At 40.5% G+C, this 105,456-nt stretch overlaps 2 protein-coding genes across 2 annotated transcripts; one reads left to right on the top strand and one right to left on the bottom strand.

The window, feature by feature from the left end:
* Positions 1-414: 414 nt before the first annotated feature.
* LOC146705631 (uncharacterized) lies at positions 415-25,265 on the bottom strand. The gene is made up of 11 exons (XM_085463366.1): positions 24,866-25,265; positions 24,097-24,174; positions 23,873-23,957; positions 23,551-23,586; positions 21,806-21,945; positions 21,341-21,464; positions 20,850-20,994; positions 19,783-19,893; positions 17,162-17,289; positions 9,456-9,543; positions 415-1,909 (listed from the first exon to the last, which is right to left on the bottom strand). The coding sequence occupies exons 1-11, from the start codon at positions 25,053-25,055 to the stop codon at positions 1,748-1,750; spliced, it is 1,287 nt and encodes a 428-aa protein (XP_085319492.1). The 5' UTR covers positions 25,056-25,265; the 3' UTR covers positions 415-1,747.
* A 1,157-nt stretch (positions 25,266-26,422) lies between these two features.
* Positions 26,423-100,018, top strand: LOC146705630 (5-hydroxytryptamine receptor 4). The gene is made up of 7 exons (XM_085463365.1): positions 26,423-26,529; positions 44,012-44,093; positions 47,622-47,798; positions 48,479-48,679; positions 49,780-49,933; positions 52,641-53,305; positions 98,371-100,018. Exons 2-7 carry the CDS (start codon positions 44,071-44,073, stop codon positions 98,462-98,464), a joined length of 1,314 nt encoding a protein of 437 aa, XP_085319491.1. The 5' UTR covers positions 26,423-26,529; positions 44,012-44,070; the 3' UTR covers positions 98,465-100,018.
* The last annotated feature ends 5,438 nt before the right edge of the window (positions 100,019-105,456 follow it).

Here is a 105,456-nt window from a genome sequence, read left to right as displayed (position 1 = left end):
GCTCCAATAAATAAAACAGAGCCATATGTCCTTATGCATAAGAGGATACACTCTAAGTCGCTTTTGCCTGTCATAAACTGCGAGTAGGAGCGTCAGCTAATGGACAAGTGCAGGCAGAAGAGTGAGTCATACCAGTCTGCTCACAAGAACCTCATTTTCTGCCAGATCCTGTGTGATGTATGTCTGCAAGTGTGCGCGTTAGAGAGAAACAGTGAAAAACACGGAGACAAGCAACATGCATGGCGGCAGCTTAGCCGAGTGCGTGCGAGAGAGAGAGAGAGGAGTGCAGCAAAGAGAACAGTAGGTTTGTTGAGCAGCTCCCACAGGACAAGAACATCTTTCCGAGACGTGCTTTTAGCTGATTATGCAGACAGCGCAGCTTACATTCCACATGTTAGACAGCTTAGGTGTTACTTCACTGACAAATCTTTATTGGAACAAAACAAAACAAAAAAACAGAAAAAAGAGTGCTCTTGCAGCACCTCCAACACTTCATAAATTACAGCATTAATAACTTGTTTTTAAATTGGGACATTTTAACTGTATGTGTTTTTAATACACTTCAAAATGCTTTTAAAAATACTGGCCTGTAAACAGTCTTTTCCCTGTCACCATTTTTTGCTTGACGACCTCTTAGAACCATCCTGTGGAAAATCACTGCACAGTAAAACCTAAAATCTTGAGGTCAGAAAAATAAATACTAATATTTACTAATATAATGCATAAAAATACTACAAGAATTAAATTTTAAAGTTTTTTTCAGCCAATAAGATAACATTCAGATATTCAGAACATTGCATGAATCCTCTGTCAAACCTTACGATAACATAAAAACACTACTAAAGGCAAAATGCAAGTAACAACAAGGTATCTAAGTGATACAGCACAAGATGATGCATGTATACTTCAGCTGCACATTAATAAATATGACATTAAACTGATTCTTATAAATGTAGGAGGCACAGAATCGTTTCCATTTATGACTCAAATCATTCATGGTGCTTAAAATTCAGACGCGTGCTCTGAATTGCCTTCTGGCGTCATTTACATGGAATTCAGATGGCGTGCCAAGTGAACGCTTTCAAAAATAACCAGGTTAGTGTGTGTATGTGTGCGCGTGTGAGACTTGCATACTAAAAGGAGGCAAGTCGGTATGACGAACTGTTGCTAAGCACTGTTGGTTGCTAGGTGGTGGTGGTGGGGGAGACAGGTTTGCAGTCAGTGATGGAATCTGAGGGTTTACCTCGATTTTCATCCGTGCACGTGTCCCCCCTGGATGGATTTTTATTTTTTGGAGCTTTTTCACATTCTGCTCTCATATATACAAACACATAAATGAGCACAAGGGAATTTTAAGCAAGAGGCAATGTTCATATAAAGATTTTCTCGTCAAAAATCTGGTCAATGTTTTTAAAATGTTGCATATTACTCATTAAAAAAGGCAGAACACAAACATCCGTTTGGCAGTTTCAGAGTCAACAACTGAAGAATGACTCATTTATCTCGTCTCCCATTGCAGTCATCAAGGAAAGCTGCAGAATATCTGGCAGAGGAACAGACAGAGGGAAAACCAGCACTCTCTCTGGCTTTCCCCGGGATGATTACTGTATTATATACAGCGGGGGAAAGCCTCACAGTTTGCTGGCTTCCCTCGGCGTGTCTTAAGATATTCTCCAGCGTTTTCTGCACAGGCATGTGTGACTTTTAGTAGAGTTTTTAGGTGCATCATGGAGCATACTGTGCATCCCTAGCTGGTGTCACTTCTGCCAGATAGGGTGTGATCCCGCTGGGTAAAGGTGACGGTGGGGGGGTTGGCAGGGCGAGACACGGGCAGCCATTTGTACTCGAGGTTCTGCATTGGAGGGTCCAAACACCAGTCAAAGTTGTTTAACAGGTACACGCACGCTTCCTGGCAGCGAAACACAAAAATACTGTTTTCTGGTTGTGCTTGCTCCATTTTACATAAACGAAACTTATGTAGAGTGAAGAGCTACATGGGTGTAAGTGACAATTTTCTATTTTAAAGCCGAGCGAAAACAAAATGTTAAAACTGAAGGCACTTGGCAGACCTAGAGCATCCACCAACGCTGAATAAGTCTCCAACTTGCAAAGCTACAGCCTCCACATCACTTCAAGCCTGTTTTTGTGTGTTCCTTTCCAGGTTTGAAAATAGCAATGCAACAACTTTTACCAGGCAAGCTGTAATGGAACATTTGGTCCTTTAGACCTGGAATCAACAATGCTTACATTCAGACACAAAATCGTACAGTTAGAAACACATTTTCCTTTGAGCAACACAGAAATTTGCATAATTTGAGGAGAAGACCTTTATTTCATTCCATATCATTTCTCTCAGTGTCACTCCTTTGTATTCCCTTCTCTTTCACTCATTCAATATATTGTTCTAGTCATCATTCTGTTTTATATATAACTATTATTCCATTCTATTACTCTATTTTAATATTTTCCAAATAACTCTATTCTATTTTGTTTAATTACTTTTTGTGCTATTTGTATTATTTTCTATTTTACTGTATTTCAATTTTCACTTCTGTTCAGTTCGTCTAGATTCTTTGCTTTCCCTCCAATACCCCATCATTCTATTGTATTATATTTGTTGTATTTATTCTATTCTATTTCATTACTTTCTATTTTATTATGTTTTTTCTACTGTGTTTCATAGCATTTCACATAATTCTATTCTCTTGTATTCAATTCTATTACTTTTTTCATGTAATTATATATATTCCTATTTTAATCTATTTTCTTCTATTCCACATAATTCTACATTCTATTCTATTATTGCCAGTCTATTATTCTATATTATCCTATATTATGAAGCATTACTTTCCATTCTCTATTCTATTTCATTTTCCCCATACATATACTATTCTATTCTATTTTATTCTAGTGAGAGCACTGAGAGCTCAGAACTGGTGATGTCATAGACAACACTCCTTACCGGCTTATCCTCAGCCATGGACCTGTCTAACCAACACATATTTCCCCTGCGTCTCTCCACTTTATGAATGAAGATTTTCCTTGTGAGGGGGAGGATGAATGAACGGGGAAGGATCAAGGGAGTAACGGAGAGGAGAGGAGAGGGAATGAAGGGAGAATTATGAGAGGGGGGTGGGTAGCGAGGACGACAGGGGGAAGGATGAAGTGAGGCGATGAGTCACATCTCTGACCTAGATCCCTGCAGTCTACTTTTTACTCTGGTCATGCCCTCATCCTTCTGTGTGTCTGTGTGTGTGTGTGTGTGTGTGTGTGTGTGTGTGTGTGTGTGTGTGTGTGTGTGTGTGTGTGTGTGTGTGTGTGTGTGTGCAAATGGTCACCCTGCTGAAAGCCAAGCAGATGTACTTTAATCTGCCAGTCTGATCTTTTCTGTAATTAAGCACGGTAAGAGACGTAATCAAACACATGCATCATTAAAGCAAAGCAGATAGCTCTGTTATAAATTTATCATAATTAACTATTTAAAGACAGGATTAACAACTTAAAAACTGAGATAAGGGAAGATTCTGTTTGAGCAGCAAAATAAAAGCAGTAAAAATATAGTGTACATTTGTGTTGTGAAGCAGCATCAAACACTGTTTCAGTCCTCTCTAAACTAAGAGGCAACGCTGCTGATGGATGCCAGTCTGTATCATTTAATTTAGAATGTACTTAAAAATATCCAGTAAAGTCAAATAAAAGAAATTTTATTAAAACTGTACACATCAAAAGTAGAATAATTTTTATAAATGTAAATTAAATATATAAAAGTGTAAATAGTAAAACAGGAAGAGAACACCTGTGCGATCTATTCCGAGCTCTACATCTATACAGCTTTAATAAACTACATCATTTCTTAAGCATCTGCATTTAACACTTTTTCATTTTTTTAAGTATCAGAGAGGTGGTAATTCTACTTTGTGTATTCACTACTGTGGCCAAATATATCGATATCTCCAGAGACAGAGACAAATCATGACAATCGTAAACAATCCAAAACAAGCAACTGATTATCTATGATGAGTAATCCAATTTGAAACAATAACTGTCCTGCTGAAGAGGGACAATAGCCGAACGAGGAGAGACATTAAACTGCTTTGAACTACACCTGAGCTCCACTCAATCACACCCAACATTTTCAGTGACTCATAAGTGTGAGTGCAGGGTTGAGTCATCCCTCACTGTTGCATTTTAGATAGCGTGCATTAGCACCCCCATGTATCTTGCTGTTTTTACTGTTAAATAATCTGAGAACAAAAACATATAAATGATGTCTTAGTGCAGTGGTTCCCAATCTTTTTTTGCTGGGCCCCCCTTTGTTTTAGAAGAAAAATGTTTGCACATCCTCCAACCACACACACTCATATTTTGCTCCATTGCGGGTTTTTTTTCACACCTCAAACATTTAGTAAACAATTAAACAAATACAAGTAATCTGCAATAAATTACAGGTAGTAATAAAATAAACTACTAACTCTTTTAGGCTACGTCCGGACCTACACGGGTATTTTTGAAAATCACCGAAAATGGAGATTTTTTAAAACTCATTTTTTTGCTTTTACGTGTGGACGAGGAATACAGAGTTCGTCACGCAACATCAAAGGTATGTGCCTTTTTTCACGTCACGCTGTGCGCCCCGTTTACATGAGATGAATTGCAGAATGGCAGATAGAGACAAAATACTGTCAATCTTACTATCTTTAGGTTTTACACGCTTACATTTACACACGAAGTTACTGTCCCTCCATTTAGAAAGGCAGAGTCACGGTGTAATTATTTTACATGTAGTTTTTTTTTCTCATGTGTAATAATATTCAACGTTGCTATCAATGCATTTTTCAAAAAATGCCTCTCTGTGCAAAATGGGTTTAAAAATATAAACAACTTTAGGATACTGTTAGTCCATGATTTGAACAGCCCAGCGCTGCTCGAGACACAGGGAAAACCAATTCTGCAGGGAGACCTACCTCGGCACTTGTGCAGGTGAAACCAAAGGGAAGACCTGCTTCACCATATTTTCTAGTCTTTGGCTTAGAATGAAGTTGGTTTGGAAGCATATTCAGCGATGCTTCATCTCCTGCTTTGCGTTTCTGTGGGCGCCCTGTGCTAGCAATGTCTTTCAGTGAAGAAAACAGGACAGCTCTTGACCTTGGGAGACTGCTGCCCACTGGCTAACAATAAAATGCAAAATATGAGCCCTGTCACCCATCCAAAGATTTTTCTTTTTTTCAGAAATGTGCTTGCTCTTTTAGATGTTTACTGGCAAAGTCTATTATTTTTGTTTGTTGGTTGGTTATAGACTTTGACAATGATGCACCTGCCTCCTCAAGAGCAACGGTCCAAACCCCCGGGCCATGGATCGGTACTGGGCCGTGAGAGCTGAGGCTCGGGTGTGAAATTTATGGTTTTCATGTTTTTTACCATTAACTCGGTTTCCCTGGATCTTTTCCTGTGTTGCAGTTGTGTGTCTTATTTTGAAAGAAATATTTACGTGTTACCATTGCGACCAGAAAGCATTAAGGGGCAGAGAGGAGGATGTTACTCTTAATGTTGTTGGCACATTTCAGGAGGACGCTGCTAATAAAGTTACACAATTACACAGTGAATTCGCATTTATTATTATAGTTACAAAATACCACCGTTTTTGTCTTGGTGATATCATTTTATTTTGTTGTATTTATCCGCGACACCTTAAAGGCTGGCCCATGAAAATATTGTCTGACATTAAACTGGTCCATGGCACAAAAAGGTTGGGGACCGCTGCCCAAGAGGGTTCCTCACTTGGTGAGGTGTTGTGAAGCAGTTTTTCTCAACCATGAAAATAATTCTGTGATCATCCACATCAGTTGTCTTCTGTGGTCTTTCACTGAAGCAGTTTTTCTTTTTTGGTTTTTAGCCACTCCTGAAATTTTTGCTATCACTTTGATACGTTTGCTTTTCATCCTTTACTTGCATTCGATATATTTTTAGATTTTATATTGCCAGTACCAGCAAAAAGCTACCAAATGCAAGTTAAACAACTCCAAGGCTTAAATGTCCATGAAAATGCCGATCAGTCAATTGCACAATAAGTTTTCAGCCTCTGAAAATGGGCGATTATATCTATAAAGAATTTCCCCTAGGGATCAATAAAGTATTCTGATTCTGATTCTATAAAAATCGCTGTAATTCCTAAACAGTTAATGCAATACTTACTTTAAACCCCTTGAAATAAAGCTGAAAGCCTGCACATCAATAACATCCTGATTATTTAATTAAAAATAAACTGAGTAGGTGAACTAGTTTAACTAATTAGTTTTAGTAGATTTTAGTCTAAGTAGATTTATTAGCCAACTACATTTTGTACAGATATAGTTAAATACTAATCACACATATATGCTCTGCTTTTCCTGGGTGTGTGGGAGATATTCCTGTGTGTCCTTCATTGCGGTAATGTTAGCATCTGAGTACCTCTTTTGAGGAGGTTTAGAAAAAACTGAAACACCGTTCTAACAGTGCTCTGAGAATCCAGACTGAGTTATTACAGTCACACTAATATAGGATAACTAATAACAGAGCAATACAAGAACAAAAACGCTCCTTTACTTCAAAGTCTTGTACACAAGCAAGCGTTGTTGTATTGTGAGCAAGGGGATTTTCTTTTCCTGAGGCATGCATGCATGCAGCTAGGCTTTTCATGGCCATCGAAACATTTAATTCATATTTATGAGTAATTTAACAGGACTCTTGTTTTGAAAAGAAACATTGTAATACATAAAAATTCATGGTGCTAACGTTATCAAATGACCTACTGGATAAAATCTGTAGCCATTTCAACCAAATCTTTGGCAAATATGCAGAAATAAGAAGCCTGCTTTCATCTACCACAGCCTAAAAACAAAGCTGGTCACAGATAAATCTGTAAATCAGTGACAACTGAAAGTCTGTAATATTTCCTGGAAATCCACTGGCTCACAGTATTTGTTGTTGACTTGGTGTCACCACTTTGACTTTCCAGTGTCAAGCTGACAACACATACGCACACGTTTATTTACGTGCCCTCCTCTTTCTAGAAGGAATGCCCCCACATGGGAAATTAAATCTCTTTGCTTCCTGTTGTCACACCTGTAACACACCTGTCTTGTTCTCATGGCTGCGTGTGTATATGCGTGTGCCCAGTATATAGGCAACGGCAGCTATGGTGAATATGCCTTTGGGATTGTGAGGTGGTTAAAAGGGGACAGTCAGTGCCCGGATCTTTCCCTCTGGTATATCTAATAAACACACAGCCAGCCAAGCATTTCGTCATTCCCATGAGCAGTGCTCTATTTACTGAATGGTTGGGGGATGGTTTCCTTCTCTGACTGGTTTTTCCACTGTGTGTGTGTGGGCATGTGTGTTGGGGGGGTTGCACAGCCACAATCAGTTGAGCCGCAGCTGTCATCCACAGCTGGCTCGCTGTGAGCGTTTTTCCCAGTGCACTTCAGAGAAAGGTAAAGTAGTTGACCTGTTCTGCTAATGAAGCTCTGCTAACTCTGTGTTAAACTGTAGGCTATAAAAGAAAGATGCGGCCACCAGGTCTAAAAAAACCCCAAAACAATGAAGCCAATACAGAAGTGCTGCAAACCTGGACTCTAATGTCTAATGGCCAGCCGGGGGTTGAGTTCTTTGATTACCCAAGGAAAGAGGCCAGTTACATATCAGTCAATTACCTTTCTGCTCACATGGCATGCAATCTCAGTGGACTCTTTATTGGTAACTCTGTGGGCTCAATCACTGGTTTCACGTCTTAATATATATGTCATGATGTCTATGTTGTAACTTGTGGTCCTTGCTAGTATAGGGTTGGACCGTAGCCACAGTTTCTTGTTCTTAGCAGACAAAGTTCAATGTGTTGTGTGTTCAATACACATTAGTTGGAGCAAGTAGGTATTTAAGCTACTGCTACCTTTCTATCATCTTGAAGCAGTCTGGCCGGACTCTAGTCTTTTTTGGACGGTTCTCTATAAAACCTAGAGATGGTTGTGTGTGAAAATCCCAGCAGATCAGCAGTTTCTGGATTACTCAGACCAGCCCATCTGACGCCAACAACCTTACCACATTCAAAGTCACTTAAATCACCTTTCTTCCCCATTCTGATGCTCTGTCTGATCTAAGGAAGGTCATATTGACCATGTCCATACATTAATGAGTGTTTGAACAGGTATACCAAAATAAGTGGCCCCATGGTGTGGAGGTTTACACATTCGCTTAGCAAGCAATTCTCCTTTTGAATTGCGTCAGAAAGGAGATCCAACATAAAACTTTGCCAACTTTGCATGTGGAGCAACTTGCTGTGGTGACCCCTTGTCATTAAGGAGCAGCTTATCAAAGTAGCTTGATAAACTGCTATGCACAAGGTAGCATTATCCTCTGTTTCTCTGTTCTGACTCACACGTTTCATCTACGTTATATTTCCTCTAACTTTGAACAATAACAGCATCTGTCAGTTTACTAGCTTAAGCTATTACTGTAACCGCTACAAATAGCAACCTCTTTACAAATGACAGATATGGTTAGTTTAGACCCCCCTCCCCCATTTACATACACAATTAATTACAGTTAAAATAATATCTAAACATACAACAATAACTGAACCCTTTAATCACACTTAACACAGATGCAGTAAACAGGTTCACGCTTAGCTGTTTTTGCATTAAAGGATTGACATGAGAAGCTCGAATCAGATCTCAGTGCAGGAAAATTTAGTAAAGATGCTGTTATAGGTGCCGTATCTCTGTGGTTTGCATAACGTTTTAACGCATATGGCCTACATATTCCCCAAAAAACCCCAAACAAGACACTGAATTTTTGTTTGACTGCGGCAAACACAAATATCTTTTTAAGAGGATTATGAAGTTTCTATTTTTACATTTAATGATAACTCTTTAACTAATTTAACTAAACGTTTAAGACTTGTTTACACGACATCTAGAAATTATATTGCTGATGTTCAGCATCCGGAGTGTGAAAATCTAAATTAAGAACTTCTTGTCAATTCTTTTTTGAAAGATATTAGTTTTGTTAGTCAAATTATTGGGGACAACTACAGACAACCTAACTGGATGCCTCAGTCTCACATCAGTAATATTTCACTCAACTGAGACCTTACTTCACATCTGATCAGCTGCATCGCTTGCTTCGTCTCTAAAGAGGATAAATCCATTGCAAGTAAACTTTCCATCGACTTTTCAGCCGATTTCCCTCCACATGTAACCCAGAAGCCCAAAATATAAAATGCAGAGCTGAGGCTCAGAGACCACAAATCTTTCAACAAGCCATTAAATGCACCAGAGTCTCAGAGAGGAAGTAAAAAAAAACCCCCAAACCCCCCCAGAACCCACATAAAAAACCTTTTATGTTAAAGAAGTCACTTTTACAGTGATAATTAAAGAGTGTGTGTCGATGTATTCTTTGTCACGCTTGTGTGTGAAGGTCACCTTCAGAAAGACGTTGGTAAGTTTAGCTCCGATGCAGCTCCTGGGCCCGTTGCCAAAGGAACACAGGAAGTGCTCATGGCCTTCGTTCCTGCATATGCAAAACACAAGAGCTACAATTAAATTTTGCATAGGGTAGACAAATCAGAGATGCAAAAATCAATCAATAATCTATCTTGAACAGACTTCACAAACGTCAATCAAAAGGTATATCTTGAAAAAATGATTTTAAAAAAAGATGCACGTTATGCAAACTTATCCCAAATGGTATTTGAGGTTGTTTAAAAAAAATAGCTATTTAAAGTTGTGTTTCATCCATGAGAAATTCACAGCATGGCATATGACCATATTTAAATCTGATATAGACCAACCAGAGATGTATCTTGTAGATTTTTTTGTCAATACAAAGTATTTTTTAAGTTAGTTGTTCAAACTAAAACACCCTGACTGTTTTTTTCAGGTCATTGTTTCACTTTATGTTTCACTTTACTAATGACAAAAAAAAGGGCACTAAGAGAAAGCAGGTCTCCCACCAAAGCCAATTCTCTCATCTCTCACTTTTAAAGACAATGAACTGCAGCTTCTCTGTGGGCTCTTCTTTTGCCCACACTCCACCTCTGCACCAAGTTTTATGGCTTTGTAGTTGTTTGTCTATCTGATAGAAATGCTGACAAATGGCACCAATCGCTTGCCTCCATCTCAGCTCTTGGCTGGGTGAAGAAAAAATGTGTACAAAGAATAAGGAGAGCATTGCTGCACGGTGATGCTCATCATCAAAAACTCTACAATGCATCATATAAAACACCCAGAATTCTCGATCAATCCAGCTGACCCCTCTCTCTTTGGCACAAAAGACAAATAAATTAGACCTCAAAGGAAACCAACCAAGAGTGCAGCTTAGAATGAAGTTCCACAAGACAAATGAACAAAAATCAGGGACCCAACTTTACTTCATCATGCCTGCTTTCTAATATTTCTTAAAAATATACTTAAGAAAGCAGGTCCTTTCCAACCATTACTCAATATCCATCTGATGCAGGCCGTGTCTTGCCTCTAATGGATCCTGTCTTCCTGAAACCTGAGCTCTGATTAAAAGCAAACAGGAAGCATTAGTGGTGCGTATAGTCTGGGTCCACTGTGTCAGATGGTTTGTGTGTGTGAGAAGTGTTATTATTAGTGTCCTCGCTAGCATCTGACTAATGGTTTAATGTACTATTAGGTACATCCTGAAACAGTAAGATGTGCGGCGTACACTATAGGAAGGGAAAGGAAGTCTTACCAAGCACTCCATCGTAATGCTATATCAAATATGTTGAGTGGATAGGAAGTGAATCAGAGCAGTATACTCTTGTGTGAAGTATAATTCATTTTTCTGCAATAAAGTATAATGAGAAAGCTCTGTGAGAGATCATGACTGAGGCCAAGAGGGCATCATCAGATTAATTATTAGATAGGGAAGACAGGGAAGAGGACGAACAAATAGCTGCAGATCACTTAAAAACTCTCATCATTTATTTTCATTTGCATCTTGTTGCATTTAAAGTTCAATGGCAAAAAAAACCCTACATCAAAGTTGCACTCACCAGTCACTTCATTAGGTACACCTGTTCAACTGCTTATTAACACAAATATTAACAGCATTAATGACCTGCTGAAGTTCTAAGTGAGAATCAGAATGAGGAAGAAAGGTGATTTAAGTGACTTAGAAGGTAGGATGGTCGTCGGCACCAGATGGGCTGGTCTGAGGATTTCAGAAACTCATGATCTACTGGGATTTTCCCACATAACCATCTCTAGGGTTTACAGAGAATGGACCAGAAATGAAAATATCCAATCCAAGAAGGCAGAGCAATGGTTCTCTGCCTTGTTGATGCCAGAGGTCAGAGGAGAATGGCCAGACTGGTTTGAGCTGACAGGGAGGCAACAGTAACCTTGCAACAGCAGAATAAGACCATGACAGATGCTACTTCTGTTGGCTAAAAACAGTAAATGTAGGCTACAGTTCACGCAAGCTCACCAAAACTGGACAACAGAAGACTGTAAACAGCAACAGTTCGGGCTGGTGGTGTGGGGAATATTTTTTTAGCACACTTTGCGCACCTTAGTACTAACTGAGCATTGTTTAATGTCCATCCCTTTATGACCAACACACCCATCTTCTGATGGCTGTTTCCAGCTTGATAACATGACAATGCAATTACTGTACTCAAATGGCTTCCAACACATCTCAATCCAATAGAGAACCTTTGGGATGTGGTGGAACGGGAGGGTCACATCATGGATGTGCAGCTGACAAATCTGCAGCAACTGTGTAAAACTATCATGTCAACATGGACCAAAATCTCTGAGGAATGTTTCCAGCACCTTGTTGCATCTACGCCATGAAGAATTAAAGCAGCTCTGAAAGCAAAAGTGGTCCAACACAGTACTAGCAAGGTGCATCTAAGAAAGTGAAGTGTGAGTTTATAGCCTAGCTCACGTGCCAAACTTGAGGCTTAGGAACACTAGTGCACAAACTAATGGGCAGCATCTTGAATTCTATGTGTCATTTATATGCAGTCTATTATTTTAAAATGTAAAGCCTATTATCAAAACTGTTATACTTAGTTCAACTAGACTATGACAAACTCCTGGCATTATCTTTATGAACTGGTGACTCTGGTTTGTGTCGTTTCTAAGAATTCATACAGTGGCTGACGTACGCAAACACAGACATTTCAGATAATTTCTACTTCAAATTAAAAAAAAGATGTCTCTCACTATTTTTGGAGACAAGAAGAAAAGTCCCTATTCTCGGATTTATGTGAAACTAGCAACACAGCCCACTGCAATAGCTAAGATTTTTATCTGTGCTTGGTAGCATTTCTGATTCACTTATCTAGGGCCAGAGTCTGTGTGGGCGTTGAGCTGATAGGATGTTAACTTGCCAGCTCCAATATTTGCCTCCAACAGGAAAAGCACACATACACAATATACGACGAGTATGAACGGGAACACACACGGTAGATAATACACCCAGCTACTGCCCAAAAAAATAAAAAATAAACAGATGAAACTGTGGTGATTGTAGGTGGGCTTGTTATGTAACAGGACTGCAGTCATTAAATTAAACAGCCAGGTGGCAAGAAAATGAGCTGGGCAACTATCAAGAGAGACAGGAAACCGGTCACCAGGAAGACTGGCAGATGGAAAACCAGAGACAGGAACAGTTGGGAGGAAAGGGAAACAAACACGGTGATAAATGAAAAATAAAGACAAGCAAAGACAGGCAGCAGAGGTTTGCACGGCAAGGATGAAAGATATATCAGCTTTGGTCGCACAGATCGCTTCTCAGGGTTCAATAAAATTTACTGACAGTAAGAAATATCAAAAAGGTGACCAGAATCATCCATACAAATATACACATCTTCTTAATGTGGATGACTCACACCTTTATTGAGGTATAGTCAAACTTCTAGCGCCTACACTCCACGTTTCATCTTTTTGTCTTTTGGTTTTTTTTGTGCAGTTTCTTATTAATGACTTTTCTAGAGTTTTCTTTTACATCAGACTATCTCAAGGAAAATCTCCTCTGACTCACTCCTTAACCCTGCACCATCTTACCTGATGCTCACACACGCAGACACAAAGCATGCCATCTATTCATTCATAGATTTCTCTTCTCAGCTGAGTGCTCTGTTCACACACTTCAGAGTATTTAAAATGGTGTCCATTTCCAGGCTAAAAGTATCTGCCTGTTAGGCAGACTGAACAGATTTTTGACTCTTTTTTTTTTTTTTGCGCTATAAGTATCTAGTTGGATCTACGTCTTAAGTTATTAAGCTGTTTTAGGATAATTTCTTTTTTGAGTTTGTGTACCATCTTCCATCTGTGTCTCCTTACTTCACAGATGGAAGACCCCCAGTTCGAGACCAGAAAGAAGCACAAACCCAGCCTCAGGGGGTAAGAAGCTAGTGTGCTCCCAGTGCTGGTTCCCAGCTCCGATAAATGGAAGGGCTGCATTAAGAGGGGCGTCTGGCATAAAATCTGTACCAAACCAAATATGTGGAATCGTCTGGTGTGACGACCCCTTGGGAAAAGGTAGAAAGTACCTTCTACCTTCTAATACCTGAGAGAGTTAATCTATGCTGTAAATGCAAACCCCTCTGAAATCCAATGCCGTAACCTGACTAAAGCTCGCACTGTGACTGTTGAATTCAGCACCATCAATTCCTCCTGAGCTTTTCCGGCTATTTCTTCTGCTTCCATTTTTCAAACCGATCGGAAGATAATGGATCAGCTCAAAGAGAGAAACTCCAAACTGCCAACTGTAACATTAGATTGCTTCATTTGGTGTGATGGTTTTATCTGGTTTAAAATAAAAGTCAACACGTAATTAGGTTAGTTTTAACAAGATAAGAGTGAAGAAGAGGTCTCTACACACACCTTCAAAAATGACAACTGATGGCAGTAGATTTCTCTGCTCAACAAAAAAGTAAATAAAGTAAATATATGCAGTATATATAAGAAATTCAACATTATTACTGTTTCATCGCAAAAAGGATGGGAGCTTCTCTGACTCATTCTTCTGTAACCCATCACACTCTTTCCCAGGGCATCATGGGAGAGAAAAAAGCTTCTCCCCCCACTCTACACACAGACACACACTCACAGAAATACACACAGGGGAATCCCTATTGGTGAAGATACTGACAGGTGACCAGTTTCCATGGCAGCAGCTTCCTTCCTACATACATACATTCATAGTTTTTTTCTCCACTCTCTGTCACATGAGAGAGAGAGCATGAATGACAATAAACAGTTGAATGAAGGAAGTGAATGAACAGATGAATGGCTGACAGAGAATGAGCCAGCTTGGGTTTCATTTTACCAGAGCAGGTAACAGACAGAGAGTCTTTATGCATCTCCTTTTGTATTCAGAAGGCTTTTTTATTTTACTTTCCCAGCAGACAGTCTGAGCAAGTACATGTAAAAGCGATGCAGTCAGACTTGTGTGCTCAGGCGCTGTTATCTATCTGCATTGGTTGCTATAGTAAAGACGTGGGCGTATGTATATGAAGTACTAACCAGCACTCTTTTCTGCTTTGCGGTCATAAAACAAGTTGTAGAACAGACTATTGATTTAATCTTGCTGTCATCTATTTTAAGAGTGCATTTCTATCCAGTAAAACTGTGCATTTTAGTCTGACCGCAGCAAATGTGGCCTAAACCCCCTCAGCTATTCTTAAAGTTATCATTGAAACAGGAAGTTATTGTGTGGTACCTGCTGCAATTAGTAATCCATTATCTGTGCCTATGTTAATACAGTATAACTTTGTCATTTAGTCACGTCATCAACAGCTTCAGAACCTCTTCAGCTGTTCATACTTTCTGTATAAGCATAATACTGTGCTATAAAGACTGAACATGGTGCATTTCCAACAGGGTGAAGAACCCAACACAGAGATAGTTTTTACAAGGTGCTGAACTGAAAATATAATCGACAACACAGGTATTCACCCTGCCTGCGCAGCAAGCCATTTGGCCATTATATAATGAAGCTAAAGCATTTTGGGGATATGTAAATTGTGACTAGCATTATATTTGCCATATGTGCACCCATCAGGTATAACATTATGACCACCTGCCTAACCGTGTGTTGGTCCCACTCCCAAAAAAGCCCTGACCCATCAAAGCATGGACTCCACCAGACCCCTGAGAGTGTGCTTTGCTATCTGGCACCAAGATGTTAGCAACAGATCCTTTACAGTCCTGTAAGCTCCGAGGTGGGGCCTCTGTGGGTCAGATTTGTTTGTCCTGCACATCCACAGATGCTCGATTGGACTTAGCTGGCGTTTGGGGTGGCTGAAGCTCGAGAGGTAGAGCAGATCATCTACTATTTGGAAGTCCATTTAACTCAACTCATTTTACTCAAACTATTCCCGAATCATTTTTGCTTTGTGGCATGCCTCAAAGCAGGGTCCATTACTATAATTCTTTCTTTTCAGATTTTATCGAGTGCCTTATAAATCACTATACGTATAAATGCACACGGAAGAAAATGCTCTGTTATTTATTCTTTTATCTTTTTCTTTGTGTTTTTTTAAACATCTTTTTGTGACGCATTTCCTCGATCCCTGATGTGTCACAGCACTAAAAGCTTCCTCCCACTTACTCTTTCTAATGCTGATTGTGTTTGACTGTGCAAATGTGGCGTGTTTGTAAGTATGTATCAGTAAGGGAGTATAAACAGAACTGCCCGTTTGCTTCCTTCTTGTTTGATCTAAGAAATTTTCAGAATAACAAACAAAACAAAAAAAATTCACCATTTTTTTTAATTTTACCATTTTTTCCATTGGTCCACAAAGTCCTGTCCGTTCTTGAAGCTATTTTGTCAGTTTACAATTTTTTACTCTTTGGCTGTGTGTCAGTCACATTTATTTAATGTGCAGGTCAATCCAGCAACATCAAGAAAACCTATGTTTGAAAAAAAAGCCCATGAAATTAACACCTCATTTGAGGCACAGCTCATATATTTTAAGTCTGTGGGAAAGCCTTGATTAATAATGTTTTTCCCTGAAAGACTGATACATTACCTTTTCAAGGCTGAAGTTCTAGGCATAATTGATTGCTTTTTCTAAAGACATTAATGACTAAATACTGCATGGTTTGCGACTTTCGGTGATGCTGGGAATGACTAGAAACCTTCGTTTTAACCCTCGTGCTTTTTCATGTTCTTGTACAATACTCCTCTTCATTGGTGCTAGGATACCAGAGACACTTTGGTCTATATCTGTAAAGAGCTGTTAACTCGATAATAGTGTTGTCAAAAAAGAAAGGAAAAGATACTAACTGGTCCTCAAAATTACTGTTGGATTATATACTCGTTTGCAACAGTACTGTTACCATTAGTGCTCTCCTCGTGCCCTCCAGTTGACACACAACTTCACACTGCACTGCTGTACTTTCACACTCTATGAGGAATTTTGAGAGGTCAGTAGCGCTCCTGTTTCATCAGCACTGAAGTATTAAACCGTTATCATAAATGTTTACCTGGCTGGCGCGTACATTAACATTTGCTGTTTAACTATTAGCAATTGACCATTTACTACTTAGTTAGCAGTTACAACTAAATAAAAAAACGATAACATTAATGTTGGAGTAAGTAGCAAAACATTATCTAATTTCCCTGACTGTAGTTTTAAAAGACAGCATAAGTTTTACAGTATAACATAATTATTTGGGTTTGAAAAGAGTTATTTTTCTCTTAAAGGCAGTCAGCAGATTGAATGTGAGAAAAGTTCATCAGCAACTACACAGAAACAATAGCAGTCTACTTTAACTGCTCTGTTTCATCAGCAACAAAAATATGGTACCAAGTCACCAGAAGCGCGGCACTACCTCACTGCCCCTCGTCCTTTTGTGTTTATGTGTTGGGTTTTTTTCACTACCATTTTACAATCTTTAAACATTTGTCATATCTACACTTTGCATTAGTGATGCAATTTTTTGCACCATATCAGGCAACTTAAAAAAATCGTGTTGTCATTGATGTTACTGTTTGCATTGTTCTAATTTCTGTTTTGTAATGACTCTATTTTCCCCCATAGTATTGACAATGGTATCAAGTATTTCCAAGGTGTCGACATCGAGTTTGAAATTCTACTACCACGATGACACTCCTTGACAACTAGAAAATAAAATAAAAGAATGAGAGAAAAGATCCTCACCTTCCGCTCCATCTCTCTGGCAGGAAGGCATCAGGCTCCTGAAACACCTCTGGGTCGCGATGGACGGCATGGCTGATATAAATCACACCAAAATCTTTAGGAACATGAAACCCCATGAGCGTGGAGTCCTACACAAACATACAGAGAGACATATTCACATTATTTTCATATTATTAAATATCATGTGGGTAACAACCTTGGCTTTGAAATGCTTTCCTGGTCTTTTACTGAACGCTTGTGTTACTTTACACTGCATTTTACATGTGTACATACGCACCTGACCTGCAGTGAAAATGGCACAATTGTAAGAAAGAAACTTTTGACTCTTTCCCCCATAAAGACAACATTTGGCAAAAAGGGGAAAGGGTTAAAAACCCTTTTAAACCACAGTGAATAGGCCCCACTTTTAATTCTGAATAAAAACTCAATTTTAAATAAAATATCCCGGGCCCAGTTTTCCATTAAGCCCTGGTGAAAAGAGCCACCTTGGGGCAAAAAGACCAATTGTTGCCCTTTTAAATCACCTTTTTCACTACATCCATTAGCAGCCGCACTAATGGACTGCCGGAGAACATGATCACTGTTTCTCTTTCCTGTGCACACTCATTTTTCTCTCTGCCTCTCTCTGGTGGAGTGGAAAATCTCTTTCATTCTCCCTCTTCTCATTGAGAAATGCCTCAGCACTTGGTTTCATTCTTTCTCCCTCCTCCCCTTTCTCTCATTCACTCTTGCACACAGGTTGTAAAACACCACTGCATATCTTAGTTCCACCTGATGGGAGGATCCACTTTTTTCCACCTGATTGTGAATACTAATGACCACTCATTCTCCTACACACTTCCCTGCACACATAAACATCTCATCAGTCCTTTCAGAGCAGGCACAGCACTTGCCTCTTGCATTTTCTGGCAGGGCATCAGCTATGGCACTGGCAATATGTCATTATTAACAGCCAGTTGTCTTCAAAGTACTGCTTTTCAAACTTTAGCTGGAGTATCTTTAAGTATACAAATATTCTCACAGCTGCTCGAGTCACTGTAGATATTCTAGCGCCCAGTCCTGTAAGTCTTGCTCGTGCATTTGTGTTTATCTTATTTATATCTCTGTATAAACCACTGACGCTGGCAAGAATGGTGCACTGGTATGTTTCACAGGAGTGACAAAACTTTCCACTCCGCTTCAGAGCATCACCAGTTCACTTTACCCTCACTCGAAAACACTGGCACCACCGTCCCCTCCCACACTCGCTTCCTTCCGGAGGGGAAGCGGAGGAAATCGATCACAGAGAGAGATCAATGTCTCTGATTGGACTGTTGCATAAGCCTGTTTGCTGAAGTCACAGGGTTCAAAGACTGCCACGGAGGGAAGAGGCGGACACACTGTTGAATTCCTCATCCTTGGGGTAAAAGCAGTCAGTAGGCGGTAAGTCGAGACAACGTGGGCTTTGACTATCAGGCAGATGTCTGATCAGTGTACAGATTACATTTTACTAGACTTTTCTCAGCAAACACGCCTACAAAATATCAGTTTACGTAATCACATGAGAACCAACGGACCATGCACAGCAAACAGGGTGAAAGGAAAAATAATAATACAATTAAACAAACTTTAAGATATTATAATAACTGACACGTGGAGTGGTTTACCTGTGGTAAACCTCACAGCTAGGCGAACCTTCACAGCTGTAGTTGTAAAAGCACACAAATAAAGGTTTCAAGAGGACTTTCACTAACACTGACTGCTACTGTGAGAGAACAGAAGAAGTCTCGAAACGACTGTAAAGTTGAATTACCGCATTTGAAGATATACAATATTTATTTACTAAGTCCTTCTGCAGGACAGCATACACAGACAACGCTCTTAGAAAAGTCTTTCATCTACAGTCAGCTGTCGCCATCTAGAGGAAGGCAGAGCAAGACAAAACAACTAATGCTTACTACAAGTACTACTACAACTACTTCTACCTCAGGATTAAAATTATAAACACAAATACAAACCATAAAATATCTGAAAACACAGGTTTGCTGGGAGGTATTTCAATAGCAACCTGTTCACATGCTGCTAGATTTATTTCCTTTGAATTCAGCAAGTTTTTATTGAAGTGCAAATTGTGCTGACCGGTGATGTCTGAGCAGGCTTTGGTTTCATGCAGGTGAAGAGTTCATGTGGACCAAAAACAGGAAAAGGATTTGCCAAAATGCAATCCACTGAAACTACTGGTCATCTGACAATGACTAGGCTTTTTAAAAATGCAACAATCCGCAACAGTAAACAATCTGTCCCAAAGATTAGTCATTACCCTAAAGGCTAAGTCACCAGACTAACCAATAAGTTCCCAATTTAAGTCATTACTGCTGCAGGGTTGTATTTTTTCAGTTGTTAAATATTCTCATGATGATGTTCACTTCCGCACTCATAAACTTTGGACCTCTGAATAGAACTAAATAGATTCTGCAAAAAGTTTTCTAACTGACCAGATGAGTGGTGGAAAAATCAGACGTGTTTGACATGGATACGAAATTAAAATCTTCATTCTCTTTCACTTTTAAGACATTACTCACGGTATAATTGTGCTAGATGAGGAGCACTGGCTCATTCACTGAAATTTACATAAAAACTACCTGATCAGCTATTCTGCGTCCACCAATGAAAGGAGGCCATAGCCTCTGCACCTCCAGCAGCACCCGGCACAGGTAATCAGGGTCTTCTGCTGCTTGACGACGGGCTTTCTCCTGAACATGGAGACAGAGACAACGAGCTGTATGTCAGAGCACAAAGATTTTTACTGAAAACTGAAACATTTTACATATAGAGCCTACATGAATCTCAAGTCCTGCTGATGCTGACGTTTGAGTTATACTGGTAAGGCTCAAAATTAGAGGCGTGGGATGACAGCTTTGATTGCTTTAGTTTTTTGTGTCTTTAAAAAAAAAAAAAAGTAATCAGGTAATGGCATGGTGGATGTCCATCGTTTATTTTCTTTAAGTTTCCTTGAAGACGTTTCACCTCTCATCCGTGAAGCTTCTTCAGCTCTTCAGAATTGAAGAAGCTTCTCGGATGAGAGGTGAAACCTCTTCAAGGACTCTTAAAGAAGTCCAAACATTTTCTTTCCAAGCTCCTTAGACCACTGCATGTTGATGTGTACAAATGGCTAGCAAACATCGCAGCTAGCTGGCTAACCGTAGCTTCAGGTTTGTTTTTTTGTCCCTGTGTAAACTGCATTTTTGAGTATGTTGAGCATTTTTGAGTCCTTCTTGACAGTATGATTGGTGGACTCCATTTCTACCTTAACACTGGCTTGTTTTGATCACTGTTAGTATTTTATGAGGCACTAAGACAATCAGCTTAACGGGGATTTTATACTTCAGTGTTAAATCTACGCCGTAGGAACACTGTAACCAGAAACCCTTCTGAAACACTACACTGTAACGTACTGTAATGCTACCCCTGACCTGACACACACCTCCCTGGAAAAGTAGCTAAATGTTGAGTCAATGCTATCTACAGCTTTTGTGACTGGCCTGTTTACTACCGTGGATTCCTCCTGCGCATTCATGGCTGCTTTTCCTGCAGTTGTTGAATAAACGTGAAAGAACAATAATCACTGCCTTTACAAAAAGATATAACAAGTTGGGTAACACTAATGTTCCCTCTTTTTATTGTAAACTCTTCTCCTGTATTTGTGTACCTGTCCATTCCCACCGAGTGCCAATGTGAAGGAGGTGAGCAGTGATGCCAGGGCTTTCGGGATCAGCGCTGAAATGAACAACAGGAGGTGCTGGGCTGCAGAACTTGAGTCAGGCAGCGGCAAAGAACCGAGAGAGCCAACAAAACTGGAGAGGGCCGCAGAGACAGAAAAGAAAGAGAAAGGATCCTTAATCAAGGGCCACTTATACAAATCAGAGCATCAGTATAGACCCAAGGCCTCCACTAGAGTCTGATTTATGTTTGAAAGGAGAGATTTATACATCATTTAACTTCAGTCAAGTCAAGTTTATTTGCGTAGCATTATTCAGACACAAGAGGAACAGAAAGTGGAATACAAAACATATAAAACATATCTGTCTTGATATAAAACGTGCACAAACAATCCGGATAGAAATGTAACTATTTAATTGAGAAAAACTTGTTTTTGTGAAAGCAGCAGTGGCAGATGAACTGAGGTGTGTGCAGTCTCACCCCTCTTTGTCATTCTCCAGTTTATCTTTGATGATGTCCATCAGTTTGTTCCTGGCATCGAGGGCAATGGAGAAACCCGACGACCACATAGGAACCTTCACATTTACTGGAGCAGAGATCAGGCCTGCAGGGTGAGGGGGAGGAGGGCAGAAGGCGCAGAACAAAAGAGTCAGAAACACACAGATGAATGTGTGCGGTCCCAGAATGAAAGAGGAAGTTGGAGATGTTGCAATAGTCTATTGCACAAAACTTGAAGTTGCCAAAAAAAGACAAAAGAAAAAATTGTCATGTTTTAACATTACCAGAGGTGTTAAGATTGATCACTTCTTAGTGTTATATTTAAATAAAAATACGTTGCAGAAAGAACATCAATGCAAAAGGCTGCAAAAAAATTAAAATAAAAAATTAGCACGAGGGTTTTTGTGTGTGTGTGTGTGTGTGTATGATTTATCTGTATGGCCCTACCGTGCCAGTGCTGGGTGCACAGCTGACTGATTTCCTGGAAAAGTTCAGGTTGCTTCTCAGCTCGTACGTTCAGAAAAAGGCCCAACACCAGCTCTGTCCCCAGAGACTTAAAAGCAGTGTATACACTCTCTGGCTGACCACTACACAGACACACACAAGTATACAATCGGAGACACATTGATGAGTTTATTCAATTAAATTATTCAATTCAACTTATTTATACAGCACCAAAACACGATAACAGTTTCCTCAAGGTGCCTCTATATTGTAAGGTGGACCCTACAGTAATACAACAGAGAACTGAACGATCAGATGAGCCCTTATGAGCAAGGACCTTGGTGTCAGTGGGAAGGAAAAACTCCCATTTAACAGGAAGAAACCTCCAGCAGAACCAGGCTCAGGGAGAGACTGTAATTTAAGCAAGTGACTTCAAGAAATACTGATAGAAACACACCATAAAGCTGTATATGTATGTATGAAAATATGAATATTATAAACATTGGACGTTTATATTTTAGTGTCCTAACAACTACATTTAAAAAGCTTCTGTACTTTTTTCACATGGTGATATTCATCTTCACAGCTTTGGTTTCAAAGTTAGGTTGGGTGTGTTTGGACAAAATATTGTCATTGTGGTTGTGTGAATTACATCTGCGGTGGGTGGTGTACACTGTATCTGTACATCAGCACAGTGTGTTTGTAGTGAAACAATCAGGATGTGACTGAAGTGCAGACCTTCAGCTTTACTTCAAGGGGTTCAAGGCGGTTACTTGTTTAGTTATTGCAGACATTGTTACACACAGTCTCCCATTTTCAGAGGCTAAAATAATCGGATACACTAACACATTTTTTATTCCAAGGATTCTTCTTCCTTTCTTTGTCTTTCAGTGACTTGGCCTTGATAAACTCTTGAGTTGCTTTTGCAGTTGGCTTTGAGTAATTATCCATTTGTACTGTAAAGCGCTGTCTGATCAGTTCTGCATCATTGCTCTGTGCCCTTCATAATTCATCCTGCTCCTTCTATAAACGTCATCAACAAACACGCGTGACCTGGTTACACTGGCAGCCATTCACGCCCGTGCCACAACATCATCTCCACCATGTTGACGGTGATGTCTCCTTCAGATCAGGAGATGTTTCTCTCCTTCTCTATAATTTCCTCTTCCCTTCAAGTTAATCTGGATTTCATCTGTCCAAAGACTTTTTTCCCTAGAACTGTACAGGCTCTTTTAGTTTTCTGGCAAACTCTACTTTGATCTTCTTGTTCCTGAGTGTAACCAGTGGTTTGCACCTTATGGTGAACCCTCTGTATTTATATTCATGATGGCATCCACCGATTGCACACATTAGACTGATACACCTATCTTCTACAGATTTCTTATTTCTTAAGTGATTTTTTTTCTTAAACAAGGTAAGAATCTGTGATGCTACACCTGAGTTCTTTTTTAAGATCTCTTAGTGCAGCTGAGCTGTGTGATCCTTTTGATCACACAGCTCATGAAACTGCTTGTCAGTAATTTGTCTGATTAATTTTGAGCCTCTGAAATAAAGGACTACATACACAGTAAAAATACTTATGGACCTAACTTTACTCTTGCGTATCAAAGAGTATCACTTTTTACTTATTCGGACTGTGAAACAATACTTGTTGTAAATCTCATTGTATTCTTTGAGCTACATTAATACATATAAATATATCCGTGAAAAAGGTAAATATGTGTGGATATAACTGGTGTAAGTGTTACCTGACAGAGAGGTCCTTCAGACAGCGCTCACATACACTACACAGACACAAACAGACAAGCACAGACATATTTTAGTCTTAAGTAAAAGTACAACTGTTTTTTTGGAAAGAACTGTTGTTTCTCAAACAAACAGGGACTCAGCTCTTGCAAGAGAAACCTTTGACATGGATGGACACATTTCAACTGCTGCAGCAGTGAAAGGTTTGCAGTTGCGTCACATATATCTATGCAATTATTTCTGCCGCCACAACCCAAACTTCAGTCAGAGGCATCCCCCAGCTATCAAATACATGAATTACTGTTGTAACAATATTATGATTACCTTGCGATATAATCACTCCACGATCCCAAACAGCTTCCTGTAAAGAGGCTGGTAAGTGACAGGCGGAGAAGGCATGCCTCCTCACCTAAAATATACCAATGCAAGTCACTGTTTGCAAAGTTTTTTGCTTGTATTTAAAGCATGTGGAGTAGGGAAGGGAAAATTGATACTCAAATTGAATATACTTTAAGTGTGGGCCATCTTGTATGTGTGTGAGTGTTTACCATTAGTAGTAACAATGGTGTCACCATACATGTTTGTCATCAAGTCAGTTGGATCCTTAAGAAACAAACTGGACTTCTCTGAAACACATCACATAACATCTCTGCATACTCTTCAATCAAACGTCCACGTCACACTTTGCTTCATTTGTACTAAACACAACATGCATGGAAAATCTCTGCTTTTTCTCATGAGTGCTTCTGTGATCTCATTCCTATTTTACAGCATAACAAAAATATCATCACATCACGATGCATAAGTTGAATAAATCATGCCATGGGATATTTAAACTGTTTAAATGTGAGAGGCAGAAACGACTAAATTAAGGTTGGAGATATTTGTATTTAGGGGACTAAATTTGTTTACACAAATTCCTACCGCTAGCATGTGCTTTAAAATTTAAATTATAAAACTTTAATGTCCAGTAAGTCATGTATTAAAAAAAATCTAAATCACAAATAAATACAGTGTGTTAACATTAACGCTTTAAAAAAATCTATTTTCTCTCTCTCTCTCGGTATATTTTGGTCACTGAATAGGCCCTATCCTCATTTTAAGTGTGCAATATAATATGAGTAATTTATTAAAGTGCAAGTATTTAAATCATTTGTAAAAGTAAAAACAATTAAACTTCTATAATAATAATATTTTCCCCCAATACTATCCCGAGTCTCTCCCATGGACTACTCGAGGAAATTTTTTCCATATATCCCTTTGACTGTGGAAGCAAAGTTTAACTATGTGTCGTAAAAGAGAAAGTGTTCACTATACCACACAGCAGCTCTCTCATCCCTTGCACGGAGCAGATAAAGGCTGTCGGTCTGTTCATTAGGCGGCAGAGAAACATTCTGCTCCGGTGTTTTTCGATCCTCTGCTGGCAGAAGCTCACCGGGTCCCGGTAGAACTCCAGGGACTTGTCCCCGAGCAGCGATACACCTGCATTTCCTGGTAGTTTAGTCATTCAGAATCTGAGTGCAACGACGTTTATCTTCTGTTTGGCTTGTAAATGGCACTGTCAGAACACCAGGAACTCTCAACTTTTTAAAACCAGGTCCAGGTCCGAACTAATTCCTTATTTATCTGTGACTATCCACACGAGCGACCTTGCGAACTCTTGCCAGCTTAATGTTGTTTCTGTTTTCTCTGAGGTACCGTAAAGTGCCCACCTGCACCAGAGAGTGATGCGTTGAGGTGTTGCCCGTAATTTAGATTGACGTTGTAAAGACGGATTAGTCCAGGGATGTCAAACTCGTTTTACATCAGGGGCAGTCACCAAGTTCAGCTAACTGGTCAACATTAAATTTGGATCAGGTGTAGTGAAGAGGGAGGGTCACAGGGAGAACCTTTGTGTTCACATTTTGAGAGTGTGGAGTAGTGGGATATATAAGCAGGCAAACCACTGACTAACATGGGCACAAGAACTTTTTATGGGATGAAAAAATGTAATGGGACAGTTAGGGTCATTCAAGTTCATTCAGTGAACTTGATGAGAGAAACGGTGAGCAATATCCACAGTAAGGAGACCAGGGATCAGTTAATGGTTGTGTGTGTGTCGTTAAGCAATAGTGTGTATGTAAATGATGACATGTGTGCAAGTTTGTGTGTGTGAGAGAGGGTAAAGGGAAATGTAAGGTACCAGGATGCAATGATGCACCAAAAATCAACTGACAAAAATGTGATATATAACCCTAACCCAGACACAACACAGAATCACTTTTTTCATTTGAATCTGAAAAACTTTAGGTAAAAGTCAGTGCTGAGGTGTTTGATTAAATATTTTCATCAAACACCTCAGCACTGAGCTGCACAAGACTGTAAACTTTACTGCATTTTGTCATCCACTTTGAAAAACATATATCCAAGTATGTTTCGTATATTTGCTGCACTACTGTTTTTTTTCCCACGTCTGATTTTGTTTTGATTAAATATTCTCGTTCTTGCCCCCCTCCCCGCCCCGTGCCACCCGGTCAAAAAAGAAAAATCTTAGAAACGCCCCTTCCCGTCGGGTGTGAAAACAGGTTAACCTTCTTTCGTCACATCAGCTGCGTAAAAAGCCTGACTTTAGAAGCATTCATGTCCTACAGTGGAGGCTTTTGACCACTGCAAATGTGAAGTATCTTCTAATTATGTGGGATAGAGAGGTAAAATATGATGTCCACTCTCACATAAAGTGGGCCAGTTGGTCACCCGCAGCTGTACTATAGCATGCAGTTCCCCCCTTTGCCACGCGATGGCGGCAACGATCACCCCGCCTCTCTCTCTCTCTCTCTCTCTCTCTTGGTGGGACGGTCACTCCTCTGCAGCCCGTGCGTATCAGACTCGCCGGGCTCGCGGCAGCTTTCACACTTCTGTCATGTCAGTAGGAATATAAGGGGAATACACGCGCAGGGGGGAATATTTGACTGTGCGCAAGGGAGGCGTGGAGCCCGACACAGGTAAGAGCCTTACATGAACATTTTTTAAAAGTTTGGCAAAGAGAAACAGGGATACCGTGTGCTCACTGCAACTTCACACACACCTACTATCGAGAGCAAGCAAAAACGACGAAATCAATAATAATAACAAAGAGAACAACGCAAATGTAAACTTTTTTTTCTTATTTTGATGTTCTTTTTTTTGAGTTTCTTATCATCGTTATCACACTGACTGACATCTTGCAGGATTGCTTGACCAGCCAAGTAGCCTAATCCTGTCTCCAGCCTTAAAATTGATTTTAATTTGAATCTAAGCCTCTCTATAAGTGCTTGACTCTTGTGTGAATACCACTGCTTATCATCAATTATAATTTTCCCACACATTTGTTAGCCAAAAAGAATGAACAACTTGTGCCTCCACAGCTGTTTGTTTTAGTTTTTTGTTTAGTTTTTTTTTACATGTATTACATACCTTCAGCTGCTTTTTTTCCCTCGTATTTTTCCACTCATGCACCCAAAGGAGAGACTTACCTCATCAACTTGTATTTTCTTATCCGTACTGTCAAGCTGAGTGATTGGCACATTGTGGGAATAGACTATGTGAGTGACAAAGTAACCAGTCCTGTCTCCATCATGAAAGAAGATGCATTTATGATTTCAGTAGCCTGTCTGTCACTCCTTGATTCATGCCTGATCACCATGCAGTGTCATGAATTATAATTTTTTTGCAGCTTATCACCTGCTTGTGAGCAAAAAAAAAGATGAGGCCACAGCTATTTTTTCCCATCTTGATTCTTTACCCATGCACATGCTCTAAGAATCTATTTGTTTTCTCAACTTGCTGTGTACTATTTTCTTGTGAATTAGCTTCTAACATTTAGTATGCCACCCTTCTTCTTCTTCTTCATTTTGCTGTAAGTTCATGCAGGGGAACTTCTTCTTCTTGGTCACCGCCGATCGCATGTTTTATGACCTAACATCTATTATTTGACTTAGAGGTGCGTCAGCTTTAGTGTATGGATGAGTAAACATGCACTCGATGTGCTTAATGAGGGGACATTGAAGCTTCAGTGCCTGTGTCGGGACACATGAAAAGGTCAAATGTTGTTCAGTTACTAAGGAACAGGGTGCTAATCAGTGACATTTCATCACAGAGGTGATGCACTAATTTCTCCTTTGCTGCTATATAACAACATGAGCCATGCACACATATAGATCTACTTGAGGCTGGACTCAAATACACACACCATCTACTGAATGCACTTTAGCATGCCAAGCAGCTGCTGGAGGCTGTTCTTCACTTGATTAAGCTTTTAATTGACTGTAAACAATGTAATAGTGCTCTACAGTAAAATGAGTGTTCTGATACACTGCGCTGGTTACACAAAGTGTGTGTCTGTGTGCCTTTGTTAACGAGAGTATTAAGAACAGGATTTTTTTTAAAGACATGAAAAGCTGACTTTCTAAAAGCCTCCCAGGCAGTAATTTAAAACAAAAGCAGATTATGTGATATGTAAATGACGAACATTCAGCCCAGTATCTACAGAAAATAGATCTGATGTGGTGTGAGGTGGTAGGAAGGTCTGGGTGGTGGAGGCAGGTCTAACTTTCATAAAGACCAGAGCCTACCTACTTTCACAGATGTGTGATCAACAATAGTCATAACCATAACATAACCTAGTGGGCAGTTTGTGTAGAAATGTTGAAAGGAAGAGTTTTAAAAATGCTGACACTGAGTGTAATCAAATTTCTTGCTTGGTGAAAAAATTATTTTGATTAACTACGTAAAACCTAACCAACAGCTACTGCTACTATAAAAGTTTTGTGAGGGTGTTTAATCATGTTTATGTGCCTTTTATTGTGGGAAAGTCTTTGTCAGCGGAGTATGTTGGATGCAGTTTAGTAAATCACTTTGTGACTTTTTATGAGGGCATAATGTTGCACTGGATTTGCCAAGCGGGGTTTTGTTTGATGAACTCACTTGAGGTATTTCCTGATTTGAGTGAGGGGATGTGTTTGATAATGTGGGTCAGTATAAAGAGTCATAATGCTCCACACTTCCTGAAAGTAGGGGTGTCAGATACATCTTCACTGAGTCCACACTGGGAACTGATATTCATATCAAGGTGGCAAACATTGACGTGGTTTATTGTCATGCCTTTATTTATTGTAAAATGCCAAGATCCAGTAGATTGTACTGTAGAACCACCCTGAGTATAGTTTCTTAATAGTTTTCTGTGTGACTTCAGTCTCTTATATTGTGGGGGCCATTGCAACACCATGATTCTCCCATTTTTCAGCCATTCTGCTATAGAGTTGCTGTTGTGCTTGGGATCATTGCCCTGTTGCATGACTTGGTTTCAGCCAACCTTTAGCTCTCGGAGAGATGGCCTTAGATTTGACTCTAGAATGTCGACATGGTCGACTGCAGTGACTGCAAGATGCTCAGATCCCGTGGCTGCTAAACAAGCCCAAATCAAATGTCAACTGACTTTGTTAATTGTTGTGTGGGGTTGGAAAAAGAGCTACCACTGACTGTACTTGAACTAGCATCTCAGTGAGTGCAAGTAGGGCTCCAAAGGTCGATCAAAGAACTTCTTTGAGAACTTTTCCAAACCCAAAAAATGTTGACAGTTTGGTATAAGGTATTTATGATAATGTAGTGTGCTTATGATAATGCAGCCTCCCTGGGAAAGTCTATGCCAGGGTGCTGGAAAGGAGAGTTCGTCCGTTAGTCGAACCTCGGATACAGGAGGAACAATGCGGTTTTCGTCCTGGTCGCGGAACACTGGACCAGCTCTTTATCCTCTCCAGGATACTTGAGGGTGCATGGGAGTTTGCCCAACCAGTCTACATGTGTTTTGTGGACTTGGAGAAGGCATTCGACCGAGTCCCTCGGGGTGTCCTGTGGGAGGTGTTGCGGGAGTATGGGGTGTCTGGCCCATTGCTACGGGCCATTCGATCCCTGTACAACCATTGTAAGAGCTTGGTTCGCATTGCCGGCAATAAGTCGGACTCATTCCCGGTGGGTGATGGGCTCCGCCAGGGCTGCCCTTTGTCTCCGGTTCTGTTCATAATTTTTATGGACAGGATTTCTAGGCGCAGCCAAGTGGCGGAGGGCTTTCGCTTTGGTGGCCTCAGAATCTCATCTCTGATTTTTGCGGATGATGTGGTTCTGTTGGCTTCATCGGGTGAGGGCCTCCAGCTCGCACTGGAACGGTTCGCAGCCGAGTGTGAAGCAGCGGGAATGAGGATCAGCACCTCCAAATCTGAGGCCATCTTTCTCAGCCGGAAAAGGGTGGAGTGCCCACTCCGGGTCGGGGATGAGTTCCTGCCCCAAGTGGAGGAGTTCAAGTATCTCGGGGTCTTGTTCGCGAGTGATGGGAGAAGGGAGCCGGAGATCGACAGACGGATTGGGGCTGCGGCTGCAGTAATGCAGACGCTGCACCGGTCCGTAGTGGTGAAGAGGGAGCTGAGTGTAAAAGCGAAGCTCTCAATTTACCGGTCGATCTACGTCCCTACCCTCACCTATGGCCACGAGCTGTGGGTAGTGACCGAAAGAACGAGATCGCGGATACAAGCGGCAGAAATGAGCTTCCTGCGAAGGGTGGCTGGCCTCTCCCTTAGAGATAGGGTGAGAAGTTCGGCCATCCGGGAGGGGCTCAGAGTAGAGCAGCTGCTGCTCCACATCGAAAGGAGCCAGCTGAGGTGGTTCGGGCATCTGACAAGGATGCCCCCTGGGCGCCTCCTGGGTGAGGTGTTCCAGGCATGTCCCACCGGGAGGAGGCCCCGGGGCAGATCCAGGACACGCTGGAGAGATTATATCTCTCGGCTGGCCTGGGAACGCCTTGGTGTTCCCCCGGATAAGCTGGAGGAGGTGGCTGGGGAGAGGGAGGTCTGGGCCTCTTTGCTTAGGCTGCTGCCCCCGCGACCCGGCCTCGGATAAAGCGGATGAAGATGGATGGATGGATGGATGGATGGATAGTGTGCTTGTTTTTCATCAGATATGATGCGGTGACATCCACTGTGGCAAGACATCTACACTTTGGTCTTGCCTTATCCAATTTATGTGGAGGCTGGAGCTGCATTTAGTCCCAGCTGCGTTTAGTCTTTTTCTAATGTTACCGTTTACTGTTGTACTGCTGACATGCTAACTGATTGTAGATTTTGAGATGTAGCTCTTGAATTGATCTCGTTTCTGTGAGCGTTGCACAGTCTGAACTTGGGGTAAATTTGCCGGACATCCACTTCTGGGAAGACTGCGCATTGTTTTAACACACACCTGAATGCTCCAGACTAGCAACCTCCCAAAGTTTTTGTTTTGATAGAGGTGCTCACATTTGCCGATAATCAGTTAATCAAGTGGATTTGATGATCAGTACCATGCTGCTTTCCACCCTCTTAATTCTTATGGAAGCAGTTATTGTATATGTACTTTCTCACAGGACTACATAAAGTCCTGTGAGGAACTTTCTTTTTCATCTGGGTGTACATTGTTTGCACACAGGATGCATCAGCCATTGTTTAATTCCACTCTCTCGTAATAAATGAACTTGACGTGGCTTCAAAAATAAGGACCACTAGAGCGTCATTGTCTGTTTTTAAGACTAAATACCCCCAATCCTGTATCCTTTGGTAGCATCTGGTATAGGAACATAAAGTAAATTTTAGAAATCAAAGCATTAATTTTAATTTACTATTATTAGACAACATATGGTACCAAAATTATAAATCATGGTAAAAAAAAATTCTAATTTTTTTTATATTAGAAGAAAACTCACACTCCTAAGGGAGGTGCAAATCCAGTGCTGGACAGCAGCCAGCAGACTGAAAGCTTTGACCAGATTACAGGTATGGGTGTCTTAAGGTGAATCGGGCAGATGAAACAGGATAGTGTTTAGAGATAGTGAGTGAACTAGAGTGACCTTCCAGCAGTCAAACAAGATTTTAATATTTTAAGGTCCCAGAAATAGTTAGTTTCCTGGCTCTCCCATCACCTGCTCTACTGTCCTTATTAGCCACTCTCTACAGACATGTAGGAAAAAGCCACCGCCTTCAGGCTAAATTTAGGCCATCTGTACAAATGCCAACTCATTAGCCTGATTCCCAGCATGGACCAGGACTCATTCATTATCAGTGTTACCTCACCCATATCCATCTTTTGCATCTCAGTTTATTGACAAAGATAGCTTATCGTAATATGTGCTATAGTAAACAGACTACTGTCAACACAGATATACTGTAAGTTCTTTGTTTTGGTGTCCTGTTAATAAAAACTGGAAATGCTTTTACATTTTTACAGCCAGTAAACATAAGTCATTTGATTTTGCTTATTGTTGTCTGTTTTGAAAAACAGCTTCCACTGGCTACGCTTGAACTAACATCAGCATAGTAAGTAGCATAGTAATACTGGTCTCTCCGTATTACTTAACATGTTATATATGGTGATAAATCAATAAATAATGGTGACTTATTAGACATGCGTGTGAATGACACTGCTGACAGCTGATTAGTGTTCTGAAGATTGCCTGAAAGTACCCTGCACTAAGTAAACGACTGAGCTACATCCCTGGTCACTGATGTTCGCTTGTCATGCTCTAGTGACAACCGAACATGGTCATCATTTCCAAATTTGACTGTTATCAGATACTAATCTAGGTGAGGGAGCTTCTAAAGCAGATAATAATCTGCTGTGCAGAAGTGAAACCTGAGCGTGAGCCTCGTGTTTGGTGTCAAATTTGTGATTAAAATGCCCAGTAAAAGAATCCTGTGACTACAAAAAAGGGTAGAGTTTCATTACTGGAAAAATGTATTTTTTTATTTTAAGATAAGAGATAAGATAAACCTTTATTAGTCCCACCCGTGCTAAATTTTTTGGTCACGGCACAAAGTTAAGAGCAGTGAAAATTAAGAAAAAAAGAAAAAAACAATAGAATAGAATAAGATACGATAAGATAAGATAGAATAACATACTATACAAAATAGAATAAAATATTATATACAATAGATACAAATAGAATAAAATACTTTGTTATATTGGGAAAATTGCACTTGGTACTATTGCACATCAGGGAGACAGGGCAAAAGTGTGTGTGTCTGTGTGTGTGTTTCCAAGAAAAATTGAATGAGACTTTTTATTCTGTAGAGAGATGCAAAGTTACTCGGAAACAGCTTGTCACATGCTTCTATTCTTGGTGATATATACAGTTGATGGTATCGGTTTTTTAGTTAAATATTATCGCAGTAAAATTTCGTGAAAGAAGAACTTCAAATGGACCATCAGATAGGAGTTCAGCTTCAATAAATGGACCTTTGTTAAAAAGGAGGCCATGCAAAGCAAAGTGAAACATTAAACATCCTTGAATTAATGTCATTCAGCATGACTTTTAAATAGTTGTTTCCTTTATCACTTCTAATTTTAATTTGGTCTAATTTTTTTCTTGGTATTGTTATTCCTTTTATTGCATAATAGTTTCCTTGAGTGTCTTGTAAGTGTGAAGTCGACACTAGCGCTCTGAGAAAAACTAAGGTCCAAAGTAGGTGATAGCACTTGGTTGATCTTTGATTTCCATAGCCTGCCTGCCTTTTCCACACAGCCTCTGTGCATGCATGCTTATATGCTGCACATTGTACTGTATTATTTACTCATTGTCCATTCTTCCCCTTTTCATTTCTGAGCTTGCATGCTGATTGTGACGAGCACGCTCGATTACTCGCTCACAACCCATTACCCACATAGCTTTATCCACAATACACACTCCATGTGCTTAGACTTGCAGCTTGTTCCAGTCATGCATGTAGCACACTAGTGTGTGATTTAGGGGATCGCTGTGAGGACAGGGTTTGAATATTAGAATATTACTAGAATATCAGAATCGCATATAGATGTTAATTTGAGTGTTGTAACTGTGCTCCACAGATGATCAAAGAGTTTTTTTTCTTTATAGTATACCTCTGAAATCAAAGAGAGGAACTATGTACTCTCAAATGAATGTAAATCAATTGAGAACTGGAAGTTGACTGAGAGCTTAGTTTTTGTGAAACATGTAATTATAGTTATCAGTGGAGTTCATCTGTTTTCAGCTGTAGTTGATATTCTAACAATTTAGCGATCCTCTTATTTTTGGCTGCTAAGTGCGATGTTAAATTAAAAAAAAAAAGCAAAAAGCGAATTGTTTGTAGATGTCAGCTGGTTATAAAAATACCAGACCAACTGTCCTGTTCTGACATCAGTGCTACATCTTTAGAGCTTTTGTTAACAGAGAAAGAAGCTTGTGAGTGGAGTATGCGTTGGATTTGATTTACTGCAGTCATCTCTAAATTGCTACCTAACACTGGAGCCTAGTTTGAGATGTTTTTCCTGTTTGACTGGTGTCAGTTGCTTTAGGTGACTAATACAGCAAAAGTAATTAATCTGTTTGTGTAAAAGTGAAATATTATACAGATTTTTGTTTCTTTCTGAATTTCTGAAGAACTGGGTACTGTATACTAGTGCTGTATAGCATGGTAAGTTATAATTTAAAAATCAGGTGGTCCATTTAGTTTATAGCTCTCTAACAAAAGGAAAATTGTGGCTCTTGAAAATCTGACAATTCAACAGTCTATTAAAAGCCAGTAGTTCTGGAGTTCTAGAGAAACAATTGTCTTGGATTTCTTTGCTGTTGTAGACTGATTGCAAGTAACTAGGGTGACCAGCTTTTGATTGCAAGGTACTTGCACACCAATCAGAGTCAAACAGCTTTTTGGACGTCGAGTATTGGAGTGGCTGTATGTAGCTCAGGAGGTAGAGCAGGTTGGTGGTTTGATCCCTTTGATCTTGGGTACGATACTGAACTCAGAGATGCTGTTGTTAGATAGAAAGCACGGGTAGGAAAAAGTGCTTGTGTGTATGTTGTATAAATCGCTTTCAGTGCTCACTTAGTTACAATAGTAAAACGCAATATAAGAACCAGTTCATTCTGAGTAGTTAATGTGATTTTCTGTGTATGTAAATGGCAACAGATTTGCGATTTTCATCTGTTTATCACAGTTAATCATTCTGTGGTCACAAACAGATTGCGTGTGATTGCCACCTTGAGCACATTCAATCACAAAGGAGCTTGCAAAGAAAAGCGTCTGGACTTCTTTAAGTTGCTTGAAGACGTTTCACCTCTCATCCGAGAAGCTTCTTCAGTTCTAAGGTCAAATGGTGGAGAGTCCCAGATATAAACCTAGTGGGAGTTTCCCCCCACAGAGGGACAAAAGGACCCCCTGATGTTCCTCTAATTGCCTGAGCCAAGGTGTGAAACTGGGTGTGGGTCCCAATCAGCCAGGGTTTCGGGTGAGCTCATTGTGAAATCTGGCCCCACCTTATCATGCGAATTTTTCTTTGCAAGCTCCTTTGACTACGATGACCTGGATGACTGAGAACCTTCACAGACATTCAATCACAAACTGATTTCAGATTGGTTCCATTTCGTTGCCATTTCACCATCTGACTGTGACAGGTCACAGACCTGATTCCTGTCTCTAAAACAACCGTTTTAACGGAAACCGGACTGCAAACTCATTGCACACCGATGCAATAATTTCGTTCTGCTGCGGTCCCCATTCACTGTTTTGCATAGCGTGACTATAGCGTTAGATGACAGGATTTATGAAGATCCGCTTGTAGTCACTGAAGCTGCCACAAGCTTTTCACAATGATTGTGTATAAAGTATGTGTACTAGTCATAATTCAGCTGAAAATTGTCCAGTAAACCACAGACTATGCCTCCTGCCTGCTTGCATGATGATACCAGTGCAGAAGTAGTTTTGTTTTGAAACAGTTTATAGCCTGTAAAAGCTAATGTCCTCAAAGCAAATGGCACAGTGACTCATAACAAAAGAAGTGCAACGAAACAGGGAAACAAAAGCAAGTTGGTACACTGGAATTTCTTTATTGCCATCAGTTAGCCCTAAACCACAGAATCAGAATGTAGAATCAGTATGTAGATCTCTCAGTGTCTTATTTCCTCCCATCAGCCCAAAGTTAATTAGTTTCCTAAAGCTTGCCATTATTGTATGCTTTTATTTTGAAAAAAAGAAAACTAGGGTAAATCTGAGGAATTCATTTATATGGTAGTGCTAAATTGGGTCACCAGAATCAGAGTTACCAGGTCCCAAAGCCACTCAATACCCAGAGTAACTGCTAATAAAACACCAAAGTACTAATTAACTAGCACAAATGGATCTACCGTGGATTTGCACCATTCATCCAAAAATATATTCACTTTTCATCTGTCATTTTTTGTCATTTTTTGTGTAAAATGCCTGTTATCCTGACTGGGTGTGAATTTATCCAGTTTACATTTCATTTCCAATTATTATGACACACACAAGTAGTATTGAGAGGGGGGAGCTGGGTGGCTCAGAGGATTACAGCACAGTGTGTGAGTGTGTGTGTAGGTGGCTGGCATGTTGGCGTTTATACTGTAAGCGCTGTTCTAGAATCACTTTGGTTGGATTTGGATACAGGCAAATGACTTAATTGGGAAAGATGAAACAAAATGATCTTTTTATAGATTTATGGATGTGTAATATGGAACTGAATTAATATAATGAATGCCAGAGCTGATATTTTCTTGCTATCGTTAGTATTAACTTGCACTCCACAGCTTCAGGTGGTGAGAAAAGCCTCCCCAGCAGCAGTTTGCTTACTCAGACCTTACTCTCAAACAATTAAAACTGCAGGATGAAGGACTGAAGATCATGATACGTGTCCTCGGCAATGGAGCGAGAGGCTGCTCCTCCACATGCAAGCAAGCAAACAAATGTGCATATGGGCACACACAAACGACTCAACAAGCTCACAATCAGAGGTGTGAGAATATGTGAGAAGTATTTAGGTCCCACCTGACAAGAGACAAGTGAGAATTAAGGAGGAATTAATTAGTTGCCTTTACTTCTTTATAAGCAGTACAATGGTCTCCACACACTGCTGTTGCTGTTTAGCAGAAAAAGAACATTTGCATCTTTCATATGTTTGACAAATAATAGCATTAGCTCACATTTGTCAGAACAAATTATTTGAATTTTATTACACATGCTGGGAAACCTTCACTTTTACAGAGTTTGTAAGTGTAGCATGAAGTAAATTTTACAGCTTACAGTGACAAAAGTGATTGCTTGATAAAGAAGACTATAGTTGTACATTGATTGTTCTAGATTGTCTTTACCTTACTGTCTTCCCATTGATATAGAGTTAGAGTTAGTTAACAAGCACATTTCCAAAAGTCTAATGAACCGCTAATTGTTTGTTGCATTTCTTATCTGTGCAGTCCCGTATTCTGGCCTTTGAAGAGGTGTTTTAGTATTTACACACATTTAATAGTGACTGTCAGCGTAAATCAAGAATCACAGAAGTGATTCTGTGTCTTTTAAGGCAGCGGTCCCCAACCTTTTTTGCGCCACGGACCGGTTTATGCCCGACAATATTGTCACGGACCGGCCTTTAAGGTGTCGCGGATAAATACAACAAAATAAAACTAGTACCGGCACCGAAAAAAAGAAAATTTATTCATAACACACATGAAAAGACCCAGGAAAACCGAGTAAACGATAAAAACGATAACAAAATAACACTGAAAACCGATAAAAACCCTGAAAACTATACATTTCACACCTGAGCCTCAACTCTCGCGGCCCGGTACCAAACGACTCACGGACCGGTACCGGTCCGAGGCCCGGGGGTTGGGGACCGCTGTTTTAAGGGATATCTTTGACTGGGGCACAAACCTGGTGGAAATTAATATCCACATATTCATTTTTTTTTTCACTTTGTGCAGCCCAGCAGATCAGGAAGATGCCCAGATGGCGAGTGAGCATCTTCTAAATGCAGCTCAGTTCAGATGAGTCTGTCAGTTCTCCTGCATCATCTGACTGCCTGTTTGTTTTTGTTTGTCACTCAGCCTCTGTCTGCATCTATACAGTCTACATCTATTAAGACATAAAGGTGTTTGTATCGAGAAGATACGTGGATCTGTTTGAAGTTGTGCGTGTAAATGATGTGATATTTATTTATCTTCATTTTCTACTGTATAGCTGTGCTATGATGTTGTAGGCCACACAGTGCTTGCATCTCAAAACCACCTGTGGGTACTGGGTTGATTTTTGAGTTAATTTTCCTTTTCTCTCACATTTTTTTTTTTTCCGATTATTTCTTCTTCCATTTCAGCACAAATCTGTCTGTCTCAATCCTTCACTTTGAACTATCCAACAGAGTTTTGTCTGTTGATAACTACCTATATATTATCTAGTACACTACGGCACATAGTAGGCCTATTTCCACAGAACAGTTTGGTACTGTTACTACAACAAGTCTGGTCTACCAGTCCCTGGCTCGTCTAATGCACATGTTTAAGATAGGCTCTGAATTGTGCATCCATTACTGTCAGAGTGTAGACAGATAAAGCAATTAAAGTTCATGGAACAAAGTGTGAGTGTCAGAATAGTTGAACGTGGGCTGTAATATAAAAGTGCTTTGAGTGCTCTCATAAACAGCCCACTTCACTTCGAGTCCGAGTGACGCAAATTTTGTCTGCGCAGACATCTGTGGACCCTCCAACTTTTTTGTTTCTGTGTGGACTTTTCAGCTTGAGCACTACACTACAAAATACCGACTCATTGTACGCTCTCAACATGATGCTCTGAGTTCCGACACATGTAGCACTGTGCATCTCAGAAGTGGCTTTTCTCCCTTAAAAATAAAAAAAGTGTTTTGTTTTGGGGGTTTTTAAACAGAAGCTACATCGAGTTTCACAAAGCAATTGGGGGTGCCAGGAAGTTAAAAGCAGGAACAGCATACAGACAGTATAAAAGATGAGTGCCAGTCATTGGTTTTAAACTGTCGATTTTGGCTATAATTACCTTGTTTGGATGAAACGGTGGAGTGCTAATTTGTCAGCTAATGCTAGCTGGTTTGGTTAGCAAGCTGCACTCATAAATTGCCTAGGGGAACACACAACGCTCATACTGGCTAATTAGTGCTACTAAATGGACTAATAAAATGATAGCATTTTATATAGATAATCCATTAAAAATGCTGATGAAAACTCACTCTAATCAGAGTTTTTATCAGGGGTAAATTACCCATAAAGGTAAAAACTATATATTTCTTACTGCGCTGTAAATATGCCTTTTTGTGCTGTAAATTTAGACATTTTAACATGAGTCAGCTGACTGCCTTTTGGAGCCGGCTTCAAGCGGCACCCCAAGGAACAGTAGCTTTTTGTTTCTGCTTCCACCTTTTTCAACTCTGGAGTTTGCTCTGTGGAACTGCTTTCTTTATTTATTTTTTTTAAAAAAAAGATCACATGTAGATCTAAACACTCTGCAGCTAAAACGCTCCTGGTGTATTTTGAAACCATGTGCAGGATAAAAAAATTGTATTGACATTCAAAGACATCCATTTATTCTGCTCTTATCGTTACTTGTCTATCTATTTAGGAGGATGTCCAGCAGATCCACATAACATTGCTCTTGTAAATCACAAACAGCTGCACTAAGTCAAGTCAGTTGCCCAGTTACTCCAGAACAAATAGAAAAATGAGAATGAGAAATGCTCTTTCTTTTGTGCACCATCTAGCCATCCATCTTCTACTACTTATCTAAGTCTGGGGCACAATTTAAGGTGTTCCCAAGTCAGCCAAGAGGTGTAATCCCTCCAGTGTGTCCTCGGTTTGCCTCAGGAAGTCCTCCTGGTTTGACATGCCTGGAACACCTGATCTAGAAGGTGCCCAGTAGGCATCCTGGTCAGATGCCCGAACCAGAGTAAACCAACGGGTCTACTCTATATTTCTATATTCTGTCTTTCTCTAACACATCCTCACTCTTCTTCCTTTTCCACTGATAAGTTGTTGGGGGTCATCAAATGTTGACCCTTGCAGCTCCTTCGTGTCCATGAATTGAACATATTTTAAAATGCTCAGTCTCCTGGCTTCACCTGTGTTGACCACAAAGAATCACGTGCATTACATTTCCTCAAATGTAGGAATGACACATTTTTTGTTATTGAGCCAAAGCAACTGAGATAAAGAGACATGGCGCACTGGTTTCCTGCCTTATTCCTTTTATTTAGGCTCAGAGCCTATGATGGCAGTGACGGTGATATTAACATTAAATAAATGTTAACATTGTCAACTGTTGAGTATGCTGCAGATAAAAAGGAGACATAAAAGCAATCTAGTGCCTTCGTGCTCTCTGCTTTCCAGAGTTCATCCTGTTCTGTTTGGCTGTCAGTCAGATGTGAAATGGACACGGTGAGCTGTGAAAACACACCCCCCTGGACTCACATCATACAAGAAAATTGCAGTCAGAAATATGGCTCATCTCTCCTCTCCCTTTCCTCCCTTTGTAGGAAATTCCAGATTAAGCAACTATTTTTCTCATTTCCGACATGTGAGTAACTGAGTGAGCAACGACTAGCAGGGTGGGTTGTGTTTGTTTTGTTGTTGTGGCGTTGATAGCGTATGAGTGTGTTTGTGGCTGAAAGAGGAAAAAATGCTGATTAGTTTGCTGTGAACACCATTTAAGATGCAAACAATAATCAGTAAATTTCAGCTGACTATTGAACACGGGCTGAATGTAAAGCTGAACACCATCCAATCTGTGCACCATTGTTTAGCTGAATTATTCCTTCAGGAACGTCACATTCACCTATTTTTACTGTGTTTGTAATCAGTGGTTTTGTGTTGTAATTGCTACAGATTACGGACAATCGGCTTAGCTAGAACGTGCTCAGATGTCTAATGAGCCAGGGGCCAGCTAAAGGTGTTAGTATACTTGTTTGAGCCTGTTGAATTGGCCAGGTGTGTGATTGTGAGCAAAGAAGCAGGGTTATAGGTATTTTCTCTTGAAAAGCTACGCTTTACAGGGCCTCTAAAGTTGACTTTTATTTCATTATTTATGCTTTATGGCCTGAAATGCCGCAGTTTTGATTTACACTGGCCATTTTGTTAGGTACAGCTGTTCAACTGCTCATATCTAACCAGCCAACCACATTGCAGCACCATGACCCAAACTCAAAAATACAATTTGTTGCAATCAAGGTATGCAGAAAAACGTCTCTGAACCCACAACACATCAGTTGTGAAGCAAATTGCCCAAAGCAGCAGAAGAGCACACTTGGTGCCGCTCTTGTAAGCTAAGAACGGGAAACTGAGGCTAAAATTAACGCAGGCACGCCAAAATGGACAAACAGAAGATTGAAAAAAAAAGGCTTCCTGTTTTGACAAGTCTCAATTTCTGCTGACACCCTCAGATGGTAGCGTCAAGCACCATGAAAGCATGAATCCATCCTGCCTTGTATCAATGGTTCAGGCTGCCGGTGAAGCTATGATGTGGGGGATATTTAGTGGGCACACTTTCAGCTGATTAAAATGAATAAGCGTAGCTGTAGTTGTTGACCATGTCTATCTCTTTATGAGCCCCCAGAAGATTTACCTATCTTCTGATGATGCATGATAGAGACAATCTGCAGCAACTGTGTGATGCTGTCATGTTAATATGGACCAAAAGATCTGAGGAATGTTTCCAGCGCCTGTGTCATGAAGAATTAAGGCAATGTTGAAGGCAACAGGGGGTCCAACCCCATACTAGCAAGGTACTTCAAATCAATGCCTGTATTTTTTTTTTTAATAAAGACACAGTGATCGTGGAATCGTGGATTTAAAAAAATGCCTGTGAATACTGCCCAATATGGTGAACAACCCATTCAGGAACATTATGTTTTTAATAATCTATCCTCACGAGTCCCTTATGTGTTTGAAAAAAACCCTAAAACTTCTCGGCTCTTGTAAGTACAAATGGTATGCACTGTATGCTCTTAAGCAGGATGCAGCGGAGGTGGTGTACTCTACCTGGGTCATGTTATTTCTCTAATTGCTTTAAGGAAGTGGAGCATTTGATAAAAGACAGATTGAACTTTCTCTGTTTTGTTTCAGCCCACTTGTTCAGCGCCACTATATTTTTCATGTCTAGTAAATGTTATGTACAAGTACATACGTAAGTCTGGACCGGTCAGAGCGAGAAAAGCATTGCTTACTTTTTAAGCCAGGATTAAGACTCATTATGAATCAGATGAAATAAATTAATATTAATTTTAAAATCTACACTATGTGTCTTATTATAGTCAACACAGGAACAGACACGAGTTCAAATTCAACTTAAAGCTGGATAATACACAGATATCGCATGCAGTAAACTGTAATCTGTCCACAGGAAGTAAGTACTGTTGACAGGAGCGTTGGCTTTCACAGTCTGTCAGGTAATGATACTGACCCTCAAGTGCAATAAGCTTGGACAGGGATCATAAAACGGCAGAAAAGCACATGTTGAAATAGGTGCTTAAAGCTGATAAGGCATCGGCAACTGTGCCAATGAAAGGTTGTTCCTCATGAACAGATGCTTAATGTCACATGTGAGAGCATATTCTCCAAGTATTTTTAGAGGGTTTTTTTGTCATTTCCAGTCAAATAGTATGCAAACACTATACAAACAAATAGTATGTACTTTTGTCCTGAGTTGGTGTAATATATTTATGAATCCTAACCTTAACATCAGCTGATAAGTCTGCCTCTTTGGTTTGACATGAAAAAGATTTCAATGGGAATCCAGTCACAAGAAAAAAATGTCTAATGTATCACATTTAGCTGTAGCTATGCTCCATGGTGTATTAGTTTTAAGTAACAGCTGTGAGACTCAGAGATTCCTCCTCTTTCTTTACTATATTTTTAACCCAGGGCTTGTGACTCTGGTATCCTAGCCAAACGTAAAATGGAACTCTAACATGCGCTTCATGTTGCAGAAGCATCATTTCCTAAACTTAACCAAGCAGTTCTGAATAGTAACACAAAACAGTGACTGAAAACAAAAAGAAATGTGACAGAGAAAGAAACTAAAATCTAAAATAATGATACAGCACTGGATACAGACCCCAGACCTTGTAGAACTTGTTAGTTTTTTTTTAAGGCAAATCACAATTTTCTTTGATGTAAAAGTGGTATATTTCTCACCAGCAGTAGGGAGTTGATACTGAGTTTTGTTGGGATTGCAGACACTGAGCCCAAAAATAAATTGGCCATCCCCAGAATTTTTCCATGGCCATAAAGTTGATATTTGTTGTCCAGAATGCATGTAGCCATCCATGCATCTATCCATGCATCTATCCATGCATCTATCCATGCATCCATGCATGCATCCATCTATCCATGCATCCATCCATCTATGCATCTATCCATCCATCCATCCATCTATCCATGCATCCATGCATGCATCCATCTATCCATGCATCCATGCATGCATGCATGCATCCATCCATCTATCCATGCATCTATCCATCCATCCATCTATCCATCCTCTTCACCTTATCTGGGGTTCAGGGTTGTGGTTGTGCGCGAGTCTATCCCATCCCATATCTGTCATACACACTGGAGAGTTTGCCAATCTATCACAGATGCAGTAACATGAAAGATGTAACTATGACTACACTGATTTTTTTTCTGAAATCATTCTCTCATTCAGTCCTTCTTACTTCTTCTTTAGAGAGTTCAGGGTGTGTTAAAAGCACAATTCATTTAGCCTTTTATCAAAGTGTTTAAAGTGAACAGACGTTTTTTTCCCAAAATGAATACTTTTATGGCTGTTTATGCACTCTTTTCTCTCGTCCATCTGTTATTTCTCTTCCAGTGCCAAGCATGATTGTATACAGTGCTCGGATAGGGATAGTGCGGCCCTCATGGTACACTGCAGATTTACTACTTATTTGCACTACTACTGCTACAGAACTTTGGGTTGCATTAAGTGCGCTATATAAGGAAAAGGAGTAAGAACCATACATATGCAAAACACGAGAAAATGGCAAACTCACTATCTAATAGCAAGTGAAGAGCAATTTCTGACTCAGATGTTCAAAAAACTGCTCGATAACTCTAAACCTTGATAATTCTTTGACTTTTAAAGTGGTCTCACTAGGATTGCTTTCTTCATTGGCATAATTAAGAGCAGCAAACGTAAACAGCATTTCTTTCAACGGGAGAAACAAAGGTTTTGATCTTTACCAGTCCCGGCAGTCCATCAGTAGATGGAATCCGACTTTTGACATTCATGAAAAGGAAGTAAGAAAGGAGAATTTCCCCTTGTGGTACTCACTCATGTATGATATTATTATTTCATTACCAAGATAAACTAACATGCTGATTTAATCTGGCAGCAACAGCTGCTGCCTGCCCGCTGCAGACTGTTTGCCCTATAAATATCGCACGTTTTCAAGCTGTGATCTAATTACTTATTTGAGGTACAAGTACCACATTTTTGGCTCCTTAATGGGTGCCACAAGATGGACAAACAAGAATGTGAAATCCAGTCAGTTCAGATTCAAGAAGGTCAACTACTATTTTCAGAAAAATGCAGACTTACTTTAGGAGCCAGTAACATTACATCATGGTTGTGTGTGTGTGTGTGTGTGTGTGTGTGTGTGTTTCAACAGGGCTGTAGCATGGGGTGATGAGGACTCTCCTTTGCTAATCTCAATGCAGATGACTAGTGATGGCCACAGCATCACCTCAACAGTAAGTCATAACAATCATAAGCCAAGTATGTTAAGTCCCTGCTAACTTTAGCATGAATTTCACAGTTTGGGGCTTTTTGTGGTTTATTTCAATTGTTCTTTTTCCAGGATAGAATTACTGAATAGCATGCGACTTTAATTACTTTAAAGAACAAGAATTGAATGCACAAGTTTGAATATGTTTTGGATTTTTCTCTAATCCGAAGAGGATCAAAAGTATACACAGAGGTTCAAATATATACATACACCTCCACTAATATTTAGTTAAATGTTCCTTAGCAAGCTGCACCGCAACTAGATGCTTCAATATCCACTGGTCAGATGATTGAGCATTATTTCTGGCAGAATTAATAGAGTTCATTTAAATTGGTTTTTATGGCATGGACCTGAGTTTTTAGCACTAATTTTCAGTAGGGTTGAGGTTAGGGCTTTGGGAAAGCTGTTCCAGAAGCTTAATGTTAGCCTCCTTTATGTATTCCCAAGCCAGTGTTGTTGTGGTGAAGTCTAGAGTTTGAAGGTAGTCTTTCCTTTTCATTACTGCATCCACTTTGTGTACCAGTACAACTGGTAGTAAAACATCTCCAGAGCATGATGCTACCACCACCATGCTTGATAGTTGGCACAGTGTTTTTACCTTTACGTCTCCAAACCTGTGGCCAAAAAGCTCAGTTGTTTTCTAGTCTGACCATAAAGCTTTTCCCAAGAATGCATTTCGAACTTGAAGGTGTTCATTTTGGAGCAGGGGCTTCTTTCTTGGTTGGCACTCTCTCAGTCCATTAGTGAAGTAGTACCTGTGTTGATCCTGAACATCCTAACCAATTTCCTTTCATTTGAGGGGGGCAGTTTGGGTCTTCTTCCAGACCGTGTTTAAAGATGGCTCCAAGAGACCTTCCTAACTTGTGTAAACCTACAATTCTTCTTCTTAGATCTTCACTGACTTTTCCATTGTCAAACAAACACTTTTTCTGCTGCCAAAAAGAAACTACCAGTTGTTGCACTAATGAGCAGTGTTGGGACTAACGCGTTATTAAGTAACGCGTTACAGTAACTACGTTATTATTGTGGTAACGAGCACGGTAACTAGTTATTATGCCAAAACCGGGAACGCGTTACTTGTTACTGGGATTTAGATAGGCTCGTTATTCGTTACTTCGTGTGGTGGCTATCGCGGAGCTTCCACAGATTCAATAACATTAGCAAGTGGTGGAGGCCAGCAGGTGGATGAAGGAAAAGGGAGGCAGGAGGAGAGACCCGAAGCGGCCGCTGGTCCGAGAGTGTCAGGTGAACTGAACTTCAGGTAAGAAGTTATGACCTGCAGTCCATCTGGGTCAGATATGAACCAAGTTTAGTTGGAGTTTATTTTCGTTATGCTGACTTTTTCGTACTGCGTGCTAGCTAGCATGACGGGGTTTCTATACAGCTGGGTGGGTGCTATGTTACTGATGTTGAACTTTATTTTGTTCATAAGGTTAATTATTAGAGTTGCCAACCGTCTCGTAAAAAACTGAATCGTCTGGTATTCAGAGAAAATATTACGCGTTTCTTATTGAGGTGAAAAGGAACAGTTTGTCCCGGACTTCAGCTACAATGAAAAAGACACAAAGCTGGAGTTATTCTGTGTTTACGCCGCACAGCTGCCTCCTCTTCTCTCATCCTCTCACCCTCCCTGTCCTGTTTCTACTTCAATCATGAAACTGATCAGTGATCAGCTGATCGGCTTTTCTCTCTTGTTTGTTTATCGCCCACTTTGCGCCAGAAAGAGGAAACCAGCGGATGTCGCGGTAAACAACAGCAGCACGTTTGATCAGCTGTTGTTAGAATTTATTTAATATTAATTTCTAGTATCAGCTGATGTTTGCTGGAGCCACAGCTGTAAAAGCTGCTGGTCATGATATGGTTTGGTTATCTGGTGAGAGGGAAACATGAAGATGAAACCAGGAGATGTCCTTACTGAATCATCAGAGCTGAACAGGTGATGGAGAAACAGGTTTACCTTTTAGGTGACATGAATGAGTTGAAGGGAAGTTATGAACTGTTTCTGAGAGACAAACACCAGGATCCTTTTCTAAGTAGCTGACAGCTGGTAACTGTGCAGGGGCGGATCTAGTAAAGTGTTGCCAAGGGTCCATGTAGGGCATTAAAAGGGAAAGGGGGGCACAAGGAAATACTTTCTTATTCTCATTTAAAATGTCTCACTTTTAAAAAAAATAATTTTCTGAGTCTTGCAACAAACAATTGATAGATTGATACATATATACCATCAGAACAGTGTACATCACTGTCACAACAGTGTTTATTTTCATTCAAAGGCTTTATGATTTTTCCTATAATTTTTCCTATCCAAAATGCCCGGGAGGATTTTTTTGTCCCAGTCCAGCCCTGTATGCAGCTCATCTGCAGTCTGGTGTTACCTACATCTTCCTATTCAGAAGGCAGAATTTCCGAGTTCTGAGTACAATCGAACGCACCACGACTGCAGTTTTTGTGTTGGATGTAAAAAGCAGGCTAGGATAGAATCAGGTGTGGGATTTCTCTCGTGGAAATGTGCACATTATTTTTTCCTTTCTATTGGTAGGTGGCACAGTGCACTTGTGGCAAATAAGCAAGCTAGAAGACTGGCAATCTTGCTGGGTATCCAGTTACGGAAGCAACACATTAACAAGAGAATTCTGAGTAAAACCAAAGTTACTTTCCCTAGTAACTAGTTACTCTGAAAGTAACGAGTAACTTGAAGTAACTGAGTTACTTTTGATAGAACTAGTAATGTAACTAAGTTACTAATTTAAAGTAACTTACCCAACACTGCTAATGAGAAGTATTTAATAGGCCTTGGCTTTATGAAGTTAAAAAACAATGTAGAAACTTCACTCATTACAACATCACTTATTAAAAGATTAATTGCGAGTATGTATGTATAATTTTGACCCTGTGTGGATTCAAGAAAGTACTAAATAAATTCAAATTTGTTGAAGTCATTAAAGATGTATGCTGTACCATCTTTACACACTGGAAAAAAAACAGTGCCTCTGTGATTAATACAATTTGATTCTGGTTCTGATTATCTGAATTGTCATGACAACCATGAGTGATTATAACCTTCTGATCACACTTACAGGTGTCAGCCCAACTATAATTACACAGTGTGCTAAATGAAAGCACCCCACAGCCATTTGATTGATTTTTTTTTTTAATTTTCTGAGGGAACATGCACAAAAAGAAACATTTATCACATTTGGGGGAAAAATGTCTCGTCCCAGCTTAAGCTGTTAGCTGATTTTCATCTGCATTGTCTTGGTAGCTACATATAATATCAGTTGACCCATAAAATTCAGATACATGTCAGAGAGACAACATACAAGTAACATAATATAAAATAATCAAATTTGCATGCAAAGATAAACTAAGATAAATCTATCCATACCCATTGTAAAACTTACATCATGCATATCCCATTCAATAACCAGACTATAGCATATGCAACTAATAACTGATTTATTGGTCGGTTACTTGTTTTATTTTTCTCTTGCAGTTTGTTGGATGATATAAAAAACTCTGAAGAACAACAGCCAGGCCAACAGGAGCAGCAGGAATTCTTGAGCTCCCTGGAGACCATCGCTCTCTCTATCTTTCTCTCGCTCATCATTATCATGACAGTTTTTGGCAACCTGTTGGTCATGGTGGCGCTCTGCAAGGACCGACACTTGCGGTGAGCACTGTTGTCTTTCTCAGCAGCAGCTGTGTTTTTTGTGACTTCAGCAGAGAAGAAGGTTTAAATCTTCTGTCTGCAAATGCTCCCTAAAATCTTTTTTGAGAACGTCCAGAAAAGCCAAAATAAAAATCTAGTAATCTTAAAAATAAATACAATAAACCTGACATAATGTAGCAAAGTTTTTTTGAGTGAGATAATGACTTTCAGAATTTCTTTTTCCGTCTTTTAAAATTAAACCAGCATTTGAAGATCTGTTTTTTCTCAAACTACATGGTTCTCATTTTGGCAGTAATATTTAAACAAACCCATCAAATGTCAGAGCACTCAAATTTCATTCAGCCTGTCATGACAAACCCCGTCAGGTAGACAGAAAGATGGGCATTAATTTGTTTTGACATTTGGTAACTTCCCCAAAAATAAATTTTTTGGATCTGTGCCTCAAAAGTTTTGAGACCTTATTAAAGACCTTTATTTAAGATAGACTTTAGTGCAGGAATGGAAGTTAATACTATTTATTTATAAAACTATACTCAAAAACATGCCTGTCTTTCATATTTTTACAGAGTTGCGCCGACTAAGCCGCTTCCCTTTTTAAAGACAGAACATTTAGAGTAAATCAAACTTTTTCTGGATCTTTTTTTTTCTCCAACTTCTATATGGTTGTCTTCTTCTCCCAGAAAGAAAAAGACAAACTACTTTATTGTCTCGCTGGCGTTTGCTGACTTGCTGGTTGCTCTGGTTGTGATGCCCTTTGCTGCCATCGAACTGACTACTGGCCAGTGGCGCTATGGAGAGATTTTCTGCCTGGTGCGAACATCTCTGGACGTCCTGTTGACCACAGCATCCATCCTGCACCTCTGCTGCATTGCACTGGATAGGTTTGTGTTTGTGTAAAAAAGGCATATATTGATGGCACAATGTGTTTCCCCACTGAAAACATTTTTTTAAAATAGGGTTTGATTTAATGTTGAAGACAGTCAGTTACTTACGTTGCACACCTAACAAATGATCCGTCTGTATTTTTCTACCACTTATTTGGGTCGTAGGGGCTGCCCTCTAAGCAGGTACCCCAGACTATACTCTCTTCATCCAGAGCCTCCCACTCTTTGAGAAGAATACAAAACATTGTCAAACTGGCAGAGACCTAATCTTTCGTGTGTGTCCAGGTCGGCCCTCGGGTAGTCCTCTTGGTAGGACATGCCCATGCAGTGCTGTTTGTAGATTTCAAACAGAGAATAATCATTTCTACTATTCTCACAATCCTCTTCAGCTTATGGCTATCCTCAGACCTGCTGTTTGCAAACCAAGAAGTGATCCAGTATGTAATAATGTTTTTGATGGCCCATCTGTATGAGACTGTCAGTGCTGAAGTGAGGAGGTCCGCTGTCTTCCTTCTGCAGAGGAGGGAGAGAAGCTGCTGTGCCTTCTTGATGACAGCTGTGGTGTTGTCGCTGGAGGTCAGCCCTCCAAAACTCAATGCCCTTTACCCTCTTTACCGCAAATTCGCTGACTGTCGGTGGTGGGAGATAACTGAAGGTAGCCCTCCTAAAATCTATGAGATCTCAGCAAAGGCTTCTGATGTCCCTTAGAGAGTCACAAACAAAAATACGACTTTGACAGGCAAAGCTAGCTGTTGCCTTATATTGCCTTTACTGGTGTAAGCAGATCCTGCAGCAAGCATTGGTCATGCCACCATGTTGAACCTAGTATTTCTGTCAGAAAAAGTGAACAGAATCAGCTATGAAGAGCAGCCAAACAGTTTAATATCACAGAAAGTCAGTAAGGTTTCCTACAAAAGTAGGAAAAAGTCTGATTTATTTCACAGCAATGCCTGCTCTACCGTCATACAGGGATCAAATAAGCCAGAATAGAGTATGGGCCCAATACCCCATACCTCTGAAGCACAACCCCCCATTCATTTTTAAATCTGTATGTTAGTGTAAAGTATGTGTGTGCTAGTGTCTGTGTCTTATTTCAGGTATTATGCCATCTGCTGCCAGCCATTGGTGTATCGACACAAGATGACCCCGATGAGAGTGGCAGTCATGCTCAGTGGCTGTTGGCTCATTCCCACATTTATCTCCTTTCTACCCATCATGCAAAGCTGGAACGCCATCGGGATCGAGGATATTGTAAGTCCTCATTAGCTCAGATCAGAAACCATCACTAATGAGATCAAAACAAGTGGCTACATAGTTCTAATGCTTACATTTCTTTACTACGACCCCTGAATCAAACCAAACAGACAGTATGTTTAAACAAAGTATCACAAAGAAAAGTTCATACCGCTCTCAAATGCCTAAAGAGAGGTATGTTCTTTCTTTGAGGGCAAAAGCGGCATTAACCTCTCCAGTCTAATATTCTTTGTTTCTAATAACATTTTCAATCCCTGAAACAATGCCACAGTAAAAGAATGATCACAAAACAATTCCAGTCCCTGTGGAGGCTTTCTCGCTGCGAGCAAAGACAGCACTTCAACAAGCATTTTCTTCTGGTTTAGGTATGTTCTGGCATGAGCTTGTTTCAGAGCTGCCTTGAAATGAGCAGCAGGACTCCCAGAGGCAGGCAGGGACAGATGAATTTATTCATCCAGACTTAATGAAAAGCTCTTTTCTCTTATCTTTCTGTCTGGCAGCGTACAAAGCCAGTGTTACTTTTTTAATGGCTGTCTCAAAGGCTAGAAGTCATACACGGTATACAAAATTGCATAGGATTATTTTAAATGCTGTCTGTGTGTGTGCCGATGTGTTTTTCATTACGCTTCTGTTCTGTTTCAGAGGGATTGTTTGAAACTGAAATTTCTTCTCACTAAGCACAAGCTAAACCAAACAGTATTTGTCTGGTTGGTTTTAAAGGTGTCTGCTCAGGGATAGTGATCTGAAACTGATCTCTGTCTTGAAATGCTCAATTTGGGAGATACCGTCTGCAGCAAAGTTTTCTGTCAGTAGAATAAAATCTAATTAAATTGAGCTGGCCAAGTTGATTTCAGATAGAAATTTACCTTAGGGACTGGTTATCACCGTGGTCTATGCCATAAGCTACACGGAGCTTATACCTCAAGCACTTCTATGGAATAATAAACAACTCCCGAGCAGAGACAAACCAGATAACTGGGCAATGTGGCAGAAAGCTGGAAGTACTTATATTATTAATTTATTTGACATCAACTAGTAGAAATCTGTAAATTATTACAGTTCTAGAGGTTTGTCCAAATGAGTAGTGCTCTGTTTAAACGGTTGGGCCGTCCTTTCAACTATTCCACAGGTAGTCCACTCAAACAGCTACTAAAAAAATTACAATCAGGCAAAGGAAACACTTCCAAAATTTAGAATTAATTCCAGGATTCACATATCTCAGGTATGCGACCCTTTGCTCGAAGCTAAGAGGCAATGGATAGAGGATCTCTCAGTGCATATATCTGCCGATGGTCTGCATAATATTGAGGCATTGTACAAAGAAATGTATAATAAATGTATACGGCTGAAAATAAAACACAGTTGGCAACAGACAGCAAAACAATTACACAGATGAAAGTTACCTTTCGTGGACTTTTGCTGTAAGTGTGAGGCTCCTGTTCTGCATGTACTTGGACTTGTTGCAATCACAAGGCTGGAGGAATAATATCAAAAAGGCTAAAGTATTAAAATAAAAATTTCACATCTCCGCAAAGTCAAGATTCAACTTCAAGACTCTGACATCTCATCCTTTGAAAAAAGCTAGATTATTCTGGCTCTTATCGCGACTAAGTGACACTGTGCTGTGGGAGTAAGCACCCACCTCCATATGGAGAATGGACAACAACAGCGGCACAGTTGGCTGTCTGTGACACGGTTACTTACAGTTTATTCAGTAGGCTTTGTGAATACATGTTTACCATGTGGCTGTTGTCAGCTTAAAGAACTTTTTGGTTACCTAGTAAATGTAACACAAAGATGAACGTCACATTCAATAATTAGGGAGGAAATCGATGTGATGGACTTCCTTTCTTTACTTTCTTTTGATAATTATGTAAGTGTGAAGCTTTGATTAAACCTAAATCTTTTTCCAATTAACACCCAGTTGCTCAAAAAGTATACAAACCTTATTGTGTGTAGTTTCATTTACAGGTAGGAACGATTATTGTTTTCATTTTTCACCAAACTATCAAATCAGAAACGTGTGACAAGAGGCTCGTGCTTCTTCCATCATTACTGAAATCTCCCCTCAGCTGAGTTTCTGCTAACTCTTGGATGTAGACAGTAGAAAGAATAATTATTCCTACATTAAACAGCTCACAACTGCAATTGTAGCAAGGTTGTCTTTTTTGGATAGAGACATTGCTATTTAGCTTTTCAAATGCATTATTTTGGCACTTTAAACACTAAAAGTCCATTAAGAGTGCATTTTCAATTCAAGATGAGTCACGCATTACTTTTTGTTCTGCTTTGACGATAGTTTGGTTTTATTCTAGTGTCCCAGGGTGCAGCATTACCTTACTGCACCCAAATGCTACATAGAGGGATGAGATAAAATTAATCTTTCAGCTCAAGGCAATTCTCCGCCTGCACATTTTTAATTTACTTTGACCTACTCATGGTTTATATAGAGGACAAAGATATGGGCAACTGGCCAGACAAAGGATATTCCAAAGTACTTTATTATTACAATATGTAGCATTTACCTCTTTCTTTAGCCCGCCTTAACTAAAAGGCAGGAAGCAGAGGGAAACAGCTGGCCTAAGTCTTTCCATAGTTCCAGTTTTTTTTTTAATGTTTTTGTTTTTTGTTAAGTTAAACTAATCCCCTCCTGGGAGCCCCATATTTCACTTGTTTTTTCTTCCTGTGTCTTCTCTCTTTGCAGATTGAAGAGCGGCGAGCCTTGGCGGGAGGCTCGAACGACACAAGTTGTGTGTTTCTAGTTAACCGGCCGTACGCCCTGATCTGCTCTGCAGTGGCCTTCTACGTGCCGCTGGGCCTCATGGTCCTAGCCTACCAGCGTATCTATGTTACTGCCATGACCCACGTGCGGCAGATAGAGACACTTCAACGTGCCGGCTCTGCTCCAGTCACCGGCACAATTCCAGTCATTACCGTGAGGACATCCACTTCCTCAGATCCTTTGGAGCATTACCGCCTTAGGACACCAACAGGTTCCTCCTCCTCAGAGCAGGCTCCTGTAGGTCACAGCCGCATGCGCATTGAGACCAAGGCAGCAAAGACGTTGGCGGTTATAATGGGTTGTTTCTGCCTGTGCTGGGCTCCATTCTTTATCACCAACATAGTGGACCCTTTCATCCACTACTCGGTACCCTGGCAGCTGTGGACAGCCTGGTTGTGGCTTGGGTACATTAACTCAGGGCTAAACCCTTTCCTGTACGCCTTCCTAAACCGGGCTTTTCGGAGGGCGTTTCTGGTCATTCTCTGCTGCGGGGATGAGCGGTACGCACGGCAGGGGAGCTGCTCCTATGGACCAACCCACAGAGCATGCTCAGCTGCATCAGTCAATGGGACATCCATGGCACTGAGGTAAACACACAGGCAGGCACAAGTCACATTTGTACCAGTCTATCTATAACCAGTGGCCTAAGACATATTTGATCATGTAAGACTGATGGCAGACGTCCCTTAATGTTAATGTGAAGGGAAGTAATTTCAGTGAGTGAAGGGGTGTAAGTGGATCTGAGTGAGAGAGTGTATGTTTTTTTTGCTCAGCGATCAAGGCTTTGATTGTTCACAATAAACAAGAACCTGTTTCAGGTTAACATTAAGGTCACATTTGTCATTTTTCAGGGCAATAACTTGTGGATTGTAATAAATACCTAAGCCGGATGCGCTACTACGTCACTGATGTTCTGTTTTTGTCCTCACTGATTCAAAAAGAATTGAAGGCCTTGGGCAAGAATGAACTTTAATTTGTCATTTCCCGCGAAAAGACCTACACCTAAACCTTTCTGTGTCATCTGACTGAAAGATTGTTTGTTTTCCTTAGTCTTTGCCTGAAAAAAACTGAGACGAGGACGACACACTGGACTTTTATTAGTTCATTACTCCATCTATTTGACACACCAAAAAGATAATTTTTAATGTTTTTAATTAACTAGCAGCTGTTAAGAAGAAGAAGAAGAAGACCAGCAGATTAAAGATGTTCATCATCTTGAAAAGTGGAAAACTGGAATTGTCCCTTTGTTGACCTCCTCGGAGTGATCAGTTGCAATTAAGAAACACAGTTATGGTCCTACATGACACAGAAGAGACACTCCCATCAGTCCCTGATGAATGTCAGGGACATTTTGAACATTTTGGACGATTACCTCAGTGCCCTTCACAAGAGAAATTTATTGCCACTAAGTCTCATTTGGAGTGTTATACTCGTGCACCTGGACGAAGATAATCCTGTGGCCTATTGTGAGCTGCCAAACTTTATTTTGTTGCATTATGTTGAGCCACATAACTCCTGCAGTTTTATGAAGGTAAAACAGGACTGCATCGCAAATCTGTAGAAGAGGGGGAACATAGTGAGTGTAGTTTGACATTGCTTCATGGAGCTGTGGAGGGAGAGAGGGAGTGCCAGCCAAGGACTTTAATCTGAGCAGTAAGAAGAAAAGTGGAGAAATCGCACTAATTGTGATAGAAAAGGGTTGTAGCTGCAGACATGTAACTGTGGGGAAGATTTTCATGGCCCGAATATTGCTAGCTGGCAAGGTATTACTCACTGAGGGAAATGGACATTTCTGTTGCTGTTTGAATCCAGTTTTATTCATCACACTGTTTGGATTCCTGCATCAGCTGACACAGAGATCATCCAAAGGACTGTGGCTGAATGAGCATGGACAAAAATGGATCTTGGTCAACCTTTGCACCACTTGCTGGACAAGCAGCTGAAGACTTTCTCTAACATCTGTTTCAGCTTTACCACCACAAGGATAAAACACAATTCCACATACCACAATCCATGTATCCACTGTGGATTTAAGCTCCTGAGTAAATCACATTTACATTTTGATTTATTGAGTGATTGTTTTGCACTGTGATATTTATTTAATCACAGTTCTTTTTCACATTTTGAGTACTGTAGCATTTCCCAACTTTGGGGATAAATAAGGTATTTCTTATTGGATCATATATCATTTTATCACATACTGTGTGCAGCTAGTTGCTATCCTAGGCTCACATTTGTGATAAAATGAATTTAATAATCATCCCTTCTTTTAATCCCTTGTTTTCTGATCATGAGATGTGTCAGATACTTTTCATGGAACCGTTTGGGAAATTTTGAAAGAGAACATTCAGACTTTGACCCACACTTGCACTTGTGCTGTGTTTTTCTGCAGAAACTTCTTTAACGTTTAATCATGCCATTTAATGCAGCACGTGCACAGCAGCAGCTGGGGAGAATGATGAGGAGATAAACTTGTATGGACAGCAATAACAGAATGTAGCAACAGCAATATGAAGATCAGCCATTGTGTTTTTTCTCTTGGTAGTCACTGAAATAGAATTTACCACTAAAAGTTTTTTATTTGTAGTTTTTATTCATCATAAAGTGTAGTAAATAGAAAAAACTAGAGTCAAATCAATATTTACTGTGACTCACCTGCTGGTGTTAGTAAATTACAAGTTGTCCTTAATGTCTCCATCACAATAGGCTAAAAGTAGGATGACAACCACTCATTGATTTTTTTTTTTCCTTTTAATGATCACAATTAGTTTCAGTGATCGGTTTTGAGCCCAAAGAAATTGCAGTCTGACTGCAGTCACTCTCAGACAGATTGACGAAGGCTTGCAAATAATTGGCTTCCAATTTATGCAAAGCCTTTTGTCAATCCTTTTGCTGTCCTGCAAAAGGACATCACTATTTTTGGAGGAATTTCTATTTCAAATCTATGATTTCACCTGGCTATACTCTGAATATATTCTGGCTATACTGTGAATATATTAGTTCATGTAAATTTCTATAGAAGGCCAAATCTTTTCAGGTTGAATTTAATTACCAACTTCAGCTAATTCAGTGGTAAAATGAGAGCAGATAGACTCCATTTCTGTGACTGTCTTGATGCGCTAAAGTTGCTTTGACTATAGCATTTTGCACTTGGACAGTTCTTAAGATACTTGGCAGGCAGGTTACTTCAAGCATCTTGGAGAATTTCTCTCACTGTCTTCTTCATGTAATCTGAGACGGAGTCAGGCAATAGAGGCCCCCAGGGGACCAAACCATCTTCCTGTTGCTGGAGAATTTGTCTGGGTTTTGTTTAGGCAAACTAGCACCAATCTAACATGGTGAACTTTGTAAGTATTAAATTATAGAAAAGTGGAGCAAAAAGCACCCTTCAAAGAGCAGCTAAAATGCCCAAATCTGGCTAAATCTTGGTTCTTAGTGGTTAAATAGCACGGACAGTGGACAGTTTCATATTTGTCTTTTTTACAGATTGGATCTTCAATGTAATTATAATATATAATAACACTAAAAGTCCAGAAGGCTTTTCACACCAGGACATCTGTTGATGTTATGGTGCTGATTTAGTTGACGGCTGTGTTTGTGCTCTCAGCTTCCGCGAGCTGGGAGAAAGATGGAGGAGACCTGCTTGTGTCTGCACTGTTTAACTCTAATACAAGTACTTCACTGCTGAAGAGAAACAGTGAGAGTGCGTGTGCACTCATGCACACGTGTGACAAATGAATTCATACAAAATACATGCAAGCACAAGCAGTCACACCTTCTGAACGTGTCGAGAAACCTTCTGCGTGTGCATCATCTGTGCGTGTCTGTTATATGAAATAAGAAAAATGAAACACGCTTTCCTGATATCTCAGCTTATGGCATACTAGTTTTAGCTGTCACGTGTTTCCATGGATTTCTGCACGTCGGTGTGTAGGAAACAGAAAGGCAAACAGTGTTAACTCCAATCTGATGTCCTGTCTTAAATCTGTCTCCGATGGAAAACAGACTCGGACAATCAGATTAAGGCCGGCAGGATACTAGAAGCTGAAATTACTGGAGAAATCCTGTCGAATCTCATTTTTATTTCAGTGAGATGACGGCCTTTAAGGAAACTGTTTTTCAAAGTTACATTTAAGTGTCCTCTGCCTTTTTAAAATGTCTTTGTCCATGTGTGATGGCACATATGGAAAATGTTGGCAGAGTAGTAGGATATGAATCCAATGGAAAGCAGAATTGCTTTACAACAGATTCTAACATTGGTATTTCTTTGCTTTGGCCTGCTTTTAATGACATGCTTTATATTTTAAACACTTTAAACTGTTTGTTGTTGTGAATTGGTGCCATAAAAATCAAACTGACTTGAATTGAATTGGTGTTATTTAGAATACAGTCCATTCTTTTCTTACTTTGCCTAATTACTTTCTCCACCAGTCATTTCTTTAAATGTGCCACCGTCTTTTGTTTTTCTAAAATTGAAAACAAAAAAACAAAAAAAAAACATCCTAACAATTAATATTTCGTGCATATTTTTTGGTCATTTGGATTTTCCCTTACCCAGTATTTTTGTCCATCAGTAAAGCTTTAAATACTTCTGTAGAAAGAATAAAGTTACGTTGAAACCAAGCACACCATTGTTTTTCTTATGACATTACGAATAAGTTTGATGTGTCACATGGCCCTCTTCCTATTAAAAAAACAAAAGTTGTATCCAAGATGGCCGACTTCTAAATGGCCACCATGGTCACCACCCATCTTGAGGAGTTTGCCCTCTCACATATACTAATGTGCCACAAACAGGACTTTAATATCACCAACCATTCCCATGTTATTACGGTGTATGCATATAAATGACCCACCCTGTGGAGACAAAAGCATCTGGAGATTTGAAACAGGTTAAAAATGTTGAGTTGCTCCTTGTCTTGTGTCCTTGCGCCAGTATGGTGTTTACAGCATTTTATAAAGTATGTCTTTCTATAGACACACAATATGGACACGAGTATTGGGCCACAGTCCCATTACCACGGCTCCTTGCCATGCAGTTGGGAATGAATGGGTTGTTCGAAAAACTGTGCACTAGGAGACTCGTGGCATGGGTTTCCTTGGATGAGCTGTTCCTGCTTTTTTTTCCACAATTTTGCTTATATAGTATAATTTAAGTGTTGTTTTATCTTATATTCATTCGACCGGCACATCAGTTGTCACAGCCAGATAACAGTTAACTTGAGCTAGCATAGCACGAGTGGATGTAGCTAAGCAGTCTGTTTTCAAGGACAGATTAACTGTCAGGACAGAAATTATTATTATTAATAATAAGTAATAGTTTTACTAGAAGTACGTATTTGAAATATATATATATATATATATATATATATATATATATATATATATATATATATATATATATATATATATTGCATAGATATATTTGATTATTCAGTGTTTGTAGTTAAAGTGTTATGGTAAGCAATTTTTTTTAGCATATCACATACTATCTTCTTATTATTATTATTATTCTTTCAACTTCAGGGGCCACCACAATGGGTCATGTGCCTCCATTTCACTGCATCCCTAGCATCCTGTCACACCAACCCTCTGCATGCCCTCTCTTCCTCTCCATATTCAACATCTCTTTGTCCAATATATCCCTCCTGTGCACATGACTGAACCATCTCAGCCTTACTACTACTCAGCCTGAGCTGTCCGTCATCTGTCCCTCTGATGTACTCAGATCTAATCTTTCCCATTCTGGTGACTCTCTTGTAAAACCTTAACATCTTCAGCTTTGTTAGGCCAAACAGGTGACGGTACTGTCTTGCTCCCCCCAACACTCACCTCAACTGCACGCTCTTCTTCGTGTAGTCTCTGTTACTTTGGATGGTGACCCAGGGAATTCAAACTCATATACCTTCACTGTCTCCACTCTTTGATTGTTACCCTTTCCACCCGTCTCAGTCTAATTCACACATATGTATTCTGTCTTATTTCCATTGATTTTCATTCTTCTTTTTTCCACCTCCACCTCTCCAGGCTCTCTTCCACTTGATCCTTACTCTCACTGAAGATCACAATGTCATCTTCAAACATCATGGTCCACAGTGACTCCTACCTGACCTCACCTGTCAACTAGCAAAAACCAGCTCAGAGCTAATCCCTGATGTAATCCCACCCCTACCTTGAACCCAAATGTCACTCCTATCGCACATCTCGCTACTGTCCTGCACCACCATCACATACATCTCTGTCGTACTTCCTCAAACAGTACCACAGTTCCTCTCTTGTCACCCTACTATATGCTTTCTCAAAATAAAGCCATACTGCAGCTTCCTAATCATGACCTTTCTTCTTAACCTATGTTTGTGATATGTCTTTTATTATTTCCCCCTTCTGTAAAACTACAGTATTGAGCTAGCCAGGAGTTGAACCTAAAATATTTTGATCTGTAATCAGATGTGTTTTCCATTGCCCCACTAGCCCTGTGGGTCATGTCACACTATGGGGTTCTCGTCACTGGTGATCTTTGATATTTTTTTCTATTCTGACCCATTGATACATGAAACACAGTGGACACGGGTAAATGGTCAAGTTTGTTTTGCTACAGTTGTAGGATAATGATACGTTTTCCAAGTTGAATCTCACCTCTCCTCTGCTCTTCTGTCATTCGCTCAGCTCTATCATCTTTACCTCCCTCAGAGCAGCTGTCATCAGTACTTAAAACAGTGTGGGCTGGATGTGTGAGCTTGAGTTAAAAAAGTAAAAGAAAAATAAAAGAAACAGAGTTAAACAAGAGTGAAAGGTGCAAGATGATGATGATGCATAGTGTGGTGAAGCCGCAGTCCAAGCTGCACATTATCCTCGGACATTTTACTGGAAGAAAAGAAGAAGAGAAAGTGTACATACTGAAGTACTGTGTAGTTTGATATTTTGGGGAAGCCAGATTCTTGTTCCCTTAAGTGTTGAATGTCTGGTATGAGAAATAACCAACAACTCAGAATATCATACCATTCCCGTAACACATAATCAGTTTGAGTGTGATGTAGCGATGATGTACTGTTGAATTCTGTTAATTCCGCTAAGTAGCGGATACTGTTATCAGCTGTGTGATTGTTATTGAGACTGAGCAGGATGATCTGCTGTAGCAGAGCACTTCTGTTTAGCCACTGAAAAACAGTAGAATTTGAAATCTCTCCGGAATGGAAGACATCTGGGACGAAAGATAGATCACTCAAAGCCACGCTGGCATGCCCTGCTGATATATGACTCTCTTATGTTGAGATAAGATGAAACTTTAGATTAGATTAGATTAGATTAGATTAGATTAGATTAGATTAGATTAGATTAGATTAGATTAGATAGAACTTTATTAATCCCTCGGGTGGGTTCCTCTGGGAAATTCGATTTCCAAAAAAGCACAGCACCGACAGAAGTTACAGAGTTACAGAATATTATATATATATATATACACACACACACACACACACATATATATAAATACAGAGACAATATAAATAAATATAAGAAGGGGATAAATAGAATAAATAGGAATAAAAAATAAAAATACAAGTGAATTGCACATTTCAAGTATTGAGTCTATTGCACTGTTGACTATTTACAAAAAGTATTGCACAAGGTATTGTACAGTGAGGTGCAGAGGCACTGCAGCTTAGTTGTTCCCCCCTCCTTTGTCCTCCTGTTTCCCCTCCCTCTCCCCTCCAGAGAGGAGTTAAACAGTCTGATGGCGTGTGGGACAAAGGAGTTTTTAAGTCTGTTAGTTCTTGTCTTTGGGAGAAGCAACCTGTCACTGAACAGACTCTTCTGATTGTTTATGGCCGTGTACAGAGGATGCCCAGCATTGTTCATAATGTCCAGCAGTTTCTTTAATGTCCTTTTCTCTGCCACTGTCACCAGAGTGTCCAGCTTCATGCCGACCACAGAGCTAGCCCTCCTGATCAGTTTCTCCAGCCTGGATGAGTCCTTCTTTGCTGTGCTGCTCCCCCAGCACACCACAGCATAGAAAAGTACTCCAGCAACCACCGACTGGTAAAACATCCTCAGGAGCTTCCTGCAGATGTTAAAAGCTCTATATTGGAAAATGAAGTCTATTCCCAAGGATTTAGAAGACAAATAAGGAACGAGTGCAAAATGCAACACACAAATTCTACGATAATGACACCAGGAAGGTATTGAAAACAATTGTTAGGAATATTAAGGGGGAATTCCAGATTTTTTTTTACTTTTTTTTTTTACATTCACAAGATGTATTTTGCAGTCAAGAGAAGTACCTCTCAGCCTATCAAAACACATGTATATCTTCCCCTGTGGGGCTTGTGTCAGACCACCCACAGTGATTACTTCTTTTAGATGCTATCATTATTAGCTCTGGCGGGTCTTAAAGACAGAAAGAAAAATGTAAAAAATAAAAGAAGCTGTGTTGGAAACTGGCACTTGTAGTGTTTGGAAGCACTCTCAAGCAGGGAAAGTTTAGCAAAGGGTTTTTTATTAATCCCTAAGAGCAAAGAACTAGACACTAGTGAGCAACTGTCTAGCAACCACTGGTTGCTAGTGCCATAAACTGGCTCAAAGTGGGTGACAAAGATGGAGGTGTACTAAAAGAAATGATGAGACAGAGAAGTTTATCTGGGCCTGCTTGTGTAGTTTGGAAGACTATCTATAATTGCAGGTCAGGACTTCTTTGAGGCAGTGAGAGGGTCTCGTCACACTAGGGAACAGTGAGTAATCCCCAGCTGATTGCAACAGGTTGCTAGCAGTCACTCTGGAATCAATCTCTAAAGCTCCAGTAACACAAGCCTAGACCCCCTGGCGACCACTATCGCTAGGGAAAAATCTGTGTTCCCCAACCGGTTGGCAAGTGTTTGCAAGAAGTGGGTAACTGTTGCCAGTTGAAACTTGTTGTGGAGAGATATGGTAAGAACAGGATTAAAGCATACCTGTCTTCAGGGATGTATTCAACTTTTGCACTCCATCCTGGCTGAAGAACTGTGAAATATTATTATTATTACTATACCCAGTAACATCAGGTGTATCGAATATGCATACATGAGTTTTTAAACCTGCATATATGTTTAAAATATTATTAGTTAAAACTTTGAGGCCGAAACATTGAGGCTTTTTCTGGTTTTAAACATTCTTTGAAAAGATGATGTAATCACATCATCATTTCAAGAGAAAATGTGCCCTCCATCGCTGCAGACAATCAGACATTTCAAAACATAAGTGTTACATATTATACATTGAACTCATTTTGAATGATCCCAACTTAAGTAACAGGGTTTGTTAAACATCTTCCCATCTTGTAGGCAAGTTGTGATTTCACCGTCTAGGACTGCATAAGATTTGGTATTTTCATGGATGAGCTTTTGTCAGTCTCTCACGGTTTTCTTTCATGTCATTAGAAGACTATAAAGCATGTTAAAATGTATTAAAGTCAAAGCATGATCACGAAAGTGTAAGAAACTTGTGGTTGTCAGTGTAATCCCCAGCTCCTCCTGTTTTGATATAAAACTTTCTCCAGGTGTGTCACTGTGAGGATGAGAAGAAGGTCAGTGGTGAAAGTGAGCGTGTTATGACTAACCACAGACAGTTTAGACAGGCGAGGCAGGACAGTATAAACACTCCAGTCTGTGATTTATTATGAGACTAGTATGATTTATTATTGTTTGATTGAAACGTCAGATCCTCCAGCAGCTCCTCTCTGTGTCTCACTGCTCTCGCTCTGGGTTCCTTACTCAGATTTCTATCTTTTCCTTTGTTCCTTCGTCTTGTTAAACATAACAATGTAAAAATGTTGGACTGTGTTGCGATTATCACCTCTTTTTTCTAATCTCCAGCCGCAGCCTACTACTTCCTATTCTATTTTGTTATCAGAATCAGAATCAGAATGGGGTTTATTGCCAGATGTTGAGGTTTACAACATTAGGAAATTGCTGCGGTGCATCAGTGCAAACAATAAGAATTAAAGTGCTATGTAGAAAGAAAGATATGTGCATGAGATATACATGAGATATATACATGAGAATAAGAATTATGAGTGCTACGTAGAAAGATATATACATGAGTGCAGGTGGTGATCAGTGCCAAACATGAAATGATGCAGTGACACAGCGTAGGGTCATGTGTTAGTGGCGGGGACAGTCATGTGGTTATTGTTCATGTGTCCAACAGCAGAGGGGAAGAAACTGTTCTTATGGCGAGAGGTTCTGGTGCGAATGGACCGGAGCCTCCTGCCTGAGGGGAGCAGGTCAAACAGACTGTGTCCAGGGTGAGAAGGGTCAGCTGAGATCCGGGCTGCACGCCGCAATGTCCTGGAGGTGTACAGGTCCTGCAGAGATGGGAGTCTGCAGCCAATCACCTTCTCAGCAGAGCGCACAACACGCTGCAGTCTCTGTTTGTCCCTGATAGTGGCTCCAGCGTACCACACGGTGATGGAGGAGGTGAGGATGGACTCGGTGATTGCAGTGTAGAATTGCATCATCGTCCGTGTTGGCAGGTTGAATTTCTTCAGCTGCCTCAGGAAGTACATCCTCTGCTGGGCTTTCTTGATGACGGAGGTGATGGTGGGCTCCCACTTCAGGTCCTGGGTGATGGTGGTACCCAGGAAGCGGAATGAGTCCACAGAGGTGATGGGGGTGTCAGTCAGGATGATGGGGGGGAGTGGGGCTGTGTGCTTCCTGAAGTCCACAATAATCTCCACTGTCTTCTGGGCATTCAGCACCAGGTTGTTGTGGCTGCACCAGGTCACCAGACGTTCAACCTCCCTCCTGTAGGCAGACTCATCCCCGTCCGAGATGAGCCCAATAACGGTGGTGTCATCTGCGAACTTGATTAGCTTGACAGACTGGTGGGTGGAGGTGCAGCAGTTGGTGTACAGGGAGAAGAGCAGAGGAGAAAGAACACAGCCCTGAGGGGAGCCGGTGCTGATGGTCCGGGAGTCCGAGACATTCTTTCCCAGCCTCACATGCTGCTTCCTGTCCGTCAGGAAGTCGGTGATCCACCGGCAGATGGGATCAGGCACATTCATCTGGGAAAGCTTGCCTCGGAGATGGTCTGGAAGGATGGTGTTGAAGGCAGAGCTGAAGTCCACAAACAGGATCCTGGCGTAGGTTCCTGGGGAGTCCAGATGCTGCAGGATGAAGTGTAGAGCCATGTTGATGGCGTCGTCTACAGACCTGTTGGCTCTATATGCAAACTGCAGGGGGTCCAGGAGGGGGGCCGTGAGGGTCTTGAGATGGGAGAGAACTAGGCGCTCAAATGACTTCATGACCACAGATGTCAGAGCCACGGGTCTGTAGTCATTTAGTCCAGTGATCCTAGGTTTCTTGGGGATCGTTTCCCTTAAATTGAGAGTGAAGGAGGGAAAAGTACGAGAAAGACAAATTACATGCAGTGCACTATTTGTGCCGTTTGTTATGATACATGTAATTGAAAAGCAAGACACTGGGTGAGTAAAACACAAACTGACTGCATGAAAAATAATTAGACAGTAACTAAAAGAACAAAACTACTAACATCTCTTGGTTTTATTGCTTCATTCGTTCTCTTTGGGTGAGGTATATCAGTCGCTTGGGCCAGACTTTCTGAACCTCACTGGAGACTCTTAAAGACACTCATAAAGCCCTTAGAGCCAATTTCCATCTCTGTCTCTGCGCTTCTGTGCTGTAATTGTGACAAGTCGGACAGTAAAATTGACCCACACTGGCTAATCAGGTCTTTGAAATCTCATTTAATCAGCCTATTTTCTGAGAGGGACAAAAGATGTGGGTTGTTTTTTATTTGCTTTCTTTAAATACAATTTAGGACTTTTTGAAACCTTTCGCTGCCTTCGGCTCATCATATTTAGTCAGCATCCTAAACAAGAGCTGAACAAGTTTTTAAATATCTATACAGCAGGTCATGTAGCATTATCCTTTAGGCGGCTATTCTTAGATTCTTGACACTTAGCAGTGTTCTGGTAAATAAAGAATAAGAGTTCAAATATTTCAATTAATATCTTTATGTTTAAATAAGTTAAAATTTTGTATTAAAGTAAATAGTTATGGTGAGGATGACTGTAGACACTCACTGTTATACCTCTCGCTTCACCTCCTCTGTAAACACTGACATATATTTCACTAGAAATTCAAATTTGCATTCATCGCTCCGTAAGACCTGTTGCCACTGATTTTCAGACCGGTTCTTGTGTAAGTCAGCATAGCTCAGCCTTTTCTTCCGGCTTCCCTTCCTTAAGGTTGACTTATGACATGAGATGGATCAACTGATGGCCCTGATGAATTCCTGCTTCAGATCTTTTACTGGATTTTTTCCTATTTCTTCTGGACATGACTTTCAGATGCTGTTCATCTGCAATAGATAGATTATTAGGATCACTTCTTTTGTCCTTCTCTTGTCCAGTTTCCTCAAATGTTTAAGGACACACTGCTCAGTATGCTGAGAAGTTTTTGGCAAATAGCACTTTGGGAATTTGTTGGTGCAAAAGTAATATTTTATTCTTCTCAAACTTTGTTATTGTTGGAATTTTTCCATAAATTCAACTCAGGAAATCAGAACAGAATTTGTTTTTGCAACAGGCACTTAAAAAAATTACAATCTGGCTTAGTTAATCTGTTTGAATAAAAGCCAACTTTGGAGTTTTGCTATCAAAAAGAAGGGTGTAACCAATGTAAGAAATACTGGTTCAAAATCCCTCCTGATCAGAAACAGGAAATGCTTGTTCAAAGTCAGTCCTGTCAGCAGAGCTCTGGCCACTTTTTATATTAAATCCAAGAGTTTCACCAGCATGGTGTGTTTAATTGATTTTTACAGTGATTTCTTTTCAGTAATGACATAAAGTATGCTATTAGCTTAGGTGAATAGTTTGTAACAAAAACAATGCTAAAAACACATGTAGCAAAATATTCCGATACTTCTTTCCTCTCTGAATGCTCAGTTTTATACATTACATTTGTGTGTCTGTGTTGCTTGGCAGAAGTCTTCAACTACTTATTTTAGCTTCAGGTGAATCACATACTTTACATTTCTCAGTCTGCCCAAAAGAGTGAAGAATAACGGACTCATGTCCGATACAAATGATGGGAAAGTTTAAATCTGACATAAACTCAAGCCACGAATATGTGCACCGCACAAAGCTTAAATTAACTTTGGGGTTGAGATTGAGATGTTCAAGGATTTGTGTGCTCATTTCATGTTTCCATTGCTCTGCTTGTGTGTTTTTATTCCAGACTGACTGCAGAGCAGTAAAGATGTCATTCAGCTCTCTTGAGTTAAATTGTTTTTGAGGAAACTAGTTGTTCTGATGTCAAGTAGGACTTCAGAGGCCTCTCCCTGCATGCCTGACAATAAATATGACTTTACTGCCCCTTGTTGCATGAGGGACTATAAACTGATTCCTGTGTCACTTTCTGTTTTATGTAAGTGTGTGTAGACAAGATCTGACATTTTATTTATGTGTTTTATAGGTTGTAAAATGTACAGCAAGCTAAATACAGATATTGTTCTGAGAAAGACTGATACAATGAAAGCACAACAAAACTCTGGATTTAAACATGCAGCAAAAACTATAATTCCAAAAATATAATAAAGTGTGTGGGAGGTGTTGCGGGAATATGGGGTGTCTGGCCCATTGCTACGGGCCATTCGATCCCTGTACAACCGTTGCAAGAGCTTGGTTCGCATTGCCGGCAATAAGTCGGACTCGTTCCCGGTGGGTGATGGGCTCCGCCAGGGCTGCCCTCTGTCACCGGTTCTGTTCATAATTTTTATGGACAGGATTTCTAGGCGCAGCCAAGTGGCGGAGGGCTTTCACTTTGGTGGCCTCAGAATCTCATCTCTGATTTTTGCAGATGATGTGGTTCTGTTGGCTTCATCGGGTGAGGGCCTCCAGCTCGCACTGGAACGGTTCGCAGCCGAGTGTGAAGCAGCGGGAATGAGGATCAGCACCTCCAAATCTGAGGCCATGGTTCTCAGCCGGAAAAGGGTGGAGTGCCCACTCCGGGTCGGGGATGAGTTCCTGCCCCAAGTGGAGGAGTTCAAGTATCTCGGGGTCTTGTTCACGAGTGATGGGAGAAGGGAGCCGGAGATCGACAGACGGATTGGGGCTGCAGCTGCAGTAATGCGGACGCTGCACCGGTCCGTCGTGGTGAAGAGGGAGCTGAGTGTAAAAGCAAAGCTCTCAATTTACCGGTCGGTCTACGTCCCTACCCTCACCTATGGCCACGAGCTGTGGGTAGTGACCGAAAGAATGAGATCGCGGATACAAGCGGCAGAAATGAGCTTCCTCCGAAGGGTGGCTGGCCTCTCCCTTAGAGATAGGGTGAGAAGTTCGGCCATCCGGGAGGGGCTCAGAGTAGAGCAGCTGCTGCTCCACATCGAAAGGAGCCAGCTGAGGTGGTTCGGGCATCTGACAAGGATGCCTCCTGGGCGCCTCCTGGGTGAGGTGTTCCAGGCATGTCCCATCGGGAGGAGGCCCCGGGACAGACCCAGGACACGCTGGAGAGATTATATCTCTCGGCTGGCCTGGGAACGCCTTGGTATTCCCCCGGATAAGCTGGAGGAGGTGGCTGGGGAGAGGGAGGTCTGGGCCTCTTTGCTTAGGCTGCTGCCCCCGCGACCCGGCCCCGGACAAAGCGGATGAGGATGGATGGATAATAAAGTGCTTCAGTATGAAAAAAACAAAAGAGACAAACGTGACCAGTGTTTTTATTACTTTTTTATTTTTGACTTGTGTGGTAACATTTTTTTTTGTTGAAGTTTAGCCAAGAGGTCAGTGAGTTTTAATTTGTATCATTTAGACAAGAGGCCAAGAGGTCCAAAGAGATATGGATGTAAGTGAAGGAGGTCATGATTAGGCTGAAAAATCTGAAGGTAGCGAAAACTCTAACCTCATCAACGATCTGGTAGATTCTTAAAAAGAAGTGTTACCCTGATCAGCTCAGCGACACCAAAAGGTCTGAAAGATCACATAAGACATCAAAAGTTCATGATTCCAGAATTATTTCCAAAGTCAAGAAAACAGCTTCCACAACATCTAACCAAGTTGAGAACACTCTTATAAGGTCTGCATCTCACTGTAATCCAGAGATGCCTTCATGGGTCTAACTACAGACGGTTTACATGCAACAAGGTGGAAACCACGGGCTGTTTTCCAGAGCAGAAGTACAACCCATCCCTTCCATTCACTTTCGCCTGTCCAATTTAGGATCTATGGATCAGCTGCTAGCTACACCATGGACAGCTCAATGGTTTGTTAATACTTTGATGGATTTCTGTTGCTGGAAAACAAAGGCCACATTTGGGAAGCTATAAATAAAAATAACTGTAATTCCTAAAAAGTTAATGCAATACTGTTGTTAAATCCTTTGATTTAAATGAAGGTTGATATGCAGGACACAGTTTACTTATTCCCCCAGTTAGCTATTAAATGTCTAAAACCACTGTATATAATCATAATCTCAGCGAGAACTTTGATTTTTGTTTTGCTTAAAGCTTGTTAATATTTTGAATGAGACTGTCAGGCTGATATTGAACTAAAAATAAGATGACACAGTTCTGCAGGCTGTAGACAGACTGCAGCAGAGGCTAAACAAGGTCACTTCCCAATCTGATTAGCACTACTTCCTTCAGTACCTCAGTATCAGCACATGCTCACTATGTAATTGATTTTCAGTTTTTCTTTTGTTGTCGTTGTTGTTTTTTTGCTTTGTTTATTCAGACAAGCCTTACTGTGTATTTTTAGAAAATCCTGGTTCTCAGCGAGTCACACATATCCACACAGCTCGGTTTAGCCTCAAGGCTGCTAAGCTGCTCCATGAGCTTTGCTTTGAGCCCAGATTTTTGTGTCTTGGCACAAGCTCTCCAACAAATCACACATTTTAAATGTTGTATTAAGCTAAAAGAGACAGAATTTGAGAGAAAAAACAATTAATTTTAACTGACCTGTTAGTCATCAAACTGATTTAACTCCTGGTGGATGACAGAATTAAGTCTGACTTGCAGATACCTGGAGATTCGTGGCATGAGACCTATCTGTAAAGAGTCTGATGGACTGAAGAGAGGAAAGAGCTCTCAGAGCTACCATCATCCATCAGTTCTGATGTTTTTCTGCTGCTGCTTTTGAGTTGGACTTTTCACTTTAATTATTACATTTTGCCAGAAGATGGATGGTGGGGGTTTTTTTTGTCTTGGAAGCTACGTCCATCTTTTATATAAAGTGCATGATGCACTCAGGCAACTGTAGCCAGGAACTATCTGCTTCAACTCCACCAGTTAAAGTCACTGAACTGAACTTCTTGGTCCCTGTGTGTTCCAGCTTTAGCCAAAAGATTCTATCTGTGAGGCTCGTTTTAAATATTCCACTTTCCATGACCCATCAGCATGGCCGTGAGTTCGATCGACAGAAAGATAGTCGCCTGTTCTTTTGTCTGAGGTGAACAATTTCCATAGTTTTCAAGTCCTCACAGCTTCTTCCAACATTTCTGGTGATGCCAAATAAAACTCAGTGTAGATCGCTCCTTTTATTTTAACCAGTTTTTATTAAATAATAACAACTTTCTCTCTTGGCCACAGATAGATGTACTGTAGCAAATCTCTTAGGTAGAAAAACGTTATTAGCAGAATTGATCCTCAAAAACACACACACACACACACACACACACACACACACACACACACACACACACACACACACTGCACACACACACACACACACACACACACACACACACTGCACACATGTCAGAAAGGACAAGAAGGAATCCCAGTGGCAAATGGGAACCACTAGGAAAGCCGCAATCATGAACATGACAAGCCTGGGAAGTCAGCTGAATGGGAAGACCAAGATCCAGGCAATCAACAATGTCAAAAAAAAGTGCTTGTGTAAATCGATGAATGTACAAGTTGTGTAAAGCACTTTGAGTGCTCAGATAGAGTAGAAAAGTGCTATATAAGAACCAGTCCATTTACCAACACCTACCCCCTGCTGGTCATCAGATACTTTACTGGGACAGCTGGCCAAAAGTTTAGATAGAATTCACTGATATCAAGAAAATGCATGCAAGCACAGCATCCTTAGCACGCAGTGTGCTAAGGAGAAGGAAGGAGGCTGAGGACTAGTGAGTGTTAGAACCACTGTCCAGGAAACAAAAAAAGATCCATGAATACATTAGGAAGATAGCCATAACTAATCACGTTTTGTGAATATCTCAGGCAGCAAAAACACAAGAAAGAAGAAGAGCAAGAAGAGAGCCATCATGAAAAGACAGGTCTCTTCACAGCATGTACCAGATAGAAGGAGTGGCTGGTGTTGAAATAATCTATAAATGGCTGGACAAAGCTGGGCTAAAAGACAGCAGAGAGACAATAATCATGGCAGCACAGGAACAAGCTCTAAGCACAAGCTCGATAGAGGCTGGGGTCTACCACATCAGGCAAGACCCCAAGTTCAGGTTGTCCAAAGATGCCCCTGAGATAATCCAGCACATAAAAGCAGGGTGCAAGATGCTAGCAGGGATGGCATACATGGAACGCCATAATCGAGTGGCTGGCATAGGAACATCTGTGCCGAGTATGGCCTGGAAGTCCCAGGTCAACATGGGATATGCCTCCTAGGGTGGTTGGGAATGACTGAGCTAAGATCCTGTGGATACTTCCAGATAGAGACCAGCCGGACAAAGTAGTGGTGGACACTCAAGGTCCCAGGCCTCTGGTAGAGGATCCGGTTTTGAAGGATAAAGACCTCCTGTTACAGCTAAAATCAAGACTATATCCATCTTTGATATTACTCTGTCAAAGGGAGGTTGCTTTGAAAACTTGTGGAGGGTGGCACAAGGTGTTTGAAACTTGTAAAGAATTCACTTTAACTAGTAGTTGCCTCACATTTAAAACCCAAATCGTAGTTGTGTTCCATTATTAGTTTGATAACTCAGTGATAGCTGGGATCTCAAGAAAACTATGGGTCCCAGAAAATGGTGCGAAGCTCACTGTAGTATTCATAAATAACTAGCTCTGAGTCACAAGGTTCAGTTACGTTTGGCAAGGCTTCACGAAACCCAAAGATAAAACGACTTTTAAAAAATGCAAATGAAAGACCAACGTCAAAAATACATGTAGGAGCAGCACCTCATTATCAGCAGCTAACTTCTATTGAGCAGGAAGTTAGTTGACTTAACTTCAGTGGGAACGAATCAGGACCAAATGTCAGTCAGATGAAATCATTTTCATACTTCTCTAACAAAACAAGGTCTGTTTGGAGAAAGGAGGGGATTTACCCTTTGTTTTCTTAAAGTTAGTGCTGGATATATGAAGGGAGCCTCCGCAGACACAGCTGCACAGCACTGAGGCAGAGCGATATGGTGAGAATTAATCTGTTCACATACGAAGAAATTTAAGATAATGATACACCCAGAACCAGATTAAATATTTAAACTGATTTAATCACGCTGTGCTATGTAACCACATAACATCAAATTTAATCAATGCTTCTAAAAACCTCCCCATGATAATTTAGGACATCATAGCGTAGTGGTCTGTGATGGAAAGGAAAATAAAGTCAATAAAAATTGTCATGTTATGAATTTGTAATCACGCCTGTGCTCATCATAGTTTCTCTTGAGTAATGTCTTGAGCTCAGCCTTCAGTCAGAATGGCCTCACATTCATCCATAGCAAACACTCAGAGGATTTTCTGTCCTAGAAAAGCAGCACAGATTAATGGTACCGTTTGTGGTTTGCTGGTTATTATTAAAGTTTGTTTTCAAAGCTTATTTTAGCTGTTACTATCATTTTTATTTCTTTTTTTGGCCTCAGTGTTGCCACTTTTGAGTGCAGAACATTTTTTTTTTTTTTTTATCGAGAAAATCATTCTGACTCGGGGCCCTTGTCTACTGTTGTCTTTAGCATGAGGGCTCGCATATTATAACACCAAGGTAATTAGGCATAAACTCTCATCATAAATATATGTGCACTGCCTCTCCAGTAGCTGATCCTTAATGTGGAACATTTCACTTTGAATAACGTAGCCCTTCAGCTTGGAATTGCTTGTGGCTTTTGTGAAGAAACTCTTAAATTAAGTTGGCTTACATGCAGCCATGAGACATCTCATGCATTTACTACCAGTGCCAAAACAAATCTCGGGGAAACGGGTGGAAGTGCACAAGGTGCTGGGAAAGAAAGAGGAAATTTTTATCAGTTATTGTTAAAATGGCCATGTATGCTGAATTAGATTCTCAACTTCATGCACGGTTCCCATGTACAGATCACATGTAATGCATGAACTGTAGTGTTCGGGCATAAATCTGCTAATAGCGGAGATAATTGTCCAAATAAGCAAGTGGATGCTGTGTGGCTACACACTCCTCTGAGGCACCGCTACTGGTGTGCAATACTGCAGATTTTAGTATCAATCTGAGAGCAAGTAAATTCAGAGCCAGTACAGCCAAAATTATAAAGGCAGCTTATGCAGGGGAGAGCAGTGTGTCATGATTTATGAGATGAATCATCATCAATTTGCAAATTCTGAATACATCTTAATGACAACTAAATCACCGTTATTGTTACATGAGCTACCTGGTTATTCTTTGCCTCTCTGAAAGGACTGTGACAGTGAGCTCTGACGCCGTGCTGACAGTCTGGGTATGACTGAGGAATTTCCTTCACCTTCTCATTTCTTTTGCTGCTTGTTCTGGGACCGAGTTCTATTTTTTGTGGTCTCTCATGTCTTTATATAAGTTGCCAGTGTTGCCACTGTGTAGACTTATCTTCCAACATGCATGATGTTTGCAGTGTTTTCATTTACAGCTGTAAAGTAGTTCCACGCGTTGCTCCGCTTTCTCACTTACTGCCGCATGGCTCTTCTTGGTGTCACCGAGTCACATGATCGCTGGACAACTAAACACAGCAGAGCAGGGAGGAGGGAGCAGATCAAAGTGTGCCCGCGTGAGAGGTCATGTGTAAGCAAACTAAAGCAACAATCGGTCACACTAGTATCGATCCAATACCAGCAGTGGCATCGATAACGGGCATAAGCGCTGTAACATCATCATAAGCTGGTTTATTAAAATATGAATATGAGCATGGTCATCAAGGAGGGGCTATAGACTATATGGCTGCGTAACACAAATGCACATAATTAGTTTAGTTTACTATATTAGTTAATAATTAGTGCTCATAATTAGTTTAAAAAAACCTGCATATTAGAAACTAGAATTTGACTCACCCAAAGCAAATCAGAGGCTTCTTCAAAAGTTGTAATGGTCAAAATGCACACAAACAGTCACAGATCCACAGATAAAGCTCAGCGAATCTAATCAGTGGAGGTGAAGCCTAAAAAACGGCCACCTGTTTTTAGGCTTCACAGCCTATACAGATGAGAAAGAAAAGCTTTCTCAGGACTCTCTGCAGTCCTGTGAAAGACCAAGTACACTCCACAATTCAGTAGCTTTTAGACCATCTTTAGCAGAAAACTTAAAATAATAATTTCACTGAAGTTTGCAGACATATGGTTCTGTCTGATTATCCTGCCACAGCATTTCAATCGTTCACGATGCTCTTTTGTAGAAATCCTGCTGTGTTGGGATCATTGTCTTGCTGCACCTTGAGACAACTTTAGCTGTCCAACAGTTGGCCTCACATTTTACTCATGTCACCGATTCATTGTCAAATATTGATTTGATTTGATCTGCAAGCTGTCGTGTCATGTGGCTGCAATGTAAGCCCAAATCATTATCCCCCCACCGCCATGCTTAGCAGCTGAGGTATCAGGTTTTTGTGCTGATATGCTGTGATATACTTTGATTTGCTGTGATATCATATGCCGTCTCCATTTTTGTATCATCAATCTAAAGAAAATTGCTCATGTGGTCTGTTCTGATGCAGCTTTGCACATCTAAGCTTTGCAGCAACGTTCTTTTTATAGGCTAGAGGATTTCTCCTGACAAACCTTCCAAACATGCCATACTTGTTCAGTCTTTCTCTTGCTGTACTATCATAACATGATAACTGAGGCCTGTAGAGTAGTAGTTCTGTTTCCAATTTTAGCTTTCAAGTCATGTTTTGTTCAGAGGACTTTGTGTCAGTGCAGTTCAGGTCAGGTCCCATGCTACTAAATTATAAAAACCACTTCTAGCCAACTGTAACTACTCACTGATTAAGGCCAGAATTTACATTCACCTTAAGTCATGCTTGGATTTGAGGTCATTGCATCCTTTGACTCCCAGCTGATCTGTCTGTTGACCTCGAAACACTAAAGCCTTACTGGCCCAGAATCTGGGGTATCAGTTCAGTTCATACCGTACAGTCAATTAGTTTGTGAATTTTCTGGTGCAGAGTCTTAGCCTGTACTTGATGTTCTATCTGTGTGTGTGTTTATGTTTGAGAATGGATGATGAATTGCAAATGTAAATACAAATGAGGACAGAGAAATAAATATACTGAATTTATTTATTTGTTTTTTTAATAAAGTCTCTTTTGAGCATTTATTAGTTTCTTGTGACTTTGTTTTCTGGCCTAAATACAGTGGATCTAAATGCTTTGCTTAATGGTAATGGTTATGTCAATTACACACACTTCTTGAGCCCAAACGCCTCACATGGACAACTCATTAACACCTTTAACACATCCAACTTGTAACGTTGAGGCTGGCGTCCCCACTTTATCTCGCTAACCTACTTCTTGGCGTTCCTGTGGGAAAACTTGTCTTTTTTTCCTCTATCAGCGCTCTCTCTGTCTCACACACACAGAGTGAAATTTGATTATTTAATGTCCTCAAAAGATATTAGGACAAAATTAAAGGAACGCAAACCTCTCCTCTATCTCGTCTTGATCTATTCTAAGGTCACGTTGTGGATCAGATGATGTTTTCATGCAAGCGACTCGGTGTCTGTAGTTTAGAACGCTGATGTTGTCTTGCGGTTGAGAAGGAGATGAGGAATTATTGAAGACCAAGCGAGAGGAAGTGGAAATATGTGGGAAAAACAGTGGAAATTTGAGAAGCTACGTGGAGTATAGGTAGTCTGGCTTATTGAAATGTGCACACTGCAGGCAGCTACTAATTGGATAAAGTTGCTCTAAGAATATGTACAGTAGTGTTCATGTGAATCATTTCCTGGCACAAAGCTGAACTATATATGAACCTGAATGTTTCCCTTGTAGTGCCGTCCATCTGTCTAGATTGAGCTGTGGTGTAACTGAAACGCTCCTCAAGCTGCGTAGATACGACACCTCCAAAAATGTATTTGTGAAGCAGTGGAAGTTGCTGCCCCTTGATTGCGTTCAATAATTAACTGTTCTCTGCCCTCTGGCTGTGTCCCAGAATACTTGAAGACAGCCTGTGTGCGCAACCACTCAGTCAAAAACCTGGCCTTGACCCATCAGATTAGAGAGGACTGTCAGTCTACGAGCATTACTTCAGGTTTTGGACAGCATCACAGTACAGAGACTGCAGTTTCAGGACCTTAAAATTTGGGGGCAAATATCTGGTACTATGAATATGGAGCTCAAGTTGACATAAAATGATTGATGCTTGAAAGATATCCCGATGTCTGATCTCTGACAGCAGATTTGGAGGCCTGTAGGAACCACAGTTTTTCGTGCAGGGGGCTGAGATTTTGTTTACAGCCTCTCGTGAACAAGGCACATGATACTCTTTCAAACTGTCCAAATCAGTCAAAGGGCTTCACAGAAGGTAGAGCTTTTTAAAAATGGACACACTTTCATCTGAGTTTGATGTGTTAATCTCCAGATATGACACCGTTCCATTCATATGGATTCCAACATTCAAGCTTCAGATATTTTCCCGAGAAAATGTAGGGACTTTGCTCAAGTATTTTTTAAAACAATCCTTCAAAAAGTAAAAGATGCTAGATAAAAATGTACATTTTTACTGGTATCTTCAAAACTCATTTTGGGGTCTTTAAAAGTTCAGAAAGTTACACTGATGCTGTCGGTAAGTTTCCAAACTTTACTTAAGCATCAGAGTAAATTTTCCAGAAGAAAAATGGAGCAAATGTTGACACTGCAAAGAAACAGAGGAAATCACCATCGCACACAAAAAGCAGCGTGAAGAAAAAATAAAGCTCATGCGAACTGCCTGCTCGCCTTTTTAACTTCCTCTTTACCAAAACAACCACAGTCTCTTTAAACATTTGTTCAAGGAGACCAAGTTCCCTCCTTTATTCTTGAGTGACGGTTTGATCTACAGCCTCGATTTGTCAGACTGGATTTGAGCCACAGATCAAACTGACAGATAAGATCAAAGCTGGCAGCTCATAGATGCCAGATGCAGTTATGAAATGTGCTGCATTTGGTTGTTTTCAACCTTCTGACTGAGAACTGCTGCTCAGTATCTAAGAAATGTTTCCATTTGTTTTTAATAAAGTTGTTAACAGTTATTTTCTTTAGAATCTGATGCAGCACAGCTGAAGAGTGCTGTTTTCCATAATTGGCAGATCAGTTAATTTATTATTTCCTATTTAATTTAATTATTTATATGAGTTCCTAAAATTTCACCAAATGAAACCTTTCTGATATGTAATTTAAAGTAGCACCATATCTCTTACTTGGTGTAAAACTCGAAAGTGTCACGGTTTGGCATGGCAGACCGTGGGGGGTGTAGGGAAGGAGGACCCAGGCGCGGTGCTCTGTGTGCGAACAGGGCGTTTATTTACAGTGTGTGGTACAAAACAACAATAAATCCCCGTGTTTTTTCCCCAGACTCCCGTGTCGTGTCCTCCTAGTGCTCTCTGCTCCCCTGTCTGCACTCCCGGTGCTCGCTGCTCTTCAGGCCTTCCACGCTCCTCCTGCGGGAAACAATAGCGGCAGCTGTCAGGACACTAAACAATGGCAGGCATGCACTTAACGACAAAACCTAAACTGGGTGACTAACGTGGCGTCTCAAGCAATGATCCCGCACCGGTGGGAGCTCCAAGACTCTCTAAAGTGCTCCTCAAAGGATATCGTACCATGATGATATAAACATGAGATGGCGCCAGTATGTTCGGCTCGCCGTCACTCCTCCTCCTGTTTTTTGGTTTTTTGTTTGCTGTTCTTTGCCTTAACTGTGGAAATCAACTCGCTCCGGACTTATGACCGGCAAACTCTCTTTATTATTCGAGACTCAGCAGTGTCAGCACCTTTGTCCTCTGTCTTTGATGGACAAACAAGCGGTGTGCCTCCACTGTTCGATGGTATTCCACCTTACCTACGTCGCACCTGGTTCCTCCCTCCCAAGCTACACCGGAAAAAACGTTGGAGAAGACGAGGGAAGCGAAGTGGTCTCCTGGCTCGCACAAAGGCATTTCTATCACTCTCCTGCCTGGCTGATCCTCCCCTCGCTCAGATGGGTTTCTGCTACTCTGCTGCGGTGAGGGGCTCACTCCAGCCCAGAGGACCCTGGGTGAAAACCGTCTCTCCAACTCCGCCTGCTGTTGCTCCGGCTTTACCGGTAGGCCCGCTTCTTGGCCCGCGCCTCCCTCGGTCATCTGGCTCACTCCTCGCCATGCCGGCGGCGGCGTTCTCCTCTGGTAGGCGACTCTCTGCCATCTCCGGCCCACACCTGGTGTCTGCTCCCTTCCTGCGTGACTCTCCGGGTCCGTCGCTCGCTGTTTCCGTTCCGGGTCCTCGGTCATCGGCTCTCCTACAGCCACGGATCCGCAGATTTGGTGCTACAAACTCTAACCTACGCCCACTCACCCGCATATCAACCCCGATGACAGCTACTGATCTCACCTTATCTATGGCTTTGATCAACACTCGATCCCTCTCCAATAAGACGTTTCTGCTCAAGGATTTTTTCTCTTCTTACGACTTGGATTTTATGTTCCTGACGGAGACCTGGTTACGCGCTGGTGAGACTGTGGCTTTCTCTGAGCTTCTTCCTCCAGGCTGTTGTTTTTTAAACACTCCCAGGTCCTCTGGCAAAGGCGGAGGCCTCGCCTGTGTTTTTAAATCTGTTTATGACTGCCATCAGATTTCTTTTTCCTCTTTTTCCAGCTTTGAACTACAGCTTTTTAAACTAAACTCATCCACTCCGTTACTGATTGCAGTGGTATATCGTCCTCCCAAATTTAACAAGGACTTTATCAGTGAGTTTGGGGAATTCCTTTCAGGGCTTTCAGTAGATTTCGATCATTTTCTTATTGTTGGTGACCTGAATATTCATGTGTGCTGTCCATCTAAACCCCTGGTTAGAGACTTTGTTTCACTGTTGGATTCCTTCAACCTTACTCAGTGTGTGTCTGGCTCCACACATGAGAAGGGTCACACTTTGGACCTTGTCATGTCTCACGGCTTGGGTATCCACATCTCTGAAATTTGTGAGAGTGCGTGTATCTCCGATCATTTTCCTGTTCTATTTTCTGCCACTGCACATTGTTCTGATGCTGCAGTTAAACCTCCTTCACGCCGTCACCGGATCATCAATACCCATGTACCATCTCAGTTTTCTGCTGCTTTTAGCAACTCTGAGCTCTCCACGGTGGACTGGATTGATTCCTTGTGTGCAGAAGATTTAACTGCTCTTTTCAACTCAACATGTACTTCTATTTTGGACCTCATCGCTCCCCTAAAAACACTCCGTCCCAAAGCTCACGCTGAACCCTGGATTACAGACTCTGTTCGTGAAAATGGAAAAAGGACAAGCTGCACATTTCTTTTAATATCCTCAGAGACTCTCTTTCAACCTATCAGAAAGCCGTTAAAGAGGCCAAGTCCTCCTACATATCAAACCTGGTTAGCAGTAGTGTCCATAAACCTCAGACTCTGTTTCGTGTTTTAAATTCCATTGTAAATCCTTACACATCCACCAGCCTCACACCTTCTGCCACCCTCTGTAATGACTTTCTAAAGTTCTTTGTAAACAAGATTTCCTCCCTGCAGTCTGTCATTCCATCTTCACCTTCCAATCCCTGTGTTTTGTCTTTGTGCCATTCTGCCTTTAATCAGTTCGAACCAATCTCTCTCTCTCAGCTGCATGAAATAGTCTGCAAGGTTAAGACTACCAACTGTTCCACCGATGCTATCCCCTCTCGGCTTCTGAAGCAGGTTCTGGACTCAGTCGGACCTTTCCTTCTGGTCCTGATCAATGCCTGCCTCAGTTCTGGTTGTTTTCCAACACCCTTCAAGCACGCTGTTGTTCAACCTCTCCTTAAAAAGCCTAATCTAGATCCATCCCTACTCTCTAACTATAGGCCCATTTCCAACCTCCCTTTTCTGTCTAAAGTACTGGAACGAGCCGCCCTCACGCAGCTCCAGCTATTTCTTGACAATAACAATCTCTATGAGAAGTTCCAGTCTGGTTTTAGAGCTCGGCATAGCACAGAAACCGCCCTTCTGAGAGTTTTTAATGATTTGCTTTTAACTGCTGTCTTAGTAACCCTGGACCTGACAGCAGCCTTCGACACTGTTGATCACAACATACTGCTATCCCGCCTTCAACATTGTGTCGGTTTAAAGGGCACTGTCTTAAAGTTTTTCCAGTCCTATTTGAATAATAGGAGTTTTTCTGTTCACCTTGGTGAACTGTCATCTCCCAGAGCTCCTTTAACCTGTGGCGTACCTCAGGGGTCCATACTAGGCCCCCTGTTGTTTATTCTGTACTTGCTCCCTCTGGGCGATGTGCTCCGTAAACATAATGTGTCCTTCCACATCTTTGCCGATGATATTCAGATCTACCTCCCTCTGAGGTTGAACTGCAATGTTTCTTTGCAGCCGCTACTCTCCTGCTTGTCTGACATTAAGACTTGGATGACTCTTAACTTCTTACACCTTAATGAAAGCAAAACTGAAGTCATTCTGTCTGCACTCCCGGGTCTGGGTGCAATTCCCCCCTCCAGGGGCAAGGGTACCTAGACCCGGTTTGTAGAGTACGCTTGGGGAGTGTGATTGTGTGTACAGCGTCTCTTTATGTCTGTCTCCACGTTGGTTGAGTGTGGAGTGAGTGCATATGAGAGCATGAGGGTGGGAATGGATGTTTGTGTCTGTGTGTGCCTGTATGTCTGTGTCTATATGTCAGGTTGGGTATCAGACGCCACCTCTCTGGGGACACCTCAGGCCCTCCAAGGTTTGGAGGCCTATCTCCACCCACCACCACTTCCCCTGCCGGTGGCGGACTCCCTCAGGTGTCGGTGTGTTGGTGGTTCTTTGTGTCTGGGGGTGGGCGTCCGGGTACACACCGGCTCACTCCTTGGCGGCCGCTTGTCGGGGCCTGGGGCCTGGGGCTCGCTCGGCCCCCTTTGGAGGTGGGGTGCCCCCGGCCTCTCGGCCTGGGGCTCGGTCACTCAGGCACAGCTGGGGGCCGGCGGAGCTCACGGGCGCGTCACTGCAACTCCCCCTGACTTCTGCTCCGCGGCTGCTGGGCGAGCCCTCATCTGGGACTCTCCTCAGCTCTTACTGGAACAGTGGCGCGGCTGCCCCTCTGTTGGTCTTCCATGGTCTCTTGTGTTCTGGGGGCCTCTGGATGTCTGGAGTTTTGATCTCCTCCATACCCGCTTCACACCCTGGAGGACGGGGCTGTGGCCCCCCCACACTCCCTAGCAGATCATTACATGGAGAAACCTTTGGAATGCAAGCATGCTGATCCACACAGGTATGCACACATGGGTATTCACAGACGCGGACTAAAGCTTTCTTGGCTGCTGCCTCAAAGCACACTGTGCGCTGTCTATCTTGCGTGCTGCACAATATCGTTTATTATTTAGTAAATATTGATATCTATGACTAGCTAGTTTATTGTGATGGTGCTTTGTTTTCTCTATTATTATGTTGCTCTTTGTTGTTTGCTGTCTCCTCTGTTTGTTTTTTTTGTTTGTTTTTTTTTTTTCTCCATACAGGTGACCCAGGAGTTCTTTTTTTTTTCTCTCTCTTCCCCCCCCTTCTCACCGTCTCTTCTCCCCTTTGGTTTTCTTTCTTTCTCTCCCCCTCTTTCTCTCATTCATTCCCCCTGTCCTATTTATTAAAAAAAAAAAAAAAAAGACAAAGGATGAACTGAAGCTCTGCCATCACGTAATGTCGCATACTGCTGTTTCTGATGACATTTAGAAAAAAAAAAAAAAAAAAAAAAAAAAAAAAAAAAACTGAAGTCATTGTGTTTGGGCTTCCTAAAGATCCCAACTTCTCTCTTGACTTTTTGGGACCCCTAACCTCCGATTGCACTTCTTCCATTAAGAGTCTTGGTGTTATTTTTGACAATGCTTTTAAACTTGATAAACAAATCAGCTCTGTAGTTAAGGGATCTTTTTATCATTTGCGGATTTTAGCCAAAGTCAAGTCTTACCTTTGCAGGAACGATCTAGAAAGAGTGGTCCATGCTTTTATTACTTCACGGCTAGACTACTGCAATTCCCTCTATGCTGGCCTAGATCGTTCCTGTCTACATCGCCTTCAACTGGTGCAGAACGCTGCCGCTCGCCTGTTGACCGGTTCAAAAAAAAGAGACCACATCACTCCGGTTCTCTGCTCTCTCCACTGGCTCCCAGTTGCCTTTAGGATTGATTTTAAAATCTTATTGCTGGCTTTTAAGGTTTTAAATGGCACTGCACCTTCTTACCTGTCAGAACTCCTTAGAACTTATTGCCCCAGGAGATCTTTGAGGTCAGCCGACCTGATGCTTTTAGATGTTCCCAGGTATAAATTAAAGACAAAGGGAGAGAGGGCGTTTGCTGTGGCTGCACCCAGACTGTGGAACAGTTTACCTCCTCACGTCAGACTCTCCAAAAGCCTAGAAACTTTTAAAACCGCTCTTAAAACTCACCTCTTTTCATTGGCTTTTAGAAAGGTTTAATTTATTTGTTTTATATATTTTTATTTTATTTTTATCAGCGAGGTGTTATTACGAAATTGTGTTCTATTGTATTTTTATCTGTATTTACTGTACAGCACTTTGGTCAGCCTTGGTTGTTTTTAAATGTGCTCTATAAATAAACTTGACTTGACTTGACTTGACTAAAGTAGCTCCCCCGACAAGGCCTGATCAGCAGCAGGTGTGTGGCTTCGGGTGTGGCCAGTCCCCTAGCAGGGCCACACCCACCAGGCCTGACGGCGCCTATAAACGAGTGCTCAGACACACAGCCACCCACACACACATATGTACAAGCATAGAGAAGAAGGGGGAGCAACACCAAAAATACATAATAATATAACAGGTCCATGACTGCCCAGGAGTCCTGGGTCGCCCAGTCCCAGGACCCTGACAGAAACATTCAGTTCCTGGTCGTCACTGTGGTATAAACATATCCAGTTTAGTACTGTAAAGTAAAATACAGTCCGCAAATACTGCTAACGGTTTGGCTTCAAGTCATAAAACTCTTCCAGAGTTTAAAATTTCTGTGTGTATGATCTTTGCTACCCTTTCCCCGTTTGTTCAGTTCAGCCTCATTACCTGCTGTTAGGGACTTAGGCAAAAATAGGCATCTTCCCTTGAGACAAATTAGTAAAATGCCACAGAACATTTTTGTCCAGAAAAGCCTCCAGAAAGCCTGGAGAACTATCGCTCATGACTAGGGATGGGTATTGATAAGACTTTCACGATTCCGATTCCATTTTCGATTCTGTTTAACGATTCGATTCTTTATCGATTCTTTTTAAAAAAGATGAATTGACAACAACAAGAACCGGTTTTCGATACCCATCCCTACTCATGACCAGATAAAAATTACTTGGAAAATAAATAAATAAATAAATAAATAAATCGTCAAATTCCATGTTGTAGCGACACAAACAAGGCGTCTAAGGCGTCGTAGCAACCACGCCCAGCATGAGAAAGTTGTGATAGATGTGGCAATCCCAGCCAACAGTGATATCAGAAAGAAGGAGCATGAGAAAATCAAAAAGTACCAGGGGTTGGAAGAACAACTGAAGGAGCTGCTGAAAGTAAAGTCCAAAGTGGTCCCAGAGGTACTAGGAGCTTTTGGAGCTTTGACCCCCAAACTGAAAGAGTGGCTCGATCCAATCCAGCAGAACCCGCAAACTCCCAGGCCTCTAGTAGAGAGTCCAAGCTTGAGGAACGCACACATGTATACACAACCCCCACAAGAGGGAAAAGAGGGGAAATTACTATTCATAGATATGACAGAAAATAAGACAACACATACTAGGTCTCTTTTAATCGGAGAGGGGAGACTCCATTAAATGCCTGTCATCACTTACTGTAAGTATAATAAGTGACCTCATCCATGACTTTCAGCCAAGAAAAATTGATTCAAACTTTTCATTTTGAGTCACATTATATTGGTTTTAGGCTAAAAAACTGAATTGCTAGGATTAGGCAACAAAAGTTAAGTTTAAAAGGTTAAAATCTATCTTCCCATGACAATTGAGAGTTTACACGAGAGAGTACATTCACTTGTTCACACGACTGCTGCTAATGGGCTGAGGACTGTGTGTGCTAATATTTTTTGTGAATGTGTCTGACACTAACTGACTGCAGTCAGAGAACATGCTTCATGTTCATGTTTTGCTCTTGAACAATACCATATATGTAAGCACAGGAAGTGAGCTTTTCTTTGTAGTGATAAGCAGCATAAACGACATGTTTGTGAACCATTCTTAAGATGCAGAATGAAACCAAATCCAAGTCAGATCAAGGAAGGAGTTTATATGCAGTTGTAGAACTAGGCTTGGATTTGTTTATCATGGCATTAATAGGGATTAGATAGTGTGTGTAGCTTTCACATTCAGAGTACTGGGATTAGCAGGGTTTTATTTTGAATCAGAAAGAGCAATGAGATAAATTTCTGTTGGACGGAGAGCTATTGAAGGATTTAAACAAAACAATAGAATTAAAATAAACTTAATGAATGTCTAAACTTCCTCAAAGACAGTAGGGACAGCTTTGTGTGCCAGAACATGAGAAATTTATTTTTTGAAGAGACAAAAGTTAAAATTATTTTTATGATATTGTTTTTCTACCTACTTGCAAAAAATGAGTGTGCTCAGAGGAAAGCCCAAGAGCGACACCACAGACTCTTTAGCACGTTAAATATTAAAGTCCATGAAAGTAAGTTATAAAAAGACTGAACAACTACGGCTTTCCAGGAAGAGAGACTGTTTTCTCTAAAAAGAAGATGGCAGCACTTCTTACATTTGCTAAGTTGAATCCGAACAAATCACAAGACTTCTGGAACAATGTTATTTGGACAGTTGAGACCAAAATGCCACAATGTATATCTTCACGTCTGGTAAAAACCAGACATGGCAGCGCCTTCAACACCTCAAATCAAATGTCAAGCACGGTGGTGGAGGGTTGGTGATGATTTGGGCTTGTTTTGTAAACACAAGACTTCGGGCACCTTGCAGTCACTGATTCAACCATAAACACCTCTTCCTATTGGACAATAATCCCAAGCACGTGAAACCTAAAAGATAATCTGTTCACCTGAGCCTCAGGTACCTTGGTGTGATCTTTGATTCTGCCATGTCCCTAGAACAACACTCTCGCCAGTTGATTAGGAACTGCCCTTTTCAGCTAAGAAACATCTCCAAACTGCGAACTTTGCTGTCTAAGTCTGAGTTAGAGATGGTTATTTATGCTTTTATTTCATCTCGCTTAGATTATTGTAACAGCCTTTTTCTTTGTTTGAGCAAAAGGAATCTTGACCGTCTCCAGTTAGTCCAGAATGCTGCTGCAAGGCTTTTAACTAAGGCACGAAAAAGAGAGCACATTACACCAGTGTTACGTTCATTACACTGGCTTCCAGTACATTTTAGAATTCATTTTAAAATCTTGGTTCTGACTTTTAAAGCTTTGAATTGTGATGCCCCTGCCTACATTTCTGATCTTTTAGAACCCCACGCTCCCTCTCGCAGCCTGAGATCATCTAATCAAAGGCTGTTGGTAGTCCCACGAACTCGTTTTAAGACCAGAGGTGATAGATCTTTTAGAGCGGTGGCCCCCAGGTTGTGGAATGCTCTCCCTCCATCATTACATTGCCTTGATTGTATTTATTCTTTTAAAAAGCAGCTTAAGACTCATTTATTTAGATTGGCTTTTAATTAGATTTGTGCTGTGTGTTTTATTATTAATGTATTTTATGTATTTCTGTTTTATATTACTGTGAAGCACTTTGTGGTTTTTATCCTGTGAAAAGTGCTATATAAATAAATTGATTTGATTTGATTTGATAATGTTCCAGTCCAGAACTCAGCCCGAGTGAAATGCTTTTTGGGGACCTTTTCTGGGACCTTAAGAGAGATGTCCCGAAGTAAATTCCCACAGTCCTCAATGAACTAAAGCAAAGAAGAGTGGGACAAAACAAAAAAATGTAAGAGATTAAAAGTTTTACAGAAAGTGGCAATTCGATCCTCATAAAGTGTTCCATTTTTATGTAAGATTGTGACTTTTTTCACGTCTTTTTTCAAAGGTTTTAGTATCCTAAACTGTAATTTTACCACTGATCCTGGTCTTTGTTGCCTTTTTGGCACCAAACTGTTCCTCCTGAGCTTTAGACTAACACAAAAGCAAATTGTTGCTACAGTTGCCTTTCCTCAGATGCATATTTGCCAGTGACAATTAATTGTTTATAAGTGTAGATTTTGAGGATATGTTAATAGTTTGTTTTTTACCCCACACACTGTCAGTATGTATTTATTTGTATGCCCGTTTCCTTGAGTCAGATCCTCAGAGCTTGAGCGTGGTTTTGCCAGATACTCACGCTGATCCCTCTACTGGCTTCTGAGTGATAGGCATCTCTTCCATGACTGTGTGACAGACGGACAGAGATAGAGCTGTGTTTGAACAGTAAACAAACTTGCTGTACCGAAAACACAAAAAAGAGAAGAGCAGAAGCTAACAGAACATTTCTGTTTGTCTTTCTCCCATTGCCTCCTCACCCGGGGCATGCCTCCACATTGGACTCAGTGTATGCCTCTGTGTGTGTGTGTCTGTGTGTGTGTGTGCTGTGCTGCTGTGTTTAGTTGTCCAGCGATCATGTGACTCGGTGACACCAAGAAGAGCCATGCGGCAGTAAGTGAGAAAGCGGAGCAACGCGTGGAACTACTTTACAGCTGTAAATGAAAACACTGCAAACATCATGCATGTTGGAAGATAAGTCTACACAGTGGCAACACTGGCAACTTATATAAAGACATGAGAGACCACAAAAAATAGAACTCGGTCCCAGAACAAGCAGCAAAAGAAATGAGAAGGTGAAGGAAATTCCTCAGTCATACCCAGACTGTCAGCACGGCGTCAGAGCTCACTGTCACAGTCCTTTCAGAGAGGCAAAGAATAACCAGGTAGCTCATGTAACAATAACGGTGATTTAGTTGTCATTAAGATGTATTCAGAATTTGCAAATTGATGATGATTCATCTCATAAATCATGACACACTGCTCTCCCCTGCATAAGCTGCCTTTATAATTTTGGCTGTACTGGCTCTGAATTTACTTGCTCTCAGATTGATACTAAAATCTGCAGTATTGCACACCAGTAGCGGTGCCTCAGAGGAGTGTGTAGCCACACAGCATCCACTTGCTTATTTGGACAATTATCTCCGCTATTAGCAGATTTATGCCCGAACACTACAGTTCATGCATTACATGTGATCTGTACATGGGAACCGTGCATGAAGTTGAGAATCTAATTCAGCATACATGGCCATTTTAACAATAACTGATAAAAATTTCCTCTTTCTTTCCCAGCACCTTGTGCACTTCCACCCGTTTCCCCGAGATTTGTTTTGGCACTGGTAGTAAATGCATGAGATGTCTCATGGCTGCATGTAAGCCAACTTAATTTAAGAGTTTCTTCACAAAAGCCACAAGCAATTCCAAGCTGAAGGGCTACGTTATTCAAAGTGAAATGTTCCACATTAAGGATCAGCTACTGGAGAGGCAGTGCACATATATTTATGATGAGAGTTTATGCCTAATTACCTTGGTGTTATAATATGCGAGCCCTCATGCTAAAGACAACAGTAGACAAGGGCCCCGAGTCAGAATGATTTTCTCGATAAAAAAAAAAAAAACATGTTCTGCACTCAAAAGTGGCAACACTGAGGCCAAAAAAAGAAATAAAAATGATAGTAACAGCTAAAATAAGCTTTGAAAACAAACTTTAATAATAACCAGCAAACCACAAACGGTACCATCAATCTGTGCTGCTTTTCTTTTTTTTTTTTTAATTCATATTTTTATTAAGGTTTCAAAAGCAGGCATTCACAGTATGTACATCATGTAAGCATTCTTCATACTTAGGTTATCTGCCTTAAATACTGAAATAGTATTTTAATTTACATCCAAGTCATAAGGGAAGAATACTTACAACGATAGAAGTAATTGAAACCATCACATAATCCGAAAATCAAAAAACAAAAAACAAAACTAACAAACCTAAGAAAAGAGAAAAAAAAAAAAAAAACACGGATGTGTTGGTATGGGGTGATCCTATAAATATATATACATACATCATAATTATTGGTTTGTAATAGTAAAATCTGGCCTATGAGGCGTGATATATTTAACCCAGTTTTCCCAATATGATGTAAATTTCTCCAGCTTGTGGTTAACAGAAGCTGTTATCTTTTCCATGTTATAAATTTCCATTGTGATTTCCATCCATGTACTTATGTTTGGGCTCTCTGGGGATAACCATTTTCTGGTGATATTCTTTTTACAGGCCACCAATAAAATATTTATTAAATGTTTATCATATTTAGGCCATTCCTGAGGTATATATCCAAAGAACATAGTCTTACTCTCGAGAGGTATTTCACGTTTAAAGATATCCTGTAAGGCATTATGTATTTCTCTCCAATAATCCCTCAAGATTGAGCAGTCCCAGAAAATATGGTAATGATTTGCACTTTGATTTCCACAGTTCCTCCAACAAGCAGGGGGGTTATCATCATAATGAGACTTCTGAGAAGGTGTTATAAAGTATCTAATTAGGCACTTCCAGCCAAATTCCCTCCACTTTTGTGAGCTGGTACACATCCACTGATATCTCCATATTGCCGTCCATTCTTCCTCTAATATTTTTATCCCTCCTTCCTTCTCCCATTTTGTTCTAATATATGAAGTCGAATGTGGTTTCAAATCCATTAGACCCTTATAGAGACATGATACAATTCTATCAATAGTTTCTGAGTTATAGCTTTTTATAAACAGTTCCATCAAGCGTGTGTTTATCATTGTTACGTTTCTCATCTTCGTGTCGGCATAGTGCCTTAACTGCAGATATCGATAGAAGTCTTCTTTTTCTAATGAAAATGTTTTTCTAAGCATGTCAAAGCTGAACAATTTTCCATCCTTCATTATACTGCACAGGGCTGTTATGCCCTTACCTGTCCAGTCCTTGAATCTAGAATCCAGTTCATTAGGTTTGAACTCTGAGTCGTAAGCACACCATTTAAGAACTGTAATATTGGTCTCGAGTTTATATTCCTTTATAATAGTTCTCCATGTTTTAAGGGTCCTTTTCACCCACATGTTATCAGTATTTTTTATATAGGTTTGTAAGTTATTGTCAGCTAGAGTTGCCTGAATAGGTATAGACAGCATTTGTTCCTCAATGGTTTTCCATTGGGCAGTGTATGATTGGTTACACCAGCATATTATTGCTCTCATCTGCGCTGCAAAATAATAATATCTGAGGTCAGGGAGGCCCCATCCTCCCTTTTGCTTAGCCAGCTGTAGTGTTTTAAGGCGAACCCTTGGTCTTTTACCTTGCCATATATATCTAGATAACATTTTATCCCACTCATTAAATTGACTTTGGTTAATCTCTATTGGTAGGGTTTGAAATAGATACAAAAATCTTGGCAATACATTCATTTTAATAGAATCAATTCTTGAATTAAAACTAAAGAAAGGAATTAAATTCCATCTTACTATATCTTCCTTTATTTTTTTGTATAAGGGTAGGTAGTTCTGTTCGAATAGTTTTGTAAGGTCTTTCGGTAAATTTATGCCTAAATATTTAAAACACTCCATTTGCCATACCAGAGAGTAGCTACATTTTATTTCTTCTGGTGGGCTGTAGTTATATGAGAGTAGCTGGGTTTTACCTATATTAATTTTATAGCCTGATAATTGGCCGTATTGTTCAAATGACTGCATCAGCTTGGGTAAAGAATATGTTGGGTGTCCAAGGTAAATCAAAATGTCATCCGCGTAGCAAGCCAGTTTATATTGTGTCCCTTTGATAAAAATTCCCTTAATGTCCTTATTTTGCCTGATGGATTGAGCTAGTGGTTCCAAGTATAGTGCAAAAAGTAACGGTGACCATGCACAGCCCTGTCTAGTGCCCCTTTTTAGGGTAAAACTGTTGGATAGGCATCCATTAATTTTGATCCTGGCTGTAGGATTATCATATAATGCTTGTATCGTTTTAATAATCATATCATGAAAGCCAAATTTATATAGTACCCTGTAGAGGAACTTCCAATTGACAGAGTCAAAGGCTTTTTCAGCGTCTACACTCATCACAATTGCTTTGATTTTGTGTTTTTGTATATGGTCCATAATGTGTAGTGTCTTTCGTATATTGTCCTGTGTTTGGCGTTGATGTATGAAACCTGTTTGATCATTACATATCAGTGTTGGTAGGAACTCTTCTAGCCGTTTGGCCATGATAGATGTGAAAAGTTTATAGTCCACGTTAAGAACAGAGATTGGCCTGAAAGATCCACATTCCATTTTATCTTTGCCTTCTTTTGGTATAACTGAAATAATTGCCTCCTTCCAACTGGGGGGCATTTGTGCCTTTTTCAAAACCCAATTCAATGTAGGCAGTAAGACAGGTATCAGTTCCTTTTTAAATTCTTTATACCACTCTGCCGTGTAACCATCTGGTCCTGGTGATTTACTTAATTTAAGCCTATTAATTGCAGCTTTTAATTCTTCCTCAGTTATATTCATTGTCATTGCTTGATTTTGTTCTTCATCTAGAGTGGGTAAGTCTAGAGAGTTCAGAAAGCTATCCATCTGAGCTTCAGTCCCGCCCGGGGCTTCAGAGTATAGGGTTTTATAAAATCTTTCAAAGGCTTCCTGTATTTCATTTAATTTATTTTTTATCACTTTTGTACTTGGGTCCTTAATTTTATAAATTGTATTTTCCGCTATCTTTTTTTTCAATTTCCACGCCAATATTTTGGTAGATTTAATGCCACTTTCATATTGTCTCTGTTTCAAAAACATTAAATCTTTCTTGATTTCTTGTGTGGCTATATTGTTAATTTCATTCCTAATGTTTTTGATGTCCCTTAATATATCCTGTGTTAAGTCCCTTTTATGTCTTCTTTCTAATTCCTTTAGTTTCTTACTCAACTCTTCTAATTTTCTATTCTTATCTTTTTTCCTAAATGAAGCTATTGCTATAATTTTCCCTCTTAGTACCGCCTTCAGAGTATCCCATAGTATGGGAGGTGGTACTTCTCCGGTATCATTGAACTCTAAAAAGAGACTAATTTCTGATTTAATTTGTGCCTTGAAAGGTGAATCATTCAATAGACTTGAGTTCAATTTCCATGTATTATTTTTTAACCGTAAGTTAAAATCAATGGATAAATATATTGGTGCATGGTCACTTATATCTATCGTTCCAATTCCACAAGTATATATTTTATCCTTATCTTTACCAAATGTTATAAAATAATCTATCCTTGTATAAAGAGAGTGTGGGGCAGAGTAGTAAGTATAGTCCTTTCTATTAGGAAAAAGGTCTCGCCATATGTCCATTAATCCTACCTCCTCAAAAAGTGCATTCACTTTGATATATGGAGATTTCATATCGTATGTTTTCTTGCTAGACGAGTCTAATTTTGGCTGCAGGTGTATATTTAAATCCCCTCCACAGATCAAAAGGCCTTCTGTTTCTGTTACCATAATATTAATAATCCTTTGGAAGAAGCTAATATCACTCTTTGGTGGGGCATAAACATTTAAGAGGGTGATCAAATTCCCATCTATTTTCCCTTTTACTAGAATAAATCTGCCCTCTTTATCACCCATTTCAGATACTTTTTCAAAGTTTAATTTGCTTGAAATAAGGATTGCAACTCCTCTCCTATGTCCTGATTTGTATGAAGAAAAAAACAGATTAGTAAAACCCATTCTCTTTAATTTTACGTGCTCCTTATCTGTCATGTGGGTCTCCTGTAAGTAGACTATATGGGCTTGTTCTGCTTTCACTTTAGTTAGGATTTTAGTACGTTTAATTGGATTTAACAGCCCATTAACATTGAAAGATATAAATTTTACTTTATCACTAGCCATATGTAATCAGCGTATGTCCATAAAGCAAGTAAAATTAAACTTATCAGATCTACTCCCTAAACAGACAAACATATCAAACATAAACATCAAATACAGAGAAAAAAAAACAAACAAAAAACTGTGATTCCAAGGCTGGGGTCTCTAAGAAATGACCCTGTGTAGAGCTAGAGAAAACGTCTAGCTGTGGAGGAAAGCCTCTCCCATATATGGGCTGAGGGCCCCCATCATGGCACTTGAGGCGGCAGAAAACAAAGTCGTTGTTCATTTCACAAAAAGTGTGTCCTTATGTGTCTCTCGCTTATATCTGTGTAGTCTCATCCAATTGGGGTAAAGATATTCTCACAAAACATCTTGAAATATATTTAACACCACGTATTTTTACCTCATTTTAACGTCCGACAGTACTTATAGCTCCTCTGGCGAGGGCATGATCTGTCTTCTGAAGGTTCGCAGTCTCGCCCTGATATCTTTCTCTCGCTCGTTGTCTGTCCCTCGCTGAGTTGGACCTCTCGTGGTTTCCCAGGCGGTACGGGACAGCTGCTCGACCAGACTCTCCTTCGGTGTAGTCACATTAACTGGAAGTCCTCTGTCCTTCATGTCTGTAGTCGCCTCCTCCGCCGTCTGATACAGAACTATTCCATCCTCATAAAACACTCGTAGTTTTGCCGGGAACGGAGTATGGAAGCGGATGTTTTTCTGCTTTAACACCCGCTTCGCCTCTACGTACTCCTTTCTCTTCTGCAGTACTACTGGAGGGTAGTCATGGTCAAAGAATATCAATTTCCCATTCAGAAAAACTTTCTTCTTTTCCCAAGCTCTACGTAGGATCTCTTCTTTAACCCTATAGCGGAGAAATTTGACTATTATTGATCGCGTTTTATCTTGCCTGTCTCCGGCGGGTCTTAAAGCCAGCGCCCGATGTGCTCTCTCGATGCCAAACTCCTCGTTAGGGTTTATCTCCAGAGTGTCCCGCAGTAGTTTTTCCACAAAGTCCACCATAGACGAGCCCTCGGCTCCTTCCGGGACATTATAGATCCTTAAATTTTTTCGTCGGGATCTTCCTTCATAGTCAAGTAGCTTATTTTCTTGTTGATGCATGACTTTTATCATCTTATTCAGAGTCTGTTCCAAGTTTTGAACACGGTCTTCCACTTTTTCAATTCGTACCTCTGCCTCTGTTATTTTTTGATTAACGCTGGTAATCTCTGATTTAATATCAGTTAATTGTTCTTTTATGTCTTTTCGGAAGTCCCGAATCTCCTCCAGGATTTTTGTCAAACTTACGTCGGCACTTGAGAGAGCTGGGTTAGCATTAGCTTCGCCTTCTTGTCCCTTCGTAAGAGAGCTGCTCCTCAAATTTTCTGCATCTGCAGTTTCTGCTGCGGTGGTTTCTTTGTTTGCACGCGTCTTCCCCATTCTTGCCCCTCTCATCTATTCGAGTATTATTTGTAGGTCTAGTATTTGATGTTCTGAAGGGACGAAATAACTATTTTCGCGAGGGAGCTATTGCTTTAGCCTGCCATTCGGGATGGTGACGTCACCGGAACCCCTGTGCTGCTTTTCTAGGACAGAAAATCCTCTGAGTGTTTGCTATGGATGAATGTGAGGCCATTCTGACTGAAGGCTGAGCTCAAGACATTACTCAAGAGAAACTATGATGAGCACAGGCGTGATTACAAATTCATAACATGACAATTTTTATTGACTTTATTTTCCTTTCCATCACAGACCACTACGCTATGATGTCCTAAATTATCATGGGGAGGTTTTTAGAAGCATTGATTAAATTTGATGTTATGTGGTTACATAGCACAGCGTGATTAAATCAGTTTAAATATTTAATCTGGTTCTGGGTGTAACATTATCTTAAATTTCTTCGTATGTGAACAGATTAATTCTCACCATATCGCTCTGCCTCAGTGCTGTGCAGCTGTGTCTGCGGAGGCTCCCTTCATATATCCAGCACTAACTTTAAGAAAACAAAGGGTAAATCCCCTCCTTTCTCCAAACAGACCTTGTTTTGTTAGAGAAGTATGAAAATGATTTCATCTGACTGACATTTGGTCCTGATTCGTTCCCACTGAAGTTAAGTCAACTAACTTCCTGCTCAATAGAAGTTAGCTGCTGATAATGAGGTGCTGCTCCTACATGTATTTTTGACGTTGGTCTTTCATTTGCATTTTTTAAAAGTCGTTTTATCTTTGGGTTTCGTGAAGCCTTGCCAAACGTAACTGAACCTTGTGACTCAGAGCTAGTTATTTATGAATACTACAGTGAGCTTCGCACCATTTTCTGGGACCCATAGTTTTCTTGAGATCCCAGCTATCACTGAGTTATCAAACTAATAATGGAACACAACTACGATTTGGGTTTTAAATGTGAGGCAACTACTAGTTAAAGTGAATTCTTTACAAGTTTCAAACACCTTGTGCCACCCTCCACAAGTTTTCAAAGCAACCTCCCTTTGACAGAGTAATATCAAAGATGGATATAGTCTTGATTTTAGCTGTAACAGGAGGTCTTTATCCTTCAAAACCGGATCCTCTACCAGAGGCCTGGGACCTTGAGTGTCCGCCACTACTTTGTCCGGCTGGTCTCTATCTGGAAGTATCCACAGGATCTTAGCTCAGTCATTCCCAACCACCCTAGGAGGCGTATCCCATGTTGACCTGGGACTTCCAGGCCATACTCGGCACAGATGTTCCTATGCCAGCCACTCGATTATGGCGTTCCATGTATGCCATCCCTGCTAGCATCTTGCACCCTGCTTTTATGTGCTGGATTATCTCAGGGGCATCTTTGGACAACCTGAACTTGGGGTCTTGCCTGATGTGGTAGACCCCAGCCTCTATCGAGCTTGTGCTTAGAGCTTGTTCCTGTGCTGCCATGATTATTGTCTCTCTGCTGTCTTTTAGCCCAGCTTTGTCCAGCCATTTATAGATTATTTCAACACCAGCCACTCCTTCTATCTGGTACATGCTGTGAAGAGACCTGTCTTTTCATGATGGCTCTCTTCTTGCTCTTCTTCTTTCTTGTGTTTTTGCTGCCTGAGATATTCACAAAACGTGATTAGTTATGGCTATCTTCCTAATGTATTCATGGATCTTTTTTTGTTTCCTGGACAGTGGTTCTAACACTCACTAGTCCTCAGCCTCCTTCCTTCTCCTTAGCACGCAGTCTAAGGATGCTGTGCTTGCATGCATTTTCTTGATATCAGTGAATTCTATCTAAACTTTTGGCCAGCTGTCCCAGTAAAGTATCTGATGACCAGCAGGGGGTAGGTGTTGGTAAATGGACTGGTTCTTATATAGCACTTTTCTACTCTATCTGAGCACTCAAAGTGCTTTACACAACTTGTACATTCATCGATTTACACAAGCACTTTTTTTTGACATTGTTGATTGCCTGGATCTTGGTCTTCCCATTCAGCTGACTTCCCAGGCTTGTCATGTTCATGATTGCGGCTTTCCTAGTGGTTCCCATTTGCCACTGGGATTCCTTCTTGTCCTTTCTGACATGTGTGCAGTGTGTGTGTGTGTGTGTGTGTGTGTGGTCATTGTGGCGAATGATCTGATAAGAAGGAGCTAATCCTGTTGAACCTCTGTGGTCGGTCACCAGTCTTCACTCAAAAGGGAAAATTAGATGTTGTGCCTCTCCAACTGCATGTTTTTGGGTTTGTGACTCGTACTGTGTTTGAATGGAAATGATAATTTACTCTTTAACTACAAGCAAACTGATATTTAGATGTATACTCATCTGAGACTTTATTAGGTTGACCTTGCTGGTACTGGGTTGGAGCTTTTTAACTTTAGAGCTAGCTTAAATTCTTAATGGAATAGATTCAACAAGGTGCTGGAAACATCCCTCAGAGATTTTGGTCCATATTGAAATGATAACATCAAATAGTTGCTCCAGATTTCCTAACTGCATATCCATGATGCAAACCTCCCATTCCACTACATCCCAAACATGCTCTATTGGATCGTGATCCAGTGACTGTGGCAGTCATTTGAGTATGTTGTATTCAAGAAACCAGTTTGAGAAGATCTGAGCATGACATAACAAATTGTCCTCCTGGAAGCAGCCATTGCAAATTGAGTACTCTGTAGACACAATGGGATGTACATTGTCAGCAATAATACTCAGATAGGCTGTGGTGGTTAAATAATGCTCAGTTGGTACTAAGGAGCCCAAAGTGTCCCAAGAAAATACCCCCCCACACCAATACACCACCAGCACCTGAACTGTGTATGCAAGCCAGGATGAATCCATGCTTTCATGTGGCTCACACCTAATTTTGACCCTACTGTCTTAATGTTGTTGTGACTCAATGAATTAGAGGTGGTTGGGCAGAAAATTCCCATTAGATCAGCGTTCTCCAAAATGATCAAAATAGCACAACATAACAACCGTGCCACATTTAGGTCACTAAAATCTTTTTTTTGTTCGATTCCGATACTCCGTTTGAACTTCACCAGGCTCTCTCCAATGCATTTAGGCGTCTACATGCCTAAATGCATTGACTTGCTATCATGTGGTTGGCTGATTGGATAGTTGGGTTAGTGAACAGTTGAAAAAAGTGGCCTGTGCGTACATGATGCAGCTCATGTCCACTGCCTGAACTAGCTTTCAGAACAAAAGAAGAGAAAACAATCCAATACACAATGTGTTTGGGATCCTGTATCATCACTCTGCCTCTCGTTGTCAGCCACAGCTCCAGTTGACTGATACTGCTGACAATTATCAGACTCACCATTATGACTCATGTGAAAAGGTTGGATAATCGTCACCCCTGGACGGACTTGCTTTGGGTACTCAATTAGAAATATTTTCTCTCTGAGCTGCAGAGACATTAGTAAATACCATTAGCTGAGTTCAGAGATAAAAACCAGGACATCACATCAGTTCTAAACTTAGGCAAACTGGTTTTCATCATATAGAAACTAAGTACCTGAAAACTGGGACTTTTCATTTAATTCTTTCAAAAAATATTTTGCTGTTTTAGTTACTTTGAGAAGCAGGATGAGAATGTAATTTCATTTTATATATGTGAGAGTATCCACACTATATATCCATAATAATATACCAAAGGTTTCCATTAACACAAGGCTGGTTAATGAGGAAATGTCAATTGAGCGGCAGTTTTTAATGTTACTACATTATCTTTCAACTACAATCTTTGGGAACTTAATCATCAAATGCCAAAAATGACTTGATGATGCTCTTTAAGTAGGTTTCTTTAGGCTGTACGAAGTATTCACTCTGACAATATTTCCAAAAGCACCACAATGTGCTTTATAAATGGACTGGCTTTGTGATTATAAGTAATCTTTACATGTGTTGGTTGATATCTACAGTTAAAAGCCTGATAAATGTATGTTTCTACATAATTTGGAAACAGTAGAAGTATCCCAGCTGCCTTCATTTGGAATATAAACATATAAATGTTGCTGCTGTTTTGTTCGGCTTGCTTCAGTGGGTTGCAAACACACCAGTGGAGCCAGACATGCACACTAAATCACAAAATATCTTCACTTGTGCTATGTAGAGCTTTTTTTTTTTATTTTAATTTTGATTTGTACTCTAAATAAACGGTCCTTGCCAAAACAAATGCTACAATTCTCCCTTTTCCATTTTGAAGTATTTTCTCTGTTTGCTCCCTTTCTCCCATTCCCCCGTCCTCCCTCTTTTCCAGGGGAACTTTGTGCCTTGCTTTGACAGCAGTTCCCCTTTTTTCTGATTTCCCATGCCTTCTTCCTCTCATATTCCCACCGACTTTTCCACAAAAGCTCTCCTCTGGTGGTTTCTGCCAGCAGAGCTATGATACATTTGTGTTTGCCTTGACCTCAACTCATCCTTCAAACATGGAACTTAAAATTTCACTCTATATGACATACAGTAAGTGACATTAGCCGTTAGAAACAGAAGCACATTTACAGTGGGGTGAAAAAGAAAGTACTCCATCTTTCACTTCTAAGGTTTTATGTATCTGAGCATAATTTAAAAAAAAGAATCGCTGACCTCAGATGACCAGAATGACATGATATATTTCATCATATCAGTGTTTATTTTAAAAAAAAAAAGTAAGGCAAAATGCAGAAGCAGTGTGTGAAAAACTAACTACACCTTTACTGCTTCCACAGGAATTAAGAGAGTAATCATCATCAGCAAGTGTGGCCATCTCTATTAAAGCAGAAGTTTTGGCAGTTTGCTGTTCTGGTGTGCGTTAACACAATGCCAAGTAGGAAAGACATCAGCAGTGATGAATGAGAAGCCATTGGAGCTCAGTCAGGGAATGGTTATATGGCCATTTCTTCCATTACTCTATTGTGAGTTGCATTCTTCCTAGAAGTGGACATTCCAGCAAATTCACACCATGGTCAGATTGTGCAGTGCTCAAAGAAACTCCCAAAAAAGTTTTTGATAATACAATTGGAAAATATTGCACAAGTATGTCTTGTTTGCCAGGAGAAAGCCTCTTTTCTCTAAAAAAAACTAGACAGAGCTTAGGTTTGCAAAGTTACATCTGAACAAATCACAAGCCTTCTGTCCTTTGGACATACAAGACCAGTGTATAGATGTCTGTATATAACGCAACTAAAACCCAGAATATCAAGACAAATACCTCATACCACCACCATGCACAGTGGTGCTGGGGTGACTACAGGACCTGGGCTCCTTGCAGTCATTGAATCGACCAAGAACTCGTCTGTATACCAACGTATTCTAGAGTCAAACGTGAGGCAATCTGTCTGACAGCTGAAGCTTGGCGTACCTTGAGCTATGCAGCAGAACAATGACCCAAAGCACAGCAGCAAATCTGCGAGAGACAGTCCAGACCAGCTGAAATGCTGTGGCAGGACAGCACAGCATGTCCACAAACCTCAATGAACTGGAGCAATGCAGTAAAGAAGAGTGGGCCAAAATTCCTCCTGAACGAGAGACTGATAAAGTCGTACAGCAAATTATTACTTCAAGTTTATGCTGCTGATCTACTGAATCACGGGGTGGACTTAGTTTTTCAGACACTGCTTCTGGCTTTTTGGGTCAGTGTTTTTTAAATAAATAATGACACGTGTGTTGTTGTGCATCCAAGGTGCTAAATAATTTTAGATATGTATACATATAAACACACATAAAACCTTAGAGTTAAAAGAGGGATACTTTCTTTTTCACATGACTGTATGTACTGTATGTACAGGCTGGGGTGCTTCCCTTTGACCTCTGCTGAAGGGAGAAAAATCGCTAAAAAGAATTCATCTTCCATGATTAGCATGAAAAAAAAAATAGGGCTTTTAAATGACCTCATTTAACATGTCAGCTTTCTTTCTGCCTCTGCCTATAGCATTGTAGATGTGAAGTGTATATGAAGTTTACTTTAAGACTGTCTGACTTAAGGCTTAACTAACGTGTACTAAAGGCACCTCTGTCTAATTTTCAGATTGTCCTTCCTGCCAAACCGGAGCTACAGCGACAATGGACGGACAATTCTGGCCAATGAGCAGGAATCCCAGGACTCTCTTGGACCTCTATGAGGATGACTATTTTAAAAACAGAACTGTGATGAACCTTGAGGTGGACTTCCTCAAATAATAGTGATCGTGTCCCTTCTGGATATTCGAGCTATGATAATGCATCATCATTGTCTGATTTACTTTACTTACTGGTCCTGTCCATGGATCTCTAAAGATGTTCATTACTCAAGTGTGGAGCATCAGAACGGACTTGTTTGTTATAAAATAGTTGGATCAAGGAACTGTGCAAATGTTTCCAGGCATGCTCTTATTATGAAGCCCAAAGAACTAGTCTGGATCCTGGGATCAGCGAACTGCAAGCCCATCCATGTTAACATAATGTGAGACTCATTAACCTAACTTAAAACAACAAGCTGTGGCAGAGCTACCTGCCTGCTGCTCATACAAATGTTTGTTCATATAAGAATACGGCTTCTTTTACAGTACTGCTTTCTTTTCCTGTCTTTTACCAGCATAAACTAAACAGCTAAGGTGGCACTGGAGTCTGACACAGAGTTTTTAAAAAGGACTTCATAATTTCTGTTTTTCATTTCTAATCCTGCTGTGAACAAAAACACCAAAGACTGAAGACATGGACATTTTGATTTGATTTCTCCCAGGAAAGGCATCAGCGGCATCATGCAGTTCAAACAGTGCTGAAGCACCTGCATAACGTTTTCATGGAACATAAAACATGGCCGGACTTTTGTATGCAGGCCAGCCGCAAAGTTGAAGTGTAGCTTTACGCCAATGTGAAAAAATGTATGTCAAAACATTTATCGTGGTTTTCATCGTTCTGCAGAGAATGACGGTGATCTGTGTTGGAGAATATGCTTTACTTTTGTAAATTTATAAGATAAACTTCTGTAACAAAGCACTGAAAGTTCAGGCGCATTGCCATAAATGTGTCTGAAAAAGTGAAGGTTTCAGGAATGTGAAGAAAAATCCGCTCTGGTGTTTGTGCTTGTGAATGAGTCCAGTTTCCTGTATTCTTTCATGTAAATAAGGCTGCTGTGAAACATGAAGAGAAATCACTGGCGCATACAGTCACCGGCCACTTTGTTAGGTACATCTGTGAAACCACCTGTAGGTGCAAACATTCAGTTAGTTAATCACATGGCAGCAATTTACATTTACACATAGTCAAGACAAACTGCTGAGCTCTGGAGGAAAAAGAGGGTCCAACCTTGTACTAACAAGGCATAACTAATCAAGTGGCCAGTGACTGTAGTTGGATGAATAAGACACTTTGAAACAAGAAGCAGTCTCACATATCAAAAAATAGATACAACAGCAATATATTAGAACACCAGAAGTAATTTCTAGTAGCCAAAGCTTAGTGTATACAGGTCAATGTACAATTTACAAACTGAACCAGCTGTACATGGATCAGGATCAGGAAATACCTGCAACCTTCTGTCACATATTCAGTTTATCTCAGAGTTGGGCCTTAAATCCTGCAAACCTTTCTCAGTCATGTATTTCATTATGTGTGACTTAAGGAAAGTAAAAAAAATCTTGCAAAATTTTACTGAAACAGGAGAAAATCTTTTCAGCCTACGTTCACCAATTATAATTTAGAGAAGTAGGAGACTTTATGTCAGTGAAGCACAAATAAGTACATGTATATACCAATATAGCGACTCACAGGGTGCTTTATGAGCTATAGGTATTACACTGCCAGTGCTGGGTTGGACCCCCTTTGCCTTCAAAATTGCCCTAATTCTGTGTCAAAGATTCAACAAGGTGGTGGAAACATTCCTCAGAGAAATTTGGCCCGTATTGACATGATGAAGTTGCTGGAGATTTGTTGGCTGCAAATCTGTTATGTTGTAAGGTAAAGACCTACAATAATACAGAGAAAAACCCAACCAGGTGACCCCCTGTGAGGAAACAATTGGCATCAGTTGGAAGGAAAAAACACAGAGGAATACATACACATAGCATATCAGACTTGAATACACTCACTGGAACAAAGTCTGACAATTGCTCATATAATCAATTGCCCTCCCTGTTAGATGTCATGTTTCACAACATGAAAAAAATATCAGCAGCCTCGTGCTTGCATTTACAGAAGCACTGCATCTGCTGTAGATTGTAATAAATTCAGGATCGGGTTTATTTTGCACAAAGGCAGTTTTCAGCTGAGGTGGGTATGAAGGTGTGGAATTTCACAAATGAAGAATAACAGACTTGGAGCTTTTGAGTTGCTTGATCAGTGGACTGATCAAGTGGACTGTTTTAAAGGCAAATTAGGTGACATTTGACCACTAGAGGGCAGAAACACTGTAAAACAACCTCAAAGAGCCCTTCAGTGGGATTTACAACTCAATGTTAAATCTACGCTGTAACTTACTTACCTAGGTATGTGCTAATGCAGCTTGTAATGACTGTCATTTGCCTATTCCAGCACCATCTAGTGTTTCATTAGAGAAACTGCAGAACAGCTGCACAGCCTGCAGCCCAGGCTCTACATAAATTCATTGCATAAGCCTAAATCAGACTTTAAGGGAGTACCTGTAATTACCTATTAGTACTAATTTTGTCTAATTGAACATATGAAAACAAGTTGATGTGACATAGTGCCTACATTTAAAAACAACAACTAAAAGCAGTACAGTTTGGCACCACTGGTGACTCCTTTACATTTTCCAGACTCCTTTGATTCCAAGGTTTATTCTAAGTTTAGCCCACATGTTGTCTGTCTAAGTTGGTCTCCATCTATCACAGCGCGTTTTGAGTTTGACTTACAAAGGCGTGAAGCTATTATCCGCCTACTGTCTGTCATCACTAATATCTGCGTTATATTGTCCTTCTGCATTTAAAGCATCAGTTAACACCTCTTATTTCTTTTTTCTTCTCAGTTCACAGCCTCCATGTATTTCATGTTTATTAGACGTGATAAAGATGCCAAGAAATGAAAGCATTTTAAACATTTTGACTTCCAATCTGCAACAAGGTGTAAACAAAAATTTATAGATTTGTCATATAAGGCTCATATGTTGCACATGTTAACAAAGAGCGGTTTATTTACACATTGACTCTGCACCAGGCAACATTAGCGTTTTTGGCCACCTAACAGAATAACATCCAATAGACAAGCTCCTTTTAGCTCTGTTTCTTTAATATAGTCCATCTGATTGCTGAAATCATTAAGATCCATCTTCTGCTGGAAAGAAAATACACATATATGGTCCTTAGAGTCTGTATTTTAAGCAGATTGTCCTCTTTCCCCCAGATTTTGGCAGGGGGAAGCCTATTGTAGTATTTGTGCCTTCTATTGAACGTTCACTTGTCTCAAATTGAGCTCTGTGATGTGATCCTTTCTTCAGCAAGCCGGCATGAGAAAGCAGGCTCTCTGTGAGGCTGAAGCATTTTTAACAAGCTTTCATTATTGTTGGAGGTGGTAGGCAGTAATTACACACAAAGCCCCTCATCAGAATCCTGTTTGGTAACAGCAAACCTGAATATCTCCAATCATTCCCAGTGCTGCTAAAAAAAGAAAAAACAAAACAAATGACTTAGGTTGGGAGTTTGCTGGCCGTTAACTAAACGGTGAATTCATTATATTGTGAGCCTTCTCACAACTCTCTGACTCCGCTGCAATCCTTCTGGGGTTATAGCCTGTCCAAGACCTCGAGATCTCAAGGCTCTGGCTCATATAGCACCACAGTGCCAGAGCTGGACCCGGTCTTCTAAAAACATTTGGCTCGAGGATTAATCTGAAGCTAACACAGGAACAGAACATCATTTTTAACCTAACAAGACATAGATTTATACTTCCATCTATGGTACTGAAAAAAATAATGTTGACTGCAATGGAGATGTTTTTGTTTCAGGGTCTGATCTCTTATAGCAAACAGGCCTGCACAACGCAAAACAATTTGTTTGAGGATATAAAATGTGGTACCTCATCATGGGGGTTTATCATTCTTTCCACATGGAGGCAAGATCTTAGAGTTAACTTCAAAGCACGGCCCCAAGAGCCACTTTTAGGTGTGTCTCATTCATTGGGAAGCAGTCCCACATGGTTCCTATTGGAAAAACTTAAATAAGCTAGCTGTAAGCAGTTCATTAAGCTTATTAGACATGCTCCTGCTCAACCAACCTGTTAGTCTCAACCAACAAGTATTTTCTTTCATAACACACAAAAAAAAAAAAAGAATTTGAAAATTCCTTCAGTGAAGCACAAATCTTACTTTAACATGCAGCAAGTTTTACTCATCGTGTACATCGAGTTGTAGCGGGCTCTCTACTGCCCCCTGTTATCAGAGCTCAAAACAAATCCCACTGGTTGGGCAAATTTGTAGGTAATTTCTATTGGGAAAACTGCGCTAAAGAACAGTGCATAGCCACAACCAGCACCACCCGGGCCTGTCTCAAACGCAAACAGTTGTTTCTTCAAGCCAAGTAAAAGATGAGCAGAAGACATCCAGCTGCGCAGCAAAAACTAGTACCGACACACGGTGCTACTTGGAATACAACAGATGAGCCAGTTCAGGTGAGGGGGTTTGTTTTTCCCCATTAGTCTTATAAAGCGACGGAGATGTCTTTAATGGATTTGAAAGTTTAGAAAATGACTGGTGCAGTGCAGAGAAAAATTGGATGGGGATAAAGAAAGCAGAAATCAGAGACTCTCATAGACTTCCTGCTTAATACCACCAGATGTCGTCGCAACACTACTAACTGTGATGGGCTTTTCTATTCAGCGGGTAGAGTAGGAGTTCATATTACTGAGGGGGGGGAGGCTTCTGTTTGTTTGTTCAGATTTTGACAGGAAAAGCATCATGCCTGTTATAAGTGTCAGCTTTCCAACACAGGAAAGCCTCCATCACTATGATAAGTGCTATGAGCTACAAGTCTACCGCTGGAACTTAAGCTAAACTATCTTTTTATGATTGCTTTGTTGTTATTATTATTACTATTATAATTAAGGTATAAAATGGAAATCTCACAGGAGTGTAATCCAAATTCAACGATTGTTAAATAATTTTTAAGTCTATATTTAATCCAAAACAATAGTAATAGTAAGTAATAAGTGACCAAATGCTGAAAAATCTATATACACACAACTGATAAAGCTGAAAATCAGTTTTGACTGTGCTCTTCAGGCCATTACGCCACATTGTATTAAACACAAATATCACTTTATAAAATATACCTGACAATGTATTAGGTACAGATTGCTCTTAATGCTCCCCCCCAGGGTTTTTGAGTTTATTATATTATTTATAATTTCTAGTCTTTGGTTTCTTTGAGTTCTGTCTTATGGTTTATGTCTCTGTCTTGTCTAGTTGCTCTGTCTCCCCTGTCAGCTGTATCCCCTTGTCTAGTTCGCGTCTCTGTGTATCCTTAGTTGCTATATCCCCGTGTCCAGTCAGTGTCTGTGTTTGCCCTGGTCCCACGTCTCTGTTCCCTCTGTTGTAGTGCCTGCGTGTGAGTCTGTGTCTTTTGTTCAGTCTGTGTTATGGGTTGCCTGTTTTACTTTGAAAGTCCATGTCCGATGTTAATGTGTCTGGTTTTGCTTCCTTTGTCTCGTTAGGCCTGATTTGCCCCAGCTGTGTTTCCCTCCTGTTACACATTCCCTGATTGCTCCCTCTGTGTATTTGAGCCCTGTGTTTCTTTGTGTCTGGGTCGTGATCTACTGTTTACCTAGCTGTGTGTTCTGTCAGTCCTTCGGTTTAAGTTTATTTTTGATTTTTTCCAGTTATGTTATATTTTAAGTTTTACATTAAAGCTGTTTTGAGTTCACGACTGTCTCCAGAGTCTGCACCTTGGGTCCTATTCCTGTCTGCACACAGCCACTCATAACACTAAATTCTTTGTGATTCAAGATGCAGGAAACACTCCTTAGAGATGTTGTCCATGCCATCCTGCTGGAAGAGCCATTAGATGCTGTGATCATAAAGGGATGAGCATGGTCAGCAACATTGCTAAGGAAGACTGTGGCATTTAAAGCACAGTTGATACTACGGGACAGGAACCATTGGTACAAGTCAGGAGGGATCCACGCCTTTATCTTCTCACTGTACCATCCAATTGTCACAGCAGAAATCAAGATTAGCCAGACCAGGTGATGTTTTTCCATTTTCCTGTTTGTTTCCCATGATCTTGTGTAAGTTTCCTTTCTTAGCACACAAGAGTGGAACCTGGTGTAGTCTTCTGCTGCTGTAGTCCACATTCTTCAGTTTGGCATGTTGTGCATTCACAGATCCTTTTATGCATATCTTGTTTGTAACAAATGGTTATTTGAGTTACTTGCCTTTCATCAGCTGCAGTCTGACCCTTTTCCTCTGACATCATAAAGGCATTTTCACACAGAGAAAGGCTTGCTATCAATGCACAGCTGCACTCGTTATAATAGCATGGTTCTGCAGCAAAGCCCAAACTGCAAAGTCACTTCATGCATCCCAAAAGGTTGATTCTGTTCATCTGGACATAGCATTTTCAGTGGGAGAAACATTTTGTCACTCATCCAAGTGACTTCTTTAGTCTCAGCTGACTGCAGGTTTCCCCAACCTTATAAACAGTCATTTTAACCAACATTTTAAGTCACTTCATGCATGTTTCCCAGTGTTTGCAAACAGGCTTTTATGCTCCATGTTCTGTATCGTGTCTTCTTTCACGCTGCACAAATGTCTTTCATACTGAAAGAAAGTAGCAAACATTTCTTTCCGTCTGATGTACATCAGTGGTTGTAGATTCTTGTTTGCATTCATTTAAATCTAAAAGGTACAAGTGCAATCAGTGAGCCAAGAGGTAAATTAATGGGAATGAGGAACTTCTACCAAAGAGCTTTTTTTTTTTTTTAAATGAATGAATTAATGCAAGAAAGGAAAAAAAGAAAAAGAAATGAGCTTATTAAGACTTTTGTGATATTGTTTAGGCATGTATTTCTTTCTTTATGCATATTTCAGTTATTATTCATTGATGACGTGTTTTGGTGTATGTCTCTTTTCTGCATGCTCCACTTTATAAACAGTGTAAACAACATGCTTAGAGTTCACCTTTTG

The sequence above is a fragment of the Copadichromis virginalis genome, linkage group LG7 (assembly GCF_057382275.1).
Source record: "Copadichromis virginalis isolate Kocher_CV1m ecotype Utaka linkage group LG7, C_Virginalis_male_GT1.1, whole genome shotgun sequence".
Lineage (NCBI taxonomy): Eukaryota > Metazoa > Chordata > Actinopteri > Cichliformes > Cichlidae > Copadichromis > Copadichromis virginalis.
Note: the sequence above shows the minus strand (reverse complement) of the source record. Positions and strands in the feature narration are given on the sequence as shown.

Coding starts and splice junctions, on each gene's coding strand:
- LOC146705631 (XM_085463366.1), bottom strand. CDS start 25,055: ATGACTAAACTACCAGGAAATGCAGGTGTATCGCTGCTCGGGGACAAG. Junction 21,946..23,550: donor CTGAAGGACCTCTCTGTCAG/GTAACACTTACA, acceptor GTGTCTGTGTAG/TGGTCAGCCAGAGAGTGTAT. Junction 21,465..21,805: donor GTGCACCCAGCACTGGCACG/GTAGGGCCATAC, acceptor CTCACCCTGCAG/GCCTGATCTCTGCTCCAGTA.
- LOC146705630 (XM_085463365.1), top strand. CDS start 44,071: ATGGCCACAGCATCACCTCAACA. Junction 47,799..48,478: donor TGCAAGGACCGACACTTGCG/GTGAGCACTGTT, acceptor TTCTTCTCCCAG/AAAGAAAAAGACAAACTACT. Junction 48,680..49,779: donor TGCTGCATTGCACTGGATAG/GTTTGTGTTTGT, acceptor GTCTTATTTCAG/GTATTATGCCATCTGCTGCC.